This window comes from Cyprinus carpio, chromosome A8, assembly GCF_018340385.1.
Source record: "Cyprinus carpio isolate SPL01 chromosome A8, ASM1834038v1, whole genome shotgun sequence".
Classification (NCBI taxonomy): Eukaryota; Metazoa; Chordata; class Actinopteri; order Cypriniformes; family Cyprinidae; genus Cyprinus; species Cyprinus carpio.
This window is the reverse complement of record NC_056579.1, coordinates 4,998,019-5,112,130: the sequence shown is the minus strand read 5'-3', so window position 1 is coordinate 5,112,130 and position 114,112 is coordinate 4,998,019. Positions and strand designations below refer to the sequence as shown.

The window sequence follows — 114,112 nt, the reverse complement described above, 5'->3', positions numbered from 1 at the left end:
GAAGAAAATAAAATAGGATAGTGAATTGTGGTCCCCTATGACCGCAATTCACTCGTCATGGAGATAAGATGTGGGGTTTCCTTGAATCGTAGCAGGGTTCCTCAAACTGCCACATACAGTTCACAGAATGTCCCGCTGTAATTTGCAACAGTCAATACGATCCAGAGATGTTTATAGTATGACTCACTGAAGCTAGGAGTGCTTTTCAAATATACATGGGTGGTTTTCAAGAATCTTAAAATCTTTCCAAAAAAAAAAAAAAAGTTTTTTTTTTAGGGTTTTAGGGTTATAATTGGACAAATCTGACCTCAGTATAATTTTGTGGTCCCACAAGGACAAACCGTTCCCACCTTTTACAGCCTCAGGACAAACATCACAAACAAAACTACCACTGCACTCAGTAGCCTTTACACAAATTTCCCTGGTAGTCAATTTCTACCAAAACAACATAGTAATTTGCTGCAGGTATTGTTACTACAGTTTATCCATCATAAATTAATGTAGATCTTTAAAACAGTGTTTTAATCACTAATTGCAAATAACAAGGTACCATAGTTTTCCTGAAGCAATAATAAATAGTAATTGGTAAATTGATGTAAACTATAATTACAGTACCATGGTAAAAGAGATAAAACTCATTGATTGATTTCTATGAGTCTGTGTATGTGTGTGTATAAAATAATTCTAATTCTGTATATAAATCTGTTTATTTTTATTTCTAGTTACAGAACATGTCAAATCAATGGAAAATCTTCAGCAGTGCTTCATGTAAGCTTGTAATTTTCCATACTGGGACAATGGCCTCTTCTGAGGTTAATGTATTTTGTAATGCAAAAAAACGTGACCCATGTGGTTGATGACTAATAGTCATCATGGCACTACGTATCCTGTGGGTGTGTTTGCTAGATACCATACATGCGTGTGTTGTACATCTTTCTAGCCTCAAAATAATTGGCAATCAAAAAATTATATTCAATTTAAAAATATATATTTTTATTTAAAAAATAAAATGATATTTACATTATTTATATTATTATTTCTTTTTAAAAATTGTATTATATTAAATGATTATGGATTAAAAAAAAGTAATGGTAAAAGAAAATTTGTATTCAATAATTAATTGACGTTTCTGACGTCAATGGTTACGGTCTTTAGCCCCATCCCCAAAGATCTTTTCACTTAAGTTTTTGAAAACAAGTTATAATGTTATTTTATTATTAATTTATCTGTTATCTAATTAACTTAATTCTAAATCTAATTAGTTATTTATTTACTAATATAATACATACACACATATGTATGTGTGTGTGTGTGTGTATATATATATATATGTGTGTGTGTGTGTGTACATTTATGTACATGTATGCATTTCTATAATTATATACGTATATTTTTATACTTGTATGTAAAATAAATAGATACTATAAATACAAGTGCATTTTATATGTTAGAAACAAGTACATCACAATCGGTTTAATTTTATTTTTCTATTATTGTTTTCATAATACAAGCAAACTGCAATGAATTGCATAACACATTCGAACTGCGATGAAAAGCTTTCAGATCTGATCTCGCGCAGAGCTCCAGTGAGCTAGAATCGCACTTGCTGTCTAGTGTGTAGTATACAGTGTGTAGTGTGCAGCGTACGTGAGCTTTCCATTCCCTGTTTTCCTTAAGCGGGACAGAGGGGGAGGGTTGAGCTCCAAATGACGTTACCGAGCCCGATAAAACACCAAGCTGCTTCGCGCGGACGCATCTAGACAGTCCGACCGTCCGCGCGCACAGAGCGACAGCAGCAGCAGCCGCACCTCCCGGAGACACCGAATCGCGACTCGTTTGTACATTCTAGGTGTTAAATACCGACGAGAACGATGGTCTGAAGCGATTTAGGCGATCAATTCGTGAATGTAATTCCATTACATTCATCTGATCAGCGCGCAAAGGGCCGCTTTGGTTTCGCCGTCTCCTCAGTCGCCTTCTCTCTGAGAGATTCACGTGCCCATGCGATTCTTCAGACTCACCTTTAAGTGTTTCGTGGATTGTTTTTGAAGGTGCTGTTTCAAATCGGTGTCTTTTTTCTTTTATGATCCGTTATTTATTTTCCAAACGCGTTTTTTGACAAAACAAACCAATAATAGCCGTTGCCAATTTCGCCGAGAGATTCAAACTGCCATCCCTTGTGACCGTTTGACATTGAAGAGAAACGGAAACTAACGTTACATCCGTAAAGAATAACACTGCAGGTTTGGTTTAATAAAAGGATAAGGGACCGGATCCCGTGCACCTGAAGAGGAACAAAAGGGACATCTTGGTGTGAATTAAAAAAAAAAAAAATTGACTTAATCCAAAAACAATAAGAGATCAAATATTTATTTTTGACTGCTGATTTAAGCCCTTCTCGAGTCTCGTGAGGAGGTTCGTTTGCTTTGTTTACACGAGAGATGGAGAAATCCTCTCTGGACGCAGACTGCTGCGCCCTGAACACGGTCTTGGTGGAGGAGAAGAGGGGCCATCTCATTCCCAATGGAAACGCGCATCAAGGCGTCAATGGGACCCTCATCTGCGGGCCCATATCTGCCGCCACTGGGGCCATATCATCTGCGGCGGCGGAGAAGAAGAAGGGCTACCCCGAGCGAGAGACGTGGACCAGACAGATGGACTTCATGATGTCCTGTGTTGGGTTCGCCGTGGGTCTGGGGAACGTCTGGCGCTTCCCGTACCTGTGCTACAAAAATGGTGGAGGTAAGACGTCTTGACTCTCTGCAGCACATTCACATTCAGATCCCTTCAGATGACGTGCTCCGCTTCCCGTGACGTCACTGCACGGTGGAGGACACCTCAACTGACTCATTCATAAGTGCGTTCATTCATTCATTCATTGCCTTTACCATGCGTATCGTCTTATTAACGGGGGAAGTTAATCTTTAAATCATTAACAAGTTTAGAATGCACTAATGTTTTATTATATGTGTATAGTGAATGAATGAAAATTCATTCATTCAAATAATATGTGTGTGTGTGTGTGTGTTTGTGTGTCTATACTGCGTATGTATGTATATATATATATATATATATATATATATATATATATATATATATATATATATATATATATATACACACGCAGTATAGACACACAAACACACACACATATATATTATTTGTATATATATATATTCAAAATATGCATTTATCTGTATATATCTGTTTTATTTCTGCTTTTTGACTCTATAACTAAATAATAATAATTAATGTTTTTAATACTAAAATTCAAAATGAAGACAAAATGGCTCAGTAAAGGACACTTTGTTCTGAGAAAAGTTTTAGCATTATTAGCATTGTTTTAATCTGATGCCACTGATTTGCTTCAGTGATCTGTTAAACACTGTATACATTTGTTAATAATAATTATTAAGCTTTTGTGTTCTTCAAATGTGTCATTACACCAGTGTCCCATGATACTGGTATAGACAATGGAAGTACAGTTTTGTAAGATGATCCAGTTCTTTGGGTTTTTTCCTTTAAGCTGTGTGTGGGGGAGGGGGGTCTTAAATGAGCACTCATCTTCTGCTGCACACTGACATTGTGCATCATCCTTTGCACACTTCTGTTTCAAAGCAACAAATTCAGCTATGAATGGATATTGAAGGAGAAAATATAGAATATATGAAAGCCTAGTTTGAGCCTTATTGCACTAAATGCAGTGCATGAAAACACACAAGGGCACGCATTTCTACGCAGCCATTAGTGTTCACACATAGCCTTACAAAAATAGCTTTAATGGAAAATTCTTGGAAATTTGTCTTGGAAAAAAATATATATTAGGGGTTGAACGACTTATTATTTTTCGAAGTCGACTAATCGCTGATGACGTCATTAATGAACAAATAATTCTGGAGCTGAGACTCAAACATCTTGTGCACAGCTGTATGACAAACATATGACGCAGCACTGCCCACGTGGCTATTGCTCCTATAACAGCTAATTTTTATCAGTTCTTTTGTCTCTGGGTTGTTATATTTCTCACAGATTTCTGCTCGTTCTAAATCAGATACAGATAAAGTAGCACAGTAAAGATTACATTCATATGAATGCATTAGTGAGAGCGATTGCGTGTGTGAATTAATTCTACCTGGCAGCGTCTCTCTACTAGTAGTGAAGCTGTGGGATTTACTTATCAAGAAATATATGTTTGAACTTTTCAGTTTCTAAGCTATTTTATTGAGAAATGACAGAACAATACATTTCCGCGCTGAATGATTCTGTGTGCGCGAGATCAGCGCGTGATGTACGAGCTACTGTCTGTAGCCTATGTGTGTGTGTTACAGTGCGGCAGTGCATTATATTAGAACGGCGAGTAATTTATTGTATGATAGGCTGTTTAAGACGTGCATTCTCCCATTCAATATCGAGCATCCAGTAATATAATAACACATGTCTTGTGGAGCGCTTCCAGAGCATGCATTTATTTGTAATTTTAACTGTTCAGAAACAGAGTGTAAATGTGGAAGTCCTCTGTAGGACCAGCGACTAGTCGACGTCAAGCTTAAAGCGTCGTATCAGAGCATTGACGTCGACTAGTCGATTAGTCTGTGCAACCCCTAATATATATATATATATATATAAAATTTGATTTGGCTTTAGTGCAAATATTTTAATTTGGCAAAGCCTGAAAATTCTGTCTAAGTAGTTGTCTCGTTAGGTTTTGGGACATAGCTGTTGTCCAATGATGGATACAAGTGGCATAAGTAGTCATAGTGCGTCTTTCATCATCAACTTCTCTCTCTTTTGCTCTATGAGTCATCTTCTGATGGCTATAAAATGAGAAGGCCAAGTCTGCGTAACACTTTAGGACCTCATTATTAAGAGATCCATTGTGTTTGCCTGAATGACGAAGCTGTCTCCCCGTGGCCCCAGCGTCCTGGAGGCCGTCCAGCGTTTGCTGAATGAATGGCCATACGTAAGCAGTCAAGCAGTATGTTAGAGGTTTTGTCCTGATGCACTCTAGGGGTATATGATAGAATGTACATTCTATAAAACATGAAATAATTAATTATTATCCAGACAATGTTAGATTAAATGTGTTAGAGTACAGTACACCAATGGGATTGTTGAAATTTAAATAATAATTTATGTAAAAGCGAAATCCCTTATAGATTTTACACTGCTAGCCAAAAATTTAGAATAATTAAGATTTATTTTAAAGTCTCTTATGCTCACCAAGGTTGCTTTTATTTGATTACAAATACAGTAAAAACAGTTATATTGTAAAATATGATTATCTTAAGGTTTTAAAATGTAATTGCTATGCAAAGCTGAATTTTCATCTTGAAAATTTTCACCTTCAGAAATCATTCTAATATGCGGATTTGCTGTTCAGTTATTACTGGTGCTCAATTATTAATTATGCTCTTATTATTATAAGTGTAATGTTTTTGTAAAAACCATGATACATTTTTTTAGGATTCTTTGATGAATATAAAGTTCAATGAACATAATTTATTTAAAATATTATTTTTTTTGTAACATTATAACTGTCTTTACAGTCAATTTTTATCAGTTTAATTCAGGGTCAGCACCAAGGCAGGGTGGCATTCCTGGGCCATGCCTCCACTTCCCCATCCCCTCCTCGCCCAACTGAACATGACTGAATTCTAAAGCGAAAGTTAAATGCGTAAAGCCTGTATGCATATGAAAGCGATTGCATGCTTTTGTGTGCGTCAGAGATTGCACCCTTCCATCCCCGCCGCCGCTCAATGTGATTTCTTCACTTACCCCAAACTTTTAAATGGTAGTGTATCACAGATTTCACAAAATATTAAGCAGCAAAAACTATTTTCAAAATGTATAATAATTGGAAAATTTTCTTAAACAGCAAATCAGTATATTAGAATGATTTCTGAAGAATCATGTGACACTGAAGACTGGAGTATTGATGCTGAAAATTCAGCTTTATATCACAGGAATTAATTACATTTTAGAATAGGCTCAAATAAAAACGTATCAATTGTAATAATATTTCGCAATATTCTATTTTTACTGTATTTTTGATTAAAATAAATGGAGCCTTGGTGAGCACAATAGACTTCTTTAAAAAACATTAGAAGATCTTAATTATCCCAATGTTTTGGCCGTCTTCCACTATCCTTGGGAAAATTCCAATATTGTTTTCCTTTCTAATTCAATTATAGACTGAAATACATTTCGTCAAGATGTATAACATTACACTGAATGTGTGAATTGTAACAGTGATCACGATATCTCTTCCAAAAGCAGTGTTTGTCTTTGGAACTACCCTGGATGCCTGCTGTGAGAGAAATGTCAAGACTTGAGCAATGTTGTGTTAGCACTTGGGTTGCAGTTCCCTTCTGTCTTGACAGATAACTTGATTTCATTCTCATCTGGTTATTTAGATAGAGAAGATGTCAGTGTGTTTTGGATCTAAAGTCTCAACCACCTGTGGTAGAGGGGAAAGGTCATGGAAACCGACCGCTGGGAACATTTCATGACGACCATCAATTCCCCCGAAAACAAAAAGTGATTCAAATAAGACATGCCAGCTCGAGAAATGTAAGACGCATGAGCGTCTAGTGAGAATTGGCTGACACTTGGAGCTCTTCTTGCTCAAATAGTTTCTTTACCCCCAACAAGGAGCTCTAAGGTAACAGAGTCACAGTGTCCCGGTGCAGGTTGCCAAACTCAACGTGCCGCCTTTGTGTGCAATACTGGCTCCTGAATTGTTTTGCCAAATCAGATCAGGCCTGTCAAACACTAGAAAGGTCCTCCTGGCAGGAGGTGAGTAAATACAGATCATGTGACACATTCTTGACTTTTACTTTGTTCACAGGTTGAGTCTGTGAGATACTTGTGATATTTACTTTCCGCACTCTCAGAAGACAAATTTAGCCAGGTCAAATTTAAACTTGTGGAATTTTTTATGCATAGGTTGGTTTTGTCTTCCTTAAAAGGAACAGTTCACCCAAATATAAAAATCATGTTATTTACCTATGCTCATATATATTTATAGCCAAAGATCTAAGTTGCTCGTACAGTGAAAGAGAAAGGTGGCCACGACTGTCAGGTAAGATTTGAATGAAAAATGAGTTACATTTTAGTCCATCCTCACACAAAAATATAATTTCATAACATTAAAATAGAGTGAATTAGTTGTATGTACTACTAATGATGCTTTTTTCAGTGTTAGCTTTCATTTTTATATTTCAGTTTTCACTTTAATTAATTTTTTTACATATTAGTAATTTTAAAATGAGCTTTTGTCATTTTTATTACTTTTTATATGCAAGAAAGTAAGTCATACAGGTCATTAAATAGTACATTTCCATTGTTGTGTCACTGGTTCATTTAATATATCGCAGTAATTGCTAAAGGAAAATGTTTCTCCATATCCCTCTTTAACTCAAGGTGTTTGTATCTGGAGACTTTGCAATTTTGATGCAATGCTATTAATTTGTTCCTATCCAAATCACTCGTGAGCTTATTAATTTCCTATAGACCTCACAGGAGGTTTCTCCACACCTGTACTGAAGATACGTTCATTTCTCTAATTCCCTTTAGAGAACTTAGATTCTATTAAAACAGTCTAAAGTTCTTAATGTGAACCAATTAAAGTTAAGAGACTCCTGTTGTGTTAATCTGTAGCACTCACTTAGGTAAGAATCACTAAAACTGTACAATACATAAGGCTAGATATTTGAACTAACCCCTAACACTAGGTATTAAACTTCTGCATGTACCGTTTGTTACTGTACATTAATTTAGAGCATGTAACTTGATAACACTCAGCCTCTACTATAAGACTTTATGGTAGAGGTCAGAAGTCACATTAGCTGCTTTATCTTTATACAGCTCTTCGTTCAATTCAGTGAGCTGCTCACTCTTCTGTCTGTGCTATCTGAGGTCACAGATCTTTCACTGAGCTGTTGGGATTGACGCTGTGCCATCACTAACACATATACAATACTGTGTGACGCAGTAATGGTCCAGACTTTCTGTTGCCAGGTTACTGGCTGTTTTTGCCGCATTGTGTAGCGGTGCATCAGAGTTAAGAGAGGCCAAGCTGAACAGAATGGTGGCCACATAGTCGGTAGATTTATGATCTCTGCAGTAAAGCCCTCCACCTGTCCTTGAGTGCTGGATCTGCAGTACAGTATCACAGCTGTGCTGAAATCTCCCCGTACTCAAGTATTAGCACTGTGACACTTTTTAATAACAATCTGCTTTTGTTATTGTGCTTCATCACATGAACAAAGCAGATTGTTTTATCATCCTGGTATTAATTTTTTATTTTTTTTTGTAGAGAAAATGTCATGTTTTAAGGAGATATATATATATATATATATATATATATATATATATATATATATATATATATATATATATATATGTATATATATATATATATATATATATGTACACACACATAACTGATGATGTGTTGGATTGGTGAAAACACCATAAAAAGGTCATTGGCAACATCACCTCAACAAAAGGCATCTTTCACCCTGGCTATCTGATGGACATTGGATAAGGTGTCTCACTCACTAATTCCTTTGTTTAACCGTTCTATCTGATTATTAGACAGACTTCTATCCATATTAGACAAAACTGTTAACGACAGAGAACAAGAGGGAGAATGTAAGCACTGTGCGCTCAAAATAAAAGTCCCACTTCGAACACATCGGCCAAAAACTTATCAGGCGATGCCGATATTTGAAAAATGTCAAATATTGTCCGATATATCGGCCTTGGTGATATATCGGTCAACCACTACATATAAACACAGGTGACTCGACTTGATAAATATAAATAAATATTTATATTTAGTCAGTCTTTGACTAAATTTAGTTTCCAACATTAATAACCATACAAAATTACAAATTACAAATTATATTTTAAATTGAGCACTGTTTAATGTATCTGGTTCTGAATGGGCCAGTGATGCCAGCACTGCAGGAAATGTTGGCTTCTTGCCTGACTGACATCAGTTCCTCCTTCCACGTGGACAGACGATTAAGAATAGTGTCTGTTAATCTTTTAATCCCTTTTTTCTGGCTGGGGCCTATCCATGGGTTCTTTAGGGTTCATCTATTGTATATTCATATTCTCTATAAATTTATCTTTGAGTTATATCAGTATGCTGGAAATGTACAGTAGTTGTTGATTTAGAATTTTAATAGTCTAGTACATTGAAAAAAAAAGAGAAATGTTCTCTCAGGGATTGCTATTAAATTTCATTAATAATTACAAAGAAAATGCAAATAACACATTGAATTAAACATGAAATTTTAAAAGTAGAAAATCTGAAAGTATTATGAATGAAATATGCATAACCTACTTCCTCTTGCACAATTTGGTATGGACATGATTAATAGATCAAAACATATAAACCACAATTGTGCAAAACACTTCTTGTTTTTCTTAACGTGAGCCACACCTTGCAAGTTTTTATTATATGTAACATGCTAGAACAAGCCTGATTGTATTGCTTCGAACAGGTTTGAAATATACTTGTGGTGGTAGGTGGTTGGAAAATCCTCCTATTACAAACGGCACAAAAATGGTCTAATACATGTAGAGCTGGGTATCGTTAAAATTTTTAGATACCGATACCTTGACTTCGATACTGGTTCCTGAACGATACAATTTTAGAAAATCTGTTTTAACAAGATAACATTACACGATTACTCAAAAAAAAAAAAAAAAGCTTGTTGACGTTTTTACAGACTCAAAGACTCCTGAACCACTGTACAAAGGAACAAATTGTAACCAACACAATAAATCTGTGCAAATATTTTTAATTAAGTTCAAATAGTCCATCCATTACACTTCCGCATTTGGTTCTGTAAATAAGAAACCCAGAAAAACATTTCTAAGGATGAAACATGAACCTAATAAACACACGGTTACAAAATGATTAATATGATTTATGTAATTTTCATGAGATTCTGCATATTTTCATAATACAGGGTGTTTACATGAAAAAAGCTAAGCAGGTGTAGCGATTAGCCTAATATAAGCTACAAATTACTTATTTTAGCAACATTATATGGCCAAAACACACATTAGATCGCAATTGGAATTTAGCTCATATCGCCTACCCCTAATATCATGATGTTTTTTTGTGTGTGTGTTTGCATTACCGAATGTGATCCTGTCAGCAATAACATGTCCTTGGGCTCTTTTGATTACCGTCAATTTCAATTCTGGCGATCATTGCAGTGTTGCCAAATATTGCTATTAAAACAAATATAAATAAAACTGAAAAAGAAATAATAAATAAACCGAAATTAGATAAAATCTTTCGTAAATAAGATAAAGATAAAGATATCGCTAACCCTAAACTGCAATTTCCCATTCTATTAACTTTCTAAAGTGTCAAATTAAGTAGAAAAGACAAATCCAAAGACAATTATAATAACTATATCTGGCAACACGGCGGCGCCCGCTGCTTCACTCACAGCTCTCTCACTCTGTATGTCACTCGGCGGCCATCTTTGAAACACCTCTCGGACGTGCAAGTGCAGCTCCTGTCTCTTTAAATGGGGAAACATCAAATTCTCCAAAACTCTTTGCCAAGCGGTTAAACTTCATATTTGAAATCAATGAAATCTGAAAACAACTGTCTCATAAATGTTTTTTTTCTCAAATAGTGTTAAAAAAGCTTGTTTTTCAGGCTAGACCAGCCAATGCGCAAGCGCAGTCCTAAGCGCACGTCTAAGAATGCTGACTGTTTCTATAGCAACTGGCACTTCTAACAGCAACTGCAGTGAGGTGCGGACTTTACCGATTAGCGATTGGCTCTTTTACTCAGAAGGCGGGGCTTTGTTCAATAGAGCGGCCATATTGAGCATTGCATTTTTCCCCATTCAAAACTATACACGTGTGACACGTTTTGGGTATTCTATAGTCTTTGATATTATGCAGCACTGTTTTTAACATTGATAATAATAAGAATTATAAATAAATATTATAAATAATAAATAAAATTAAGCTTTGCATCACAGGAATAAATTGCATTTTACAAATATTTTCTCTTGTAATAATATTTAACAATATTGCTGTTTTTACCGTATTTTTAATTAAAGAAATGCAGACTTGGTGAGTAGAAGAGACTCTTTCAAAACCCAGATAGTAATCGCTGTTCTAAATCATAGCAAAAACAATTCTACCATCTACATATTAGTAAAAAATGACATCTTCCAGATGAAAGATGAAAATGCTACATCAAAATGGCAACTTGTTTGTTAAATTTCAGGAAGATGTGAATCACAACATCTGGGAAGATAAACCACTGTGTACCTCTGCTGTACTTACTTCCTTTTTGAATTCTATCAGTAGACTCTATTAGCAATGAAACACCATCTCTTATGCACTGGAAGAGAAATAGCTGAAAAGATTCCTCACTTTTCTGAAAGTCCTTTAATGAGCACCAGCGGATACAGAGTCAAGTGCTCAATGCTCACGACGTCAGCCACTGCAGTACGTGCAAGACTCTGTGTGTGTGTGTGTGTGTGTGTGTGTGTGTGAGTCATGCTTGTTCTCATTCCACTCTAGCGTGTGTACGTGTTCTCACATTGACCCGCAGTCACATTCTCATGAATCATCCGCTCACGGGGCATTGCTGTGGCATCCTTTTTAGTTTGCAAATCAGCCCAACACAAACCCACATATGCATATTTTCCTTTTTTTGCAGAGGAATAGCCTCACGCTTTAGTGGCTGTCTGTAATGGCTTCGCTGGACGGTCAGTGCAGCACATTGTGTTCGGTGCTTCCTTCTGTAGGCAGTTCATCAAAAGGCTTCTTTCTGAGTGACGAGTTTCTGAATGGAGACTGGGCAGTGCTCCCAATTAAGCCAGTTCATTCATATCAGTGTTTTTAAATTAGCAGCAGGGGTTTTATTTTTTAGATTATCTCACTTGCATACATTCTAAATCAGCTGTGTAGCCGCTAGCCTGCAGAGCTAGCATTACGTAAGCGTGTCACTTTGAATAACGGCGTGCCGGTTTTCCACTCTGCCTTTTTTTTCCATTGCATCTTTCTTTTTCTGCGGGCTGTCTCACGTGGCCATCCTCCCCCGCAGTCCACCTCGCCCCTGAGTGGCAGGTGACATCATCAAGACTTTTATTGGGCACACCAGCACATATTCAGTGTATAATCTGCATCACACCAGCGACCAACCCCCTCTTTAAGCCATTACCGTGGCTGTCAATCTCAGATCAGTAGAGCGAAGGTTTATTGCTGCCGACGCATCAGTGTGCTGCCGCACAGACCACATGATGAATGCTAATGCAGCCAATGGCACTCAATTCCTAAGTGACATACCAACATGTGAAGGTGTCGTGCACAAATAGCAGATAATTCCCTCAGTTAAAATAAACTTTGAAGATGTGTTAAATGCATTATGGAATGTCTTTTGGGGTTAATTGGCATTATATGCATCATGAGACCTCAGTTTATGTTTCTAGTTATTATTTTATTGGACATTGGTACTTTATGAGACCTTGTGAGTAGAATGAATGCAAAATGCAATTCTTTGCAAAACATATCAAGTGTTGAACCTTCAAAATTGAGCATTCACTTTAAAACATGTTCCTGATCGATTCGTCAATACATCTCATTCCAACAATTATCCCTAATCTTTCATCAAAATGCAACTCTTGTCAAGTATCTCATTTTGCTAAAAAATTCATCACACCTAGCATGGGTTGTGAATGCCGTTCCATGTTGTCTTTAACATTGCTCTCTGTCTTTCTCTATTGCTGTGTTTCACAGGAGTGTTCCTCATTCCCTATGTGTTGTTCATATTTCTGGGAGGCATTCCGATATTCTTCCTGGAGATTGCGCTGGGTCAGTTTATGAAAGCTGGAAGCATCAATGTGTGGAACATTGCACCTCTTTTTAAAGGTTTGCTCTTCATGTTTATGCATTACCTTACTTTTTAAGCTGTGACACTATTTTAGGTTGCCCTTTAAAACTTTATTAACATTCTGAAAAAATAATATTATATTATATTATATTATATTATATTATATTATATTATATTATATTATATTATATTATATTATTTTTATTGTAATTTAACCACTTAAATATTATATATATATATATATATATATATATATATATATATATATACACACACACATACACACACACAATTACCTATTACAAAATTTTATATTAAATTATATTATACACACACACAAACACTTCTTAAAATCAGAATTAAGCCGCATAATGTGTTGATGTCTTATCACCTATTACCTATTACAAATTTTATATATATATGTGTGTGTGTGTGTGTGTGTGTATGTGTATGTGTGTGTGTGTATATATATATATATATATATATATATATATATATATATATATATATATATATATATATATATATATATATATATATTATATATATATTATTTTTAATAAATGATTTGTATAGAATTAAGCTACATGATGTATTGCTGTCTTATCACTTATTACCTATTACAGATGTTATATTATATAAAATTATATTATTAATAAATTATATACGTATATACATATACACACACACACACACCCCCACACAAACTAATTAAAATCAGAATTGAGCCATATAATGTGTTGATGTCACCTAATATCATCTATACACAATATCCATATCACATAATATCTTGACTTTATATTCTGATATATCTCAAAGTTATATACATATTTTATCACAAAAAAGAGTACAAATACATTATAAGGACAGTATATAACTTCAATGAATGCCGTTCAGTATATCCTTGCTTTATTTTAATCAAAGACAACATTAAATCAAAATTTGGCTATTTACTGCCTCAACTAATGCATGATTCATCAGCACTTTATATAAGAGATGCTTTACACCTGAAGTGGTTGATTTTCAATTATTTTTTACCGATTTGTTTTAGGACTCGGCTTTGCCTCCATGGTGATTGTGTTTTTCTGTAACACGTACTACATCATGGTACTTGCCTGGGGTTTCTACTACTTCATAAAGTCCTTCAGTTCCACGCTGCCTTGGTCCACATGCGACAATCCGTGGAACACCGAAAACTGCATCGAGATCTTCCGCCACGGCGACTGCCTAAACGGCACCATTGGCAACTCCACATTCGGGAACCTGACATGTGAAGAACTTGCTAATGGGCGTTCCCCTATTATTGAATTCTGGGAGTGAGTGAATGTTTTTTTTTTTTATTCATTACACAATATTTGAAATGCCTTTCACCACCCATGGCATCATATAACAACTCTTGACAAGATTAATGTGTTTTCGTGGTTAAAATATGTGTTGCTTTTGTTGATGTTATATTACAGTTGACGGTTATTAATCCCACATCAATAGATACAATATTTGCTGTCAGTTATGAGCCTGTGGCATTATATTCGCTCATGTTGTGCTCTCAGTGCAAGCTTGAATCTGTGTACAAGATTTTTGAATCTTCAGTAAGCATTTCATATTATTGGTTATTCAAAGTGAAACCTCTGATTTGAAGATCATCTGTTGACATATGTTGCTCATAGTTCATTTTAAAGTCATGAGTGACAGTAGACTATACAGCTCTGGAAAGTCATCACTTTCAAGCTACATATGAGTTTATAGATTAAAATGAAAACTGCTTTGTGAGCGTTATACAGTGCTTTCATTCATGAATGTCTTTCTCCATCTCAGGAACAAGGTTTTGAACATCTCTGATGGGCTGGATGAGCCGGGAGCCATGAACTGGGAAATGTTGCTGTGTCTTATGGCTGTGTGGGTGATGGTTTACTTCTGTGTGTGGAAGGGGGTGAAGTCAACAGGAAAGGTGAGACCCGCTTTCTTTAGTGCTTCTCATAACATGTGTGAACCCTGTGTGGGGTGGAGACAGGTAAAAGCAGCACTCAGTCACATGGACAGCAGAGAATCAAATACCTGCACTACGACATAAGCTTGGTTATGTAACAGTGGTAACTAGTATTAGGGAAGCTACTAACCACTAGTTAAACTACAGTCAAGCTACTCCTGTGACCTAAATTACAACTTACAAAAAGTACTGTTTTTAATATATTTTTTAAATATGCACTGCCTTTCAAACATTTGGGGTCAGTAATATATATATATATATATATATATATAATTTTTTTTTTTGAAAGAATTTTTTTTTTTTTATTCAGAAAGAATGCATGAAATTGATCAAAAGTGGCAGTAAATATGTTTTTTACAGAAGAATTCAAATATATGCTCTTCTTAGGAACTTTCTATTCATCTTAGTATCTTGAAAAAATAAATATCATGGTTTCCACAAAAGTATGAACTGTTTTCAACATTGATAATAATCAGAAATGTTTCTGGAGAAGCAAATAAGCATATTAGAATGATTTCTGAAGTATCATGAGACACTGATGAGAGACAATTTTTGATCATTTTCAGAACTTATGTACCAAGTTTCACGTCAGGGTATATCTGGGAACAGAGCATACAGTATATTCCCAGTCATTTCAGTGTTTTTTTATGCAAATAGCCAATTGAATCCAACTTTATCTCATCTGAAACTTTAATGAGAATTTAACAGATCAGTTTGTAGGACACTACATATGTATTTATGTAATCATGCTATTATGCTGAACGTAAATTCATAAAAATATGCTTGTCAAAGACAGTGTGTTATTGCATTTCCCTTGTTTAGCTTGTGCTAGCAAGTGCAATGTGACTTTCTTGTGTAAGCTTTGCATAGCTCCACCCTCTGCTGCTTTGTCACAGTAGTACAGGAGTGAGGTAGAACGGTAACCATAGCAACATTATTTGCAATGGGGGTGTGGCGGGAAATGTTGTAAAGTGCCCTATCAGGAAGGCACTGTGAGACTGGTTGGTCACGAGCAGGTTTCTGCAGTGGGACGTGATAAGGTGCTCGTACTAATGGCCAACAGGCGTATTCTCTTTTAGAGAGGCGGGATCATGTGAACCCTTAATAATATAATAACTTCATTTCATTTCTGCTGCCTTTACTGTATAGAAGGTCATCCCTGTATAACGAACGAGTTACTCCTGTGAACTCAAAGCAGGGCTTAATGTTTCTAGTAAACAGTTAAAGAAGGTAAATAGTGGAAAGTAGGTTATTTGAACTCATAGTTGGCAGCTCGTTATTTTCCTTCATAGTTTTTCGTTGATGGAAAGGACACTGCGTTGAGTCAAGCTCATTCAGACAACTGACGCACACACACATGCACACAATAAGCCAGTGTTACAGTGAGCTAATACAGTGAGTGTTTGTTAACTGACAGTATTTTTAGTTCAGGTCTATATCTGCATCTTTATAGTCACTTGAAAAAGCGGGATGGATTGAATCTTAGAGTCTGAGCTGATAACAGAGCTTATGGTGCAGTAGGAGTATTTGATTTCAACTGCCATGCATCAGTCAGCTAATGCTATGAAGTCTATTATTAAATCATTACTCCAGGCTTCAGTGTCACATGATCCTTCAGAATTCATTCTAATATGATGTTTTTCTGCTAAAGAAACATTTCTTGTTATTATCAATGTTGAAGACAGTTTTATATATTTTTTTGGAAACTGTGAGAGATATATATATATATATATATATATATATATATATATATATATATATATATATATTATATATATATATATATATTATAAGATTATTTGGCGCTGGCACTTTCGATAGATTTAATGCATCTATGCTTAATAAAATTATATATATATATAATTTTCTCAATTCACCCATCATTGACTAGTATCTAGTGTGGAAGAGAGATAGCTGGACCATTTTTCATTGTTGTGTCAGGATTTATGATTATTCTTGAGGTCAGGACTACTAGAGATGACATGGCTCTGAACTGTGAACAGACTAAGATGTCACAGAATGAGGTGGAGAATTCAGAGAGCTTTCACTATGCACTGCACGTCCTAAACGGTGACTGTTTTTTTGTTGTAACTGGGCAGCATTGTATTTTTTGAGTTGAGCTCATCTTCCCGAGGGAATTCAGGAGACAGGGTTTGCAGGAACAGTCTGTGAAGGTCTAAGCGGCATGCTTTTAATGTGATGGGCTTGATCTAGAATGGCTGTCCTACAATTTTGTGTTTATGTGGAGCAATTACAGAAGGCTGCTAGGCTCGTAAGACAATACATGTCATGAGCGTTAAGTTCATAAACCAGCCAGGCTTGGAATGAACAAGTTTCATGTAAATGCTCCCTGATAACATAGTCTCATCAGAGATCAAAGTTCAGACCGTTTGGACCCAGCTGCTGAATCAGTAAACCTCTCCTTCAAAAATCAGTGATGATCTGATAATAGAAGGCAGTGAGACGTGCAGTACATGCTTCTCAACTTCATTCACATGACACATTGCTCAGCATGTGACTAACACCGTCCTTGCAGAGAACCGAAAGAGATAAAGTGTATTTTAGAGATGCAACGCAGCAGATTCTCTGATATAAATCTACTGATATTATTGGCTTGGACTAGATTATGTTATCTGTATTACATGTGGCTTTCTATGATCATTTTAGCAAATCCTCTTAAATACACATAAATGACTGCCAAAATTATTTTAGGACATTTATTAATCACAGAAAATATCATTATTGTAAAATATGTGATATTTAGTGGTACTTTCTCATGCAAAACACACGTTGTGGATAGTGCAAGGTTGTGTAGTCGTTGCTAGGGTGTTTTACGAAGTCTGATCTTTTTGAGAAATAACATCACATCTCTGTTCAACAAACAAGATTGTGGCTGCTGCACATGCAGTGGATTATGAGCTTTGTGCCAAAGTTGAACTACAGTATGAGCAATATAAATAGTAATAATAAACACCTTAAAGGAATAGTTCATCCAAAAATGACATTTACTCACATCAGGCCATACAAGATGTAGATGAATTTCTTTCTTTATTGCAACAGATTTGGAGAAATGTAGCACTGCATCACTTAATGGATCCTCTGCAGTGAATGGGTGCCGTCAGAATGAGAGTCCAAACAGCTGATAAAAACATCACAATAATCCACAAGTAATCCACACCACTCCAGGAGATGGAGAAAGTGTTATTATGGATTATGGACTGAAAATTTGGCCAGAACTAACAGTTTAAAGCTAAAACAACCTTAATGATGGATTTGATTCTTACAAAAACATAGCTTTTCATTTTGCAAGACGTCAGTTGAGTCATGTGGGTTATTGTGATGTTTTCATCAGCTGTTTGGATTCTGACGGCATTCATTCACTACAGAGAGCATTCATTGCTGAGTAAACAATTTAATGCTAAATTTCTCAAAATCTGAAGAAAAAAACTCATCTACATCATGGAAATTTCTAGCAGATTTTTGGGTGTTTCTTTCAGCAGTGAGTTGTATGTAATGAAAACCGTCGACTTGACCGTCTGTCATAATTTTTGTTTTTGACAGATTGTGTATTTCACTGCCACGTTCCCGTATGTGGTCCTGATTATTCTCCTGGTGAGGGGCGTCACTCTTCCTGGTGCTTATGATGGGATCATGTACTATGTCAAACCTAACTGGTCTAAACTGGGAGAGGCACAGGTGAGACCTTTAGTTCTGTCTTCCAGCTTTCTGTAGAGCTTCAAACCTCTCTACTGCTTTTGGATGAAATCATTTGATTTTATCCAAATGAATAAGTGTAAAAGGAAAACAATACGGTTTCATTTTAGTGTTTCTAAGTACCTGGAGCCACTTTGACCTCAATAATCATTTCAGATGTGGATCTGTTTGTCTGATTGTCATGACTCTTTCTGTCTCTCTCAGGTCTGGATTGATGCTGGTACTCAAATCTTTTTCTCCTACGCTATCGGGCTCGGAGCCCTCACGGCCCTCGGCAGCTATAACCGATTCAACAATGACTGCTATAAGTAAGCATCCGTCACAGCCTTGAAGAGACAAGGACACATTTTTTTTATGACGTGTTTTGCACTTTCTGAACCAGTGTGTTTTCTTTTTGAAAGACGTTGTGTCTAGTGCGTTCACCCCATCAGAGAGTCCTGACCTTGTCTTACATGAAGCTGGATTTGAATGATGTGGCTAGCAAAAGGCAAACGGTCTCTCACTTTAATAGTAGATCTCAAATGTCCTGGATTACGTTAGTAACCAGATCAGAAGTTCTTTGCTTTGACTTAAATGTACAAAGCACTTTGGCTGGTTATATATACATTGACAGTCTGGGATGATTTCATTTAAAATGGGAAATAAAATATTTTAGGATTTCGAAAAAAAATAAAATAATAATAATTGTCACAAAATTAAGAGTTTTGATTGCTGGAGATTTGCACTTTTTTAAGGTTATTAATCAAATAAGCAAAAGGAGACATAACTGAATAGCTACTGTGAAATTTTAAAATACATACACATTTTAAAAATTATTTTTTTTACTTTATCATGTTAAAAATGTGTATTAAATTAGAAGTGAATATTATTACTAAATTACTACAAAAATGCCATAATATAATTAATATGATTAATGCCATAATATTTTGATTATTTTATTAATTATTTATATTTATTTTTACAGTTATGTAAATTAATTAATTGTGATTAATTTCAGAAAAAAATGTGGCATTAATTAGTTCATTTTTTAATCGATTGACAGCACTAGTGTTAATATTTTTTTTTAAATAAAGTATTATTATAATTGTATTTTATTATTTCTTATTATTATTTATTATTAATAAATTAACATTTAATAAATAATTGTACCCACAGTTATGGTACATTTAGTATGTACAAATTCAAGGTTATACATTTTAAGAGTGCAAAGCATTACAACACACGATATCTCATAAAAATTATGTTATTTAATGCATTATATTCTTTAGTCTATAACCTTGAGTAGATAAAAGATTGAAATAATTGTATTGTAGCAGTATTTTTAATTATTCACAAGAATATAATACTGACAATAAGGTGGAATTATTTTATGCCTTTTAACTGAAATAAGATGATGACATTTTTAATTCAGTATACACTATTTAGGCTTCATCTAATGTGTTACACAACCATCTGACTGCATTAAAATAAAGCCAAACACATGCCAAAACTGAGCTGCAGTTAATGTCTGTGTTTTCTTCTCTTCTCAGGGATGCTTTTGTTCTGGCTTTTATTAATAGCGGCACCAGTTTCTTTTCTGGTTTCGTGGTCTTCTCCATCTTAGGTTTCATGGCATCTGAACAAGGTGTGGACATCTCTAAAGTGGCTGAATCAGGTAAGAGCCTACAGTCATTAACTTCGTTACAGGTGACAGACTGTGTACTGTACTGGATGGTAAATGTATATTTTAAAAACATATTTATGTGTCTGCCAGCCCTGAAACTATGTGCATTTTAATGCAGGTGTTTAATAATTTACTTTAACTTGTTTTTATGCACATAAGTGAATGCATTTCTGACCTGGGGCTGGTTCTAGTAAATCATTTATGAAATCAATATTTAATGCACGAATGATCTGCTGAAAATGAATGAAACATGCATTGTGTGAGTCATGAACATATGTAATATGATGATGATGATGATGTTATACAGTAAATTAATTTCAGTGCAGTGTGATACGTGGCTTGTATTGTTTATTACTGTAAATGTTTATTGTTGGTTTGACAATACATTTGAAAGCAGAATATAAATGATCATGTTTATACACAATGCTATTTGACCTTAGAAATATAACAGATAAATAGACCAGATTATTATCAGTTTGTTTTTTTGTGTGTGTGTGTGTGCATACTTGTGTGTGTTTTTTATGTGATTGTGTGTGCATACTTGTTTATGTGTGTGAGTTTATAATGTGAATGCAGGTATGTGTGTATGTTTGTGAGTTTCAGCTATCACAATCAGTACATTCTTCTTCCTACATGCTGTCCTTAAACACTGAAGATGATATAATTCCCAGAATGCAATGCCTTGTTTTTATATACACAAATCCAAAGACATTAATTACAATGTACTTATAATTTTGTTTAAGTTAGTAATACTACTGATCATCCATGGATAAGCATCAGACTAGACTAATAGACTAATAGTATGCGGCATGAATTTAACGCCCCACATGTTCTTATGTGACGCTCATGCATGCAGACGTGTTCGTTCATAACACATAGGCCTACATGTGTCACATTTAAAGTGTGAACACTAGACTCAGGCTTGCTGTTGCTCAGATTTTTGTGAAGCTATCACTAATAATCTGTACACAACATGACCATCCTACAAGATTTACAAAAAAATCACGCCTTTTTGCATAAATATTTTGCTAAAGGCTGTTGTAATAAGAAAGAAATGCATACGAGCACACAATATAAATGTTAGGAAACCAAATCCCCAAATTTTCTGTACTGATTTCATCAAGAATAGTGAGCATAAATCTAGATGGTTAGTAAAATGTTTTATTAATGTTTATGTTTTATAGCCAGCTTCTTCATGCACTGTAAATATATATATATATATATATATATATATATATATATATATATATATATATATGAGTTGTAAATAAAGTACATTACTAAAACTAACAGATAAAATTACTAAATTTCTAGAGTACATTTTAAAAGAAAAATTATTCTAGTAATATATATATATATATATATATATATATATATATATATATATATCACATTATATAACTTGTCTATAGACACATGGACATTAGCCTGCTAAATTATTATATTATAGATCTATCTATCTATCTATCTGCAATTATATTATTTCTCCCAAATTATTGTCTTTTTATTTATTTATTTATTGCCATAACAACCTAGTTGTTTGGAAGAGCTCATCAACAATGATAACACACATTCAGAAAAAAACAACACATATACATAAATACATCTACATATACAGTAGTCAACATTTGAAGTGGATCAAAACCTTTCATCAAAGTTGTCCTAAAACATTCTTTTTAGGATAACTTCGTTCTTAGGACAACTTTGTCAAACATTTTCGATCCACTTCAAATGTTGACTACTGTATGTCCTATGAATTACAGGAAGTGCAAAGCAGACGCAGAAATACCAGAGGAATTAATACAATAAGTGCTGTTCAGAAAACGTGTAGACAGTTTTAATTTCTGTCTGCCTGAAGGTAGAGGCGTGAAAAGGTGTCTGGCTGGATGTAAGTGATCTTTCAGGATTGTTAAGACTTTTTTTTCTTTGAACATCAGACATAAATCTCATCAATAGTGGGAAGATCACAACCAATCATTTTCGAAGCAGCCTGTTTTATGTTACTAATCTGACTTCCCTGCTGAGCAGTGGAACTACAAAACCACAGTTTTTAAAGAATTTAGCATGCTTTCAATCACAGCTCTATAAAAATTTTACATATAGATGTAGATACGGCAAACGTTTTAAGCTGTCTTAAGAAAAAAGCCTTTGATGGGATTTTTGAATAATGCCTCTTAGGTTGTCGTCCCACTTCAACGATGCACAGATTGTAGTCCCAAGAAACTTCAAGCTTTCTCCATTTTCAATGTCCTGACCGTTAATAATTAATTGCAAAACAGCTTTTGACCTACGTTAGAAATCAAACACCATTTCCTTTGTTTTTTAGGACATTCAACTTCAGATTATGAGTACAACTCCATTGAAACAATGTAGACACCTCCCTTCTATAGTCAGATTCATTATTGCCTGTTATTGGACCAATCAGTGTAGTAAATTCAACATTTTATTGAAACTTACATATTTACTGACACATCGACCCATCATCTGCATGCATGTGCGTTTAAAATAATTTTTGTAAATCATTAAAATATACTATATCATTGTTCATCTTTGAGCCTGAAATTTTAATTCACACCAAAGTTGGCCCCAGAAATGGAAATTAAATATAGTTTAACCTCATAAGCCTATGAATTAGGTCTGAAAAACCTTGGGTAGACAATTTTTTATTTTTTTATGCCTGCATGGTAAATTAGTACTGTCATTTCAGAATCTGTTCAGCTCGCGGTGCAGACGCAGTGCACTGGTTTGTGAGGCTCAGTAAAGGACAGCATGTTCTTGGCCTGAAGGAGAGACTGTACAGCAAGACTAAATGAGTATGAAGTGATAATATTTTTAAATGACCTGGCAAGATGCCACAGACTTCATACAGAGTGACCCTCACGTCCTTGAAATGAATGAATTTTAATCGGATCGCTGCATGTACATGTTGGTGTTAACACACCAGTGTACTGCATGCTTTAAAGAGGTCAAATCATGAGGAATCACATGTCCTTGCTCTTTTCAGTAGGCTTTTCATGATTTAGTTTAAGTTTAATATTAATGTAGATATTAACAAATTAAACTGAATGTAGGTTGAAATAATTTCTTAATGAAATAGCCGCTTCTTCTGGTTTCAGAAGTAATTACTGTATTTAAGTCTCATTTTCATATTCATAATGTTGTTATAATTTCAACATAATACACAGCAGCAAATTTACACTAATGGATCTGACAGATCCGACCACGGGTAACAAAATTAATTTCTAGTCTGTACAAATTTTAGTACTTTTTTACTGTCACAGCAGGTTTGAACTAAAACTAAAACCATAGAAGAAAATACATACTAAAAAAATAAATAATAATAATAATTAGTTTATTTCAGCTAGTTGAAAATGCAAAATTTCTCATTTTTATTCAGTTACACTTGAACTAAAATACATAAAATGATATTTAAAAAATTAACTAAAAAATATGGATATGTAATACATATTAATAGTAAAAATACTAAAACTTTAAAATTAAGGAAAACATAAAATATAAGAAAAAAAACTAATTCAAAATGTTAATAAAAACTGTAATAGTATCTCAAGTATCTCAACCCCTAACACACAAACATGTTTTGAATGTATGTGTATAGGAATGAGTGTGAGTGTGTGTGTGTGTGTGTGTGTTGGTCCTTGTCTTTTAGTGTGTTGTCTGTGCCAGTATGAGGTTTAGAAACACATCTCAAGGTCTAAATAAGGCTCTCTGTGTCCGTGTGCTTGTGTCGTGATGTCTTGAGTGGGCTGTGATGTGCTGTACTTCCAGACGACTTTGAGAAGGAAACCATTGACACATTGTTTGTGGCTTTTTCTTATTTTTCATTTTCCTGCAGCACACAATCAGATGACAGTTACAGTTAAAAAGCGAGTCCCCATCATAAATTTGATGCTTTGACTAGTTTTCCTTGATTGTCTTCAGTCCCGTTCTATATATATCTTGTGATTCATATATATTTATTTATATCTCTATATCTATATTTTGGCTTTATTTAAGTATTAATTTAAGGATTATTTAACCAGGAACTTTGCCTCTTGAGATGTGCACATCTCGATTTCAAGAGGGGTCCTGGAGCAGTCTGCCAAAGCAGGTAATCCTCTGATATCTAATGTTAGCATTTACACCTCTACTACAGCCCAGCCCTAAAGTCAGCACCTACGACCGTCTGCCGCACAGGCAGGGCAGGCCCGACATGCACAGCGTAGCCTAGCCTCATTCCACAATTAGGGTCATTCATCTTGAGAGACAAAGCCAAAGTGTGGAAAAGCTGTACACTGCCAGCACTCAGTCTGTTTTAACCCCAACACCATAAAAAGCACTAACGTCTAGCACTAACCTTCTCCAAACAGACGCTTGACATTAATATAAGGCACATCTTTCTTGTATGAGTGTATTTCTGTGTATTTCCATTACATTTGCCTGTTTCTTGCTACATTTGTCAGAAAAAAAAAAAAAAGTAATAGGCCTAGTAGTGTCTTAAAAGTCAGTGTCGTGGATAGTATCCACAGGTAGCACAAAAATATCCCACTCTGCAGTTCCTTAAAGGGGTCATATAATGAGAAATTTCATTTTATATGACGTTTTCACAAATGGCTCTTTCTGAATATAAACACGAGTATGTAACTTGGTCTCTCCTGTCACAGGGAATGTCAAACTATGATATATACTATTATTCCTAAACACCAAGTTTAGGAATCCTAAACTCCAGAGAGCTAACTAGTGTCAAATGTGTAGAAAATATGTTAAAATGTGCAGAGCCTATTGTTTGAATCAGAAGAATCTCAGTGCTAGAAATCAGAAGTTTGTCTTCACATGAAAACTTTCCAAGAATAATATGTTTGATTATTATATTATTTTAATTGCCAGCGTTTTAAATGCCACCCATAGAAATTTGTTAGGTTTAAAATTATTAATGGATATGTATTTGATAACTGCTTTCAAGATTGCAACATGAATATCTATCTATATATCTATCTATCTGCAATGCTATCGGAGCAAGAAGAAAAGGTTTATCTATAAACTAATATTGTAATAGTAACATAAATTAATAACAATAATATTTCAACTCATGACATCAACGCTGACTGAAGCATCAGTTGACTATCTGGTCATGGTAATGCAATATTGATGAAGTATGATATATTATTATTCCTAAAGACCTGAAGAGCTGACTAGAGTAAAATATGTTCTCTGTAGCAGAATCTTCTGTATCAGAAGAATCTCAACATAAGAAATCAGCGACTGAAGTGTATTTTTAATAGTCCTCACATGAAAACATTTTGATATTAATTGCCATAGTTCAAAATGCCACACATAAAAATGTGTTAAAATTATTCAGTAAAATCTAAAATAAAATCTGAAATTATTATCAGAACATTGATGGAAATGTCTTTGATTACTGATTTTAAGATTCCGAAAAATATTTATAAAAAAATGTATAAAAAAAAAAATTTCAATGCGGATCAAGAATATATATCCACTGATTTTTTATTTTTTTAATTCTAATGTTATTTAGAGTAAAAAAAATTATAAACTATTGCTATAATATTACCATAATAATTATATTATGTTAATAATATTTCAACACATCAGTTGACACCCATAACATGACCGTCTGGTCACAGTAATGTAATATTGACAAGGAATTATATATATTTTTATTCTTAAACACTTGAAGAGCTAACTAGAGTAAAATCTATAGATAATATGTGACCCTTGACCACAAAACCAGTCATAAGGGTCAGTTTTTTGAAAATTAGATTTATACAGCATCTGAAAGCTGAATAAATAAGCTTCCCATTGATGTATTGTTTGTTATGATAGGACAATATTTGTCTGAGATACAACTATTTGAAAATCTGGAATCTGAGGGTGCAAAAAAATCAAAATGCTGAGAAAATCGCCTTTAAAGTTGTCCAAATGAAGTTCTTAGTAATGCATATTACTAATCAAAAATTAAGTTTTAATATATTTACAGTAGGAAATTTACAAAATGTCTTCATGGAACATTAACTTTAACCAATACACTAATGATTTTTGGCATAAAAAAAAAATATATAATTTTGACCCATACAATGTTTTTTTGGCTATTGCTACAAATATACCCCAGCGACTTAAGACTGTTTTTTTGTGGTCCAGGGTAACATATTTTAAAGCATGTGTTGAGCCTGTTGTGTGAAACAGAAGAATCTCAACTTCCCTGATCATTTCAGAACAGTCTGAGCGGCTCTTTCCAATCTCTCAGTGTAATTCAGGCTGTTTTTAATGGATGGAGCCCCTAAACACCATAATGGAAACAAAGCTGAAATCGCTTCTCATTTCACATGCAGAGGATACATACATAGAATTCTTAAAGGCACAAACAACCCATTTATCATGGAAATGAACTAAACAATGACTAATTTGCTGTGAATAACTTTACAAACCGCATCAGTGGAATAAATTAAATGATGTGATATGACCCCTTTAAGTGTTTAGTTCAGTATGATTCAAATAGTTAAGCAGCTTAAACAATTATCAGCCGACTCAGTTCAGTTTACATTTCTTCATTTAGCAGAAGCTTTATTTGTCCCTTTATATTTTAGGACACAAATCAACTTACAAAATGCTTCAGATAACAAACTCTAGACTTAAATTTGTGCTTAACCGGCTTGTTAAATTTGTCTGCCATAAACTAACAGTATTGTAAATTTGTGGACTTGTGTGCTGTGAAACCAGTGTTATGGCAGATGACTAATGACGCTAATAGATTAAGACACCCTCGATGTTAGCATGCACTTACACGCCTCTAATGACACGCTGCCTACACAACATTACAGTTCATCTCCAGTGAGAAGCATTAGAATGGAGTGAACAAAGATTTCTAACAACTAAATGGCTAATCCAAACCTGCCTTCTATATAGAGGAGCAATATAAAACAGTAAACAGTAGGAAAAATGAACACCCCGCACCCCTGTTTTCCACGAGCTATCACTTCGTTTCACCTCATCCAGGTGCTTCTATCTCTCATTCTCTCTCTTTCTCTCTGATTGAGTTCTGCCTCTCTCTGTTCCGTTGGTGCTGTATGTGTGTTTGTGTGTCTGAGTTGTGGGCGGCCTGTAGCCCATGGTGACACGTCTCTCATGTTCCTCTTCTCCCCGCAGGCCCCGGTTTGGCGTTCATAGCATACCCTAAAGCCGTTTCTATGATGCCCGTGGCTCCGGTGTGGGCTGCCCTATTCTTCATCATGCTGCTACTGCTAGGACTGGACAGTCAGGTCAGCTCACATGCAGACATTTTAAGGATCGTGTGTGTGGTTTTTATATGATATTGATGGCCGAAGTTTGAAATGCCACCCACAGAAATCTGTTAAATTATTCAGTAAAATCTGGGGGGAAAAAATCTATTAATAATAAAATCTAAACATAGTTTCAGAACATTAATGAAAATGTATTTGACTACTGCTTTTACGATTATGACAATGAATTTTTTTTTTTAATGCCATCAGATCGAGAAAAATGTAACAACTGTCTTTTTATTATTTTTATTTATATCTTACATATAGAAAATATATTTTCATAAACTAACACTATAATATTACCATAAATTAAAAAATAATATTTTAATACTATATATATATATATATATATATATATATATATATATATATATAGTTGAAATAAAGTTTTTGTTAGTAGGAAACATTACCTGAAATAAAAGAAATTCTAAAACAATTAAATCATTAAAATAAAAATGAATAGAAAAATAAACAGAAAAAATTAAAAACAGAATTAAACATTCAAAATATTAATAAAAACTATAATAGTATCTCAATGATACTTAAATAACACTGCCATGAATCTGAAGTTCCAAATGTGGAAATGATTAAATCTAACTTTTTATTTCAGTTGTCAGAGGACATTTTCTTTTCATTTGGCAGAGGATTACCCTTGTGTGTTTTTGATTAAAACATCACCATGCAACTGGAAATATTCTGAGTTTGATTTGAAGTGAGCCCATTAATAACAGATCTGACTGTTTTTTTGTTTTTTTTTTCAGTTTGTTGGTGTGGAGGGTTTCGTAACTGGCATTCTTGATCTTTTCCCTGGAAAGTATTACATGCGCTATCAGCGCGAAATCGCTGTGGCGATCTGCTGTTTATTATGCTTCATTATAGATATCTCCATGGTTACACAGGTGAGTCCTCTTAATAAAACACCGCTTCATCAGCTGTGAGAATATCAGCATCAGTCGCGTGGCTCTCCATTAGTCAGATAAGAATATAATGGTTTATCTAATTACCTTTCTCTGGGTGATAGATGGTCACGCTCTCATCCAGAGGCTGATCTTTCTTCTTGCTGTATGTGGGAGTGATGTGACTCATAAAGCTCACAGTGAGGGTTTACACAAGAAAACTTCAGAGAATCACAATGAAAATAACAACCTGACAAGTAGCATTAGTGATATTGATTCATTTGTTTTTCACAGATGAAGTGTACAAATTGTTGTGTAAAGACGACATAAAACAACATTCATGATGCATATGACACTTATTTCAGGGTGAAACCAAATATTAATAATGTAGGGGGGAACTAGGGATTTGATCAGTGACCTGTGATATTATTGGTTCATATTAGTTTTTGAATATGGGAAAATAATAGGATGTGTGTGTGTGTGTGTGTGTGTGTGTGCAACATTTGGTACTTGCAACCTATTTACCCTCATCTATTGTGGCTTATTTTTGTTTTATAAATGTTTTTATTATATAATATATATATATATATATATATATATATATATATATATATATATATATATATATATATATATATTTTTTTTTTTTTTTTTTTTTTTTTTACTTAGTTTTTTTTTGTTTTATAAAATATTTTTTTTGTCCTAAATTTTGAAATAGCAAGTCTCATATAATATTTAGTTTTACTTTTCTAAATAAATGTTGTTTCTTTGAACTTTCTATTTACGTATCAAAAAATGTATCACAGTTTTTACCATTGATAATAATAAGAGATGTTTCTTGAGCACAAATCAGCATAATGTAATGATTTCTGAAGGATCATGTGACACTGTGAAGACCGGAGTAATGCTGCTGAAATTTTAGCTTTGACATCACCTGAATAAATTACATTTTAAAATATATTCAAATAAATTGTTATAATATTTCGCAATATTTTTACTGCAAAGCCTCGACTGGCATAATAGAATTTCTTTCAAAAAAATAAAATCGTACCAACCCCAATCTTTTCTATGCTTGTATATATTTATTACACCACTATATTATTCTACTTTTTGTGTTTTTTTTTCTCTAGAGAACAACATGCACTGATTGTGAGGCATTTATGAAGTAAAAAGGGTCTATCGTCATTTCATATCAATTTGCGTTTACAGGGAGGGATGTACGTCTTCCAGCTGTTTGACTACTACTCAGCCAGTGGAATGACCCTACTGTGGCAAGCATTCTGGGAATGCGTGGTTGTCGCGTGGGTTTATGGTGAGAATCTCTTCATGCAGCTGTTTTTCCAATTTCTTGTCTCATCAGTATATCATGAGTACTTTCGTTAGACTAGCATGTAGGACCCTGTGCTGGCAGTAACTCTGTTCTAATATTCTAATGCTCCACACACCCAAAAGAGCGCTGACTTCATGCCGCTGTGTGCAGGTGCTGACAGGTTCATGGATGATATTGCCCGTATGATCGGTTACCGGCCATTCCCATGGATGAAGTGGTGCTGGTCCTTTATAACTCCATGTGTTTGCATGGTGAGTGCTGGAAAATACTCCCACCTGTTTCAAAAGTGGTTATGTCTGTCAATATTTATGCCATTTAACCCCTCCTTTTTTGTTCAAAAACTGGATATAACTTTTGTGTTGTGAAGATTCTTGGTGAACACAGAAAACCTGTTGTAGCTTGTCTATTTCTATTGTGTGAAGGGTCAATTTGACCCATATATTTTTGTTCAAAATAAGCTGCACTAAAAAGACACACAAAAAAAAAGTTTTTTGTCATGACCATCTGAGTATATATCATTTAGATACTATTATAGCTTCTTTTTTATATATATTTTGAAAAAGAATTTGAAACATATTTTCTGTTTTCATTTTAAATCTCATTAAAGTTTTAGTAATGGTGTGTTTTTGCCATTTTTGCATTAGTTTTCTTTTTTTAAACTTGTAAATATAACTTTTATAATTTTCATTTCATTTTTACTTTATTTTAGTGCATCAAGATTAACTAAAAATTAGAAAAATGACAAAATAAGTTTCTTATATTTTATTTCAAGTAACAAAAATGGTTTTATTTTTCAAGTTTTAGTGAACTATAACAACCCTGGTATCTAACATTAATTGTACTTAGTGTAAGTAACATTTTTTTTCTATTTGTACTACTTCTGCTTTTTTGTAATAATTAAAATCCAAAAATCTAACAACTAAAAACAGTGAATTTTCCTTGGATGATTCTGAGGACAAGTCTTCAGTTTCAAATAAACAGTGAGTCTTAAATTTCATAATGTGTATAAAGTGTGTCACGTATTTCATATTTAAGTGTTTAGAAAGCTACAATACTTTTGACCTGATTTTCAAAGTTGAGTTTCGGATGGAAAATTACACAGAAACCAATGGAGGTCAATTTGACCCACAACACAAAAGTCGTAACAAATTTGTACAGCCTTTTCAAAACATGTCTACGTATCAACACTTTGCATGCTCATTCATGACTCTAAATATGAACACTTTACAAAATGTCAAGAAGAAATAAATGCAATTTGAAAATCGGGGTTTATGTAGGTCAAACTGACCTGAACAAGGTTAAAATCGATATAAAAAGACGTTACGCTGTATTTTTCAATCAGATTGTTGACTCTGATATGGATGTCATTGCTCTTTATGTCTTCAGGGTATCTTCCTATTTCATCTGCTGAACTACAAGCCTCTGACCTACAACAATGTGTATGTGTACCCGTGGTGGGGCGAGGTGATCGGATGGTGTATGGCTCTCTCCTCCATGCTCTGTATCCCCGTTAGCTTTGTCTACAAGCTGTCTGGAGCCAAGGGAACATTCAGAGAGGTTTGCACCATTTCAACCTATTGAAAGCACTGCTCTGTTTCCACTAATATATGAAAGGTGTGGAGAGCATTGAAATGAGTAGGTGTGTTTATTTTGAGATCCAAATTCTGAGTATCAACTGCAAAAACAGCAGTTAGTGCAAACAGTACAAAACAGCAAATGAATGTAGCTGTCTATGGGTCAGTTACCTCACTGGAAAGCATCAGAATTACTTGTGAGAAAGCGATGTGTGTATTTATAGTAACTAGGCTAACAGTTGTCAGATAGACCACAATGCCTCACCCACTCAATGTTTGCTTCCAAACACACACTGAATACTGACATACAGCTGAGGGTTGTGGCATGTATGTGTAGAAAAACTAGCACAGGATGCTGGAGGAAATGGAAAATAATAGAGCTGTCAAACTAATTAAACAGTCATTGGGATTAATCTCATGTTTTTATAGTGCAATAAGGCATTAGGAAAAAACTAAATAATGCTATTTGGGGGTTTAGCAATTTGTGAGGATGACACTAGGAAAATATGCTCTTATCTATAGAAGGATACTGGCAAGAGGGAAATTTCCTCACTCGGACTAAAACAATCAGATTATTATTTCTCAAACTGCATCGCAGCAAACAAGAAATGAAAATATGGAAGTCAATGAAACTGCTGATATTTCATTTGTTGAGCACTGTTGTGTTGTTTTAATATTATTTCTACTATTATTGTTTATATTTTGTTATTTTATAGTATTCTATAGTTTATATATATATATATATATATATATATATATATATATATATATATATATATATATATATATATATATATAATATATATATATATATATATATAATTTTAGTTTAGTGTTCCAGATATGATGTGGGGAAGAAAATAAATTAAATACAATTTTATAATTTAATAAATCATAAGAAAATAATTGATATTCTTTATTTATTTATTTTTGCATGTCATGTAATGGTCTGTGTATTTAAATTTTTCAACTTAAAATATTTTAGACTTTATTTCAGGTAGTTGCCAAAGCAAGATTTATCAAAAGTTTAAGTTAAATTTTTTTCATCTAATAATTATAGTTGATTTTAATTCTGCTTTATTTAAATGAAAAACAATGCAAAAGAACAACTGTCCGAAGAATAAATCTGCATCTGGTTTATAAATAAATAACTGTAACCTATTATTTGCATGTGTTAACATGTTAACTTTGTCAGTCCTAAAAAATAATGTGGGAACACCTACTGATGCTCTGAATGGAAATGTCAGCACAGATTTGTTGACAAGTTTAGTCTGATTGTCATGAATTGCTATTCTCACAGTTACAGTAAATTGTAGTTTTCCTCTCTAAACTAGCTTGGTTTTATTCAGAATGCTTCAGATAAGCATGTTGCTCATTAATTATGTGTTTTGTTTTTCACGCAGCGTTGGGAAATTCTGACCAAACCAGTGTGGGGAGCCCATCACCTCGAATACATGGCCCCTGACACTGACATTAAAAGCCTGGCCTCTCTGTCTCCTGGAACGGAGGAGAACAAGGTGATCATTTTTGAGAGTGTTATGTAGATCAAAGGGAAATACAACGACAACCCTCCTAAGGCAAGCTGGTTGAAGAAATCATCAGTATTTTCTTTTCTTTCTTTTTTTTGTCATTTTATGGAATTCTGCATCATCTTACAGTCTTAAAACAGCTGATGGAAATTGACAGTTACATTTTGTTTCATACAACAGATCCTCTAGCATGCACATTTCCAGATGCTCTTCCTCTTCCACCTGTTGAAACTGCAAACTATATACATGATTTTTAAAAAACGATGTGCAAAGTTTATTGCAGATATCAAGACTTGCCGGGCGAAATCAGCATGTCTTTGGAGGGGGCAGTATAGTGTAGCCTATAACATTATTTCACAGAGCGGCAGAATTCCCACAGGCCACTTTCCTGAACGTGATATGGGTCTCTTTGCACTGACACGAGCATCAAAACTGAGCAAGAAGCACATGGATAAAATGTAAAAAAAAAAAATTTGTTGCAAATGCATCCTTGATTTAAAGTGGCCTAGTACAGACGATAATTAGCAATAAGCGTTTTCAAATTCATAAAATCTCATGCATATTTAAACTAAAATTCACTAATATATGTTTAACTGATCAGCAAAAACAGATACAGATCTAACAATCAAACTAAATGTGTAGATTTGACACATGTAGTTGCCAAATATTGAGAAATCATTTCTATAGCTTTTGTTTGATGTGTCTTCATCTGAGACAGGTGACCTCAATTCCTAGTGCATGATATCACAGCGTTTACTGTAAGTGCCAAACAGAGCGTGATGTCCATCTCTGCTCAGGCTTGTCAGGAGATGGTTTTAGTTGCCATAAATAAAATCAATAACTTCCTAGTTCAGCTGAAATGTACTGTGTGCTCGATCTATCCTGCACATCAAGAGATGCATGTTTGGAAACATCTAGAGAGTTTCTATCAAGACAGGCAAGATTTCAAACGTGGTGCTTGTGAGCCAAAAGTTGCATTTTGTTAAAGACTGAATTGTTAAAGTCAACATGAAGCATTCATTTTTCACAATGCCATCAATAATTTTTCCAGTTTCACAATGAATAACATCACATTAGTGAATTAAAATGGGCTGCAAGCAACGTTTCATGCCATATTTGTTTACAATTTTAGTTTCAGTTCTACATTTTGAGTGCCAGTATTAGTATGCTCCCTGATATAATGAAAACTTAAAAAAAAAAAAGTTATTTAAAAAAGTCAAAGTGCAAATACAACATTGTAGAGTTTCGCAGAAATGCATATTATCATAAAGATTGCTATAGCTTTATCAATTTTCTACAGATTGAAACCATGTTGACCATAGTGGGAATATTACAGATAAATCAAAAGACAGATTTTTGAAACCACAATTTGAAATGTTTTCCATCTAGATGCAGCAAGTGTTTGTTTTTGTTTTTTGCCAATGTGCAGAATGCTGAACATCTGAGCGGAGATCTTGATCTCTGTTGTTCTGCTGTAAAGCCTGTGTCCGCAGGTGAACTATAGACATGTAGTTGCCAAACTTTGCCTTTATTTGTCTTAAGTTGAGAACCCATAGACAAATAGCCAAGATTAAACCAAGAAAAAACCGGCCTCATTCCGACCTGTGGGAGTTCTGCCCTGTAGGAGAATCAACTCAAACACTAAATCATTGTAACATTATAGATGTAATCAGAATGTACAAATTAGACTACATAATGTAAGGCCTCAGAATATATTTGCACATTGTCCTAAAATAATCTGCTAGCACTTTTTAATCATGTTAGAAAGCATTTTTTTTTCTTCTTGTGATTTACATACTGTAAAATAAATCAGAGATTTATTTTGTGAAGGCTATTATTTTGCTTATATGCATATAAATATAAATACATATTGATATTTGTGTGCTATATTTTAACATTTGATGCTGTATGTACTTTTGATAAAGTTGATAACATGGAGTGGGAATTCTTAGTGAAATGCTGCAAAGCATTCGAGAGATAGCACACAAAATTGTTTTATTTAGAATATCAAGTGCTGCGGTTGTTAAATGTTTTAGATTGTGTGTGTTAAACTCCAGTATTTTCTGCTGACCACCCAGAATCCAGCTCGATTTGGTTTTCATTGTACATCATTGGAGAAACCAGTTACCTCTTACCAGTGACTAAAAGAAGCATCTATAGGTGATTATTTCAGCAAAAGGTGGCGCTACTAAAAATTGATGCTATTGTTTGATTGGGTACCCACATTTTTGCACCTGTGTGTTTTTGTTCTGATTCATATTGCATTGTTTCTGTTGATTCAATTTTTTTTATTTCAAAACTGAAATGTTACTGTCTTCATAAGGTATCAAGATATATCTAAATTAAGTTGCTGCTTCCAAAGCCCAGCAGATTGTGAATTATTATTATGATAATTATCAGGGGTGCCCAAACTTTAAGCATAAATGTCCATTTTAGTGGCACATCCATTCGTTCCCATAGAGTTGAACATGCCTTTATGACTGTCTGTAGTGAGAATGAAATGATCTAAGTGCCCCTCAGACATCTGAGACTAAGTTAACCCCTCACCACTTCCAATTTTGAGATACTGGTTTACCAAAGGCCTTACTCATTGACCTATTACTCAAATTGGACTAAATAGTTACTCAAAAATTTGCTGAAAATTTACTCTTTGTCCTTCCAAAATATAGACGAGTTTGTTTCTTCAGGGAACAGATTTAGAGAAATGTAGCACTACATCACTTGCTCACCAATGGATGCTCTGCAGTGAATGGGTGCCGTCAGACTGAGAGTCCAAACAGCTGATAAAAACATCAAAGTAATCCACACCACTCCAGTTCATCAATGTCTTTTAAGCAAAAAGCTGTATTGGTCAGAAGCAAATCCATCAAGATGTTTTAACTTTGGTTTTACAATTGTGATGCTTTTATCAGCTCTTTGAGCTCTTATTCTGACAGCATCTACATGTTGGATGGCCTGAGGGCGAGTACATTTTCAGCTCAATTTTATTTTTTGGTGAACTATTCCTTTAAACAAGTCAAACTTCAAACAAAAAATCTGTCAAATCAAACACTAATTTTTAACATCAGAAAGATTCATTTCTATCCGTCCGAATAAGAGCCTGGGTTGGTCAGTAGATAAATGATTAAATAGTGATTACATGTAGAAATGTTCATCTAGAAAAAAAAAGTTAACAAAAGAAGAAAAAAATGTTTTATGTCATTTCTTGTGCTCTGCCAAATGTTCTCGACAGTATCATTGCACTGAAGGTTTGCTGAATGTTTGTCGAGATCTAGAGGAAAAATTACACAAAGTCCTTAAAGGGAATGGTGAACAGCACAGTAGAATCACAGCTGAATCAATCTCAGACTACACTCAGAATGCAGTGTCTATTTATTAACTCAGTTAGCCTTTGTTCATTGATTCCAAAGACTTGGTTACAGATTCAGTAGAACCAAACGATAAAGCAGCCCTCGAGAGGACCATCTAATGAGAGAGTCCAAAGCTTTGGGTGACGATACTGTCTTGAAACCTCACAGTTGACCTGGTAATAAGCTCACTGATGTCTTTCATTCTTGTGGTTTGTAACAAACTGTGATGTAACCATGGCTGTCCATTTTTAACGTTAACATTAGTAAAGCTAAGGTAACTCTACCATGTGTGTTAGTGTCTCATCTATCTAACAGGATCCCTCTCGTGTAAGAAGGGCTTCATGCTCCACCACTGTGATCTTGTGCTGATCCACCTGCCCAAGTTAAAGCAACAAATGGCAATAAACTAACTCCATGAAATATGTCTCATCGCATTTTTTTTTGTTGCTCTCTCAAAGTTACAGATGTCTTTATTTGCAAAATCCTATGTCTCATCAGAATTTCATCTTTTTTCCATATAAATCTCAGCATCTGCACCAAATTGCATATTTTGCTCAGTTTGGGCCTCTTAATGAAACAGGTATTTTTTCTCATCAACTATGAGCTCCATATTCATATCTAGTACTATAAGAGTCATAAAAACATTTTTTTTTTTTTAAGATTAAAAATGGATTATGTCATGTGTCAACCTTTACAGGGTTAAAGAGTCCAGAGTAGGTCCATATTATTTTACAGTGGCTTTATAGCAGTGCTATTTGATGGACACTATAATAAGCATTGCACTGCAGTGCATATTTATAAGGGTTGTTTGAGTGAAGATCTTAGTCAAATCACATTCTTCCTGGTGGCGTAGTTCTTATTCACTTCAGTTTCAGACCTGTTCACCGGGGTGGGCCAGTCATGATGCCCGTGCTGTTCAGACTGGTTTGTCAGGAGAGCGCAGCTGCCATATTAAACCAGGCTGGGCTGGCAGAAGTTTGTTGACTATGTTTAGCTCAGCTACTGTGCTCTATTTCTGCCCAGAGCCTGAAACAGATTCAGGCGTTCAGTCCTGAAGCACAAAAGCTGCAATCAGCTCCCACTCTGGTTTACATGGGCAAGAAAACAGTGGTGACCAACTGTTCGTGTTTTACACTAAAAAGTAAGAAACATTGACGGATTACAGCTCGAAGCAGTTTGCACAGTAGAACTGGGTTGAATACTAACTTAATATTTCCTCTGTAGGCCTATAATACTCAACACTAGAAAGAAAAAAATTGTGTAGAGAAAAATTGTTGGTAAATAATTACAAAAACATCTGCAAGTAACTATGGATGCCTGTTTCTGTCACAGAATTAAAGGGATAGTTCACCCAAAAATTAAAATGAGCCCATTATTTACTCACCCTCAGGGCATCCTAGGTGTATCTGACATTCCTCGTTCAGACGAACACAGTCGCAGTTATATTTCAAATTGCCTTCTAAGCTGTATAGTGTCAGTGAATGGTGCTCCTGTTTTTGAAGCCTAAACAACTGCATCCATCCATCATAAAACTACTCCACACAGGCCTTCTGAAGCGAAACGATGCGTTAGTGCAAGAAAAATATTGATTTTTAAAAATGTATAAACTGTAATTTCAAGCTTTTGGTCGTTCAAGCAGGCGCGTGCACGACAAGGCGTTCCAGCGTATGACGTAGGCGTAGCGGAAGGAGCAACGTACATTTTTGGATGAACTATCCCTTTAAAGCATAAGGTGATCACAATTCTGACATATTCAGAGGTAAGTTCTGAGGTAATTTATTTTAACCTTGATATTCCGAGGTAAAGATATGAAAATTATTTTTTACACAAAGGAGATCGCAAGAAAGGTTAGCTGCCTGCATACTGTGTAAAATGCCATTTAGGTAACTAATAATTATGTAAGGCGTTTCTATTTAGGACATTATTATAGGAACTGTTGCTGTCAAGTATGTTTCATTGTTTTCCCCTTTTTAAAATTTTGTACAAATCATCCCTCATAACATCTATTAGCGGTTTTATGTGGCAAAACTAAAGCTGCCACCCCTCATTCTGCTCTAGCCCCACTTTACCACACCAAATATAAACTCCTGACACGCCACTGAAGCTCATTCAGTAAACACGTCCAAAACACAGCCTGATAACACAATATGTGTGTCATTTTGCAATAACATAATGATTCTTTATGTGTTATTGGTAATATGGTGGGGTATCAAGTAGGTAATTCCTCCTCACTCGGTCTGTGCAGCACGTAGTTCACGACTCTGTTGAGACGTTGGCCCAGGATCACAGTATGACAAATACTGTTCATAATTATTCAGGACAGTACAGAGGAAAAATCCTGTGCTTGCAAACATTCAGTCTGACCTCATTTCAGAGTTGTAAATCACAAATGAATCATTTAACAACTCCATAAAATATTTTGAAAAAAAAAAAAAAATGCTGTTTAGTCACCTGATGCACGTACGACTCTTTCCTCTGGGGGTTTAAATGGCGACTGGTCGCGTTTTTCATCTTTTACAACGAATAAGGTCTTAAGTTTAACACAAAACAACACAAACTGTAAATGTTTCTAGTATTCCAAATCTTCTTAAAATGTATGGTATACTTCTGTGACCGAAATAATTTGCTATTCACTTATAATCCTTGAATTCAGAGAGTAAAGATGTCCGATTAATGAATTGTTCGTTCAAGTCAAATTTTCAGAATGAATCATTTGATTCTGTTCACAAATGGTTACAGCCAAACCGCACTTGTTTCATAATTGATTATTGAACGGAACTGACTTGAGCTGAATAATGACACTACTGTGAGCTGCTTTATTCTGTTATTTTCCTGTTTTATTTCCACAAAGCTGCTTTGAAACAGTCGGTACTGTATGAAGTGCTATAAAGATGATTTGACTGAAAGTACCTGGTCAGACTGATTCGATCACAAATCGAATTTAATTCGGTTCCCGAGTTCAACTCACCGAATCAATGGTCCGGTCATGGCAACTAACAGCCTGTGAAAGGAAAATTTTACCAAAAAAAAAAAAAAAAAAAAAAAAAAAAAAACTTTCTAATGACTTCCTAACAATTTAAACGGCGCACAAATTGTATGGATAACTTCTATGATAATTTTATGTAACTTTTAAGTGAATCATGGCAATAATTCTGAGAGAATTGTCCCCTTAATTACTGATAGTAGTAAAATATTTTATTAATTAAAAAAATAATACACTGGAGACAAATCAAGATAAATGAAGCAGAATTTATTGGTTTGGTTTTTCAACATCCCAACTAAAGCACATCATCAGAACACACTACACACAGATTTTGAAGTGAAGTAATGCAGACTGACGTTAATACAGACAAAACCTTGCTGAAGACATTTGAGGCAGATAACAGCACTATCAGAACCGTGCGTTCACACAACTACGCAATCACAACTTGTTCCACGACGCCCAAGTATTGTTTATTCCATCACTGCCAACATCTCAGTGCATTTTTTTTTTTTTGCAAGAACAAAAAGTAAAAACCTGATACAAGAAAGCAGCAGCTACATTTGGGAACGCATATAAAAAAAGAGCCCCTTTAACAGTACTACACAATTCACTTGTTTATTAACGGGTTTGAAAATTACACAATATGACATGACCGCCAAACTATTAAACTGAATTCCTGCCATCTCCATCTTCAATACACACTGACATTTTCATTGAACTGGTGCTCTGGTTAAAATTTCACTAATCTAACCAATCGTTGAGCGCATGAAATAGTAAACTAGAGTCATGGCAGCAGATGTCATTCCTCACATTCTCATGAATGGTAACCCTCCAGGAGGTCTTGACTGAATTATCCGACAATGTGCCAGTGATCCCCATGCCCTTTTCCCTAGGATCCCAAAACGGCGCTATCGTATCGTTATTCCCTCAGATCCCTATGTTAGCACGACTATGATATCATTCCAGTTGATACTTGTTCAGGTTGCACTGCTCTGAGATCACAAAGATATTTATTTACACATGCCAGACAAGAAGCGCTTAAACTGTAAAACAGCAAGAGTAACAGCGAATATAACGGAGTTCAACCCGGTGACCTTTAGTGATGTTAAATGTTATCTGCGTGGTAAATGCAAAACTAACACGTGGCCCTCAAATGCGACATGAATATCATTTCAATAGCTAGAGAACAAGAGATACAGTGCGCTGTGTTTTGAAACACAATATCAGCTGTGGATGCTTTACTGTTCCTGCCAAAGCAGCATTCTTACCCACTTAAACAGCCCTGCCGAGCTCATATCAGATTATACCGACTCGGTGGCCTCAAACCAGACAGGACTGGAAAGAAGCAGTTTACTCGCTCTGCTCTACAATAGCCCTGAAAAAAAGTAGGCTATGCCACACCCAAGACAAAATAAAAGAAAAACATCTTCCTGTAGCATGACGTGTGACAGGCAAACTGACAAATGAGGCTTGTCGATCGGAAACTGGAGGGATTTTCTTTCTCAAGTGCTTACTGGGTGTAAAGTGTCATGCACCCTGTTAATCAAAGATCTAAAATTAACCAAGACATGCATCTGTACTGCGAACAAATCTCCATTTTCATAAGGAAAGTTTTAAGGTTTCTCCCATATGGCAAGAAAATTAAAGCAGGTTATTAAAAAAAAAATTGAATATCCTGTAGTTTTTCTTGATCCTTCATATAAACAAAGGGACTCATTTATGAATCACAAGCTGAATGAATCTCTGTAATTGGTTTTTTTAAATCGCGCTTACGTAAACTGATGCATTCAATTCAATGTGGCTATTTAAAAGAATAGGTCACCCAAAAATAAAAATCTCCTGAAAATGTACTCTCCCTCAGGCCGTTCACTTGCTCAACTCTCTCCTCTGCAGTGAATGGGTGCCGTCAGAATGAGAGTCCAAATAGCTGATCAAAACATCCACACCGCTCCAGTCCAGCAATTAACATCTTGTGACATTTTTAATATCAAGGTTACTTCAGATTTGTTCTGATGAAGAAACAAACTAGTCTTGGATGGCCCAATAATGAGTACAGTTTCATCCAATTTTCATTTTTGGGTGAACTATTCCTTTAAGTAAGAATGATTAAGAATGACAGAAATTCACTCTGCTTGTGTTTCATGGATTAGGCTCAGTGTATCTGATATAACACTCTGACACGTCAAGAAATGTTAAAACTCATTCAATTCTAAACTGATATTTTATAACCGAAACACTTTAAACACCAAATGTTCACAACAAAAATGGAAAGAAAACATGTTACAGTGTGTGAAAACCCTACAGAGGCTTTAATGAATCAAGTGAAAGCGCATGCATGAAGAAGGGAACCCTGTTCTTACACAGCCAGAGAAGTGACGCGCTGCCCAGCTGAGCCGCTATCAGCCAATGAGGATGCAGGAAAGACAGCAGGTGCATGATGGCTTTCTTTCAGTCTGACTTCTTGTCCTGTTGAGCGTCACATTTGGCCTGCGTTCAGAGACAGAGCAGAAAGAACTTCACCAACTGACAGAGATTTGCACAATCCTGTAAGATTTGGTGAGTGGTTTTGGGTGGCTGGCATGACGCGGGAAGTCTTAGCCGTGTCCTGCATGCTTTATACACTGTATATATAAAACTGTATGGGATGACAGAATGAGCTTCACAGCGCTGTGCTGTGCATGAAAGCACCTTGTTGACCTTGCTGCTGTGTGCTGAGCGTGTAACAATGCAACACGTGTTCATGAGTCACGGTCTCTTAAGAGCTGCTTATTTATATGTAAACAAGAGACGCCTGTGTATCTGACCCCCACCCTCTTTCACTTACACACACTTAAGAAGACTACCAGCCATACCGTTAATGTTTCCAGAGGACGACGACTGACAGGTGCACAGACTTCAGGGTAATAAAAGTACAGAAAAAAGTGAATAAAGAGAGAGTGAGGCAATCTCTTCTAGTATCATCAGCCACGTGATTTTCAATATTGTGAGCTGATTTCTTTTAAGAGTAAACATAATTCGAACCAAACAGCAACTGTTGCAAAGTAAATTAAATAAAAAATATTTAAAAAAACAATTAAACACTTTCTTCTTATTCTTCTTCCATGAACTTTCACTAAATGAGTTCATGGAAGAATACATAATCAAATTTACCAACATATCAAATTAATAAAAACTAAAAAAAATCCTACATGCTTACACAAAAACATTTAATTTAAAGTAAAACGGCATGCTAGAACTTTTGAGTGAAGACGTAGTGAATAAGACTTTAACTTGACTGGTATTTATGCATACGAGGCTTAGCAGAAGAAATAGAATAAATGTTTAACCAGAGACCGCCACATCCAAATTCACATACTTCAGATGCTACTGAAATCATTCATCTTTTTTTCAGGTCACTTCAGGTTTGACTTCAGTTATTATGCTGCCTTAAAAGGCAGCAGTTTTTGTAGACAGTGAGGCAGCTCACTAGAGACTAGAGCAGAGCTAGGACTGGAAAGATGTTAGCGGTCCGACACATGCGTGAGCTCTGACCTGCAGTCTGCCGTGTTCCTCCAGCAGACGGTCGTACTCTGCTGTGAGGTTCTCAGCCTGCTTCTTCATGGCCTTCACGTCGCTGTCTGACTTCTGAAGAGCTACACACACAAGCAAACAGTGTAAACAATAAGTCCTAGAAATACAGGAGTCAGAGATCTAAATGACCTTTTCAGTAGGTCTACACATTCTCCAGGTTCGAGTACCATCACAGAGCATGACCTTTTGACTTTCAGTGGAATCTCTGGTCCACTTTGTGTCTTATTCTGTCCAAATACTGCTCCCTTAGACCAGAAGAGACCATGTGATTGACATATAATACCACTTAAATGGTTTTTTGTGGGGTTGCTAAGAAGTTTTCATGTTTTTTAAGAAGTCTCTTATTTATTGAATCTACAATACAGAAAAAAACAGTTATATTGCGAAATTTTATTACAATTTAAAATAACTGCTTTCTATTCCAATGTATTTTAAAATGTACTTTATTCCTGTGATGCAAAGCTGAATTTTGAGCATCATTACTCCAGTCTTCAGTGTCGCTTCAGAAATCATTCTAATACACTGATTTGGTGCTCAAAAACATTTATTATTATTATCAGTGTTAAAACAGTTGTGCTGCTTAATATTTTTGTGGAAAAAAAAGAAAAATTCAGGATTCTTTGATATATAAAAAGAGAAAACAGCATTTATTTGAAATAGAATTATTTGTACAATGTAAAAAAAGCTTTACTGTCACTTTGTTCAATTTAGTGCATGCTTGATTAATAAAAGTATTAATTTGTTAAAAAAACAAAAATATTAGTGAACCCAAACTGCTGAAAAGAAGCATATAACACTATTTTTGACATTTAAACGGCAGGTTGATCTGAAAACTATTACTAAAACAATAACTGCATGCAAGCTCACTTACTGTTTTGTGCACTACCCTTAAAATGTGCTTTGCTACAAGATGACCCAATGGAGACCTCAGTTTGGGGGTCATCAAAGGGTCATGAACCCTTTAGCTCTGTCTAAATACAGTAAGCGTGTGAAAGGAGGCGTGGGAATCGATCTTACTAAACTTGTTCTTTCGTAAGAAGTGTAGGTTTGCTGAGGTCATCTCGTGTTGCTCACTGTAAGGTCATCAAAAGGACCAACGTTTTTTTTTTTTTTTTTTTGATGAACTTTAATCCATGTCTGACAACATTAAATAACGAATGCATTAAACGGAATGCAAATAAATGCTTTTAAACTTTCTATTCATCAAAGAATCCTGAAAAAAATGCGTCACAGTTTCCACAAAAATACATGTGTGGTGTTACAAAAAACTGGAGTGAATGATGCTGAAAATTCAGATTTGCTTCACAGGAACAAAATACATTTTAAAATATTGAATATATTCAAATAGAAAACAATGATATTTGACAATATTACTGCATTTACTGTATATGCAAATAAATAGAACCCGGGTGATCAGAAGAGACGTTCTGACCCCAAACATTTAAACGGTAAATGTTCCAATAAATGTCTCAATAAATGCTCCTGGTTTTTTTGTGTGGCCAATTCATTAATGTATCATGTTAATATTACTCTAAAGAAAAAGTGTTAGTTTTAATAATCTTTAATCAAAACATGACTTTCACCACGTCTGAAATGACTTTTTTTATTGCAGTGAAAAACATTAAATCAATAATATCACATTCCATTTTGCATGATCCAATCAAATCATTACATTAATACTAATAATCTTCCCAAGTAAAAAAGTCATATATTTAAAACATTGCATTTACTTCATAATAAGTATAGTTCATAATTTGAGACATACTGATATAAAAATAATTCAACTTTATTTGGAGTACTACTATCATTTCTTAATATTAAGCCTAAAATGTGTTTTAATGTCACTATTGATGAGGATAGTATGATTTTTGAATAATATCAGTCTTTAAATGCAAGTTATTTAAAGTGTGCCTGAAGTATACTTGCAATAGTTTCACTTTAGCACAATCAAACATACTTCAGTATATCTTTAGTTGGACTTCTGCACAACTGAAGAGCGTTGAGGACAAAATTAGTTGTTCCAGTTTAGCAGACTTTAAGTATACCAGTTTAGTATACCAAAAGCACAATTGCAGGGTATATTTATTAAGTACAGAAATATGTAAATGTATTTGTAGTACATTTAACTATATAATACAATTGACTTTCCACTAGGGTTCATAATAAAAAAAATTGTTTAATGGTCTTTCAGCCATTAATGTTCACCAGGAGACTGTGCAACCATAGACATGCACACATTAGCTTTTTATTTTTAAATGTGTAAACAGGGAGTGGTTCGGTGTATGAGTGATTCAGAGTCATTAAGTACCTTTTTTTGTTGCGTCGAGTTCATCCTTCAGTTTCCTGACCTCTTCTGTCAGATTTTTCTTCTCCTCCTCCACGCCACCCTTGGCCTTCCCACCCACTTCAGGCACTTCTACGCCCGCTTCCCTCAGTTTCTGATGAAAAACAGTAAGTCTGTTTGTTAGTCATATCATGGGATAATCAGCTATTTCTCAGAAAGTGTTGCTCTGAGTTCCCTGAAGATATTGGGAGGGTGTAAAATATCTGATAAATCACTTCATGTGTTAACACAGAGTCATGTTTAAACTGGTTTAATTTTTTTATGCATGTTATTGTGCACAATTTACTCTGGACTCAATCCATTTCCAATCACTAAAATCAAGATCCATTCTGCTTTCCAAACATATCCAGTTCATCATATTTCAGAGGTGAAATGGGTTGCAAACAGTTACTTGGAAGGATGTTTTTAGCTGAATAGAAGGACAGGGATGGAGCTAGAAGACTTGTAAAACATTTCTCTGAAAACCTAAACCACTGTGCTGTAGGGACTCTCTTTATAATTTCACAGGCCATTCATTAACATAATAAGTTACACAGGGAAAAAAAACACAAGTGCTCTATTTTCCAGGGATTGCAATGATGTTAAAATTAGGTTTATCAATGTCCTTCATCTGTGTCACCAGCTTAGAAGATCCAGTTAGTGAGTAACCATCAACGGCAGCCATTCACATCTAACTGGCCGATTCCTCATACAAACACAAAACATTCTCCAGGAAGATGATTTTAGCCTGTAGGCTCACTAAATACTAGAACACTACAGAATAAATGGTGTGATCAACTCTAACAACATATGCAGTTAAATACAAAACCTTTTAACAGCTAAATCATTTTGTGATTCAGCCATTCAAAAGCTATGTATCTATCTATCTATCTATCTATCTATATATATATATATATATATATATATATATATATATATATATATATATATCTATATCTATATCTATCTATATATATCTATATCTATATCTATATATATATATATATATATATATATATATATATATATTATTTGGATATATATATGCTAAATGGTGAACAATCTTTACAAGAGATTTTATTTATAATTTTTTTTATTGCTTAGTTTATTTGGATTTAGTAGTTAAGTTTGGACTCTAATACTAGTGCGCTGCAGAGTTATTATAATTAACTAAAACTATTTAACATTAAAACATTTTTGTTACAAGAAATAAACAAACTGAAATTAAAATAAAAAAATATATATTTTATTTCAGCTAGCTGATAAGGCAACATTTCTAATTTTAAATGAGAAAAGTTTAACTTGATGTTCTAAAAAAAACTAAAATAAATAAAAATGATAGACACTATAGATGTTTGTGTATATAAACTATTAAAAATTACAATGCCCAATAAATGCAAAATAAAAATACTAAATCTTTAACTAAAATTAAATTGAAAATGGAATTATTTTTAATATATATTAAAAAAACTGAATCAAAATAATAAATGATTAAAAACTATAATAGTATGATGGAATGACACTGTGCATACTGAACACTTAATGTAGCCTACTATTTTTATTTAAATATATTTAAGTATGTAATATGCAAATATGTCACATGACCTCTTTATGTTAATCATAAAAAACATTGGAAAAAAGGAAATCACAGCGATAATACTTCCGGTTTACACTGGAAATCCGTTGAAAAAGGTCATGCATTGTGGGATAAAGCAGCACATGTGTACTGCAAGTCCTGAGATCAAGATATCATGAATATTTGTTTTTTCCCAGAAGAGAAATGTTAAATGCACATATCAGCTAAAATGTTACTGTTTAGTACTTTTACTAAACACAACAAAAGTGACATTTGGATTTAATGGGGTCATTAATGAACAATAAGTGTCTGAAACTTCAGTAGCAGTCAGCACTAACTCAACAGTCTGCTCACAGACATCCTGTACTCTTGTTCTGCTTACAAATTAACACATAACGGCATGAGGAACAATGTGGTAAAGCGTTCAAGGGTCATGAAAGTTTCTCATACATGAAAGGAGTTCCACAAATCGTTAAAACCTGACCGAGTGAATATTTTCATGTTAAACTGCTCAAGGTACGTGGCCCAAGGCACACAGACATTTTTCAAAGAGCCTATTCAAAGTGACCTAGACAAGGGAACAAACACAAGGGAGTGTTTTAGTTCTTGTCAAACAAAGGAAAGATGTTTTCTGGCCTCGGGGAACAACTAAATCTGGCTCAGATGTTTTGGATGATGTTTCCTGCAGATATATTAAAAGAAAGTTCAAATACAACTGAAGCACCAAGCTGAAAAGACTACTCTTAAGTGGGACATGAGAGAAGATGTTGCAAGCTGAGTCGACCCTTTAATCTAGGAAACTGCATCATTTTGTCATGTCATAAAGAAATAAACCAATACATAAATAAATAAATGCATGCATTATGCAGACTTACTGTAACATTCATAATGCAAATTTCCCTCTGGAGTTCATCCAGATCATTTATGGGAATAAATCAGTAAAAACATTGTGCAAACTGCCACATTTATGACGTCACACCCACATGACCGCCTACATTACGATACGTGGAGATTCGCCAGTCATAACAAAGATCATTTACCTATACTGTAAAGCCTTAATGGTACAAGTAGCAATAACAGCCTGCTAAATTCCCACAGAAAGGGTGAAAACGGTACAAATGAACTAAAATAAAACCTTGATTAAAAATATAATGCTCAAATAAAAACAAAAAAAAATGAAAAACACCAACCAAAAAACCAAAACAAAAAAAAAACTATCAGTAATAAAAAAAACCAAAGGATCCGTCTCGGCTAATTGCATTATGAATTATTAAAAAACTATTTCTCATAACTAATAGCTGCAATAGAATGAGATTTTATGAAGCAGGACCTTGCAAAATTCATGATCTTATTCACACTTAATTGTGAGAGCGCTCCAATAGCTGCTTGGGGACCAATGATGGAGAATGATCAACAGAGATGAGGGATCAATACAGGCCCTTTAAGGGGTTTGTGTGCTGTTCTCACCTCGTCCCCTCACAGTACGGCCCCATAAGCATCTATTTTATGCACTCAAGTCTATCAGCAAAATAATCAGGTCATCTCACCCAGTTCAAGGACACTTGAAGAACAGAGTGGGAGATTTACAGGCCTCATTCTGCCAGAGTCAAACTTCATTTACGAAATTGAAAAATTCCAACATCTGTCACTCAGCACGGCTTGTGCTGTTGTTTATGGCTCGCTCTGTGGTTACAACATTTGACAGACGTGAATTATGGCAGTGTGTGTGTGTGATAACCCACGTGTGCCATGCTTCTGCATGCGGTGACAGCATGCAAAGATCAATGTGGTGTCTTACTGCACGTCAGCACTGTAATTGAGCCACGCAGTGCTGATCTATCCCAGCATTCCCCACGTTCAGGCATCTACATACTAACAAACTACATCTGCTAAAGATAACACAGCAAGTGATAGCCATTTGCAGGGCTTTTATTAACTAATTAGACATGCAAGGATATTACAATGTTTGCAAATGTCATACCATTAGGGATATGCCGGTATCAAATTTTCATGTTGCGATTTATTGCTAATGCTTTTATCACGGTATACGGTAATATCACGATGTTGAAATTTAGTTTCAAAAAAGTGGTCATAATACAGTATAACAGATTTATTAACTTTTTTCTTATAACAAAAATAACTGAACATTTAAATACAGTAAATCAATACAAGATGTGTAAATCAATACAAGTTTTACGCAGATTAAAGTGCAAAAGAACTACAAGACCAATAGGTATCACTTTACAATAAGACCTCATTAGTTAACCTTAGTTAATGCATTAACATTCACAATGAGCAATAGCTACATTTGCTACAGAAGTTATTAATCTTTGTTAAAAAATACAAGTCTTAGTTCATGTTAGCTCATTAAATAACACAGCTGCAACTTTTGATTTTAACAACGTGTTATTAAATATCAGAATACCGAAGATTAATGAATGTTCAGAAGAATTTTTCATTGGCAGTTTATGTTAACTAATGAATTAACTAATGTTAACTAATGAAGGCCTAATGTAAAGTGTGAACGAACAATAAAGAATGAAAAAAAATTAAAACAATATCTAGGGCATGTTGTAGTCCAGATTAAAATGTAAAAAGTGTTTGAAAATAAATAGCCAATTAAGTCAGTATAATTTCAGTATATTTCAATATTTTTCTGTGTTGCTTTATTGTATTTAAATATTCAGTTATTTTTGTTATAAGAAAAAAGTTATTAAATCTGTTATACTGTATTATGACCACTTTTTTTAAACTAAATTTCAATATCGTGATATTACCGTATACTGTGATAAAAGCATTAGCAATTAAACGCAACATGAAAATTTGATACCGGCATATACCTACATGAAGGCCACTAGGAAATTTTCAAACTTAAATCTATTTATAATCGTAATGCTTACAAACTAACAACAGAACACACAAGACTAAAACTATTTATCAGATAAAGCTTGAAATTAGTCTGTTTGTTAACCAATTCAGTCTGAATTACAAGCAGATGTGTGTCATCGGAGTGTCATCATATGTTTTCTACTCTAAGGGTACAAACTAGCATTCGGCACTTCCTCCTTTCACTTCATTTGAAAAGGCCTGTCAACATGGAACTGTTCTATTGAACTGTAGTTCCGCTCTACATTGTTTAAACTGTCAGTTATTTAACAGATGTTAATTATACAAAGTGGTTGCCAATTCCATTGAATTTCCCTGGAAGTCCACTGGACGCAAATGCGCTTCAGTGCCTCAAGAGCACAAAGATGAAAGCTCATCACCACCTATAAAGATTCAGTTATCAACCACTCAACCAAACCTCAATATTTGGGTCACTTGCCCTACTTGAATATGCTATCAACAATGTGTTCTTGATATGAAATACAACAACTAGAACAGTCAAAATATTTTCCAGATTATATTCCAAAATTCTAACCGAAATGTATTCCTACACATTTTTATAAATACGTATATAAATGTATTCATTTAAAATATTTTTATAAAAAGTATTCTCATCATAAATATGTTGTTCACATGTACGTATATATGTACTACCGTTCAAATGTTTGGGGTCAGTATTTTTTCTTTTCTTTAAATACTTTTATTCCTCTTGGACACATTAAATTTAACATTGTTTTCAACATTAATAGCAAAAAAAAAAAAAAAAAATAATAATAATAATAATAATAATAATAATAATATTATTTATTATTATTATTATTTATTATATATATAAAAATAATATATATTATATATATATATATATATATATATATATATATATATATATATATATATATATCTTGAGTATTAAAAGCAATTATTTTAAATAGTAATATTTCATAATATGACTGTTTTGACTATTTTTCATCAAATAAATCCAGCCCAAATAGAAATGTATTAATTTTATAATATTTTTCTAAAAACTATTATCTCATATATATATATATATATATTATATATATATATATATATATATATATATATATATATGCATTTTTTGGTCATTTTTTATGTATTTTCTATTTATTTATTTTTAATAATTTTATTCATCATGGACACACTAAATTTTCAACACTATTACTGGTTTTACTGTATTTTTGATCAAATAAATACAGCCTTGGTGGGCATAAGAGACTTCTTTCAAAAACATAAAAAAAAAATTATACAAAATTCTTTTAACCCAGTAACTCAACATTTCAACTAATTTTACTGGCATCTGACAGTACGTGAGTGTCAAGTGTTACTTTTGGACACTTCCACATACTCTATAAATTCTAAACCCATTTCTAGACATAATGTGAAACTCTGCCCTCTAGAGGTAAAGTGCAAAGTCTGCTGCGCTGTGATGTTGAAGAGCAGTGTTTCTCTGAGGACTGAGAGATGAAGAACACCGAACAAACCAGAATGACTCACGAGAACATGTGATGTTAAAGCATTACTAATGAAGTGCATGTGGGATCACAACTAAAATCTCAAACATGTTAGCAATAACTCAAAATTACAATTCTGTCATCATTTAGTCATTCTCAAGTCTTTCCAACACCATAATTTTTTTTTTTTTAAATAGGTCACTACTATGACCAACACAGCTCCTTAATTGTGTTGGTCATAGACTTTACAATCACATGAGGGTGAGCAAACAAAGACAGAATAATAATTTCTGGGTGAAAAGTTTCTTAATTCAGCATATTCATCACAGTCCCTCCCCTGTGCAACTGTCCCACCCACACTGTTCATTAACTAGGTACCAGGTAAAGGTAACCGCTCCTTGAAAGCCTTTAGGGTCATAAAAAGGCTTTTTCATGCAAACTCTCTCACCTCCTGCAGTTTCTCATTTTCCTCCATGTACTTCTTTGCAGCATCATTTGCTCCCTCTGCCTGCTTTTTAAAGGCTTCATTAGAGGCCATCAGTGTAGCCTGCTGAGACAGCAGAGTTGCCAGACGTCTCAACAGCCTGGAGGAAAAAAAACAACATGCACTCAGACACGAGTGGATTTACTAAACAGACAGAGTGTATCTGATCATTACAGCTCACCGCAGCAGCCTACGTTGCGATTCTGCATTGTACAGACAGATTTTGCCATAATTATTGGTGCTTGAAAAGGCAACAATCTCTATTACTATTATTTGAACAAACCCCTAAATCTAAACACTGAACTTTATTACGTAACTCGTCCTACACATTTCTGTTCCAGACATCAATGATTCCTCAAATCTTGTAGCTTGATGAGGAGACGTGCTGTTACTTTTCTGCATTTTTCACCTTCCAGACAATTAAAACCTCATGACTGCATTTATAAAAAAAAAAAAAAAAAAAAAAAAATATGAAATATTGTTACAATTTAAAATAATCATTTTAATATTTTGATATACTTTAAAATATAATTTATTTCTGTGACGCAAAGACGAGTTTTCAACAGCATTACTCTAGTCTTCAGTGTCACATGACCCTTCAGATATTCTGATTTATCAATGTTGGAAACAGTTGTGCTGATTATGTAAAAAAAAAAATATTTAACTTGTGATTCTTTTTTCGGGATAAAAAGTTTAAAAGAACAGCATTTATTAAAAATACAAATCTTTTGTAACTATGTAAGTCTTTACTATCTCGTTTTATCTATTTAACACATCCTTGCTGAATAAAAGTATTAATTTCTTTCAAAAAAAGAAAAAAAAATTACTGACCCCAAACTTTTGTGTATATCGTTACAAAAAATTATTTGAAATACATGCTGCTCTTTTTAACTTTTTATTCATCAAAGAATCCTAAAAAAAGTATTGTTTCCTGCACTGATAATAAATCAATGATAATTTTAAATTGTAACAACATTTCACAATATTACAGTACATTTTCTGTATTTTTAAACTAGTTTTTTTTTTTTTTTTTTTCAGAAGCATGCATAACACTTCTAGGAAACACAGATGTGCATTAATAACCACAACAAAATCAGCATAAACAAATGAGTAACTACTGCTCGACCATAGGCAAATATCAAGTGGCTTTTGCCAGCCTACAGCCAGTGTATAGCTTTTGGCTATTCTCCTCACTTAACACCGTCAGTCTTCTACAGTTTCATAGAGCAAGATGAGCAGAGAGGTGCAGGCTGATGACATCTGAACCGTGTGCTCGAATGCAGAGGCTAAATGCAGCATGCATCACCTTCATATCAGTGTCCACGTGTAAAAGGGTTCAAGGTTTTGAAAAAGACTGTTGTGACCAAAATGCAGATTTATCCATGGACAGCCACAACTTGCATAAATGCAAGTGAAGCCCACACTTTGGTCACACGCTCTGTATGACGCAACAAGGTGATCTGAAGTGACCTACAGTAGATTCACTTTAACCTCTCCTGATTTTTCAATTCGCCAAATATGACAAACAAGTCATTTTTAGTCGGTGCAAGTGCTTTTACAGTATATAATAAATTGAATATTTTCACAGCAATAAAAATGTCCTGTTCAAAAATAATAATTCCCATTAGAATCATAATAAATTGTAGACAACACAACAAATACTGCATGTATTAATCATGCATAAATACTCCACAATTTAAAAACAATTCTCTTTGTATTTGAAACAAAAAAAAATAATTTTTGCCATGAATATAACGCTACAATGCTTAATGGTCATTAAAAAATGGGCTTTATTTTCTGTGTAGGCCAACTATAATGTGGTGAAATATGACCCTTCTTGATAAACTCTATGAGATTTAAAAAAAATATTAGATTATTTTGCACTAAAAAAAAGTGTGTCATGAATACTTGATCATATTTAAGGTTAGATTATTACAGTTTTTCAGATGATTATGACTGGTTAAATGTAGATAACATCAGAATCAGTAAAGCCAGAGAAGAAAATGGAAGAAAAATTATAATACCAGATGAATGCGTATAAAATGTCGGAAAAAAACAAAAGTTCCAAACATCCATAAAAGATTCATTTACTTTAGAAGAGCTCAGAGAATATATCCCTAATTTAATCTATTTCTCTTACCCCACTAACAATTTTTGTCTTATTTTAAGCATGAATCTAACTAAATTTTGTCAGCGGACTAAGACAAATAGACTTAATAGATTCAACAGATCCAATATATTTTCTCTAAAAACAGGTTATTTTTGTAATGTTTGACATTCTCGTGCATTAACCACTGAACAGCCCTCTCCACAATACACTGGAATCGTCCACACATCCCAGCATGCCTGAGGCACATGTCAAGCTGTCATGCGCCACTTCAGTCACCTTCGTGGCATCTGTGCATGTGCTGGCAGTGTGAAGGAGGTCCATTTTGTAACAGAAGTCATGGCCTTTTGGCCAGCGAGAACACCAAGAACACAGGCTAAATATAATGCCCATCACCAGTTGCTTGATCACATGTCCTGCAGCTGTCCGCATGATTATAAAAACGACACTCAAGCCTGGCAGTCAAGGGAAGTAGTATCGCTAATGGATGTAGTAGTTATGCAGCAGGATATAAATAACCTGCCATTCAGAGAAAATATGGTGAAACCCCTTTATGGGAAAACTATGCAGAGCTGGGAGATTCTCAAATGTTACGTATAGAGCACAACAACGAACCGGCCAATCGGGATGCAAGAAGTTAAGTAACCGTGGATGTGTTTTGTCAATGGAAACATTGTGGGGGACCCCCCCAACTGGCTCAACATAAGATTCTTTCCATGTCTACTGTATTATTGCAACATATTCTGCTCTCTGTCTGCCCCACACACACAAAACTCATTCACCTTTCATGGCTATAAATAAAGATACTGTCTCCAGTGAGGTGGGGATGCAAGATAAATCTGTGCTAGAGAAATTAGGAAGCTAACTGGCATGACAGGCAAGTAATTTATGCAAACAGAACATTAATGGATTTTCACTTTCAATGTGGAAAAATAAATAAAGGAGGCCCAGGGTTAAGGAGAGGAACTATAGCCTTAAATAATGATTTTTGCTGCATTTAATCTTTTGTAGTTCCACTTATCTTCCTCATCATAACATGAGCAGTACACGCTGTAATATCATATCAATAAGATTGATAATATTTTAACTAAACAAAATTCTAACGGAACATCTTTTATGTCACAAACAACCTATATGTCCTGAATATCCTTGAGTGGGCGGGCGGTCTGATTTGATTGACGGATGAGGTCTGCAGCACTGGGCTGTAATAGGCTACAGTGACAGTTGAGAAGTGTTACAGAAGTTAACCAAGGGGACTAAATGTACACGCGGCAAGCTCATAATGAGAGTACGAAAAAATCTTTGTGAGTAAATATGTTATTTGCCAGTTGGCTGGTAATTTTAGTGGGTACTGCAATAACACAGGGTTACAATGAAACAACTTGTGCATTGTTTTATAAATACACTCCTCAGGGATAGAACGTGCTGAACCCAAAGACCCTGTTTTGAGAGTCCGGGTGAAGTTCTGTTTACAAGCTTGGTCCAGAAAATCTGCTGGGAGCCATCAACCAAAACAAAATTCAGACCATGTAACTGATCGTGTTCTGAAATCCAGTGCCAAAGAGAGTTAGTTGAGGTGGGCAAAATACAGAAACGAGAGACACCTGTGGGAGAGAGTGGCATAGAAAATGAAAGAGACTTGGGGAAATAACACTCACAAACACAGGAGCAGAGCGAAGCCGGCGATGTATTCGTTCCTCTGCGCTCTGAAAAGCTTCATGTGCATGTGCTCAACGGCCACGGGGTTGTTGCTCAGATCCACTTTCTCTGTCACACTATATTTTCTTACTTCTCTAAATGCATCTATAAAGGCAGAAACAAAACTTTATTTTTCATTCATAAATCTAGTTCAATCAATGCAAAACTCACAGAGAGAAACTGCTTAACTTAAATGTTTGTAGGCCTGCTGAAATGATGCATTAACAGTTAAATATCTTTTTCACTTTAATTATTGCAGATTTAATTATTGCATGGTCATTCACACAAATTCCCAAACTTAACACATAATATATTTGGTTTAATTTATCTTTCTTTTGACCTTAAAAATGTCATATTCTACACTTTTGGAGCATTTTATTTTTCCCTGAAGAAACACAGAATGTTACTCAAACTGTCTTCCACCAAAAACCTGTTTTAAACCTTTAGAGCTTTATACACTACTGTCAGTAGGACATAGGGTTCAGTTAGATTTTATTAATGTTTTTGAAATAAGCTTCTTATACTCACTAAGGCTACATTTATCTGGTCAAAAAATACAGTAAAAAAAAAAAGAAACATTATTACACTTTATAATAACTGTTTTCTATTTTAATATATTAAAAAATTTAATTTATTCCTGTGATGTAAATCTGAATTTTCTGAGCCCAAATTTTTGAACAGTAGTGTATGTTAACCCTGCCAAGCTGCTGAATACTAAAGCACTGGTATGAAAATATATAGCACATTATGACATCAATACAGCAATCACTTCTGAAAGACCTGCTTCTGCAACTTTTAATAATTATACATCCTCTTTAACATCATACTGACTTAACTGCCATGTGATGGTTTATGTAGATGTATGCAGAAACCTAAGAATGAACGAGACTGCTTAATGAGAACAATGCAGTAAGCTCACCTATGAGCAGAAAGACAAGAATACAAATGATGACGATGAAGGCAGTGTTTCCATACGTTGTGATGACAGTGACCAGTCTAGACTTGAAAAATCTGCTCCATCTACAAAGGCAACAACAGAAATAACATCGTTATAAACAGAGGGCAAGAGAACACATAAGATAACACACATCTTTCTCAACAAGTCCAAAGATCATCATACAGTTTGCATTTCTCCTACACGCCAAAAAAGGAGCACATACAGATCATACTGTCTTTGAGAGGCATTTCTTGTTTTGTTTTGTGAGGAGCAAAATTCTCAGTGCTTCTTGTGATTCTAAGAAAATGTTGTTTACCAAGTGACCCAACGTTGCAACCTTTAAATCGGCTTGAAGGTCATGGTGAATGCTCTCAAATTAAGAAATGACTTTCTCACAAGACTCCTATTCAAAATCTTTTTTGTGTAATAAAAGCACTGAACAGAATTTAATTATCCCGGTAATGCCGGAATCAAAATATCCAACTCAGCTCAACTCATGTTTTAGGACTTTAACACAGCAACAATATTTAGCCACAAATGGACAGATTTCAGGACTGACAGCATTGTGGGATCTTTCCTGGAAATAGGTTGAAGAAAACCGGTGTTAGAGAATTAAACGTTTTTAGAACATCACGACTATCAGACATCATTAAGATTACTATGGATTTTTCACTTAGTTTCTCTAAACCTGTTTCCATGGAGAAACAAATCCATCTACAGTACAGGTCAAAAGTTTGGAAACATTACTATTTTTAATGTTTTTGAAAGAAGTTTCTTCTGCTCATCAAGCCTGCATTTATTTGATCAAAAATACAGAAAAAACATGTAATATTGTGATATATTATTACAATTTAAAATAATTGTTTTTAAATTTATTATACTTTAAATTATCATTTATTTCTGTGATGCAAAGCTGAATTTTTAGGATTATCATCACATGATCCTTTAGAAATCATTCTAATATGATGATTCATTATCAAAGTTGGAAACAGTTCTGCTGCTTAATATTTTTTTCAGAACAAGTGATACTTTTTTAGGATACTTTGATGAATAAAAAGTAAAAAAAAAAAAAAAAAAAAAAAAAGAAGCTGTTTTTAAAATATAAATATTTTGTAATAATATACACTACTGGTCAGTAATTTTTTTTTTCTTTCTTTTTTTAAATAAAATCAATACTTTTATTCAGCAAGGATGTGTAAAAATTAATAAAAAGTGATAGTAAAGAAAATATATTATTAGAATATATATTATTAGAATTTTTTTTATTTTGAAAAATGCAGTTCTTTTTAACCTTTTATTCATCAAATATATTAGACAGCAGAACTGTTTCCAACACTCATAATAAATCAGAATATTAGAATGATTTCTAAATGATCATGTGATAGACTGGATGTTACATGTGACACTGAAGGCTGGAGTAATGATGCTGAAAATCAGCTTTGCATCACAGGAATAAATAATTTTTTTAAAGTATATTCAAATAGAAAACTATTATTTTAAGTTGTAATAATATTTCACAATATTACTGTTTTTTCTGTATTTTTGACCAAATAAATGCAGGCTTGATGAGCAGAAGAGACTTCTTTCAAAAACATTAAAAATAGTAATGTTTCCAAACTTTTGACCTGTACTGTACTGTACTGTACTTGGATGGCCTGAAGGTGAGTTAAGTTTCAGCAAATCTTCATTTTTGGGTGAACTACTGCTTTAACGTGTTTCAACAACATCTGAAACTCACCGTTTCGGGGAGATGAAGGGGACACACAGAAGCAGTACCGCAAACACCTCAGCATACAGAAACGTTGCCACAGCCGTCCACTGAAGACTCATGACGGCTACCTGTGAGTCTGTGAGAACACATCAGCAGTGATCAGCCTAACCGACTACATTCACATTACTAACCAGACCCTGTGAACATTAATTAGCATCAAGAATGTGAAATGCACAAAGTTGTGACAATATATTGTACTAAGTCTGAACAAAAGCCCTGATGCAAAGCACACTGGTTCCTTTTTTTTATTACACCATGTAAGAAATGAAGACACGCAAGTGCTCTGGAGAAAACTAGTACAACAGCACCATCTCATGTCTACTACAGAAAAGCCCCAGCCACAAACTGAAATCATCTCTGAGGCCTTTACAAATTATGAGACATGATCAATAACCAATTCATGTCAAATACAAAGAGAAACTACTTGGTTTTGGTTACATAACTGAAAAAGTAAAAGCAGCTCACAGAGAACAATTTCGGTCACTAAAGACAAGAAAATAAGCAGAAGCAAGTGTATTTATCAAATAATTCAGAACAGATTAAAAATGTAAAGGCAGGCCAGGGAGTCATGATTCAGCATTTAAATGTTTGATAATAAGGGAAGGAATAAACGTGTTGATAGATCTCATATATATGAATAATGAGAAGACATAATGTAAACAAACACATACATGAACATCATGTCTGTCAGAGCAGCACAACATATGTGTAAATTCGCATACACATACAATTAACCGCATTCATAAGAGCGCTGGTTATGACTGAGGTGTAAATAATTAAATGATTGCATTTAGAACTTACAGAATTTGAAGTTAAAGCGGAAATATGCACAGAAAGGCCTGCAGGAAAGTGTCAAAACTCTTGCTGCACCCTGATCCCACGCCACACTAATCTACTTCCGGCACGTGTGCCAACTCATTCTACACGTGACGACTTCCCGCGTCGAAGCCGGGAAATGCTAGCGTAAGAGTCTGTTTAATAAAAATAAATGACATAAAATATATATTAACAATTAAAGTAAAATAATACAATTTTTATAAAAAAGTTTTAAAAAAATCATTAATTCCTTTAATTTTACATTAATTTGAGAAAATCGTGTCAGATGCAAAGCCCATATCATGTGAATTGCGTGGAAATTTGGACACCAGAGATTTTTATGATTTTTATAATTATTTATGATGACATATCACATTGCAAATCACATTCAAAACAATGTTTATTCCATACATAAATACAATAATTATTTATCTTCTGACATGATCAAACATTTAGTTTAGTTTTAGATCTGCTCTCTTGAATAATGACATGATCAGGCAATTATATGTTCAAGAGCCCAATGCTTTTCACATTTCACTGCTCGGATATAATAAATCAAACCCCGTGCAAAAAGAACACAGTGACTACCCTCTTACATAATGTGTTTAGGTCAGAAATGGCATTTTTGTCATCTAAAGAGGTGCACTAAGGTTTATTAGCATAGGCTATTTAACATAAATGAGTTAAAATTTGAAAGTGCACTTTGGAGAAAATAAAGTTTGCTTGACTTTTATATACTCTCACACATTAAACAGATGAAATGTATAAGGCACTACAAAAAACACAAGGCAAATTAACACATATGACAACACTTTAATAAAAAACTATACTAAGAATGCCTAACAAAGATTTAATTATAAGGCAGCACCTTTTGAAATCCAAGTATGATGAGGATTTTCAATTCATTTTTCCAGTTCCAGCATTCAAAACACAAAATCTGTTTACACTAGTATTATAACTTCAGTCAATCACAATATCAAATGCAAAACAATAAGGCAACAGAATAAATATGAGGTACCATAAAGTAAGTCAGCACAGTTTCGTTTAGAAGTTCCATCTTTCATAACAGAGTGTAATATTGTGAGCATAATAAGGCACTTGAAATATAACCCTCATCTTTTCCTTTGGAAATAGGGCAGGAGTGTAGGCCCTGTAGGCACAATGTGTTCTTATCATCTTTTCTCATTTATCATGTTTCTTCAGTTTCTTTTCTTCTTTCCTGGAGCCTTGGGACTAAAAGTAACAAAAGAGAGAGAGAAATGACATTAATTGCGTAGAAACAAAGCAAGAATATGCAATGTAGTGTTACATATCTCTCCAAATATGTGGACTAGCTCACATTATGTGTATGTGTCTCTCACAATGCTTGTTTTTACACACACAAGTCAATGCATTCTTGAATATTATACACAGAGGTAATTATGTAAAACATGAACCCAGCAATCTCACACTGCTCATTGGGAATCTGTGAGAAATATATATACCCATTACACAATACATAAATGAATGTGGACACACCTTTGTAATGAACAGAATTAGCTATTTAAACTTAACAGGTACAAAAAAATTCAATATAAGTAATGGGTGCCGTCAGAATGAGAGTTCAAACAGCTGATAAAAACATCATAATAATACACAAGTAATTTTTTACAAACATGCATCTTTTCACTTCACAAGACATTAATTGATGGACTGGAGTCGTGTGGATTACTTGTGATGTTTTTATCAGCTGTTTGGACTTTTGACGGCACCCATTCACTGCAGAGGATTGATTAGTGAGCAAGTAATGCAGTGCTAATTTTTTCCAAATCTGTTCTGATCAAGAAACAAACTCATCTACATCTCAGATGGCCTGAGGGCGAGTAAATCTTCAGCAAATTTTCATTTTTGGGTGAAATACTATTCCTTTAAACGAGCATTTATATAATACTATTCTTTTCTGCATGACAATGTCACTTATGCAAGGTCCTTGGAGATGATATTTGCTCCATCTTTAGTTGAAGGTCTTCCCAGAAAGGTGGAGGGCGGCTATTATGGAGGATCGATTCCCTAATTATTAACAATGTTTATGGAATTAAAAGTTCAACAAGCATGTGGGTGTGGTGTTCAAATTCTGTCATACTTTAGGCCATGCAGTTTATTAATATAAAAGGTACAAGAGTTGAGTTAGTGGCTAGTATCCTCAGGCTTTGAGCAAATTCACCTCTGATAACCTGATCTGGTTGCATTTTTTATGCCAGCATTTGCCCTGAAAATCCAGCTTTTCATGATGTACAGATGATTTAAGGTGTTTTTACAGGTGAATAAATTATGGTTACATTAAAAAAAAAAGTATTTTGAACATTTCTTAATCATGGTAGTAAGTATTTGTGCATCACTTTAATTTATGCGGATTTATATATATATATATATATATATATATATATATATATATATATATATATATATAAAATAAGAATCACTAAGAACACATGGGTATTACAAAAAATATATACTCAAAAACCCCAGTGAAAACTCCAGATGTATTACATTTACAGCAATGCAAATAGAGGAGAAATTATGAAATTATTGCATTAATTGCCCTAAATAGTCTTCATACAAAACTTTATTTCTTATGCTTTGATTTTGGTGTGAAATGTGACGTTTTAATCTTCACTGGGGTTATACATACACATGCACACACAAGAAAGATTCACTTCTGAGGCCCATATAAGAAACAGAAACTCTCTATTCTCTATTTGATGTTTATTGTCAGCCTCAAGAAAGAGGCCACTGTAAGAAATCAGCCACCAGGGGCTGTACTTCAACTCTTCACAGACTATTTACAATATAGATCATAGTGCCAGAGACAGGGCTTAACAGAGGCCGTCCTTGATTTATCAGCTGTGATGATGAAATCTGACCAGTTTTTATTAACAGTTATCACAGAACACAAAATTGAACAGAAATCTCAACTGGACATGTGCAAGGTTTTGTATCTTTGTACCAGCAATCACTTTCAGCTCAAGTATTTAAAATCAGATCTAACCAATCATGAGCCAAAAGAAAACAAAGACAGTATTTTCAGTTCACATATTATACTTGTTTCATTGTGATTCACTGAAAATGCTCCCATCTTTTGTAATCCTGATATTCATGATAATATATCTTTCAGGGCTATGTTCTGACATACAACCATCATTATAATTTCTCATAAACAAATATGAAAATTTGCATGTTGGTCAGCATCACGCACAAGTGTTTTGTGTCAGAAAATGGCTTGTGGGTAAATTCTCTCATACCCAAACACACACAGACACACTCATAACTCTAGATAACATGTATATTACCACACAAACACAATCACTTTAGCTGCCTGAGGCCACTCTCGGCTCATTCATTCCTGAAAAAAAAAAAAATCTCTGAAAACAATTCAGTGATGGGATTTAAGATCTAGACTTTCAGTTTTAGAGCTGCAGGGAACTAGTATTTATGAACTAAAATCAACATGAAATGTTAATTACAATTTTTTTGTAGCATATTAAATAACATGTATACCATAGGTATTAATTTGATTTTTAAAAGTCAGTAGTGGAGGTCAAAAGCCCACCAAGATTTATTTGATCAAAAATACAGTAAAAACAGTAATAATGTGAAATTATTAATAATGTTTGAATGTAATTTACTGCTGTGATGGCAAAGTTGAATTTTCATTTATTTTTGGTGCTCAATGATGGTTCTTATCAATGTTGAAATGTTTTTGCTGTTTAATATTTTTGTGGAAATTGAGATACATTTATATCAGGATTGTTTGATGGGGAAAAAAGTTTACTAAACAGCATTTATTTGAAAAAGATTTTCTTTTTATTTGTAAAACTATAAATTAACTGTCACTTTTGACCAATTTAATGCATTCTTGCAATAATAAATAAAATAAATAATTTCTTTCTTTTTATCATACTTGCACCAAAATTTTGAATGGTAGTGCATCACTGTTTCCATAAAAATAACAAAAATCAAAACTAAATTAAAAATACAAAATAAATTATCCAATACAGTGAATGTGACACTGAAGACTGGAGTAATGATGCTGAAAATTTAGCTTTACAACACAGCAGTAAATAATTTAAAAAATATATATTAAAACAGAAAAAAGTTATTTTAAATTGTAATAATATTTTACAAAATTTCTGTACTATGTACTGTATTTTAATCAAATAAATGCAGTCTTTAAAAAAAAAAAAAAAAAAAACATAATTATTCCAAACTTTTTCCACAAGTGTAAATGGCAATTTTAGTCATAACATCAGTACATTAATAGCCAAATAATTTCTGCATCACTTATTTTAATATACTTTTGCGGATGGGCAAATTGTTACATTTAAAAAAAAAAAACATAAAAAAAAAAACAATGTGCACAGCATCTTGTAATACATTAAATAAAGCCATTTCCTATTTTTCATTTCATGTTGACTTTAAAATAAAAAAATAAAAAGCAAATCAGTAAACAACCAAAGTAAACTGAATCACTGCGGGCCACATTTCTTCACCCAAAACAATGAAGAATTCAAATCTACTGTCTAAACTCATCAAGCAGCACTTAACCCAGTTCTTTTAATAGTACATGAATCGTGCATATAAAACCCATTACAAGCAACAAAACCTCTTCACCAAACTTCAACCATATACTTCCCCAAACCCTAACGTGTGATCCATCACCTGTAACTGGTCACCAAACACAACATGTGCTCTGGTAAGCATATTTACTACTGCAAAAAAAAAAAAAAAAAGATAAAAGAAAACATTCATTTTGTATCAGGACTCTTCAGGTGTGTGGGGATTTAATGAACAGTTTTGGCATATTTGTATTAAATATGTGCACAAAATTGTTTGTACAATACATAACATAAGATAAATCCACAAATCTCGATTCATTTTTTGTATCATAAAAAGATGATATAGTATTTTGATATTATGTACAGTGTAAGAACTATATTAACATAGTCACCATTCAGTAACAAGTTGATTGAGAAAGGCACGGCATTAACCATTTGGTGGTTAAGCAAAACTAGTCCCCCTCACACGCATATGCGCACACAATGAAAACAGCCTTCATTAAGGTGCCATTTGGTTAGAAAATGACCAAGTTACAAAGATGAGGGTGCAAGCAAAAATCCACATGGAAACAATGTGTTAAGTGACTGCCAGTCAAATATTTAACTAGTTCTGTAGTTGATTTCAATATTTTAATGGAGATCAGTGTCAATCAGATGGCCATTTTCAGACTTTTGAGGATGGCATCTCTTAACACATTGCATTATGAGTAAGGAGGATAGGCAGAGATAAATGTTTGAGATGAATGTAACTTATAAGTCCCTGCAAGCTGATTTAAAAGCATCCTTTATCTGACACCTCTACTATTACTAAGTCAGCCCCAAATCACTCAGAATGAGACCAAACTCAGCACGCCGGCAACAAAGTGCCACATTACTGCTACAGATATGCATAAATCAAGCTCTTTGCCACTTCACAAACTTTATAGGTATTGCCATGTTTTAACTGTAAACACGGCAGACATTCACACAGCTTTTCTTTGTCTCTATTTACAGTTAACAATGATTTTGGCAAAGAACTTGCAGCATGTAGAAGTAGCTGTGAGTGAATCTCACAAAACCTGTCAAAGTAATGTCTGGGATTAATTTCACACCAAAATCAAAAGAAAACAAACCAGAAATATATATATACTAAATAAGAAATAAAATTTTTGTGCAAAGAAAATTAAGCCCTGTTTTGTGGACCATTAAGATTTTTGCATTGCAACATTTTGCATTATTTTCAACACAAATAATCACATTCTATTCCTAAATTCTTATTACCATAAAATATAAAAATATATATTTTATTTAAATGTAAGAGTACTTATTTGTAGTAGGTGCTGTATTGAATTTAATTCTTGTTTTTAAGTAAAAAATATATATTATTTAAATTTCAAAATTATTCATGTATCATAGTAGTAGATGTTGTACTGAATTTAATTTTTGTTTAAAAAAAAAACAAAAAAAAACACTTTGTATCCAGACAGGATCAAGTTTTTCTTTTTTTGTATTGCATTGAGAAATTTTGTGAGTTAAATGTGCTTAAATTTCACAATGCAAACATTTGTACTGGTACTTAACAGGCTTTGATTGTTTTCTCTTGATTTTGAAGTAGAAGTTAGAGGTTTTGTGAGATTCCCTCATTAGTTTTCAAGTCAATCCAGCCCCATTTTCCTCTGCTCTGCAGTAGCCTGGCAAATATTTTCTCGTCTTTTACCCCAAGATTGAGCTGTCTAACAGGAAAAGGCTGTTTAAGGCAGACAGGGAAGAGAGGTGAAGACGTTTGAGAGAGATATGCCTACGAAGGTGAAAAATGCCACTGCTTGTTTTTGGTATTAAAAAAGAAACACTGAAAACAGCAAAACCCACATCTACGTCTCTCTGGTTTGTGCTTTCCAAAAGAATTAGGTGCCAACAGCCACGTTCATGAGCTACCTAGTCTAAACCAGACGGTTAAGTGTTCACAGAAGCACCCAAACCCACAGCAGCAGAGAGAAACGAGAAAGAGGAGAGAGTTAGGACTTCCACCGAGAGAGGTAAAGAGTGATTAATGGAAGGGGACACAGATTTCATTTCACCAGCACTGACTTTGGGAGGAAAGCATCCAGCTCCGGGTCTCCTGCTTTGCTGTGACTAGATGAAGATGTGCTGGTGCTGGAAGTGCTTGTGTTTGGTTTGGGGAGACTGTACATGTAGACGGCTCCGATGACCAATCCCGCACCCAGTGTGAAGATCAGGTCCACGTGGAAGCCGAAGAGGTAGACCGAAGTGATCGTGGACACGATGATGGAAAAAGAGGTGGCGAAGCCTTTGAGAATGTTGTCCGCGTATTTTACGACAACAGCTACCAGGAGACCACCGAACGCCTGGTTGAAGATGACGCCCCACACCATGGGCGTGTAGCCAAACAGGAAGCCTTTCTCTGCGATGGCGGCGCCGTCGTTCCACCACATGCCGAGGAGACCCAAAAGAGTCCCGAAGATCCCGAGCTGGATGTTTCTCATCCACACCGAGGCCGAGCTGCCCTTCAAGATCTTCTCAAAGTAAACGCCGGCAAACCCGGAGGATAAGCAAGAAATGATCACAGACACCAGGCCCTTGAAATAGCTTTGGTTGGTGCTGGTCACAGCCTCCTTCTGTTTTCCGCCCTCCTGCTCCACCTGGACGATCGCCACACCGGCAAACAGCAGCACTAGAGAGATCCACTGGATTTTAGACAGACTCTTGCGCAGCATGAGCACTGAAAACAACGCTGTGGTCAAGATCTTCAGCTGATATGTGACCTACAGAAAAAAATATCTAATTGGTTAAATATTGTTTAAAACACATGTCCACTTAATTAATATTCTGTGTACCTCATTAAACTGTATTTTCATTTATCTATAAGTATTGGCCACTAAAACTATAATTTAAAACATATTTGATAGTATCTATGATTTAAACTTCTATTGCCAAAACAGTGTTCGATACTATGTTCAATTCATTTCTATGAATCTGTTCTGATTCTGAACCTGTTTCAGTTAAATAATTCAAAAATCTGATTCACTGTTCAATGTTTAACATGTTTTAGTGTATTAAAATGTTTTTGTAAATTATATATTTAGATAAATATGAAAATTTGTTACATCGTTACATTGAAATACAATTATAAGCAGACTCTCAAAGTGAAAAGGAGTGAATCAGCAGAGAGGAGGAAGGAAGGGCGTAAACAAACAGTGGAGCAGCCTTACCTGGAAAGTGGCTGCTGGTAAATTGGAAATGGCCACATACTGCAGGTTGTTCTGTAAAGTGTAGATGAGTGACGGGACTGCTAACTTCAGTGTGTCCAAATACTGTACGACTAGAGAGTCATACAACAACGACACAAAGGACTTCACATTACCTGTATTCAGAAAGAAATGAGAAAGGATACATTATCATCAGGCACACTGCTGCAATACTACTACTACTAATATGCGTTATCATTTAAAAATATATATTAATTATTATTATTAGTACTAGTAGTATTGTTATTACATACTCTACCTTTCAAAAGTTTAGGGTCGATAGATTTTATTAATTTTTTTTTAAGTTTTTGGATCTTATTATCTTTGTATCTCATCAAGGCTGCATTTATTTGATCGAAAATTCAGTAAACAGTAATATTGTGAAATATTACAAAAATTCAACAAGAATAAAATCCTCTAAATATAAGATGTTTTTTTATTTGAATATATTTTAAAATGTAATTTATTCCTGTGATGCAAAGCTGAATTTTCAGCATCACTTCTCCAGACTTCAGTGTCACATTGTCCTTCAGAAATTATTTTAATAAAATGATTTAATGCTCAAGAAACATTTCTTATTATTATGAATGTTCTGCTGCTTAATATTTTTGTGAAACCATGATTAAAAAAAATTATCCAGGATTTTCTGCTGAATAGAAAATTCAAGCATTCACAGCATTTATTTAAAATAGAAAACATTTGTAACATTTTAAATAACTTGTCACTTTTGATCAATTTAATAAAAATATTAATTTCTTATGTAGATTAGTGTTTGGTCACTTTAGCCACACTTAAATTATATGAATGCCATTAAAATATTAAGGTGGCATTTCTTTTAAAATGCATTTTAAATCATAATAAATGTATACTTTTTTTAAAAAAATAACAAAAAGTATTGTGAGATAAGATATTAATCTTTGAACCTAATACACATTATGTCACTAGCTGCAATGTAACATGCCACCATGTGCTTCCAGTGAACGCACCTCTCTTCTGTATCAGGATGATGAGCACACAGGTGAGGACTTTAAGAACTTCTGCCATCACCACGGCTGACGTGGTGTAGAAATGATCTCCTGGCAACGTCCGCACGTACCGGATGCTGAGGATGAGCGATGCATTCTGGATCACCAGAATCGCCAAACTGATGTACTTCAACTTCTTGTTGACTGCAAGAGACATAGTCTTTGAGTCAAACTTTAGTCAAAACTAGGTTTTTCACTGCCAATGTGAAACCGGAATAACTGGATGGCTGAATTAACACTGAATTAGGGTTCACTTTTCTGAATGAGGCTAGTCAATGTTTAGTTTGTATCTTCAGTTAGGACACACCTACACATGTCGACAGTGGGCGAATGTTTGCTCAAACCAGTGGCAACACCCTGCTTACAGACACTTTCATTCATTCATTCATTCATTCAACCAAACACTTTCCTAGTTCATTTATTACTGAATACCGGTTCATTTAGCAGTTTGCCGGCAAAGTAGTTACCAATCAGCCAAAGCTGCAACATTATCTAACTAACACAATATTAAAAGTCGAGATACAAAGTCAAAGAAATAAAAGCAAATTATTATTAGGGAGAATGCATATAACTAAAAAGTTGTTAGTTGAGGTTATTAGAGATAGGCTGTGGACACTACAGACATGATGAACAGGATCTGTGAAACTTAAGAACTTGTTTTGCTGGTTTTCAGTGCGCTGATGTCTTTTCTTCTGTAAAGAATGTCATAAATGCAGACGGACATAAGAAAGTGTCACACCCTCAAAACCCATCTGACAGGTAAAAAGAGCTCCTGTCTGCAAGATAGGCAGGTCAAAATGTTTCACGGTTTATTTACCGACTGAGGAAATACAAAGCACTTTACATGAGAATATCACTGCCACGATTAACCCCTGTGGTGCATAACATCCACTACAACAGCAGTTCTGGAGCATTTTTACACATACAAAGCACTGCAAAGGCAGTGAAACAGTTGAATTAAGTCAGGTACAACTTTTAACACTAGCTAATGCATTAGTTATGAATTAACAATTAACATTTTTAGAGTATTTACTAACGGAGGTTGACCGGTTGATCGGTTTTGCCGATTAATCGGGACCGATAGTTGATTGCCGAAACTATCGGCAAAATCCATTCCAATAGTTTTTCTTGGTTTCGTCTGTTGCTGGAGTGGATGAGAAGGTCTGTTGTCATTAGACAGTACGAGAGCGGTCTCTAGACGCGGAATCACTGACATCTCTGGTTGTTTCGACATGCGACAATGTGATATTCTCATGCACCGCACAGAGTGGGGATGGGGAATTAAAACACAACGAACGGTGTGTTTACAGTATACTATAATGCATGTTTTCATATCATTACTATGGAATTGATTTGTTAACTAGATGTTGAATTAGTAGAGAAAGACCAGCAGTTTGCTTTCAAGGCTGAGAGGACGCGAACATTAGTATTGCCTCAAGTGGTTAAAACAATACGACCAAAACACATGCACGTCCGACGCAAATGTTTAATGTCACGATTGTTACCACCTGCAATGCAAATGCATTATTTTATTTCCAGCTGGTCACATTAATGCGTTTGTTATCCAGCGGAGTTGCAGGTTTAAAGCTGTGACGTGAGAAAGCACACTGATATGTTTGTTCAGCCAACAGAAATTCTGATCAATCCACAGAGCGCCATTCACACGGTTTTCCATTAAATCACATTATATTTTTCCCAGATCATTGTTCATGTACATAATGACATGTATCGTACATTTTTCAGTGAAATGGTTGTATTTCTACGGCTATAATAAAGTCTGCTTCATATAGAGAACAATAATAGGCGATCACACTTCTCTTTCCGTTTTGCTCTCTTTTTTTAAACGCCGAACTTCAAACTCAGTCATCTACGTCACTTTGTTCATTCTTGAAGTGAACTTTTGCCCATTTGGTGATTAAATAAACTGTTTTGGACACTACTTGAATTGAACGTGACGCATCCGGAGTGAGCTGTATTCAACTATTTTTGAATATTAATGTATTTTTGTACATTATTGGGGCTCTACACCACAACTAATCTTACAAAAAATGTCCAGTGGTAAACCACAAGCAGTACTTTTATACGTACTATATTTGAACAACTGCCAAGTTCATGCCATTTACACAGTACTTCAAAAAATTCTATCGTACATATGCATAAAATCTATGGCACTATGATATAGTAGTTTCCAACAAAAAAAACAAAAAAACAATTACTACAGATGTTATTGTTGTTACTGTATAATCATAATAAATTAATGTGAGACCAATTTTAAATGTGAATATTTGCATTTTACTTATTGTCATTCTCCTGAACCATGGTATTTTTCTAGGATACTTCAAGGAATACCATGCTACTTTTTGTAAGTGATGGTCTCTTATAGCAATACCATAGTACTAAATTCATGTACCATGTTATTTACATTGTCAGTCAAACAGCACCGTATTATACGTCCAAAAAAACATGGTAATATCAAAGTACGACTTTATTAGAGGTGACTATGGAATTTAGGTGGTAACTATGGCTACCATGGTATTTTTTTATTATTATTATTATTTTTGAGTTGACTACTTCGTGGCATTCGTTGAAATCATCTAGTCCTTAAGCAGTCAGATGTATAAATAAAATAATAATAATTGCTGTTTCTCACCTTCATTCTGTCTTCGGGCGGATGTTTTATCTTCGGTGCTTCTGTTAGGACTCTCATTGCTTGCTGCTGCTGCCATTATCATCCTCGAACATGAAGCCCGGTCTGTCCACAAACTCTCACGATCCGCTCGGTCTGTAGCGATGCTCAGTGATGATCTCCCCGCCGCTGCTCCATCAAACCGCTCACAGATGCAGCGAACGAAGAGGAAAAACGACCAGAGGTGCTCGAGGAAAAGTGTTGACGTCCCCAAACACACAAGCGCTTCCTGTTAACGTCCGCCTCGTCTTCTTCACTTCCTTGTGTTCTGAATTATGGAAACGGTTTAGCGCCACGTGCAGGCTCGGGTCTAACTAATAACGTTACCAAAAAAGTTATGGTAAAAAATAATAATAATACATTTTAAAAATTAAAAAAAAAAAAAAAGTACCACAAATTACCCAGTGTTGGGAAGGTTACTTTGAAAACATAATCGGTTACAGATTACAAGTTACACTATTTAAAATCTAATAAGTAGTGTAACTATTTAAATTACTTTATTAATGTAACTGATTACATTTGATTACTCTTTGATTACTTTTCTACATTTCTAACGAATGTTTTCAGCTGATATAATCATTTTGAAATATTTAAACATTAAACACTGCTTCCTGTCAGACTTTAAAAAACCTTCTTCACTTGAATTAAGATTATAATGCTTTAGTTTTAAAGCACAGCCACCACAAAATCAGACTTAAGCACCTCTTTTTACTTTGAGATTGTTCTGAGGTTTAATGCAGATTTAAAATTGTGACAGGAAACCAAGAGCTGTGACACTGTTTTTGAAATCAAAGCTTCGCATAGCTATGACAGGAAACACTGGCATCTTACAATGCCTTGGATAAAATAAAAATAAAAGCATATACACAAACCCAAATAGGAAATAAACCAGTTATCGAATAAACATGTGTCCTACGCTGTGTACTAAACTCCTGAAACATTGGTGTCCCAGAGCAGTCAGTGACTTTTATGAAAGAAATCAATTAAATCTGTGTGTGTGTGTGTGTGTGTGTGTGTGTGTGTGTGTGTGTGTGTGTGTATGTGTGCGTGTGGAAATATTCAGATGTAACCCCCTTTGTAATTATTAACATTTTCATAAGTAACTTTAATTTAAATATGTAGTATAATTTAAATATTTAGCATAATTTTTATTATGCAACCCATGAAAGATTGAGGATAAGATTCGATTAGCTTTGTTTTGAAGAAGAAAAAAAAACATATTTGTAATAATATAATATTTGTCATTTTTATGACAACATTTTATTAGTGCACTTTTCGCAAAAACATTTGTATATTTAAAAAATCGAGTGGTCTGTTATGTTTAAAAATTTCGTTTTAATTCTTAATTAAATCTGTGCTATCTTTAACGTTTAGTTGACTCCAATTTATAGACTAAACTAACTAAAATATTGCTAAAGTGTTGCTCAACAAAAATGAAATATTACAAAAATCCATTGAAACGCTTTCTCAAGAAGTATGATGTGTTGCTCTCCAGAAGTAAGCAATAATTTCTGCATAGCCTAATCATCACGACAGAGTCTGAAATTATCAATTACTAATGTGTAAAGCATTATATAATGTTATAATGTCAGTTCATTTTAATAAAAGTTAATAAAAGTTTACAGCAAGGAAATGTAGAGTCTTATTGAACAAACCTAGATTTAACTGGCATTATTCGAGGCTGTTCAACACACATCCTCACACAATTAACACAACATTTATAAAGACTGAGAAAAGTGGCATGTAAAAAACAAAACATAAAACGTGCAAAATGTGTCTTTACTGCTTAAATACACATTTAAGTAATATTTGACACCGATCAGATTTATTAACAGCTGATTTTAATTTGTTAAAGTGACTTAATACAACAACAACAAATAATGCAAAGACAAATATTATCATAATTGCATAGCTTTTATTTGCATATTATTCTTTTACAAAAAAAAACAGTCCATACATATAATTAATTTTCAGATAATTGATTTTATATTTGCTACTATTTAGAAACTGAGAAATTCGGATATATAACAGACAAGACAGTTGTTTCAAAACGGAACATCTGGAAATAATGGAACATCTTAAGACAATTGTCACATTACATTGTTCAAGTATTTATGGTGAAACAATTCTGCCAACCCAAGCAGTCACCAGTCCTCTGCATCGACATGATAAACAGACAAGTAAGAACTTTAAGAATCTCTGCCATCACAACAGCAGAAGTGGACAAGAAATCAGACAACGTCCTGAGGATGAGCGATACATTCTGGATCACCAAAATCACCAAACTGATGAAGTTTGACCAGTGGACATACTGTACATATGATTATCTGGTTCCTGTGTTTTACAATGATATCATTCTCTTGTAAAATGATGCCAGTCCCACATTATAAATCTCCACTGTTCATATCAGAAGGTAATATATGGTACTTTCGCAAAGATGGTATGATAATCCTTACAATGGTACCTTTTAGTACTTTCTGTTTGAATCCAAAAAGCACCATGGTGTTCTTTAAAGTAAACTACCTTGGAGTACCATGTAATCACTAAACAAAAAAGTTCATGGGTGACAAATATGTTTACTATCATGATGCCAAAGCATCAAGTGCTTAAAGAGGTAATTCACCGATGGCAATTTTTTTTTTTTTTTTTTTTTTTTTTTTTTTTTTTTTAAATAGAAAATCTCGCTATCATGCAGTAGAAACACACTTGTTTTTTTTGGTTCTACATGGATGTTTTATCTTCAGTGCTTCTGTTTGGACTTTTTCACTGGCAGCCGCTGCCGCCATCATCATCAACAAACACGAACCCCAGTCTGTCTACAGACTCACACGATCTGCTCGATCAGTAATGCTTTAGAGCTTAATGATGATTTCCCCACCGCTGCTCCATGAAACACATCAGATGTTGTCGAGAGAAGGGAGAAAAGTCCCACAGAATCACTTCTTGTAAGTGTCCCTGGGAGGATTTTCTTCTTCTTCCTTTCATTTTCCATTTTATATTTAACTAAATCTGATACTAGATTTCCACCCTCTGCTTAACTTGTATTTAGCTGAATGATCCTACTAATACTGCTGGGAAAAACAAGCACATACAAACCTTAGATTGCACCTAAGAATTAATGGTCCCACTACAGGGACCATTAGGGGGCAGCAAAGAGATTCCAAACAGGTGCAATTTTCTGAGACATCACAAGCAAATGCATGTAATTTTTTTAACTTGGTAATATTTTCAAAATCATTTTGATGTCACACCAACTTCTAATAAGGCGAATGGCATCTGTTTCTTTCCCACATTTCTTCCTAAATTTTTGGTGCCCATATATCCTCTTTTTCCGGGACATGTCCTGTCTCATTAGGGCATTCTAGCACCCTACGATTGGTCGATTATGTACAATGCCTGCATGGTATTGGTCAAGCTACTTTTCACTCATAACCTTCAGCAAGTATGAAAACAATAAGAAAACAAAGTCAACCCAAAAATTTTAGTACATTTATAAATCCCAGCATGTCCGACATGTCCGGGGAAAAGAGGATGAATGGTCACTCTACCAAATGTCTGTTCTGGACCTATGTAAGTTTGGTGAACGGGTACGAAATTCAGCAAAATGGGCGGATTGCTTGACGGCAGCTACCTACTGTAATTATGACGGTGACATATATACGACAGTTGTTTCCACTCACTTAACTGTAGGGGGCTCTAAGGTCCCAAAATACTTTGCTTTAAGGCTCAAGTTGTTTCCATTATTCTAAACATACACAGGTGTGTTCAACAGATTCCTTCTTCACTTGGTGGGAATAACTAACCTGAATGGTTTGACTGGAGAGGCCTGTTTAAAAATTCCTTTAACTTAATGAACAGAAAACTAGGATCACCATTTAGATTTAATCATTGATTTGTCAGCAGTTTCTCCTTGTATTTCCTATTTGCATGAGAAGAAAATGGATAAAAAAAAGACAAGACAGGTGTTTTGTTAAATAAAGATATTCCACATCTATATTTTTATTCATAGAATCTCTTAAATTAAACATGATGTGACAACAGCCACAGCACATTGTTGAATACACAAGTATTTACAGCTAAATTGTTGTGCCAACCCAAGCGAAAACCGCAAGGATTATTTTTCGTAACATAAAATGAAAGAAAAAAACTGACTGTTACATGTTATGTTGGGAAAGGTCCAATTTGCATACATTAAATTTTAAAATCTCAAATCAAACAATTCGAACATATCAATGCTGTTTTGGATCCAAACACACATTTCAAATTCCAGATTTCAAATCAAAATCAAATAAATTTGCCATCATGTATGTTTATATCACATAAGACAGTAAGGCAGACCTCTTTGGTGTGTTATAATGAAATCAGACATTTAGGAAAAGCCCATAGGCCCTTCTAGTAAACATCAACAGTGGGTTAGTGGTTGAAACCCTCATGACATTACTTTACAAGCTGACATTTGGGAACTTCCAACAAAATGCCACATCTGAGTTAGTTCAATACAAAGTGTCCTGACACCAATCTTTAAGTTACAGCACAGGCATTTCTCAAACAATACAGACATAAAACAAAAGCCGGCTTAGTAATGGCTCTGAGGAATCCATCTAGGGAATTGATTCATTTAGAGTAAACAGGATCCACAGGAATGTTCCTCTTCTCTCCTGTCGCACCTTCTTTGAGAGTGTGTGTTGATAAATGGGAACAGATCCACATGAGCCTGAATTATTGTCCCGCCAGGCCTCCCGTCAAAAGACTGGAAAGCAGATCCAAAGTCTTTTTGAAACCCCTTAGAACAGGGAGAGAATATCACTGTACAACAGAAACCTGTAAAACCAGGTTTCATGGCAGTCTGGTAAATAACTGCAAGTTGTCATTTAAGTCAGTTAGAACTTCAAAACAACCAACAAACAAGACGAACACAGGTTACTGCTTCTGAAACTTCTTGCAGAAATAAATTAGTATGTGGCTGAGAGAAAATAAATAATGACCAATAAATAAAAAAAGTTGCATTGAGATGTGATGGTTGTAGTTGTGGGAAATATTCATTCATAAAGTAAACCTGCAGCAATCCAGGGCTATTCTGGGCTTCTAGAAGTATAGATCCCAAGTCCATATGAAACAACATGAACACTGAAGGCAGCCACACAAAAATATAAATAAGGAAGAATCCAGAAGCCAGCAACTAGAGTTCAGGAAGTCCAGTGTAAAAGCAAAACAGTGTGTTTGAAAGTTCTGAATCGAGTCCAAAGTCCTTCAGGATTTAAAGGCTTGGCTTAATATTGCTTTCCGCTTGCAAATATCTAATGTCCTCAGAGCTCTCCTTCATCCAAGGATGCTGCAAAATCTGCTCCAAACTAGGCCGATCCTCCGGCCTGTATGAAAGGCACCAGCGAATCAGAGACTGGCATTCTGAAATAAAAGAATAAATGTTGAATTAACCTGCCATTGTATACTACAAATATTATTGGCTCTATGATGAACTGCTCATGTGCTTCTGCTGTAAGTAAATGCACAAATGTAAATGTCCTTAAGTAACAAATCAGCTTGATTACACTGAAACAGCGTTTGCATAATTTGTAACCCATTTGATTTCCATAATGCAATGTATTTGCAAGTTTTACAAGTACAAATGCACAAAACAATAGTAAAATGTTGGACATGACAACCCATTAAAAATTGTATCAATTTTCTATATTGGAAAACAATATAATAAGTCTATATGTCATTTTGTTGAAGAATAGTTCACTTAAAAATGTCATTTCAAATAACCAAACAGTCTATGATATGGACAAAAATACAGTAGAAGTCAAAGGGACCCAAAACTGTTTGGTTACCAACATTCTTTTTTTTTTTAGTCTCTCTAAGTAAGTAGATTTCATTTTGGTTGCAGGCTCACCTTTGGAGATGCGTTTCGTGAAACTTGGAGTGGCTTGTACAATGTCAGCGTCCCGCTCGAAGGGAATGTCTCCACACACCATGTCAAACAGAAGTACGCCCAGTGACCACACGGTGAGCGGACGAGCGCTGTAACGCTGGTGGAGGATCCACTCTGGAGGGCTGTAGACTCGTGTTCCTAAAAAGACAGAAAGCTCATTAGAAACTGCTCCACATTCATGTTAAATTCATGCATATGCAATAACCACCCTAAAGCTGCCTTACCTTCAAAGTCAGTGTAAATGGAGTCTTTCAGTACAGCGCCAGATCCAAAGTCAATGATTTTGATGTCTCCGGTGCGGGTGTCAACGAGGATGTTCTCATCTTTGATGTCCCGGTGCACAATTCCCTCCGAGTGGCAGAACTGCAGGGCTTCAATGACCTGTTTGAGGAACCTGAAAAAGACAGTTCTCTTCAGTATTGTGGTTTACGGTTAGAATCGAATGCCAAAAGACATTGCTGTTGCTTTTTCGCACCTCTGTGCAATGGGTTCCTCCAGGGCCCCACGTTCAGTGATGAAGTCAAACAGGTCCTGGCACTGTTGGGGTTTCTCAAACACAATGAGGTATTCTTGACCTGGCATCTCAAACCAGTCGAGCATCCGGATGATGCTGCGGTGACCCGACCCTGACCCTCCATCCAGACACAGCAGGAGAGCGATCTCCATGGGGACTGCGTTTGCTGAACCAGGCTATGAAGGTCAAATAAAAAATAAAATAAGTCATTGTTAACTTTGGATTCTGATTATTTTCCACTGGTATTGCAGGGGTTTCTCCCTGGGTTATTAAAAAGGGGAACTACAATTTTATCTGGCACATATTTTGGACCTATGAATATACTTCTTATTTTGAAATCAAAAATATCTCGTCGATCAAGTCTACTATTAAACTGGTTCTGACACATTAGGGAAATTCCACTTAAGTTTCCCTTGTAGGTGTTTTGAAAAATCCATATCGACATGCCTACGTCACTTACTGTACTTACACAACCAAAACAATCAGAAGAGGGCGCTATCATTCTTATTTCTATGACTTTTTTGTTTGCAGGTTCAAGATCCTGACGAAACTAATGTAATTTTACCCTTGAGGACTTATATATACAAAAAAACTTTTGCATTAATATGAAGGATTACTCACCAGTTTGGCCCACTGCTGAATTCTATCACGGGATATTTGTTTAATAGCGACCTAAAATGATAATGACGGTAATTTAGAGAGGGAATTCATGAAGACATATATCCAAATGTTTGCATTTTATATTATTGCATATCATTCTTACCTGTTGTCCGTCTGAAATGCGCTGTCCGGAGAACACAGAGCCGAACCCGCCGCTTCCCAGAAGTGCTCCCATCTTATATTGCTTCTCAAAGTGTTCTTTAGCTAAAAAAAAAACAAACAAAAAAAACACTATTAAATATAATAAAGATATAACACAACAACCAAGAACTCATGTGGGTAATTCTTAAGTATGCTTCTGGATTTATATAAATTTTGCACAAGCGCATATTAACTGTTTATTAAGTTTAAAATGATTTAAAAGTGAATTCAAACATAAACATGCAAAAAAAATTATGTTTGTTGTTTTTCGGTATTTGAACGAACTTACCATTTTTCGCTCTCACGTCTTCCAGCTGATCAAAACGCAGGTCAACAGTGCGATTATCCAACATTTTCAGTTTTTATACGGAAAGAAAAAACTCTAAAAAAAAAATAAAGAAGTGATATCTTTAGCTAGTATTGTAAACCGCCTCAGCAGGACATATCCATGGTAATCTCTTATGGTTCGTCACTGTGTTTTCAATTTAAATTCCGCGTTTTGCAGTGAGCGTCTCCTTCAATCACACACACACTTCTGAGTCCTCTCGCAGTTTGTTGAAGTTTTAAGTTCACATGCGTAAACACGCCCACTCTAATGAACCCGCCCAACACGCTTGGAGTGTTTTGAACTGACAGCCAATCACATCGCTGAAAAATTGAAACAAATGAATATTAATGAGTGGTGGTTAAAGTTCTAAGAATCTCTCCAGCGCTTACACTCAACGTACCACAAAAAGAGCGCGCGCGCGCGATGACAGGAATACCTTAGACTTGGTTTTTTTTTTTTTTAACGTGTACATTTTGAATTCACCCATGCACTAATAGAAGATATCCACTGTTTCTAATAGCATTTTACTGAAAAGCATCAAATAATAACTATTCTGAATAGTCTGAAGGTATAGAATTTAAAAAGCAGTTCTCAGAGATAAATGCCACTAGTTACAATTGAAACAGATACTAGCGTCTCATAATTAAGTGCAAATAAAACTGAAATAGATACTAGCAGTTAAAACATTTTACTACTACTACTAAACGAATAGACTAGAGAAAGAATAATAATAATAATAAAAAAAACTAAAACTAGAAAAACTGGAAGTAGTACCAGGTGCAATTAAAATGCATTTAATTTGGAAGTGAATCTAAACCTCATATCGTCATATAGAATTATATGGCAAAATATGCTGCTTTTCTAGTAGTGTAAATGAAAAACATACTAGTCACCATTGGATTATTTACTAGTAACTAAAAAATTAAAATCAAAAAGTAGATACTAAATAGTGTAGTTGAAACAAGAGTCATTTAGTAAACATCTTGCGCACATTTGCACATATAATTAGGGATGATCTTAGGCCAGTTCGAAGGTCATAATGACTAATACTTCAGCATGGTTTGTGCATGTGGGACAGTCCCACATCAGCGATTTACAAAGACGAATGTGGTTTCGTCTCCATATGATATACCAAGAAAAACGGAACTTAATAGCTAAACGATGGTGTCTGATAATGCTTTATGAAGATATCAAGACCTGACTTACCACACTTAAATGTCCTAATGATCCTTCGAGACACCTAACTGGTAGATTTCAGCATTGCATTAAAGTTGCATGCATTTCTACATTCATAAATATCATTCAGACACACCTTATTCTTTAATAAAACGGTTTTCCACATTTGAAATTAATAGTGAAGTCATCAAAAATATTGCAAATTCACATAAATCACAAACAAAACTTACTAATATGTTAAGGAAATCAAGACTGTATAAAAAGGATGCCAGCAAATAAGTATATTTCTTCAGAAAGTTCTTTTTTTTATCCAAGAAAAAAGAGCATTTTCATCCCAAACAAGAAAATAAAACAAGATTATATTAATCAATTAATTAAGAGGATAAAGTATGACTTTTTTTTTCAATAATATTTTGCTTCCCCATGTTTTCTATAATGATATCAGTCATGTTTATTTTCACATGCATCTAAAGAAGTCCAATGATGGTGTGAATGGCATACGAAAGAAAAGGAGTGGTTAGGTGAGTATCACAACAATGGGCCATAACTGCTGAATGGCTGAGGCCAGTGATGGACTGATGGATGGGGAAGGAGAGGGAGGACAGTGTGAACTGCATGATGATGGAGAGAATGTGACTGGTTTGATCCCCATGTCTCTGCCTCCTGCTTTGGGTGCAGATTGTGCCTCAACCCTCCTTTATCAACTGCTGTCTGGAGAAGGTTCTCTATGCATGGCGTTTTTCTTCATGCTATCGAGGTATTCCTGTTGTGACACGGCCAAGACGGACGCCAGTATCTCGTCATCTTCCCAGTCTGTTAGGCCTATTGCAAAACAACAGCACCAAAACACATCATGGTTTGCTCACATAGATAAAAGCACATTATATACACTACAAGTCAAAACACACGACTGAATTAATATCTAAAGGCTTCTGCTCAAATGCTTGACATTAGTTTTATAGATAACTATATACAGTACCTGTCAAATGTTTGTAATGATTTTTAATTAAATATACTTTAAAATGTAATTTGTTCCTGGTGTGGTAAAGCTGGCACATCATTCAGCATCATTACTCCAGTCTTCAGTGTTACAAGATCCGTCAGAAATCATTCTGATATGCTGATTTTCTGCTCAGTTATCATCCATTTTTTTTAATAATAGTTCTTATTACCAGTGTAGAAAATTATCAATGTTGTTTTTTTTTTTTGTGATATATTTTTTAAGGATTCTATGAGGAATAAACTTCAAAAGAACAGTATTTTTTTTACATTACATTAAATGTCTTTATTATTAAATTAGATCAGTTAAACACATCCTAAGTGAACAAAAATATTAATTTCTTTGATTTTCAAAGGATCATGTGACACTGAAAATTCAGCTTTGCATCACTGCAATAAATTACATTTTAAAATATATTCAAATAGAAAACAGTCATTTTAACTTGTAATAACATTTCACAATATTACTGTTTTTTATGTATTTTTTTTTTACAAATTAATTCAGCCTTGATAAGCAGAAGAGACTTTCAAAAACATTTAAAAAAAACTTAATTATTCCAAACTTTTGTCCAGTAGTGTCTGTAAATTAATTTCTTTATAAATCTACAATTTTTACATTTTTAATACATAAGGCCGATGATATAGTAAAACCAAACCAGGTAACAAGTGTGCAACATACATAGTACACACAAACATATTTTAATACCTTTACTATTATTCTCAAATGTGCATAATAGCTTCATAAAATTAATATCTTTTATTATTTTAATACCTTTACTATTCTCTATGTGCATAATAGCAATAATAAAGAATAAGTAGGTGTGTTCATCTTTTAAGAGTGATGTATATCCATTACAAGAGTTAAATTTGTGAAAAACATTCACTCCCTATTTGCACCTTCTTAAGTTCTTAGCTGATGTCAACAGTAGCTGGGGGGTGCCATTACTCAGATGCAATCAAGTGTATTTAACTGCACACAATGACTGTACGTACATGCTGCTTTCTGCATGAGTGCTGAGTACATTTCACACATTTCCACGCCGAATCACATGGATCACATCACAGATTCAAGCTGTGTGAGATGCATGAGGAAGGCAAGTGAGCGGCGTGATTAACATGGCATTCTTGAGCGCTGGATTCTTTCATACTGAATCAGGCAGGATAGCTAGACGGATTGGCAAGCGTGATTCCACTTCCTCACCAAAAGCAGTAGGGGACATCTCTTGCATAATGGCCCGATAGCCCAGTGCTGGATACAGAGACACCAGAGAAGACGAGGTGGGTCTGTCTGGTCCAACACAAGCCTGGTTACTGGGACCTGAACGGCGAGACAGAACACAGGAAATCTAGACTAAAGTTCAGAGATTGAGATTCTATCTATAAGGCTTCTACTGCAGTGTTTTTTTTTTTGCTGATTTTCATAAAAAGACCACACACACACACAAAATATTTTGCATAAAGAAAAGAAACTTTAAGATTTTTGCATAGTGGCATTTAAATTAAGCAAAATTACCCACAAATATTCATTACTGTAATGCATCTGGACTTTAGTTTTGAGGCTTTTTTAATTACTTCATTACTTTAATTACTTTAATAATCGTTCTTCTTAATAATAATTCTCATTATATAAGCATTACTGTTGCACAGTACCATAATAATTGCTGTAATAATGGTATTTAATGTATTTTTATGTTTAAATACAATGCTGTAATGATGCTGAACATTCAGCTTTGCATCACATTTTAAAATATATTCAAATAGAAAAGAGTTGTTTTAAATTGTAATAGTGACGTGACATACAGCCAAGTATGGTGACCCATACTCAGAATTCGTGCTCTGCATTTAACCCATCCAAAGTGCACACACACAGCAGTGAACACACACACAAACACACACACAGTGTGAACACACACCCGGAGCAGTGTGCAGCCATACTTGCTGCGGCGCCCGGGGAGCAGTCGGGGGTTCGGTGCCTTGGTCAAGGGCACCTCAGTCGTGGTATTGAAGGTGGAGAGAGCGCTGTATATTTTTAATACATAAGTATTAAAAGTATACATAAGTACATTCACTCCCCCGACCTACAATTCCTGCTGGCCCAAGACTCGAACTCGCAACCCTTGGATTGCAAGTCCAACACTCTAACCGTTAGGCCACGACTTCCCCCTAAATAGTATTTAGTAATAGTATTTCACAATATTACTGTTTTTAATGTATTTTTGATTAAAGAAATGCAGCCTTGGTGAGCAGAGGAGATTTCTATAAAAAACATAAAAAATCTTACCGACCCCAAACACATTTGAACGGTAGTGTACATAACAGAATTTGAACTGTACGAACAGGCTTTCTTTGAGCAAAATATAATTTCAGTTTATCAGCTGAATTATCTGTGAACATCATTTATCCTATAAATTGGAAATGCTGTAGGAAATGTATCATAGAGTTAAACTGATAGTTTTAATGACTCTGTCCTAATTGCAAAACCCTGATAACAGACCTGGTGCACAGGGTGAAGGGGGTTTGGAAAGTGCGTGGGCCGTTCCGGCCGGGGAGGGGGGCTTAGCGGTTGTGTCCGTGTGCGAAGGATCAGGAATCTCCGGAGAGGGGGCGGAGCTGCGTTGCCGTGGCGATCGGGCATTCCATTCTTCCAAACCACTGGAGGCCGCAGCCGTGGCGGAGCTGCACGTAGCGCTTGCCTTACGAGGCTGAGGGAGTGACAAAAGTAAACACGTTCATTCACAAATGATAAGTAAACAGGCACTTCATAGCTTCAAAGTTCATTTAAATCATTTTATGTTTGTTCGCTTAGATAAAATGACTATTCAATTTTAAATTAATTTCTTTCTGATATACTGCTGCCTGTCAGTGAGTTCAAAATGTGATTTATAAGAAAGCCTATTGTTTCTGTGAAGAAGGGTCTTGTTCATAGCTGGCTGAAGTGTGAAAACGCAAACCACACAGTCTGCATGTACGTGAGTAGCCGATAGACTTAGCTATGTGTATCTTAACCAATGAAGCAGGTATCACAGCTTGCGTGTTACTTTCGGAAATAACTCCTGTGCAATCAGCATGTGATTATGTTATGATGCCAAAGGTTTTTGTCACACGTTAACTACCTGACTCCTATTGACAATCATGCTGTTAAGAATAGAAATACAGATTCTGATCGAATGAGACGTGAAGTCAGGTAGTTAGTAGGATTAGCATGAAAACAGGGAGGTTCCACACCTGCCGTGCCTGTTTCTCCTGGTCTCGAAGCCACTGTAAGTACGATTCTCTAGCCACTTGCTCTTCTATGGCCTCATTGGTGGCTTCCCAATCCGTAGCTCTCTTCTTGTCCTCCAGCATCTGTTGCTCAATCCAGGATTCCTCTGACGTTTTAATTGCATTCTTCATGAGTGACTGGTCTGCAAACTGCGTAGAGAAAGAGAGAAATATACAGAAGAGGAATTAAAGGTCAGAGTTTTGTCCTCAGGTGACAGGTGAGAATGCTTCTGCTCAACCACCCTGAAGAGGAATTGATTTGTGGGAACAGGAGAAACATTTTCCCCTATATGCAAATTGAGCAATAAATCATTTTCTTAAAGTTGACAAAAGACACCCATCTCAGAAATACAGAACTCATAAAAATTAGGGTTTTGACTCTGCATTCTGATTGAAGGAGCTGCATTTGACAGCATCTGTAAACAACCAACATTTAGGCTAATGAACTTCACAAATCTCCACAATACTTGATTCGGCTCGGTCAATCACAGCATTGAGTATTTAAACATTTTTGTCTCTTATATCACACTTTCACCTCTTTTCTTACAAGTGAAAACAGTTAAAAATTGGATGGATAGATTTATAGATTGATAGATGGAACGATGGACAGAATGAACAAAGATGGATAGATGATAGATAGATGATAGAACAAATAACAAACAGATGGAATGAACGGACAAATGATAGACAGACAGAATGGACAAATAAATAATAGATAGAATGTAGAATGACAGATAGATAGAATGATAGAATGATAGATACAATGAACAAACAAATGATGACAATTTTTTTTTCACACTAAAGCAAGTGCAAGACAAAGTGCAAAAAATTTTATTAAAAATAACTATTTTAAAAACATGGTACCTTTAGAAATGTGACATTGAGTGCTGAACTCCCGTCAACCCAGTTATGACAAAAATAGTATGTACGCTTATTATCGCATCAGTCTGTCATTTTCATCATAAGAGACAGAAGGGGTTAAAGGCCACAGCGTTGCCCCTCAGGTGACAGGTGAGACTGCTTCTGCTCAAGTGCCCTGAAGAGGAGCTGATTTGTTGGAACAGAAAAAACACTGTCCACTAATTGAGCAATACCTCTTTTTTTAGAAACACTTTCTAAGAGTGGTTGATGGACTACATCATATCTCAGAAATACAGAACGCATCAACAGAGGGTTTCTGATTGGACAAGCTGCATTTGACGGTTTCAAGATGTATCTATTTTTTTCTCTTGCTGTTCTCACTGTGCTACATGTTCGGACAGTGTACTGGCTCATTCCCCATCTGGACAGACGGTTATACTAAACTAACTGACCACGATATGGGGGAGCTCTAGGAGGATATGATCTTGATGCACATCAAGTTTCCAAGATAACACAGTTTTTAACTGTATGATGCATTTCCTCCAGCGAACTTTGTCTAGCTTTTCTGGACAATGAAACAAAAAATCTATTGATTGATACTTAAGGAGAGTGATAATAGAAATGTTCACATCAGTGTTCCCTCTTAGCCACAAATTAGTCGGAGAACTCCAGGACACACAAATACACACACACTGCGGCTCTGTTTTTGATAGGAAGCCATGATCTGTCTTTGATCTGCCCAGCTTAAATTATCACAAGGCATGTGGCACGTAAACAAGACAGTGTGCTGTTAATTGGGCCCCCCCAAAATCACCGACATGTGGAATGTTTCCCCCCTCTCCACCCAGAGCAGTCTGGGAAATAGGACACTGTGGGTCACACTTTGTTGTCTTTTTGTGGCTTTGATGATGAATATCACCAAATTCAGACTCTGGATCAGCTGACAGAACTGCCAGAGACAGTATTTTCAATGGACTTCCTAATTCACAAACCCACAATGACTTCTGAGGAGGAAATACAGGTCATTACTGCATTTAAAAAAATCAAACATGTTCAAAAAGGGCTGTTCTTGCATAGGCAGATGGAGGTATACGTGAAAGAATACACATGGACAACAGTCACACAGAAGTGCAAGAGCAATTAGCATAGTTCACACTGAAAATACAGCACAGTCGCAAACAATCACCAGCTAGTATTCTCCCTTATATAACACTTAAAAAAAGACCTAATTAATGGATCACTTTATCTAACTAAAAGTCTTGCGAGTTGTACAATTTAAAAAGAAATGTAATGTGGTCCTAAAAAATAATTAGTAAAAATACTTTATTAAATGAGTGATTGATTGCAGATACCCACCCCTGGTTTGAAGGCAGGAAGTCCGAGCCCAACTCCGATAGTAGCTTTGTTGGGATTCACTACAGAGTTATAGTGAATGTTCCGATGGTAACTAACTCTGATTGGCTCGTCATTATTTTGATGGATGCCATGGAACGTGTTGATTGGTTCTAAAAGAGGCCATCAAAACAACATTCAGAAACAGAGAGAACAAGGAACAAGATCTACATGTGCATCAATACAAGAGCAACATGCATCACAAACGCTGTTAAAATTGCATGTTAATATAATTCCTTGCAACACCAATAAATCCATGAAACAATTTTTAAATTGGTCATCGCTATTTACTAAGGTACTTGCATGATGGAATATAGTTAAATGTCCATAATTCAAATGTATGGACACTGTAATGCAAATTCGACTCACCTGTGCCATACTGATAAACTTCCACTGGCCGATTGTACATCTCTGCCATAGCCTGCATCTCAATATGGTTTCCATGACAGTTGTTCTTCCTCTTTCTGTTGATGTATGTAGTGAAGTCCTCTGTCACATAGTTTGAGAAGTAATCTGCATTTTTCATCTGCAAGTAAAATCATACAGAAAGCATGAATTTAATTAAAACACAATCAGGTTTTGTACACTCTGATGATCCCAAAGAAAGAACATCACATACCAAGTAATCCATGCAATGTTTGCGGACGACTTCGTGCATATCTTGGTCTCCGTAAACCTGATCAGCTGTAGAAAGACAATGACAGCAGGGTTATTTGCAAATAAACACAACATGATCTTTGCATGCATTCATTTTACAAGAGTTAATAACATTTTTATTGCACGTTCATCAATTTCTTGTAGTGTCTCTGCAAAATAAAAGGTAATTTAGTAACGTAACAATGCACACAATGTACATATTGCATACATTTATTCCATGCCACACAATGTATTCAATGAACTTTAGTTCATTTTTGTTACAGGGACATAAAAATAACACAACTTAAATGCATAATATTGTTCATGTTAGTTATTATAGCTGCATGAAATTTGCTTTTTTAACACCTCATAAAATAACAGTGTGCAAGTAAATACTGAGTAATCTTGAGTGGTTTCTGTAATGCATGCATGCATGCAAGGCTACATGGTTTGTTCCACAAGCCACATTTGGCGGGCTTTATCATATTCGTTTATGTGCCAGTGACTAAAAGCAAGACTAGGGGCCCAAATATGGTGCAGATGTAAACAAACGAGTGTATGAGCTCTGCTCAGAGGTCGACACCTTTTCCTTCCAAAAGCTTTAATATGCAAATGAGCCTCAGCCTCAAAGCGCATTCCGGCTAGTCACATGACCACTTGCCGCAAAGATTCTGAGAATCTCTTAGTCAATTTCCTCTTTCGCAGTATCGGCCTACTTCTGTTGTGACACTTCTGAACAAACTAAGGAAGTTGCACTTGCCTCGCTAAAAAAAAACAAGCTTTAAATGAAAGTTCAAACGAACACATCAATACAGGTGCTTTATTTAAAGACACTTGCACTTTTTTAGTTCCCCGAAGAGGCCCTGTCAACCTGCCTAAATGTTATCTGATACAGTGGTATCAGGTGTTTAAGAAAGAAGACGTCGTTGGTGAAAAAACTTTGGTTTAGTTCAATGTCTGGTTGAATATCCTATACCAAACACTCTTATTAAGTTTTATTTGATTTACAAGAACAGTTCATTATTGCTATAATGCTCTGCAATAGGCACAAGTCAGGCAATGAGTGAACGCTCTGTGCTTCTTAGGATATTAATTTAATCTGAAAGAACCTGTCGTTCTGTTCCCAACATGAACAATAGTTGCCATTTTCTGGCAGGTCCATGTTGTTTTCATGAGCTAGCTATAGATATCACTCCCTAGGTTTGCCCATTTATGAATGCTTACACCTGCACACGCGTTCATTTGAAGGTGAATGCTGTCGGCGCAACACTACACTTCTATTCTTTTTGTCAAGTAAAACTCTGCATTTAGAACAATAAAACCTTTGCTTTTAGTTTTCTAAATAGGTCCAGTGAGCCTTTAAGGCACAGGTTCATTTGGTAAAATCAGGACCCTGACATTTGAAGCTGTAGGAAGAGCAGCTCAAACACAGGGGGGAGAACAGCAGCTGGAGATGTGGTCTGCTTTTGGTTCCCCATTTGGCCTGTTGTTGGTATTTCCATCTGTCTTACCATTTCCATTCATTACAGCACAGTGCAGTGGATAATCAGACCCGTTGTCAGTGGGTGCCGCGGGGGAGAGTCAGGGATTTCCCTTCGCTCCTTTGCATTATTCTGACTCATGTGTGATAATAAACACCTGCCTTGGTTCTTTTTCCTGATTTCACCCCAGATTTGAATAACAAACAGCTTTACTATAGTGTTGCTGCCACGTGGGGCCTTGCACTCAGTTGGAACTTTTGCATGTACAAACAATGAGGAGTACTAAGGAAAAATATTTCCTGAAGTATAGCTTATGTTGACCTAAAATGCATCTTCAACATTTATAGTTTTGGGTTAAGGGTTTTTCAAAACTCCCAACAAAGGGATAGTCCTACCAAAATGTTTGTCATCATTTACTCACCCAAACCTGTATGACTTACCTTCTGTGTAACACAAAAGAAATTTTGAAGAATGTTGGAGTTTCCAAACGCTGAGACACTTTTCAAAATGTCTTTTTCAAAATTACATTACAAGTCTGCAAGATATTTTACACCCATTTTATCCAAGCTGCACTAATAACATTTTATCATGCACTTTATTTGTCAGAACCTAGGAATTATTTTGTTTCTATGTTGATAGTCTTTCTAACAGACAAAAATATCGATGAACTTCATGATCTATGAAATCTTTAAGAATGTTGGGCTGCAAACACCACTGGATCACAATGAGTTATTTTATGGACAAAAAAAAAAAACACTGAAACACTTTTCAAAATATCTTCTACAGGTCTGGACAGATATAAGCGTGAGTAAATGATGACAACCTTTAGCATGTGACTCAACTGCAGTTTAAACATGACTAGCCCACCGCAACGATCACCCTGCAATAGGACAATTTCCAACCCCTCTGCAGCCAGTGGACACGCTGATGAGAAGAGGTTGACAGTTAATAAAAAAGCAGAATAGAGAAATTCACAGCGTAGGTCTACCACGAAAGAGCGATGCCGCTGATAGAATTCATGAGAAATGAGAAGAGTAGAGGTCCACCAAGCAAGAGCAAAACCACAAGCTCACTTCCACCAATGCAGGCCACAGATAGTGTCTCGATTCTAAGAAAGGGGCAGGCCCAGCTTACAAAACAGAGAGCTTAGACCTGCCCTTGAGGTCTGGTGGTCATCGATAAGGTTTATCCTCAAAAAGCAGAGGCGCTGTGACATCACAATGAGCTGAATTAGAAGAATCGAATTTGAAGATTCCCAGGAACTTTACACACCCTACGTGAGTTTAGGAGCTTCATTCACATATTTCAGCAACAGGAAACGTGCCATATCATATGTAAACAACATGGATGCTTTAAAGAGAAACGCAATTGGCAATTTGAAAAGAAAGCTCAGTATAAACAACAGCAACCTATACCAAACTTGTGGGGTTCAAAATATAAAAACCCAAATTCAAAATCTGTCACCTCAAGTGCTGTTGTCATTAAAAATATATTCTAAAGCAAAATATTAATATTTCAATTAAAATTCTCATTCAAATTGTGTTTACCTATTTGATTACTAGTGGTCACTGATTTTTGAATCCCAATGTATATTGTGCAAATGTATGTTATTAAAACAATAAACTACGTGCAGTGCAGCCATTTTAAAGTGTCCCTATTAAGCCATTTTTAAGGATCCTAATATTGTTTTGGTAGTCTCCTACAACAGGTTTACATGAATGCAAGGTCAAAAAATGCTTGTGTTTTCTCAAAATATGCATTTAATATAACCTAATTTTCCAGGGATTCTCAAACAATTTGTTCGAAGATTCAGTCTCTCTAAACCCCTCCTTTCCGTGAGCCTACTCTGCTCTGATTGGTCAGATGGCCCAGTCTGTTGTGATTGGTCTACCGTGTACAGCGTGTGTCAGAAAAGATACGCCCATTGCCATTATTCCATATTTTCAATGCTCAAAGAAAATATAATCATCCATTATTTATCATACTTATAGGTTGTGATTCAGCTGGTCCAACTGCTCCAAATAAACTGGGTACTGTGCAATCTTTCAAAAGCAAGTGTTTTGTGAATTCTGTGTTGAACTCCCCAAGATAAGAGGAGCAGCCATCAGTAAAATGCAAACACAAAAAAGGATTGGGGTTGTACTGCTCTGGCACAGTGGAAAAAAGTAATTTTAACAACTGATTCCTTGCAGCCTCATCTTTCGGAAGTGAAAATAAAACTAATTTATTTTCACAGTGTAGGACACAGCGTCTTCTCTGCATGACATTAACCACACAAACAAAGTACAGTGTTTAAGGGTGGGTCAAGTTGTTCGCAGCCAGCCAATGTAGAACATAGCCGGGTATTATGCAAATGTGTTACCCCGTGAGGTGTAGCCGTCATGGAAGTGGGATTCTGACGACTCGTTTAGGCTGTTCAGAGTTGATTCTTTTTGGTCTTGATTTTGTTTAGAGTTGATAGTTGAACTCATCATTCATGTAAAATCTACCTTAGTGTCATGTCTTATTCATGAATTAATCATTCTTTTAAGTTGGATCTTTTAATTGAATGAGCTGATCAAGTTCACAAATCAGATTGACTTGGTTCACAGACTCAATGATCCGGTCAAAATGGTTAAAAGCCCAAAAGAGGCAATGATCACTAGTAAACAATGGCTTAAATTAAAGTCTGTTCCTCACACAATGCTATCGTGTGACTTTAGAAGAACTGAAACCAATCATTTGATACACATCAAATGATTGGTTTTATGACATTTGATGGTACTTTTTATTGCCGTTTTAAAGCCTGAAAGCCCAGACCTCATTCATATTCATTATATAGAAAAGCATGGCTAGAATGCTCATCAAAATTCACCTTATGTTTTACAGAAGTCACACAGATTTAACATAAACTCAAGTAAATATGATAGAATTGTCATTTTTGGATGACATATTCCTGTAGCTATTTTAAAATTGCTTCATGATGCAAACAGGTATGACTTTACAGATATTTAATGCTCTGTGTCCAAATATGACCGTGTGGAACATGAGTTGCAGAGTTCATCCAGAAAGAGCTGAGGTCACCATTCTGACCTGCACTCTTATATGCTCCTTGACTCCAACTGCTCACAAGAACATCTGACAGGCCATGTCCACCTCAACAGCCGATCAGTAAACATGCTCTTCAAACAAATGAATCGATCTAGTACTCTTAAAAACAGGCACCGGTTACAGTAGGCCTAAAGGTAACTCCACTCAACGGCCTCATTGTCTAACGTGTGTTCTGTTCACTTATCTGCACAGCTCAATAGACTATGAATTTGAGATTATGATCATATAGATCAATGCATATTGATTCCCTAGCACATTGAGGGGGATCAGATCACAAACGTATTTCAAAGTACACCCTGTGCTTTCCATAGCTGAAGAAGTACAGTTAGATATCAAAGAATGGCTTATGTACGGACTGAACTGAGTTACATTAGTGCCAGAAAATTCAGCCGGTGATCATGAGGGTGTTGAGTAACACAGAGCTTACTATTGCTCCAGAAACACACAGACGGTTACATGCACTCATTCATGCTCACGAGACTGTCTACTGGCACGCACCATGCAGTTCATAGAAGACCACTGAAAATCCAGCGTAAACTCCAGACTTGAATTATGTGTCTATACGATTTCATCAATAGCTTGGTTTTGTAAGAAATGATGCCAAGAGATGGTTATGACAATGTTTTTTGTACCCTGGCAAGAAAAGATGCAGCTCTTACAGTCTTGGTGGTGTCTAGGTGAAAGTTGGGGAGACTTGGCTGAGCATCCGCCTTCCAGATGAGCAAAAGTTCACGGTGCAGCTATGACTGAGAAAACTAAGTTAAAGGGTGCAGACGGTCTTATCACAACCACCATCTGCGAGTCAAGTGATTGAGACCATTTTACAACTGAGTTTCAAAACAGTTTAAACGGACATTATAAACAGCATTTGCAATAGATTAATCGTAATATGCTTCTTGACATTTGCTCTACATCTCATTGTCAAATAACTTAAGCTTGCTGGTTTACGCTGGATCAAACTAGTCAACATCCTCAAGTTCTATACCATTTCCCGTCTCACAGAAACCAAAAAGATGTTACATGAGCGGTGCTTATGTTGAAACCTGTACTTTCCTGTCCTAGAAGGCGCAGCTCAATGAGCAACCATTGATGCCAGCATGGTACAACGTACCAGAGTACATGATGTCCAGGAGTGGAATGCTATGCCGGACCAATAAAAAGATAGTTGAAAGCTGACCTATGCTTTTCACATTTCACATCCACAATCATCCAGTGTGGTAATCTGCTTGTGACTGATTTGAAGATTTATGTAAGCTTAAAATTCATACTTCAAGTTTTATTAAAAAATGTTAATTTAAAATCCAATCAACAGTAGAGTTTAAGGTGGTATATATATATATATATATATATATATATATATATATATATATATATATATATATATATATATATATATATATATATATATATATATATATATATATATATACCTGTTATAGTTGTGTCACAATTCACATACTTGGGTACTATTCTATGACATTTAGTAGCATATAGAGTGTGTTCTAATAAAAAAAGCGCACTTCAAATATCCAGATGATACTTAAACAATCGAAAAACAAAGTTGGAATGTTGCACACTTCATACGCTCAGTCGTCAGTTTTCCTTATGTGGCAGAGAGGAGAGACTATCAGAATGGATGCTGGATGATTAAATACCCTTAGAAAATTCATAAACTAGATGATTGAGTACATAGTGAGTCATTTGGGACACAACTTATGTGTGTTTCTTATCCAAACAGTTGAGAGAAAAACGGATGCTTGTCTGTAAGATGTGTGCAGGTCTTAAAGTGACAGCAGACTAAGGGCCTGTTTACACCTGGTCATATAATGTGTCTTTAGTGACCAGCTATCTAATTTGTTAAAATGTCCCCTTTTACACTTGGCCACATAAATGTCTCTGCAAAACAGATATAAATCCGATCTTCAGTTCCCATGCTATATGGAAATGTAACAGAGTTCACATTAACACAAGCAACAGATATGCACTGTATATTACTCATCATCACCTATTTTCAAAATCGAATCTGCCTCATAGGGTTTCGGAGGGAATTTACACAAGGTCTTTTCACGATCAGATAGTTATCCGATCAGAGAAAACACATGAAGTGACCAGGTGCAAACAGGCCCTAATAATATTAAACATGCTGCCGCTTGTCATTAAAGGGATATTTCACCCAATAATTTAAATTCTGTAATTATTTGTTCACTCTCATATGGTCCCAAACCTGTATTAATTTCTTTCTTGTTCTGAACACAAAAGAAGATATTTTGAAGAATGTGGGCAACCAAACAGATGCTGGTCCCCGTTGAATTTGACAGTAGGAAAAAAATACTATGGAAGTCACTGGAGACCAGCAACTGGTTGGTTACCCAAATTCTTTCAAGTTCAACAGAAGAAAGAAACTCTTGAGAGTGAGTAAATGATAACAGAAAACAGAGAAAAATCACTCACTGCTCTTGACTGAAGAACTTTAATGTAATTGCTTTAACTCTTTCCCCACTAGCATTTCTGTAAAAACTTGCCAGCCACCGCCAGCATTTTTGATGATTTTCACTAAAATATCATGGCCATATAAAGAACAGAGCCTCTACTTAAAAAAAAATAAAGAAAAAAAGAAGAAAAAAGTAGTTTTATTCTAGCTTCAAACATTCTTTTTTTTATCAACACTTGAATGTAGATACACTTTATAAAAATAAAAAAAAATCAACATTTTGATCAAAAAGCAGAGAAAATCACGTTTTTATCAAATACTACATCTGGAGCATATTCAGTAGGATGATCAAAGCAAAGATGCAGTAGATCGCTTCCATCTACACCCCCAAAGCTTGCGCAGTACTTTACCACTTCCTGGATCAACATTTCAGTCAGTAACATTAGGAAGTTTTTATTTATATTCTGTTAGTTGTTGATGATGGGATTGTTTTTCATATGCATGTGCATACATGCGAGATCACTCGTTTCTGCGTCTTCCTCGCATGTTTTTGATCGGCACATTCTAGACTCATTCAGGAGATGTGTAATAGCACTCCCGAACGTAAAACAGTGCGAATGCGGAAACCCAGAAAATTCTGTGTTTGGCGGGGAAAGAGTTAATAAGAATCAATGTTTAATTTATACAGTGAATTGTATATAGTATTTTGTTTTTATATTTGTTATCTGTTGCTAAATACAATTACTGTCCCTGAAATAAAGCACTATTTGTTTTATTTGTATATTATGTGTATTTATAATGTGTATCTTTGTTCTTACAAAAATAAAATAATGAGAAAGATTTTTATCTTCACCCACTCTGGCCTGTCATTCTTTTTTATTTTATATTTTGTTACCCTGTAATCATGTAAAATAGTAAAACCAACATGACAAAAGAATCATGATGAAATCATGAGTAGTGATTTTCCTGAAAAAAAAAAATCGTGATATGATATTTTTGTCATATTGCCCACTCCTAGGTTGAACTAACCTTTTAAAAACCCAAGGGCAAGGTGGGTAGTCACCACCAATGAATATGGAAGAAAGGAATTTTAGCCACACCTTCGCGTTTCTCGCTCCGTCAAATCATGTTATGGAATTTGTGGCATCTGCTCTACAATCACAACAAGATGACGAACTGCAAAACGAGAGGAATGCAGCCGAGCTGTCTGTCAGAGGTTCATGGTAGGGCACAGACAGCTTTGTTTACAACTGAAGCAGGTATCTGGAACAGATCCTGCAGTGCGTGCAGAGGAAAATAAACAGGGCTTACATTGGAATGCACTTTGCATACGATGGGGATTTTTTATATACAGATACAGCCATGTGAGGTAGAGGTTAGTGTTGCTCCAGGTGAGACTGGAGCAACACTAACCATCTGCCAGGGCGCCTCAGATAGATCAGAGAAAATAACACTTGTTCCTGAAATAGCATCTTGCTTGAGGGGAAAGTGAAAACGACAACTGACTTGACAAAAGGAAGTTCATATATTTAAACCAAATTCTGAAGAAATGGAGTGGACAAAAAAGCCTAGATGACAAATATAAAAGGGTTTAGTTCCAATACCCTCTACAAAAGTTCTGGGAAAGTGTTAAAATAAAGCAAGAAGCAACTGTAGGCTGTGCATTACACACTCTCAGAAAAAAAGGCACAAAAGCTGTCACTGGGGCGGTACCTTTTCAAAAGGTTCACTTTTGTACCTAAAGAGTCCATATTGGTACTTTAAAGATACATATAATTACCTAAAGTGTACATATTAGTACCTAAAAGGTACAAAAGTGTACCTTTCGAAAAGGTACCGCCCCAGTGACAGCTTTTGTACCTTTTTTTCTGAGAGTGCAGCTAAAAGTTTTATCAAACATCACTACATAATAAACTACACCTTATTAGTTTTCATTTAAATTTTAGTTAAAATTTTAGTATTTTTGCTATGCACTTTTGTCATTTTCACTAGGTTCTGTTTATATATATATATATATATATATATATATATATATATATATATATATATCAATTTATTTTTATTTAGCAGTAGTTAGCTTTTAAGTATTTCATATAATATTCATATTTACAAATAAATACACTTGACGTTTTAGTACAAAATTCAAATGATTTTAGGTTAAAAGTTCGCCCATATCAGCTATTTTACAACGACTTTGAACACGGCTAATCCGATTTTAGAGCCATAACTATGCTTTTTGAATATTTATTCAAATACAAAATCTCTAACAACCTTCATGTCACAGCCAGACTGTTATAGACCAGGTGGAGGGGTCAGCCCACGTACTTGGGCGCTTTTATCACACTCTATCAAAATTTTGCTCGGAAAGAGGGAGTCGGCACAACCGGCTCCATTGCATTTCAGAAGAAATGTGCAAATCCAAGCCAAAAACCAACAAGTGCACTGTTACTCGAACAAACATTCAACTTCCTCCAGTGTAGGATTACAATCCACCGTGTAACCTTAATCTTCAATGGACGTCTGGAAAAATAACATATTTAAAGGGGCTCTAGTTACAGAAGAAGAATCTGCACCTTTTAACCCACTGACCTGTGGACAAGCATTCACATCTGACGGTTGAGCTATTAATGGCCAAAGTTTGGAAACTACATTGGTTAAACTGTTCTGAAGAGTCTAATTAGTGTTTGTTTAGCTGGCTGGGTCAGGTCACCCCACTCTTGAGAGTAAACAGCCAGTGTGTGTGTTGGTAATGGTGTCAACTGCTTCCCCGTTCACTAAAGACCAGGTCGAGCTCTGGAAAGAGGGGAGGTGCTCTGGATAACCAGCAGAGCAGCACTGGAAAGGACAGTAAATGCTGGGAGCCAGGGCAGGGATCTAACACATGACACTGCTTCCCACGTGTCATAAAGGAGAAGCACATTCCCACACAAAACCCTGCACAACAATTACTTCAGCACAGAATACCTGCAAAGTTTTCGTCAGGAAGTGGTGATTCAGACTTAATGATTCACAACAAAACTGTTTTTATAATTGGGACGTGGCCTTATAAAACCACACTAAAGTGGTGTATTACAACGGTTGTTTAAAGGTGTAGATTGGTGGATTCCTCTCCTTTCAGCCAATCGAACAGCAAATGTGTGAAACCACAAAACCTTCTGAAAGTTTTTCTTTGTAATACCGATACTGAAACCACAGCGGCAGAATTCTCACTATCAAACAGAAAACACAGATGTGTGTGTGAACGTGTCCATATTAGTGCTCATTTTCTGTAAAAATGAAAAATACTCCCACCTGATGTGGTATAATATGACGGGTCTGATCAGAAACTCTGTCAAAACAAAGTAGCCAGTGCACACTCATTATTTCCATTTATTCTCCTCAATTCATGCCAATTGGGTGATATTTATAAGTTTGGACATAATCTGTTTCTTTCAAAGGCTTCTGCTTGAATGCATGATATAAGTTTTGTAGATAAATTTAAATTGTAGGCAAATGTGCATTTTTCTTCTGTTGTTGTAAGTAGCTTTGGATATAAAATTATAAATAATATCAAACAATCTTTAGGCTAGAGAGTGAAAAAGCAGTCCATAAATGTGCATCTTTGTATGCACAATCCTGTTTAAAAGCTTCCCAGGATGCAGCTCATGACTTTTTCAAGAATGTTCAGAGCATTAAATATAAGATAGATGGAATATAGTAATAAAGAATAGGAAGGTTTGTCCAAACTTTCAACTGGTAGTCTACTACACCACCACAAATTAACATTCAAAAGACCTCAGGATGTAAACCTCTGTGAGATAAAATACCTTGGAAAATCATTTGCAAACCAATTTGCAAACATTGCATAAGCATTTGCACGCTAGCATGAGCCTCCTTACTGCAAACTATGAACTATGAATGTCAGGTTTGCTTGTATTGAACAAAGGAAACTGAATTATTACAAAACCCAGAGTCATACAGGGTGGAAGGTGACATGCAGAAATCATGATATTCTTCAAAATGCTAATAAATTTTGCATTAAATCAATCAGAAGTGACAATAAAGACATTTATAATGTTACCTAAGATTTCTATTTCAAATAAATTATGTTCTTTGTACTTCTATTCATCAAAGAATCCTAAAATAAGGATGCATCACGATTTCCACAATATGAAGCAGCGCAACAGTTTTCGACACTGATAATAAAAAGAAATATTTCTTGAGCAGAAAATCAGCATATTAGAATGATTTCTCAAGGATCATGTGACACTAAAGCCTGGAGCATCAGAAATAAATTACAATTTAAAATATAAAACAAAAATATATATATATATATTTTTCACAATATTACAGTTTTTTTGATCAAATAAATGCAGCCTTGGTGACTTTTTTTAAAAGTCCATACTGTTGAGCGGTAATGTAAGATTGTTTAGACATACAGGATTATAATAGAGGTAATCATGGGAATTAAACACTGCTCTCCTGACCTACCTTTTTTTTTCTCATTTTTTTATTTTTTCATTTTTTCATAATGTGGGAACCAAAAAAAATTTTTTTTAAATAAAATATATAGAAAAATAAATCTTTAATATCTTTAATATTTATAATAGATATTGTTTCAAATCACGAAACAGGCTTGTGTTGCCTGACTTTTGATGTGCAATATTAATAATAGAAAAAATATTGTGTCTTAAAAATGCATATTGGACAGTAGCTTGAGTAGCTTGGCTGCAGTAAATTTATCTTCATTATCAAAAACAGTAACATCTGTAAAAATTGTAACAACCTAATTTTTATATGGTGAAGTTTATTTTTTCTGACGTTTTTTTTTTTTAATTAACCATTGGTCTTCTATAGTAGCAAACATTTAGATCATGACAACCATGGTTAAAACGACACATATAGAACCTCAATACCATGGTAAAAATGTAACTATATGATCTGGTATTTGCATGAAAAACAATAGTCTAAATATATTTAGTATAAATGCAAAAACGCCATAACTTAATAACAGAAAAATTTTGTAACTATATTCCATTACTCATTTAATACATGTCTACATTAATAATACAATAAAATTTAGTATGAATATCCTATATTTCTGCCACAATACCATGGTGAAGTTAGTGTTACGCCGTTTTGCTCCGCTTTTGCCGCATAAACATTAACATTATATCGAACATTTAACGAACTCATTTTATCTAGGAAAATTATATTGCGATAATTAGCGTTATCAATTTATCGTCCAGCCCTAGTTCAAACCAAAATATAAAGCTAAATTTCAGGAGCATGAAACTCTGACTAATGTCATAAGTAGACTTAAGAGTCAAAACAGGGTCTCCAAATATTCTAATATTCATATCTATTACTTCAAATCAACAGCGTCCTGTACGAAACTATCCTGCCCTGGGTTATGATGACCCCACAGACTGTGAGAACCTTATTACCATCGGGCCAGTTATATAACGTGTATTGTTTGACATGAGTGATTGTTTGGAGATTGATAGTTTCACACCTGTGGTGCAAGAACTGTGTCCCTGATGGGAACGCTTCATGTAGGTCAACACATCACATGCCTGTCTATCAAATCCTGTATAAAACTCACACAAGAGACAAGGACCTCTGTACATTAATGAGAACAGGAAAAAGATTAATGAAATGAATGTGTGCTTGCAAGAGAAAGAAGAGACAGATTAGAAGAGCAAGAAAAGGAAACACAGGCGTGAAAGAGAGAATGAAAAAGGAAATAGGGTAAGATGCCACTCAATGGTGGTTTCAGAGACAGTAGCTAAACATTTTAAGAGAAAAATCCCAGTAAACAAAAACATTATTTTATGTATATGACATCCACTTCAGTAACCAGATGCATTTTCAGTTAAACTACAAAGAAATGCATTACTGAATAAAAATTCAATTGTATGCTACTGAAAGGATCAGTCATGTTGATTTTATAGTGCTATAAATAACCACTATTATGTATGATGAGGACAGTCAGGTAGACTTATGGGAACGGGTCAAAGGTGAACCCCATAGTGGCTTGGGTGTAACATCACACCTTGAGTGGTTAGAATGGCTTTTAATGCTCTGTCCACGGTAGTGGACACTAGAGGGTTAATTTATGATCGAGATATGCAGAAATGCAAGGAACTAAAACAGAAGTCAGAATCTGGGGTCAGAAAACAAAAACTGCACATTTGCAAGCTAAAACTTAAGTGTAACAGAGCACTGCTATCATAGTATGGTGTCACATTGTACAGCGCTGAATACTTCAGATGTGTAGATGAGTAGCGCCACCTACAGGTAAGTTCTGGTCTCTGCTCAGAAACTCGACAGGCACGTGTACATTACTGTTAAATTGGCCTAAGGTTGACCATTACTATCAGTTTTGATAACAAACCAAGAATATATTTTGATGAATTTTATGCTTTTATCACACTGCTTAAAGTCAACATGAAAAGAAATTTGCAAACTATTTTCATTCCATAAAATTATCTTTTCCTGAATCACCATCAATGAAAAAAGGGTAGGAACTGATTCAGAACTGAATGTAAGTTTGCAGTGGAATCAAGTAGAATAAGATCATAAACATGTACTAAGGAAAGAAAAATAGTCTTTTAATTTTGAATTCATGTTGAGCTTAACGCATCATGTGCTGTAACCTATTAAAAATAGCATATAAAATAGCACATTATGCAACCATATATATATATATATATATATATATATATATATATATATATATATATATATCACTTTTAAAGAATTTGTAAGTTTAACAAATTAATATTTATATTTAGCAAGGATGACATTTTTAATGTTATAAAAGATTTATATTTCAAATAGATGTAATTCTTAATTCTAAATTTTCTATTTATCTAATAATCGTGAAAAAAATATGCATCACAGTTTTATTAAGCAGCACAACTGTTTTCGACGCTGATAATAATAAGAAATGTTTCTTGAGCAGCAAATCAGCATATTAGAATGATTTCTGAAGGATCATGTGACACTGAAGACTGGAGTAATGATGCTGAAAATTTAGCTTTGACATCACAGGAATAAATTACATTGTACAATATATTCAAATAGAAATAATAATTTTAAAATTATAATAATATTTCACAATATTACTGTTTTTACTTTATTTTTAACCAAAGGTATGCAGATTTGGTGAGCATAAGAGACTTCTTTCAAAAACATTTTAAAAAAACCTTATCGGTCCCAAACTTTTGAACAGTAGTGTACATATAGTAGTGTACAGATCATTACAAATCAAAACAGATTATATTATTATTAAATTTGTCACAAAGGAAACTGAAGGTTAAGTTAAGCACATTACATTGTGAAATATAGTATTTCTGGGAAACAGCACATTTTAACAAAAGTAGTAGATATTCTGGGTATTCTGTGCATACAGAAAATGTGTATACTGTGCAGTATGAATACTTCAACATTTCAGATACAGTGACAAACAAAGTCTTTGTAAAATAAATCTTACCACCCACACACACACACACACACACACACACACACACAAACAACCAATATAGCATTATGCAGAGCTGAAAATGACAATCAGGTTCGAGATGATGGTCAATAGATGAATTATATAACATCTACTAAATCTTTTGACTTCAAGTTAACATCAGGTGGTTAATAATGTACCCACCAACAGCTCTGAAGAGGCAGGCACCATCCTCCTTCATTTTTTTGATGACAAATCCTTTCTTTTCCTGGAGTGCTTTTTCAAACCAGTGCTCCTGCTGTAAAAGAGGCAGAATTTCAGAACAGACACAGTGGGGGTTCATTATAATGTGCTTGATAAACAGACAGACTTATAATGTGAAAGTTATTGTTGGTACCATTTATTTTGCACAGCTAAAGTTCTCACATTTTTAAGAACATCACAAGGCAGCTCACATTTTTATGCACAAGCAACATCAAAACTCCTATAGACAAACAAGGTCATGTTTATTTACCAAACTTGGTTGGTCACAACTGATCATGAACTGGACTACATGAATTGCAGAAGATACCAATAATGTGTGTTTTCTTCAATCATTATAAAATTTATAAACAATGATCAATGTTTGGGCAAAGATAGGTTCGTAGTTCATAGAAATAATAATAATAATAACACCAATTGTCACTACAATCTGTGTTGTATGACAAAACTCTTCAAGCAATGTTGACCATATATTATTTTACTCACGAATGAAAACCCATTCTTAATATTCCATGGGAATCTAAAATGAATTAGCCATACAAATTGATGTTATGACTGAACAGCTCTATGCAAATGGCCTAATGCCGCATTATCTGTAATTTAAATGAGGATAAGATATTAATCTAAAGTATAAACCTAACAAACCTAACAATGTTTAATAATGTAAGACAGGCATTGGTTTTATCCAGTGGGAATTTGTAAGAACATGAAATGTGGGCTTTACATACCAGTATGGTGTCAAAACTGAATTTGAAAGTTGTATCAGAAGTGATTTATTAATTTTTTTAATGAGTGGATTAATTTAACAGCCTATTACACAGCAGAAATAATAAAAAATAATAATAAGTAATAGTAACAAGCAATAATTTTATTTTAAGGAATATCATATAATCATATTTTTAATCCATGTTTTAATTCATATGTTCTGTTGTGCAAAATTATATATGACAATGAATAAAATGCAATGTTTTATTGTAAATTAATAGCTATATTTTCATTTGTTAGAAGCTTGAATAAATTGTTAACGTTTTATTCATTCATTTCATTAGACAGAATAAAACGACACAAACAAAATTAATAAAATGGAGAAAACAGATTTTAGACAAACCTCTGCGTCCGTAATACCATGCATGCTGAGTGCAGTCTAATGGAAAACATGCATTACATCTTTATACTGAGACACAAGGCAATTAACACAGGGCACAGCATATAAAACTGCCACAAGTCTTTCATAATTTATCATGTCATTTTATGTCAACTGACAATATGCATCTTCAGTTTAAAATTACAATCAGTATCTGCATCAGTACGTTTATCTGTCTGTCTGTCTGTCTATCTATATATTGTTTTTCTGTCTATCTATCTATCTATCTATCTATCTATCATTAAATTATCTAACTGTTGGTACAACTATCTATCTATTAGTCCAGGCTATCTTATCATTCTGTCTATCTATCCACACATCCATCCATTCATTCATCATTCTGTCTGTCTGTCCATCTATCGATATATCTATTGTTGACCTCATCCATCCACAAACCTGTTCAACAGTCGCTGGGTCCTCTGACTGTAGTCTCGAAGCATTCTCGTACTCATCCTCACTGTTATAGCCGGCTCCTTCCTCCTGCTCGGGACCGGGACCCCCTCCTCCTCCACTGCCGCCTCCTCCCCCCGTCGCTCCTGGTCCGGTCCCTCCACCGGCCACCCCACCGGAGCAGCTCGCCTGTCTCCTCCTCTTACTGAGCCCAGGACCCGAGCAGCAGCCTCCCATTCCTCCTCCACAGCCCACCCCACCTGACAGCTCAGCCCGACCCCCGGACACGCACGCCATCCCTGTCGCATCCCCCGGGCCAACCGGAGACCCGGCGCCCACCGGCGGAGGAGAGGCCTGCTGCGGCCGCGAGCTGGATTCAGTCCGCCTGTCCTCTCTGGATGGCGGCGGGGCGGCTTGATATGACCAGGGTGGCGGGGAAGCGCGGGGCCTCGCACCTGGCCGGACCCCGTGGGTGTGCTGGTGCTGGTGCTGGTGCGGGTCGGAGCCGGTCCGGCGGTCGGGGTCGTCGGGGTGATCAGACACACCGACCGATGAGTTCGGCTTCTTCTTCGGCAGGATCGTCATGACCGTTCAGGGAGGGTGTCCGTTTTAACGACTCTGAACGCGTTTTATCATTTAAACTTGAGCGTCTTTTAAGTCGCTATACTCGCTCCTGTCACCCCGGAGCGAATTTAATTCAATATGAGGTGGTTCTGAGGGAGAAAACGGCGGATAACAGAACAAAAACAAACCGTCTTCCGTCCCTCGGTCCTTCTGTTGCCACACAACATCAACATACAGCTGACGACACCGTCACGTCATTTCCGTCTCGCGGCTTGTTCCGCCTCTGCTGTGCTGTGCTTCAGAAGTTGTCAGATGAACTGTTCATGCATTCATTCGTGAATTTTGTTTGCTGGTCAGCATTTTATGGTCCAGTAACTAGAGTCCACCTCTGGCATTTATTGCCTATAATCTCTTTATTATGAGTGTTTATTAAACCCGAATAAAATGGTGACAGTGGAATTCTAATCACTGCATCACCAGCAAATAGAGCCATTTCAGATCCATTACTTTTGGACACCCTGAAAATCATAAAATGCCAAATACCCTTTGTCTCCAGATAATATTATCATTTTAAAAATGGGATTTGACGTGGTAATCTTGGAAAGAGTTTAAATGGCTAAAGCCCAGGTCATGTTTCACAGGTCTACCATTTAACAGCAAGTGTGTTTATGAATTTAAAGCTGTACAATGTCAAAAATGCTAGTCAATTTCACAAATAATGCAAGTAACATTGAATTAAACATGACATTTTTCAGTAGAAAAAAATAATACTGTAAAACATACTCCAGTAAAATTAAAAAGAGTGCTTTTTTACAGTGTAAAAAAATATTTTAATTCTCATAATGCAATAATGTATTTGAGTCAATTTTGACCTGGAACAGATACATAAAAAAATTCTAAAAAACGAATATTTGTGACTTTAAGATTCTCAAAATCAATCAATCAATTCAATATCAAATTAATCTACAATAAAATTATAATACAACACAACCACTTGTGTATGGATTGGGCTACCATTAGGTGTCAAAAGTTCTTTTTGTGAAACGATCTCCCCATATGTCACGCACTTATGAGATTAATGATACTTGATGGATATGAATATGTACACCTATTGATGAACCATTGCAGCATGGAAATCTGAATCCGAAAATAATATACAGATTTTGAATGCTTTATGAGGGTTATGTTTCAAAGTATAACTCCACTGAGGTTTAACCCATTAAAGTTCAAACAATAAAATCAAAGTGAAACATTTGCAACCAATTTAACTTTTATAATGAACATTTTTCTGAACGCAATATATCTATAAATTAAAAAAAAAGTGATGTGCTTGTACTGTCTTTCTTTTAAATAAATCCTGGATCCTTTCATATTTTATGTTCTAATGCAATAACATTTATATTTTAATTTTTGTCAGTGTGTTCAAATGCTTCTTGGACACTTATTATTGTAGCTTATAGTACAATATAGTAAGAACATTAAACAATTATGCTTTATGTTAAATTTCTGGTCATTTTAAAATCAAACACTGCAGTTGCACAAGCCATTGCACCTTGCATGTTTGAAAATTAATAAAATATTATTTTATACCACCTAAACTAGTTTTGCGTGCTTCTGTAATGCTGTGTATGTTTCAGTTACACTACAATACTATATAGAATAGAATAGAATAGAATAGAATAGAATAGAATAGAATAGAATAGAGCTGACATTTTATATTTCAGAAAGAGCTGCAGAAGACAATAAAAGCTTCTTCAATACTTATAAACCCTTGAAATAATGTTTCTTAATAGATCAAAATGTAATTGCATTTATTTCATACATATCTGGGTTTATGTATTGATTTAGAACTTCTAATAAGCTCTTACACTGAAAAGTTTAAAACCCAATTGATGAATTCATTTATGAATCATAATTAAAAGTTAATGATTAATCATGTTATGCTGCGGTAACATGTATCTCTGGAGGAACTTTAAAATTTGTTAATTTTCCATTGAACTTATTAAAAAATGGTCATACAGTACATACATATTACATTGCAAATTTATTGTACACTGTGTCAAATTTAGTGATCTAGTCCATTTTTGCTTTAAGCGGGAAACTTCTCTAAGAGAGAACAAAGCACTGTTTTAGATATGTTTGTACAAAAAGAGTAACCTTCAAGGGAAAACAAAAAAGAGAAGCTGCATAGTTGTAGTAATATTGTGTTTATTTCTCTCAAATATTTCTTCAGACAGTCATTTCTCCTGAACTACTGCACATGGACGTCACAACACGTCTTAACAGTGTAAAACCATTATTGTTGACTTTTGAATTGAAATATAACAATAATATTCCTCTATTACAAAATACCCTGCTATTCACTGAGATACAGTAAATCGTGTAAGACGTCATTACTGTTCTCCACCACTAGAGGGCAGAGCTGTAGTGATACATTTAATGCTTAATCTAAGGTGACGTTTTCTCTGCTCCTCTGCCAGTAATAACACACAATGTGATTTACAGTCAGTGATGAAAGAACATCTTAAAAACATGTGACATGAGTATGAACAACATTTCACATTAGAACTGACTGCTCACTTGTCAATTCTAGATGTTGTTGGTATGAACTTGAGTGCATTTTCTATCCCCTTAAATTTGAAAATAAAATAAAGAAAATAAAATCCAGCATAAAATACCAAAAAACAACACTTACAACAAACAGCTCAAAAACTGAGCAGAAAAGTAAAGAAGATCAAGAAGTGTTAACATACTGTAAGTTATAGATATTTTCTCTCACTGTACTTTAGAGCTAAATATATCATGACATCTCATTGACTGATGACAGTGACATCTTTGGTTCAAATAAAACATAACAAAAGTGCACCCAATAATAAAAAAATGACTTCTGTCAAATGTATATATATATATATATATATATATATATATATATATATATTATATATATATATATATATATATTTTTTTTTTTTTTTTTTCATTTGTTTATGTTGCACTGACAGCCTGACAGGTGAATGCAGAATCATGCTAAATCTAAAGTTTTCAGATTTTGACAAATGCACTAGTCACAGTCATCAACAATAAATGAATCCTGTGAGCGACAGTATAAGAAAACAGGTACATTTTCACAATAAAGTAATTAGTATTATATCTGGTGATTACATCTGGTCATGTGATGTCCATTTAAAAATGAAATAGTTTTTATTAAGCTACCAATATAACTGGAATCTTTATTTAATGTTAATGTTTTTCAAAAATAATAATCATTTCTTTAGGGTTGCAGTGTTTTTAAAGAGGGAAAATTAATGAGTGCACCTGTAAAGGTAAACCCTTAAAGAATAATTTTTGATCCAAATTTAATTTGATTATATTTCTTCAGTATCTGGAGAGATGTCATTTGCTGATACACAACAGAACAACAATACATGAGCATGTGTCTTGCATAACTTCTGTATTAATCAATATGATGCAGGATTATGCACAAATCTAAACAGGTTTAAACATGTCAGAACCTTAAAAAATAAATCAAATATTGTTTTCAGGGTGGCATGTGTATTTTAAAGGTTAATTCATCTATGTGAGGAGAAAACATTGATTCTTTTTTAATTCTCATTCAATTCAGATCTCATTCTCCACACACACTTGTTACCTAATTTACCACACTAAGACTGAATTGTGTGAATATTGAGTTTGGCAACATGTTTAACTGAGAACTGAAGCAATCTCTCGGTAATCAAAACGCCAAGCACATGATGAGGTACAAAGCATAGAATGGCCCCATCATTGTTAGCAATTGGTGAATGTGTGCAAGTAAATGTCAGGCATTTGAACCACATGATCGTTATAGTCTAATGACTTTTTTTCAATCAAATATGAAATACATTTTCAAACAGTGCTAATAAACACAGCCATTTTCACACCCTCCACCGTAAATAGTTATTTAACAATGCAAGAATAAATAAGCACAGCTGCGCAGTTGTGTTCCAGATATTAATTGCATATTACAGCTAATTAGTTTGCAGAAACAGCCAGCACCTGGCAGGTTTGGTTTAGGTTTTATTTTCATTACAATGCAGGTGATAAAATGTGACGAGCTGAAGATAAATGAGAGCAACGAGTGTGTCACCATCTCACGCCTGTGTATTTTTTAGAAGTGAGAAAACTAGGAAAAAACTCCCTGTTAGCACCAAAATATCATGCAAAAATTCCATGCAAAAACTCCAGAATCTGATGTCATGTGACTTCATTTGATATGTGGGAGGCAACAGAAAAAGTGTTGATCGGTGTTATTGTATTAGCTTGCTTAGTGCGGATATAGAATGAATAAATTATATGAATTATTAACACATTGGCATGCTTAATGTTAAAATACAATGCAATGCAAAACCATAGAATGTGTTTTGCTGCCCACGTCTGTTGGATGTCTAACAAAAAAAAAAAAATAGCAAACAAGTGTGCTTGGCATTGAAGGGTACAATCTAAAAATACATATATCTTTCACAATAACAAATCAATAATACATACTTGTCATTTATGTACAACAGTGTACATATACTGTTTAAAATGTCTCTTCTATCTACTTTCTGTTGTGCAGCTACCACATGTATGTTTTTGAAGTGTCTATCTGTGAGTTCTGAGGGTCAGCGGTGCCCTCTTTCTCTTTTTCCGTCTCATTCTCCCAGAGGTTAATAAGTGGTGGGTAGAGTTCGTTCAGAGGAATGGAAGTGGTGTGCTGCATGTATTTCTTAAGAGAGTGGTGACAAGATTTCTGCTTCATGCGCCATCCCATGTAGAACACCAACAGAGCCATGATGCAGATGGCGAACATTGAGCCCATGACTGCCGCAAGGGCTACGTTGGTCGGCTGGGCAACCATCTCCACGGCAAAGCTGGCGTCTTTGGTGGTCACGTTGATACAAGAGTGCTGGGTCTGCTCGGTGCCAGCCATGGTCAGGCAAACTTGGTATTCTGTGGAAGGTAAGAGGTGAGTGAGGTTGTACTCTTGGACATCTACAGGGACCATCGCTGTGTAGCTGATCTGTGGGTTGTCAATTTTTACTGTGGCGCTGAGCCACTTGGGTTGTGACACTTCATGGTTGGAAGATGCAGCAGATGGGTGCACCTTCCATTCGAGCACCACAGACTGGGCATGGACGATTTTTGCCAGGATTACTAAGGATCCAGTGGTGTTCACCACCACTTGATGACCTCCAAAAGGGCGCCCACCATGCCAGTTGCTCCTATCCATGTACACAGAGATGCTCCGGGTGTCGGCTCCCTCTGCATTCCAAGCAACACAAGTGTAGAGACCAGCATCCTCGGGTTCGACATGTGGGATCTCTAGAGCACCTTGGTCTTGCATCCGATGCTTCTTTGGCATTCCTCCTCCCTCATTCGAGGATGGTGAAACAGCTTCAGAAGTGACTTTGTCACCGGTGGGTGTCACCCAGTAAAACTGAGGTGCTGGATCTGCCACGGCCCAGCAGTTGAGTGTTAGAAGCTGTCCTATGGTGACGTTGAGCTGTGGAGGGAAGGCATGCTGAGAAATTAGAGGCAGGCAGGTGTTGCTTGCCCCATTCCAACTTGCAGACACCACTTCCTGAAGGGACTGGCCAACAAGATGTGGTGGGGAGCCACAAAGAGTTATTTGGGGCTCCAGAACTTTGAGGCTTGATTGGTTGCCCAGGATGGGCCCCCAGTTGGCGAGACAATCGCACCTGAGTGGGTTGCCATAAAGACTGATTTCATCCAGACTGGGGAAAGCAGATACAATCTCATGGGGCAAAAGCATGAGGTTGTTATTGTGGATCAGTAAGGTGCGCAAGCCACGCATTTTCAGGAAAGCGGCTCGGTCTATGAAGAACAGGTGAGGGTTGTTGTAGAGCTCCAATTTGGCCATTTGTGGTAAGTTAGAGAATGCACCCCTCTCAACTGCCACAAGTTCCTCCATGTTGTTCAGACTGAGTTCCTCTAAGTGGGGAAAGTCTCGGAAGTCACCTTCCTGTATACGTATAATGGGATTCTTGTTAAGGTCGAGAAACTTGAGGCTCGGTAGAACACCCAGGGCTTTTGGCACAGCCGTGAGCTTGTTATCGAAGAACGAGAGACTCTCAAGGTAGTCTAATCCCTGGAAAGCACCCTCTGGTATTTCCCTGAGCCCCATTCCCGCGAGAACCAAACTATGCAATTTAGAGAGGGGGTGGAAGTTCATATCTTGCAGTCCAATAATGGGATTTTCCCCTATCATTAGGATCTCAAGGTTGGGTAGAGAGTCAAACCAATGGCTGTCTATTGCCATAAGCTTATTAGAGTTAAGGTGAAGCCTCAACAGGTTCCCCAAGCCTGAAAATGCATTTGGACCAATAGAAGATATCTGATTATGATTAATATAAAGCTCCTCTAAGTTGACTAGATCCTTTAAACACATATCAGGTAGCTCTTTAATTTGGTTTTCCTCAAGGTAAAGTGTGACCAGTTGGGTAAGGTTACTCAAACCAACGTCTTGGATTTGTGTGAAGTGGTTCTGGGAGAGATCCAGTTCTGTGAGGTTTACCAAGCTCTGGAGTACTGAGGTTACCCTGGAGATATTGTTGCTCTGAAGAAGCAGCACCTGAGTATCAACTGAAATATTCCATGGGATTTTGCTCAAATGGAGCTCGTTGCAGTCAACAGTCTTGGCTTGATGGTAGACCGACTGAGGCGTGTACCATGGGCGGGTCTCGCAGACACACTGGGCAGGGCAGAAGGGAACTGCAAGGGAACAGCGACACACAGCCAAAACGAAACAGACTGTGAGCAGTGAAATGGAAATGGCAGTTCTCTCCATACTGAGGATCTCTAGAGTGCTGAGCCCAGTAGGAAGATTACACATTTAAAAAAAATATCTACAAAAAATAAAACACAAAAATTCTCACACACACCCCCAAAAAAAAAAAAAGAAAGAAGACTTATAAATCATGCAGATTATATGATGCTAGTCGAGTGCAAATTATATTAACGGCAACTTTAGATGCGATATTTATTAGCATCACTTGCAGAAGGAATATTAAACATAAAAACAGCTATTTCTGCTCTCCTTAAGATCACACAAACAAATCAAAGCATCATTTTTTGCAATGACTAAATATCCAGAGTTGACACTTTTAATATTCTACACTCTGTTTCCCTGCTGCCAGTGCTAAGAGATCCCTCTGATAATTGATTATTCAGTCATCTCTCATTCTAGTCAAACAGGGAACAATTGTTAGCGAGTATGCAGGATCATTCTGGCCTGCATGCAAAAATACACCTGCCAAGCAGAAGCTCCGTCAAACACATGAAAGGAGCCACACATCAAAGCCTGAGTGTGCTGCACCGTACATCTCAATACCATCTTCCTGTAAACGTAAGTGCGCCTGGAAGAATTGCATGATCTTGTAACTGTTGAGTGTAACAGCTCTCAGAGGGGCTGTAACTGTACAGGGAAAAGCAGAATGAACACCAATGCAATAAAACAGATTCCAAGCACTTTATCACACTCTAAACAACCATCGGACAAAATATCTATAGGCCAGAGGCCTTTGAGATCTCAGGAACATATTTTAGCCTCAAGCATTTTGGCTACTTTTGAATTTTGTTTAGCACCACCTGACACATATTCAATCTTCTGCAATAACCAAGGCATTTGGAGTGAAAACAACCTACATACAAGCATGCACAGTGGCGTTTGTCTTCATCTTTTTTTTTTCAATGTCATAAAAAAGAGATATAGCCCGAGTTCAAACAGGAGCCTTTAGTGATGGACTACAGTTTGATCTCCCACTATGCCAGGGTCTGTAATGCATCGCTCCCCTGATTGCCGCTCAGTGCTAATGAGCTGAATTTAACTGGCAGGAGGTGCAAGAGAAGAACCGAAGACTGTGAGCTGTTAATAGGTCTTACAGCATGACTCACACAGACACTACAAACTACAAAAATCTAAAAGTGCTACCATATGTTTTCACAAATCCTTAATTGAAAATGAAGATCAGCTGAATTAATTAGAACAAACAGCATTACTGAGTTTTGAAGATTCTTGACAGTGGTTCTCAACTGGTAGGTCATAGAATTGTACTAATGGGACAAAGAAAAAAACTCGCCATATACTTGTGTATAGTTAGGATAGACAAATAAAGACTTACAAATTTTACAATATGTTGACACAAATTCATCTGTAATTTGTAGTGCCACTGTAGTTCAAATAGTATAGTAATTCAAATGTGGGTCAGATTTATTCAGTTCAGTTCATGGAATCAGAGACAAAAGCATAAATGTAAATTCATGACTTGGCAGAAGCTAGTCAAATGCCAACAAGGACAGGTTGTGTAACATGCCCTCATCCTTGAAAATGATGAACGGAATATTCATTCTAAAACAAAATATAACCGAGACTAATTTGTTTTAAGTGGAGAATTATTGGCTCACTGTAATATTAATACATTCTGTGTTGGGTCACCACTTGATACCCAATCTAATATCTGGATCCAGAAGAAAAAACAGTTGAGAACCACTGATATATGACACATTTCAAATGAAAGCTGATAAATGATGGCGTACTGAGCGGATGGAAAGTGACATTTATATTGTGAACCGTGTGTAACAACAACTTTGTTCAAAGCACATCACTGAGAGGAACAAAGTTTTGTCACTCACAAATCACACATCCTGGCTGCACATTAGAATACACCAAGTGATGCAATGATGCGCAACTTCCCTGTCTGTAATGTCACATGCAAAATAAAACACTAAGAGGATAGGGATTTTGTGTGCCTGATTCAATACTGAACATCTGTTTCACTAACTGCTCATCAGACCTTAACCAAAAGGTGTCAGAGGACCGTTCGGACTGCTGAAAGGATTATTGGTGCTCCCCTGCCCACCCTTCAAGAACTGTATACATCCAGGGTGAGGAAAAGGGCTCAGAAAATCACTCTGGATCCCTCACATCCAAGCCATCTCCTTGAACTCTTGCCATCTGGACTGAACTGGACTGCCAGACACAAGAAAAGTTTCTTCCCCCAGGCAATCAAACCAAAAAAGAACAAAAAAATTTCCCATACTTTTTCAAAAACACATTTAAATAATATACAACCTATACAACACAACTTAAAATATATTCAAAACCATCTATATATGTTTATATATACAACAAATTTAGTCTATTTCTGTTTACACACACACACACACACACACACACACACACACGTAGAAATTAACTCACAAATATTTATTTCTTATTATGTTTTCTCTTTGTCCTTTGATGTTTTATTCTATTAACACTGGAAACTTCGGTCACCAGAACAAATTCCTTGTATGTGCAAACATACTTGTCAATAACGCTCTTTCTGATTTCTAATTTTCATATATTAAATGTATAACTATGCAAACAATAAACTGAGATAAAAGTTCATAAATATGTGCTCTTAAATGCATTCATTGTTCTATATTTTTATATGTATCAGTATACAGTCATAGTTTTATTATTTTTGTAATAAATTCATGCATATTCTTATAATGAATTATTGGTTGCACTTTATTTTACAGTACATGTACTTACATGTACTTGAAGTGTACTTACAGTGTATTTATCTAAGAAAGTTCTGGTAATACAAGGTAACTACATGGGTTAGGGTTAGGTTTAGGAGTAGGTTCAGGGTTAGTACCTAGTTATTACATAGTTATTGTAATTACTATAATAAGTACATAGTATGTACATGAGGAACAGGACTGTAAAATAAAGTGCTACCGAATTATTTATAATCATTTTAATCATTCTTATTCTCTATTCTTATTTCTTGTGACTATTTTATGATTATTTTTATTCCTTTTTATGTAAAGCACTTTGAATTACCTTTGTGTATGAAATGTGCTATATAAATAAACTTGCCTTGCCTTACATGGTATATAGGCATATATTGCACTATACTGAAAAATATAAGCACTAGTTCCCATATGTTGAAAGGCATTGTTTAATGTTTTGCTTAATGGTTTCCAGTACATTCCCATGTTTTTTTTTTTTTTTTTAAGGGAAGAGCTCCTTCACAATAGCAAAAACTATGGTATTTACCATGATTATAATACCATGGTGTCCTACTTTGACAACTACCATGTAGGTTTAGGCACCCACATTTATATACCATGTAATTTACACTCCAAGAAGTTCAGAAAAAAACACATGGTAATAACCATAGTACTTCTTATAATATGAAGAAGCTTTTCATCAATTAATATCATGAATCATGACTTCAGACTGTGTGTTTTCAATAGCAAGCCACGACAGACAAACCCAGGTAGTGGTAGTAAAACAAGCCAATCCAACACTTTTACAGAGACATGAGCTGCCTATTCCGTTGAGTCTTGGGGTCTTTTAATCTGCTCAGCCTGTGTAAAGCACTCTTGCATGCAACGATAGGACTGTTTAAAATTCTCAGAACAAAGACTAAACATGGACATGGCACTCAGAAGGCACTGGCTCTGGAAATGAAAACAAGATGGGGAAAAAATTACCCACCCTCAATCACCCCCCTCCACACTCTGATCTTTCCATGCGTCGAACACAAATTAACTCCCCTGAGAGGTGTGTTGAAGAGGGACGAGATGAGGCGGGGGTGGGGACAGTCAGACGGATGGGGTGTGTCCCACTTTGCTGCAAAGAGCCTCAAATGTCTGATGTACCTCAAAGACTTGTGCTGTCACAACGTATTGGTGCATAAAAGTCCAAAGCATCTCATACTGAGTGTGCAATCTCTTGCATTAGGTTGTTGACGAGTGGTTCAGGTAGGAAAGATCAGATTTTAACAACACCAGAGCCACTTCTACACTCGTACAACCGGTTCTGTTTCTTTGGAAACACAGCTATTGAAATCCCTAACGGCACAATATACCGTAGCCCTGCTCTACACAAGTATTCATAACACAATACAGGTATACAATTTCTAGTTGAGCAAGTTAAATCATATAAACGTGTTTATGGCAGCTTTCTAAACAAATAA

General features: G+C 35.2%; 6 protein-coding genes across 8 annotated transcripts; 1 reads left to right on the top strand and 5 right to left on the bottom strand.

The window, feature by feature from the left end:
* The first annotated feature begins 1,706 nt into the window (after positions 1-1,706).
* LOC109083269 (sodium- and chloride-dependent creatine transporter 1) lies at positions 1,707-36,644 on the top strand. Of its 2 annotated transcripts, XM_042761747.1 has the most exons (14): positions 1,707-2,742; positions 12,793-12,924; positions 13,938-14,202; positions 14,702-14,834; positions 18,435-18,569; positions 18,792-18,895; positions 20,117-20,241; positions 27,412-27,524; positions 28,307-28,444; positions 29,651-29,753; positions 29,922-30,022; positions 31,158-31,328; positions 32,749-32,862; positions 33,055-36,644. In XM_042761747.1, exons 1-14 carry the CDS (start codon positions 2,442-2,444, stop codon positions 33,061-33,063), a joined length of 1,944 nt encoding a protein of 647 aa, XP_042617681.1. In that variant the 5' UTR covers positions 1,707-2,441; the 3' UTR covers positions 33,064-36,644. The 2 variants fall into 2 exon arrangements, with proteins under 2 accessions (XP_042617681.1, XP_042617680.1); XM_042761746.1 differs by having other exon boundaries at positions 1,710-2,742; positions 32,749-36,644.
* Positions 36,645-39,453: 2,809 nt separating this feature from the next.
* LOC109083264 (B-cell receptor-associated protein 31-like) lies at positions 39,454-58,989 on the bottom strand. The gene is made up of 8 exons (XM_042761745.1): positions 58,833-58,989; positions 57,999-58,107; positions 56,243-56,343; positions 55,284-55,428; positions 51,483-51,618; positions 45,086-45,215; positions 42,739-42,839; positions 39,454-41,694 (listed from the first exon to the last, which is right to left on the bottom strand). The coding sequence occupies exons 2-8, from the start codon at positions 58,088-58,090 to the stop codon at positions 41,656-41,658; spliced, it is 744 nt and encodes a 247-aa protein (XP_042617679.1). The 5' UTR covers positions 58,091-58,107; positions 58,833-58,989; the 3' UTR covers positions 39,454-41,655.
* A 277-nt stretch (positions 58,990-59,266) lies between these two features.
* LOC109110898 (UDP-galactose translocator-like) lies at positions 59,267-70,673 on the bottom strand. Its single transcript, XM_019123856.2, has 5 exons — positions 70,363-70,673; positions 67,674-67,856; positions 66,652-66,803; positions 65,510-66,204; positions 59,267-60,080 (listed from the first exon to the last, which is right to left on the bottom strand). The coding sequence occupies exons 1-5, from the start codon at positions 70,442-70,444 to the stop codon at positions 60,047-60,049; spliced, it is 1,146 nt and encodes a 381-aa protein (XP_018979401.1). The 5' UTR covers positions 70,445-70,673; the 3' UTR covers positions 59,267-60,046.
* Positions 70,674-74,363: 3,690 nt separating this feature from the next.
* LOC109111030 (serine/threonine-protein kinase pim-2-like) lies at positions 74,364-79,122 on the bottom strand. Its single transcript, XM_042761744.1, has 7 exons — positions 77,935-79,122; positions 77,608-77,708; positions 77,466-77,516; positions 76,806-77,020; positions 76,555-76,724; positions 76,292-76,468; positions 74,364-75,804 (listed from the first exon to the last, which is right to left on the bottom strand). Exons 1-7 carry the CDS (start codon positions 77,996-77,998, stop codon positions 75,656-75,658), a joined length of 927 nt encoding a protein of 308 aa, XP_042617678.1. The 5' UTR covers positions 77,999-79,122; the 3' UTR covers positions 74,364-75,655.
* Positions 79,123-79,269: 147 nt separating this feature from the next.
* LOC109110909 (OTU domain-containing protein 5-A) lies at positions 79,270-103,393 on the bottom strand. Of its 2 annotated transcripts, XM_042761742.1 has the most exons (10): positions 102,546-103,393; positions 102,114-102,149; positions 100,949-101,042; positions 86,282-86,346; positions 86,032-86,188; positions 85,627-85,775; positions 83,374-83,559; positions 82,643-82,850; positions 81,350-81,466; positions 79,270-79,971 (listed from the first exon to the last, which is right to left on the bottom strand). In XM_042761742.1, the coding sequence occupies exons 1-10, from the start codon at positions 103,122-103,124 to the stop codon at positions 79,850-79,852; spliced, it is 1,713 nt and encodes a 570-aa protein (XP_042617676.1). In that variant the 5' UTR covers positions 103,125-103,393; the 3' UTR covers positions 79,270-79,849. The 2 variants fall into 2 exon arrangements, with proteins under 2 accessions (XP_042617676.1, XP_042617677.1); XM_042761743.1 differs by lacking the exon at positions 102,114-102,149 and having other exon boundaries at positions 102,546-103,391.
* A 2,660-nt stretch (positions 103,394-106,053) lies between these two features.
* Positions 106,054-109,965, bottom strand: LOC109066352 (leucine-rich repeat neuronal protein 1-like). Its single transcript, XM_042761741.1, has one exon. It carries the CDS (start codon positions 109,927-109,929, stop codon positions 107,698-107,700), a length of 2,232 nt encoding a protein of 743 aa, XP_042617675.1. The 5' UTR covers positions 109,930-109,965; the 3' UTR covers positions 106,054-107,697.
* Between the last annotated feature and the right edge of the window lie 4,147 nt (positions 109,966-114,112).

Bases quoted from the DNA above. Each gene is read 5' to 3' on its own strand.
- LOC109083269 (XM_042761746.1), top strand. From the start codon at position 2,442: ATGGAGAAATCCTCTCTGGACGCAGACTGCTGCGCCCTGAACACGGTC. The intron at 12,925-13,937 runs GTTTGCTCTTCA...GATTTGTTTTAG, and splicing joins CATTGCACCTCTTTTTAAAG to GACTCGGCTTTGCCTCCATG. The intron at 18,570-18,791 runs GTGAGACCTTTA...TGTCTCTCTCAG, and splicing joins CTAAACTGGGAGAGGCACAG to GTCTGGATTGATGCTGGTAC.
- LOC109083264 (XM_042761745.1), bottom strand. From the start codon at position 58,090: ATGAGTCTTCAGTGGACGGCTGTGGCAACGTTTCTGTATGCTGAGGTG. The intron at 56,344-57,998 runs GTGAGTTTCAGA...TTGCCTTTGTAG, and splicing joins CCCTTCATCTCCCCGAAACG to ATGGAGCAGATTTTTCAAGT. The intron at 45,216-51,482 runs GTGAGAGAGTTT...GTTTTTCATCAG, and splicing joins AAAATGAGAAACTGCAGGAG to AAACTGAGGGAAGCGGGCGT.
- LOC109110898 (XM_019123856.2), bottom strand. From the start codon at position 70,444: ATGATAATGGCAGCAGCAGCAAGCAATGAGAGTCCTAACAGAAGCACC. The intron at 67,857-70,362 runs GTGAGAAACAGC...TGTCTCTTGCAG, and splicing joins CGCCCGAAGACAGAATGAAG to TCAACAAGAAGTTGAAGTAC. The intron at 66,205-66,651 runs GTAAGGCTGCTC...TTTTTTCTGTAG, and splicing joins TACCAGCAGCCACTTTCCAG to GTCACATATCAGCTGAAGAT.
- LOC109111030 (XM_042761744.1), bottom strand. From the start codon at position 77,998: ATGTTGGATAATCGCACTGTTGACCTGCGTTTTGATCAGCTGGAAGAC. The intron at 77,517-77,607 runs GTAAGAATGATA...TTATCATTTTAG, and splicing joins GCATTTCAGACGGACAACAG to GTCGCTATTAAACAAATATC. The intron at 76,725-76,805 runs GTGCGAAAAAGC...TGTCTTTTTCAG, and splicing joins GAGGAACCCATTGCACAGAG to GTTCCTCAAACAGGTCATTG.
- LOC109110909 (XM_042761742.1), bottom strand. From the start codon at position 103,124: ATGACGATCCTGCCGAAGAAGAAGCCGAACTCATCGGTCGGTGTGTCT. The intron at 83,560-85,626 runs GTGGGTATCTGC...TTCTCTACGCAG, and splicing joins TTCCTGCCTTCAAACCAGGG to TTTGCAGACCAGTCACTCAT. The intron at 79,972-81,349 runs GTGAGGAAGTGG...GTTTTGCAATAG, and splicing joins GATGTCCCCTACTGCTTTTG to GCCTAACAGACTGGGAAGAT.
- LOC109066352 (XM_042761741.1), bottom strand. From the start codon at position 109,929: ATGGAGAGAACTGCCATTTCCATTTCACTGCTCACAGTCTGTTTCGTT.